A 133804-nucleotide genomic window follows, 5' to 3' on the forward strand; every position below is an offset into this window, starting at 1 on the left:
TCTCTTCACACTGTCCATCCATCCTATTCGTGGTCTTCCTCTCACCCTTACACCTCTCACATCAGATCTAGTTATCTTTTTCACCCATCGCTCATTATCCATTCTCTCCACATGCCCAAACCACCGCAACACCCTCTGCTCAACTCTACCAGCCATCTCCCAAACAACTCCAGTTCTCCTTCGCACTTCATCATTTCTCACTCGATCCATACGTGTCACTCCACACATACTCCTCAGACACCTCATCTCCAATACATTCAAACTTTTCCTCTCTGCTACACCCATGTTCCATGCTTTAGCCCCGTTTAATGCAGTCGGTACCACAATACCCTCATACAGCCTTCTCTTTACATCCTTCCTAAGTGAACGACATCTAAACACTTTTTTCATTCCTCCCAGCACCTTTCCTACTTCATTCATTCTAAACTTCACTTCTGCATCTATTCTTCCATCCACAGCAACATGTGACCCTAAATACTCAAAACACACTACCTCCTCAAGCAACTCACCATTCAGAATTATATTCATCCTCCTACCATCTACCAACCTCGTACACTTCATCATTTTACTCTTATTCTCATTAACTTTCGATTTCCTCCTTTCACACACCCTTCCAAACTCCTCTACCAACTGTCTCAATCTCTCCTCTGAATCAGCCACCAGTGCAGTATCATCTGCAAACAGCAGCTGCTTCAGATTCCACTCTCTACCATCAACATTCACCAGACTCAGGCCTCCACCTAACACTCTAGCATTCACCTCCCTTACAACACCATCCATATAAATATTAAACAACCAAGGCGACATCACACATTCCTGCCGCAGCCCCACTCGCACGGGAAACCAATCACTCACAGCATTTCCCACTCTTACACACACTCTACTATTTACATAAAAACTTTTCCCTCCTTTTAGTAACCTACCATCAAGTCCATACACTCTTAAAACAGTCCACAAAGCCTCCCTATAAATTCTATCATACACTTTCTCTAAATCCATGAACGCCCAAAACACATCCTTACCTTTCGCTAAATACTTTTCATACACCTATCTCACAGCAAACACCTGATCCACGCATCCCCTCCCTCTCCTAAAGCCACACTGCTCATCACCAATCACTCCCTCCGTACCCTCTCTAACTCTCTTAATTAACACTCTACCATACACCTTACCTACCACACTCAACAGACTTATACCCTTAAAGCTAGTACATTCATACTTACTACCCTTACCTACAACGGGACCACACAAGCACTAGCCCAGTCAATTGGCAACATACAGCCGTCATTAATACTTTCACTCATAATACTCTCATTGTCAGCTATTGTATTCCAGGTCACGGAAGAGTATTTTATTTAAATGTAATTCAGTCACAGGAGCGTGATGGAGATAATACTGTCATTATTATTAATAGTCACCAATTACTCTGTCATGGTTAGGGTAACTCTTTCTGTTGCAGCTGAAGTCATTCCAATATACTGAGCTGGGAGTAAGTCATGAGGCTTCAGTGAAATACACGTACACTGTTACTATTAGCCTTCTCCACTATTGCACTGCGTCTAATAACAGACCATTTGACTCAGCTGAGAGTAAGTCACAAGGCCCTGAGAGTGGTAATTTTACCACCATTACATCTCTTGGTTGGCGCAGTTCTAGTAGTCTGTTCTCGGTAATGCCACACATTTTTTATTATCCATCAGAGAGTGACTCATGGCAGACTACGATTGGCTTTTACTGTTAACCCTCTCATGATCAGGCTGGCTTAGTATTCTGCTCCACCTAACGCCAAACGATTTTATTTAGCTGAGAGTGGGTTGTACGAGCTTGAAAGTTTTACTTCTATCATCATTAACCCTTTCATCGTTGGGAAAACTCTAGTGTTTTACTCCAGCCAATGCCAGTCTATTTAATTCAGCTGAGAGTCATACTGTAGAAGCCTCTGTGAACTCCTTCAATCCAGTGACGTATTTTGTTTTAGTCTTGCTATCAGGAAACGACTTTACTTAGCTTAGGACGGACCTTTAGTGGTGAAGAGGTTAATGAGGAATATATGTAAATCCTCCAGCTGTAAGTCTCTTCAAAGCTGAGTAAACAAAGACGCCATCGTACTGAATGGCTTAAACGCTACTGTGTATTTTCCAGCAATATTCAGTCTTGGATAACTTAACCCCTTCAATCCCATAACATCATAATTTTACACCTGCTGTGTTAAGACGAGTTTATGCAACCAAAGAAAAATGTCTCATAGTGAATAATTATGACTTTATGTTTCTAAACACTGGAGTGAATTAGAAATATATCCAAAGTTCTGTATAACCGTTTGTTGATGACAAAAGCAAAATACAAACGTTGAAGAGATTAACCGACACTGAGTACTTATGGTACTTATAGTACTTGTATTCTGGCTTTGCCCTTAACCCGCCGCATCCCAGAGGATTTTTCACCAATGACCCCCCCCCCTTCCCCAATCCCGGCAGATTAAAAAAAAAAAAAATGGCTAAAACCTACGCTTTTTATGAGAAACATCGAAAATTCAGAGAGAAGGTGCTCACCTGATCTTAGAAATGCCCAGTACAGGTGATCCTACCCTCACCTGGTACTGTGTTCTCTCGAGCCAGGCTCCAGTGAAGACGTTTTCTATGGGAGGGGTAACTATTCCAAACAACTCAGATAGGTAGATATTTATTTATTTAGTACGAATTAATATGTAGTACAAGTTTTCACACAGTAATATAGGTGATATAAGCACTATTTCACTCACCAAACACATCAACATACCACACCTTCCTTGGCGACATTACCTCCTCATCACTTCTGATCATTTCTTCCTCTGGTGCCACGTAAACTTAGTCCTCCACATTGTCATCGATTGGGGAATCACTCTTGCCTTAATTTCGTACTGTGGCGTGACATGTCTTTACTGGCCAAGTCACTGGTAACAGGTGAGTTGCTGAGACAATGGCGTGTGGGGGTGGGAAGGTCACGCGGGGTAAGGCATTGTCCCTGCCTGGCCTCGGGTAGAGGAAGGTGTCCCACGTATACGTACCAAAAATCACACACAAAATTTGAAAAATGTGCAAATGATGGACCTTGCAATTGCAGCGCGATAATAAACGTCAACTGGAGTCACAGTGACAAGACGTTAGGGTGCATATGTACGCCAACGAGACGGGGGCGGGTTAATAGTTCTTTTTTTTTTAATGATAAAATAATTCCTGTCGATTCAGTGGAGGGTCCTTCGAGAAAAAGAAAACAAGTTGTTGAGGTCCAGTCTTCTAGAAAACCGGCAACTACTTGATTTTCATTGCGGTTCTCAACTATACTGCTGGTTTAACTGGTACAAAAGGGAATTTAACTCCTTTCAAGAGTGTTCGGCCTGAGAAGTGCACTTGATATTGTCCAGCTGCGAACTACCACTGCACAACAGTTGCCTGCCTTGCATATGTAGCCCAGAATGTATTATCTGGGACAGTACTTCTAAACATCCTTTAGCGCAAGCAATGTATGAGATCATTAATTTTATTTCTGCCTTTATTTGTCACTGTCAGTGCAATCACAGGCTGACCTAATGTGAACCTGGTGAACTACATGGAACCACCAAATTCAGCCGGTCGTTCTTGGAGGTCTTTTGTTGAGATCATTTTGAAGGCCTGTCTGTGATACGATATTGTGATAGATGAGTGTGTTGTGATGTAGGGAGCTGCATTGCACTGTGAACATAGTGGACTGTTTGTGAGTGATGATTTGTGTTGGGACTGTAGCAGGAAAGGGTGTTGACAGCATCATAGTATGGCTAAAAGTACTCGTGTCTCTCTGGATAGGGTGATTTCTTATGGGTGGATGTCTAGCGGTGGTTCGTGAGGGAGGCTATTTGCTTGAAGGTTTTGCATGATTTTGGTGGTTATGTAATTATGTACAGTATTTCTAGATCACAGAAATACACCAACTCTGTTGCATTGTTATGGAATCATTGTTATTATTCCTTACAGACAATAATAGTGCATAATTGGTTTTCCACTCAAACTTTCCGAAGAAACTATCATGCCCGGTTTTGTTGGCTCCATGGCTCTCTCTCTCTCTCTCTCTCTCTCTCTCTCTCTCTCTCTCTCTCTCTCTCTTCCCCGCTTCAGCTGGAGGCGTTGGTGGGTGTGGGAGCATTCTTCATTCGCTATCCTTGTCTTCAGTTCTTATTTTAAAAAATATATATATAAATGCAATCCATAGTCAGAGCTTCCTAAGTAATATCCACCATAGATAGGAACTATAGGTCCTTCTATCTGGTTCTCTTGTCATTATCTTTTTTTTTTTTTTATGCCTGCCATAATTCCTCTCTTTTCTATTGTCTTAACAAGTGTATGATTTTATATGTACAGTACAATCAGGGGCAAAAAATCGTCAACCATTGCACTGTGTTTACTTCATACTTAGGGCATGACGGTCAGCTGTATCCCTAATGAATAGTAATAAAAATAATCATCTATGGACAGAGACACATATCAGGCTTTTCTCAGCTCAGGAATATTAGACACCAGTGGAAAAAGCAAAGTAGAAGAGTTGATGTATCATGCTAATATTTGCTCCCAACTGTAATTAGCACTGTGTTTCTCTGAAGTATGGGAGTGTAATACTGATGACAACTAACAAATGTATGTAAATACACAATAATACCAAAACACAATGAAGGAAAATGTTCAATGAAATAATGGAAGCTGAAAGAAGGTTTATAATAACGCTTATCTATTACAGGAGATATATTTAGGTAAAACATCAGTGTTTGTAACGTTTCAGTCATCCTTCAAGCACCGACTCACAGCTGTCAGATTTAAAATACAATTCTGATCCCTATTTCAGTTTCAGACAGTCTCCGAGGGGAAAACACACATTACAACAGTCCAGTTGCCGGGTGAATGACCAACTCCAGACCTCCTGGTTGCGGGCTGACTAACTTCCAGAAATACAAGGTACAAGGAAAGTAGATAACATTTCACGACTTTACCGAAAATCTTCTCTTGACCTGAGACGAATGACTGTGGTACTAGGAGAGAGAGAGAGAGAGAGAGAGAGAGAGAGAGAGAGAGAGAGAGAGAGAGTGAGAGAGAGAGAGAGAGAGAGAGAGAGAGAGAGAGGAGGTGTTGAAAAGCACCGTGACTATTGGAAAATTAATGTAATAAATGTCATTAATTTAGCTTAATGAACTTAAAGACCACCTCGCTACTTAATTAGGACGAATACTCTTGCGCAACAGTTTCTTTGGGATCGTTATAACTCTGCCAGAGGACGGAGTTTTTTTCTTCTTTCTTTTTTTTTTTTTTAAGACAATCTTACCTGTAGCGAAATCGCTCATTCAACTTTTTGTGTTCAACCCAATAGGAATTTCGGAGGAACCCTTACAAAAAGTCTTTACAACTTGTGATAAATGCTTTCGCTCTAGGTCGATTTCTTGCCTCACAGGCTTGTGTTAATGTCACAAAGCATATAATGACTGACTTCCCGCACTTGTGCTTTGTGGTATATACTCAGAGCATACCAAAAAAGACGAGGCTATGCCTACTTTTCTTTACAGTTAATAAATACAGACATTGTGTTTGTACTCGGGTATTTTCATCACTGTAATCGGACACTTTGCTGTTGGTCCATAGCCTACTATTTAAGAGGTTTTCTATAATCAACAGGTCATGGGCCCAATAATGGTTTGGGGTTTTCTTATATAATCATCAGTTCTCGAGTGAACAACAAAAAAGAAAATGATAAAAGATTGGCAAGGGATACTACCTGAGCCAACCGGTTCTTGTGTATCTCCTGTGACTTGGGGAAGAAGCCTATGATTTCACGTCTACGGGGCTGTCGTAACTAAATGAAATCGCCAGGTGGTAAAGAGAATGAAACAATGTCCTCGAGGCGAGGGCGTCATGTAAATATTAACCCTCTCATGGCAGGGGACTCTCCAATATTCTTCCCCAGCTAACGCCACACAGTTTGACGCAGCTCAGAGGGAGTCAGAGGAACTTGAGTGTTAATACCGGTACCATTAACGCTTTAACGATCGGGGAAGCCGCTACTCTATGCCAGTCGACACTATACCACTGTTATTACTTAATAATGAATAATATTAGCCAGAGTGTTAAGAATGTAACCACTGACCGTCTTATCGCCAGGACAGCTCAAACATTTCTTTGGATGAGTGTAGGTACCGGTACTATTGCAGACATTAATACCATTACACATCAGTGCGATACATTGCGAGACAGTGAACAATGTCTTTTGAAGTCCAGCGTTGTGATACTAACAACCCAACAAACTTTTCAGATTGTTGTCCAATAGTTTCATAATTGTTCATTCAAAAAGTGGATTGATATTACTGACGGCAATAGTGGGCAGGTGAAGCTGTTAATATTGGCACCATGGACAGTTTCATGGCTGGGGTCTAGTGGTCTGTTGCAGGTAACGGCAGGCCAAAGTGACTCACAGGAACCAGAGAGCGTTTGTTGCGTCTCAGGAAATAAGTATCCCGTAATGATAGTCTTACCTTCAATAAAGCAGTCTTAATGAACACCTGAGCCATCAACACATGTGGCAGTGTTTTCTCAAGTCAGAGTTTTGCCGACGTGTAGCTCCAGTGCTGTGATTACCAGGCGCTGCTTGACTCCACCCCACTACACACATGTACTAATGAACCAGCATATTACTGCTTCTTTGGCAAACACACATTTCCTTTTTTAGTTTATGTGCAAGACTTGTCGCTGTGGCCGTTGTTTGTGTCGTCGTCGTTGTCGTTGTTGTTATTAACATCGTCATTGTTGTTGTTATTGTCGTCATTGTTGAGGTCGTCGTCGTTATTGTTGTCGCCGTCAATGGTCTTGTTTTTTTTTTCTCTTGAATTTGTCGTCGTTGTTGTTTTCGTTGTTTTTGTTATCTTCGTTATTGAGGTCGATGTTGTTTTCGTCGTCATCGTTGTTGGCATTAGTGTTGCCGTCATCGTCACTGTTGCCCTTGTAGTAATAATTGTTGTTGTTGTCTTTTGTCATCGTTGTTGTTGTTCTCGTCTTAGCTGATGCTGTCATGGTCATTGTTGCCCTTGTAGTAATAATTGTTGTTGTAGTCTTTTGTCATCGTTGTTGTTGTTCTCGTCTTAGCTGATGCTGTCGTCGTCATTGTTGCCCTTGTAGTAATAATTGTTGTTGTAGTCTTTTGTCATCGTTGTTGTTGTTCTCGTCTTAGCTGATGCTGTCGTCGTCATTGTTGCCCTTGTAGTAATAATTGTTGTTGTAGTCTTTTGTCATCGTTGTTGTTGTTCTCGTCTTAGCTGATGCTGTCGTCGTCATTGTTGCTGTCGTCGTCGTTACTGTTGTCAACATCGTCGTTGTTAATATTGCCGTCGTTCTTGATGTCATCAACGGTCTTGTTGTTGCCGTCATCGTCATTGGTGTTGCCTCTGTCGTTGTTGTCGGTGTTACTGTCGTTGTTGATGTTGTTGATAGTGATGTATATGTTATTATTATTACTTTTATCATCATCATCATCATCATCATCATCATCATCATCATCTGTCTGTCTGTCTATCTATAGCCAGATATTATCCCATACTTGGTGGTCCTAAGTGAATCACCCCCAGTGTTGCCTTGTCCCCTGTCATGTTGTTGTCCTGCCCCCAACTCACACCCAACTCTCTCTTATATCTCTCCTTTCCATCCGTCCATATTATTCTCGATCTCCCCATCCCTCTCACCCCCTCAGCCTCACTCACACACACTCTCCTCATTAGTATCTCACTCTCCATTCTCTTCACGTGGCCAAAACACCTCAGTGTATTTCTTCTAAAGCTTTCTGTCACGTCCACTTTCACATCCACAATGCTCCTTCACTTCTTCATTTGTCAGTCTGTCTTTCCACGTAACTCCACATGATGCTTTCAAATAACTAATTTCAACTGCTCTCACTCTTGTCTGGAGTCCTTCCAACAAAGTCCAAGTTTAGCATCCAGTCGTTGGCGTGGGTATCACAATAATATCATCATCACTACAATCTTGTCTGGGACGGAGGCCGACGAGGTGTCCTTTTGGGTCGAGTTTCTTTGTTTGTTTGTTTTTTTGTTAGAAACATTACGGAAAAATGGCTGAATGTAATTTCATGAAACTTTCAGGATATGTGTTCACTGGTACGAAAGGAAAGTGATTAAATTATGGAGGTAACCAATTGACACTGAAAGGTCAAGATCAAGGTCACGGATTTTCATAGAGCTAAAACTTAAAACCGATTGAAGATACAGATATTTACTATTACCAACATACAGGTGTGGTATCTTGACCATATAATATGTAAATCTTGAGATATGGTTCTAGTTATTGTGTAGTCGAAGGTAGGAGAAGTTAAAGATGGATACAGGGAGTTGATCTTAATTTATTACCTTCAAGGAAGAGTTTTAAATTGAGCAGTGTATGTATTACACAGGAACGTAATCTACTAGCTAAGTCTCGTCGGACCCCTCTTCTCTCTTCCTGTCTCCACAACCTTTTGGTTCTATGGCTAGCCCCTTTCTGACTCTAATTCTTCCATCCTACTCTATGAGGGCAAGTGTCACGTGTGCAAGACACTTGTGAATGTTCGAGAAACCCGTGTGTCTGTGTGTATATAGTGTTTCCAGTGACAGTGTACGTGTGGCATTTTTCACAGAAATGCGGGCTCATTTCCTTTCCCACTGAAGTCGCAAACACATTTCATTTGGTCGAATCTCACTGACACATTTCCTATTCCCACACCTTGGCTGGTGCTTCTATCAGTCTATCTGTCTATCCATCATGCTATCTATTATGATTTGTATTTATAATATTGAGTCCTGATATCCCTCGGTCACGCCAGCTGGCGATCCTCCTACAAAATTCATCATTGACATGCCCTAATCTGTTAATACATAATACTGATTATAATATTGAATAGACATAATATGCATGATAATATTGTAAATATTCTAGAAACATGTTACATTGTAACCATATTGTATACATAATGGAGCAAATGCACTGTAGTTAAAATGGGTATGGAATATTGTATAACATATTGTAAAATGTGTGTGTATAATATGCACATACATGCAAAAAATAGCTCAAGTTAAGATTATAGTAAGAGTTACTAAAAGATTTGTATTTTATATAGACATAATGATAATATTAATTCAATTGTTCCCCCCCCCCTTTTAATAATAAAATTAACAATATTTACAAAATATTTACACTTCATTCAGGAGGTCTGACTTGAATGTGTACCCTGCCCCCAAGTAAATACTGACTCCAAGTTTGCAATTCTTGCATGCATTCTGTGCACTGCGAACAGCACTACTGCAAATACAATAGAGAAGATTATAAAGACAGTAGGTGCTGGGCTATACACATAATATGGGTTGAACATACTCAAACTCAAATCTTCCCAGGGCTTCATTGTTTCATTGATCAGTTGCATAGTTTCAAACTTAGGTGAAGTCAGCTTAATACTTGTGCTCATGTTTAAGTCCATATCAGGCAGTGGGTGGAAATGTTTGTGTGTATGATTGAGGATGGCATAGTGATTGATGGTGGATAAAGTAGACATGGATGGTGTAAATACCGCACAGTAGTCTGGTGCTATGTATAATCCTGAGGCTGAAGTATGTGATGGTGGTGTATCTGGACAGATTATGTAAACTGATGTGTTATGAGTGAACTACAAAAACTTTGAGTGTCCGATGCGCTGATGGTGTATAAGCTTATCTGGAGCAAAAGTGAAGTTGCAGTGGTGATCAATGTCCTGATTTCTTATGATAGCCATTTCACAAGGGACTGTTCCAGTAGACTGAAACGTGAAGATGTACGCAGGACAAAGGTGAACAGCATGTAAGGATGTACGGCACTTTAGTTCAATCATTGATTCACTTGCGAATGTGACAGTATTCCATCTCTTGGAGACCATGATGAGTTCGGTGTCTGTGTCGATGTTGATGATGACCAAGATGTCATTATTCTTAGAAGGGAAGGGGTATATTTGATATACAGTGAACAGGTCGTCAGTTATAAATGGTACACTACTACTGATGTTGGTGTTAGTGTTGCTTCTAAATATGGATAATATAACATGAAATCTCTTCCCCGGAACAAAAGCTTCAAACTATGTTTCTGTATGCCTTGACCAATTATCTGACGTAGCTCATGAACTGGAAGTAGGTCAAATGTGATTCTACCATTACCAGCATTTGCAATTCCTTGCCTAAGTGCCCTGTAACAAACTCTAGTGTTATCTAGCTGGAGTATAATTGTGTCAACATGTTCCGTGATGATGGAGAAGTGTTGGAAAAGTGTTATGTTCCCTTCCATGGCATTTATTTTGTCCACACTCTGGTGAGTTATACTTTCTGCCTTTCTTAGATTTTTCACGATCGTCTTCAGTGCTGCGTTTTGACTGTCAACTAGCTTCTGTTGATATGTCAGTACCTGGCAATTGTATTAAATTTGTTGTTTTTTCTTCAAGATCTTCCTCTGTAGCCAATCCAAAGATGTTCCCTAGACTTGCACCACCCAAGTCGAACAAACAGAACCTTTCACGTGTACGTGTGATGTTGTTCGTGTCCATAAATGCCTCCGTTCCACGAGATGGGATATCTTGGATCATGATGAGCATGATTGATTTAGCTTGTTCTATCTTCCATTTCGATAACCTCACGATTTCAGTCACTTCCTTTGTGATATGAGCTTCTAAAACATATATTCCTACCATAAAGTCCAGGGTCCTCAGTGGTTTGACAATATTCTCCAAATAAGCAGGTAATTCATATAAGACGTCCAAACTAATTTCAGTACTCATGATATCTTTCACGAATGCTGTCGAGGCCGTTGGAGCTATGAGGCATCCTTGCTGTACTATATGTTAAGGGTCTAAGTGAGCATATCCTCTTGCTATGTAGAGGAGAATCCATGGTATAAGTCCCCTCATCGTTACCTACCGAAAAAAAAAAAAAAATCTATTAATTTGCTAATAAAGTCATACTGTAGTTGATGATAGTGATGATGTGCATTACAACTGGCTCGTGGAGAACAATAACTTTTCTCGTTGTTTTACTTGTAGAAGGAGTTTAAATCGATACCTAGCTCATGTAAATGCTGTATTGTGGCATTTGTAGCTACAGTTGCACCTATTTTTGTGCGTTTGTTATGAGATCTTAATTTATTTTTGTATGTATTGATTTCCTCTAGTTTATTGTCACAGAAAGTGTTCGGTGTTTCAGTTGTGTCCGAGGTTCCATAATTGCTGGCTAAATTCCTTGGGACCCTTTTTAAATGATCAACATCATTTTGTTTTTCTTCGCCATTCGACAGTGACTTAATTACTACCTTGTCTGCAGTCTTCTTAATCACTCTGTATGGACCTTGAAGTTTCGGTGATAGTTTATTGTCTCTCGTATGGATGATACCATAGACAATGTCCCCTAAGCTGATAGGTGATTCTTTTGCCCTTTTATTGAATGACTCCGACATTTCTTCCTTGGACATCGATAACTGTTTCTTTACCATTTTGTGTATATCCTGGAATTCACGCGAATGGAGTTTAGGATAATCGTCATAACTATATACTGTTAAATTTTCACCTTTTAAAATATCGTGAGGTAATTGTTTGTCTGCCCCGTATATAATGAAATGTGGTGTGTCTCCAATAGATTTATAAATTGCTTCGTTAACTGAAGCTTTCGCTCTGGGAATCCAATCATCCCAGCTTCCATAATTGTCACTGAGAATGTGTCGTAGCAAATCCAGCACGCTTTTGTTTTGTCTCTCTACCAGCCCATTGGATGCTGGGTGATAGGCTGTGATATTTACCTTTTTTATATCGCAAAATTTCGGAATTAAACTCACCCCCATTATCACTTAATACCTTTGGAGTTGAGAGACGACATATAATATTATCTATAATTGCCCTTGCCACTGTTTCGGCTGTCTTATCCTTAGCTGGGGCTAAAATTACATATCTTCAGAAGTGGTCTGCAGCAACGAATAGATACTGATTATTATTGTAGGATAAGGGTAACTTAACCTGCCCCGTCCCGGCAACTTTTCGACCACTGGTACCCCCCAATCCCGGGCAATTTTCGACCTTTTTTTTTTTTTTGCTTAAACTTTCGCTTTTGGTCAGAAACAATGGCCGGTGGCAAAGAAAGTGGTCCCTGGGGTCCCTAATTAGCTTAACCAGGTATGCGTTCGTCCCACCTGGTCCCGTGTTCTCCCTATGCGGTGTGAGCCTCAAACGTTTTCTATGGTATTATAAGTCTGGGAAACCAATGAAAGTAAGTAGAAATGAATTTATTACAAACATAAAAACATGTGATAAAAGAGTATATTGGATTTTATACAAAAATAGAGCAGAAATAACCATTGTACCATCGTGAGAAACGAGCAAAATCGGCCAACTTGGTCACGATGAATCGCTAACATTCTAAAATCATGATACATATAATTTTTTTTACTTACATAATACTTCTACAATAACATTATACCATTTTACAATATATTGAACTGTTTTTACGTATTCACAGGCCTTTTGATAACATTTAGCGTAATGCTAGCGCTAAATTACGTAGTGAGTGAACTCGCTGTGACTGATGTTTCAACTCGTATTGTGTTTTTTATACTTACATAATACTTTTCTAATATTATTATACACTTTTCAACTTTATAGAACTGTTTTGAGATTATTTCAGGCCTTACGTAAATATATAACGTAATAATAGCACATAATAACACACACGGTGAAGTCACTATGACAACTATTTCAACTTACAACCTATTTTTGTACTTATATAATAATTCTCCACTAACATTGCACATGTTAACACTTGATATAATTGATATCACATAATTTCTGAACTTACGATGGAACTTAGCGTCATATTTGCGTGTACTTACACAGGGAGTGTTATCGCGATATCATTTGTTTCATCTTACACAAGTAATCAACTTATAAAATACCTTACTACTAACATTACAACATCTTCCACTGTATATAATTCCTATCACATACTTACTGACCAGAATGTGGGTGTACTCGTGACATCAATTATGACAACTTACAGTAATGTTCAACTTATACGTTTTATTCATGCTAACATTACACCCGTTTCCACTTTATTTCCTTGCTATCACATATTTACTGACCAGATTTACACAGTGGGTGTAGTTTTGATAACAATTCTTTCCACTTACACTAATTCTCATCTTATACATTACTTTTCTGAAAAAATAACACCCGTTTCAACTTTATATTTGACTTAGCACCTACTGACTGGCCTTGCCATTATCATGAGCGTCATTTCGCCTTCCCACACAGTTTCAGAAGTGTACTAGATTATGATATTCCTTGAAACAAGGCTGAAGGCACAACGCAACATTGCACTCGACACACTCGTATCTTGTGTCTTTTCTCTGCGTTGATGGTCTGACTGTCGAGTGCTTACATACATGGCAGCGACGCTGGGGTTTACGACGGTTTGGTTCGGAAGGGATTGCGCTGGGGTAGTGGCGGGCTGCAAGACGTAGGGGAGTCTGAGCAGCACGGGGGGCGCGGGGGCGGTGTGGGGGTCTTTCCTGGGCATGCTTGGCGATTATTTCACGTGCCAGCTCCCTCACAAACCCCTCAAAGGTCTCGGATACTCCGGTGGTCATTGCGTGCAGGTAGTGGGCGTTCAGGACCGTGATGTCGAGCAAGTGGAAAAAGAGTTTCTTGTACCACTTCATCGTTGTCCTGGCACAGTCAACACTTGAAATCATCGAGTCTGACTGATCAACTTGCCTCATGTTCAGATTATAGGCAAGTACAGACTCTGGTTTCCATACGTTGCGCCTCCTCTCGCTACGGTGATCCACGGAGTCTGTGCGGTGCATCAGGGGGCTGTGAACAGTTGATAGGAGGCAAACTTCCCTGTTGTGGTTCCACAGGGTGGCAAGGATATTATTGGCCTGGAAGAAAACCACCTCGTTCTTGTCAAGTTTCCTCCTATCTTGACCATATGGCGACGGTTTCTCTTGACTGTACCACAGACTCCGGTGTCGTGTTGGTGGAGGAACCTAGCGAGAAGAGGGCTAGTGTACCAGTTGTCCAGGTACAAAACATGACCACGATGAAGGTACTCTTCTATCATTGTCTTCACCACGGCCCCAGAGAGTCCTATACTCCGATCTTCTATTATATCTGTCTGTGCGCCCGTGTACAAGACTATGTCTTGCACATAACCGGTCTTACAGTCACATATAACAAAGATCTTGAACCCGAAACGGTGTCTCTTGCTGGGTATATACTGCCTAAAGGAAATATTGCCTCTCCACAACACAAGACTCTCGTCTATGACGAGGTCTCTGTAGGGATAAAATGAGGAGCGGAACATTTCCCGTAAATGATCAAATACCAGCCTAATTCTCCTCATTTTATCGGTGTTATTTGCATTGGCTGGATCATCTGCATCAAAAAAGTGGAGGCGGCCGAGAATAAACTGAAATCTATTACGACCCATCACCTTTCCAAAGAAAGGTGTTAGGATGATTGGGTCCGTTGTCCAATAGGCAGGAATCTGATTTTTCTTCACCACACCCATCAAGATTACCAGGGCCAAAAATAGGAACATCTCTGATATAGTCACGGGAAAGTCATACTGTTCTGCATGCTTGCTAGTGGTTCCTAGGCGTTCACTTTCAAGGCGCTGGGATTGTGAAAATATATTTGTCTCTTCTACTATGCGCCCAACAAACGCCTCATCAAAAAACAAATTGAAAAAATCTAAACGTGACGACCCAGCATTTACACCTGGAGCCGTGCAACCTGACCGCCACTCCTCAGTGAACTGGTGAATGATGGGAGTAAAATTACTCCCATCCTCCCAGTTCCACGTGACACCACCGTCTCCAGCCACGTCACCATCGTCCCCTTCGTCAGGGTGGGGAGGTGAGGGTGGTGGGGAGGTTGGGGAGGTGGAGAGCGGCGCCTCTCATCACTCGCACTTCTCTTCCCTCTCCCTTTTCCTTTACCCTTTCCCTTCCCTTTCTTTCCTTTCCCCACATCCTGGGGCTGTGGGGAGGAAGTTTGGGCATATTCAGGGGCGAAAGAAGTGCTGGGGAGTGACTCAACCTCCTCTCCCCTAGGCCTACGAGCACCACGTGCTCTTGCTGCCTCCTCCCACCAATGGCCCCTTCACCCCGCACTACCCCCACACCACTCTCACTTTCACCCCGCGCTGCCGCCACAACACTTTCCCTTTCTCCCAGCAATCCCACCACACCACTTGCTACTTCCCCAGACAAAGTACTTGAACCATACCTTAGGTGTCGTCTCGCCCCACCTTCTGATCCACGTGGTGATAGTTTTCCTTTCCCAACCACTCGGCGATATCACGTCCTAGCCCTCCGTCATCCTCATCGTCCTCATCCTCGTCCTGATCAGAATCGTGATGGAGAGATAGCTGTGCACGTGGTTGGGGAGCAGCCTGGCCTTCCCTTGCCTTACGGTATGTCACATACCGCGATTTTCGGGGCGAAGGGACCTCCTCATCACTGCTACTTATTTCTTCCTCTGGCTGGACGTAATCGCGATCCACCACATCATCATCGAGTGGAGAATCACTGTCTCCAGTGAAGGCTTCCAGGACGGATGCAATTTGCTCATCTGAGAGACCTTTCCGCGCCATGTCTGACCTGGGTCACTGCTGGCAGGTGAGTGACCGAGACAAGGGCAAGCGCGGGTCACGCGGGGTCTAGGATGCTGCCCGCCTGGCGGCAGGTAGGGGAGGCTTGGGTACCCGGGCGAAACGAAAATCTCCCGCGAATTTTGAAATTTGTGGAAATTATGAACCTTGCAATTGCAGGACGTTGAAGTACGTCCTCGGGACTGGCTGTGACAAAACGTGAGGACGTGGAAGTACGTCCTCGGGACGGCGCGGGTTAAGTAAGTCAACCGCGACAACGTCCCACGGTTGGTTAGGTACAGGATATCTCCCTATAGGTGCAGGTGTTAACTTGTAGCCTTTGTGTCTCGCATATGACTCGCATCTGTCTATATGACTGTATATATTTGTTCGTAACGATGGCCAGTAGTATAACAGCCTGGCTTGTCTAACTGTACTATCCTTGCCAGGATGTCCTGCATGTGGACTATCGTTTATTATCCTTAATACTTGAGGTATCATTTCACTGGGTACTACTATTTGTTTTTTATTTTTTCTATGGTTTGGTTGTCCTGAGTTGATCCTATGTAAGGCATTATTGACTATTGTGAATTGTTCCAGTGGTGTTTGTAGCTTTGGTAATTGTATGTCCACACCACTTCCCAATTTGTATATAACTTTAGACCATGTTGGATCAAGTCTCTGTGCTTTCGAGATTTCATCATGGTTTGGGATGCTTCCCTTGAGGTCTAATGCCGCAACATGAACTGTCGTCGGGTTCCTAGATAGTGCATCAGCGACTAAATTTATTTTGCCTTGTATGTAGTGAATATGTACCTTGTAGTTTTCAACTGTACATTTCCATTTTGCTCTCCTCCCAGAGAGTTTTCTTTGAACATGCCCACGAGCTACTACCTATTACGTATTGTATTAAGATATTTTAGAGCCCTGACATTACGAGTATTACAGATCCTGTTCTAAGTTGTATCGTTCAGGGTAAATATAAACAGTCTGACCTACCTGAATCTGTCCAGGTCAAAGTCGGTCACATGTTGAAGTTGTGATTACCCTGAAGGTCAAACAGATACGGCTCGGCAAAAAACCCTCGCCAAGGATGTATTTTCATAATAAACAGAATTTCATTAAATGAGCATAATTTCCATCAGGAGGTTTGAAACTCCGCCTTCTGGACACCTTGAATAAGAGGATGTAATTTATATTTATTATGCCGCCTCCAGACGATTTTATTCGCCTTAGGACAACCAACAGTTGTTATGGTTAACTCAAGATATATATATATATATATATATATATATATATATATATATATGTGTGTGTGTGTGTGTGTGTATCTCTCTCTCTCTCTCTCTCTCTCTCGCGCGCGCGCGCGCGCGCGTTCATTTCGAGATGCTTGGGCACACTGCGTTTAAAAGACTGGAGGTCATAGGCAGAAGGAAATATAGAGTAAGGAAGTTAACAAGTACCATTCAGAGAGTGTTTCGTAGCCAGCATAAAATCGCGTGTCGATGGCAATAATAAAGCAGAGAGTACGTTATGATGAAGCGGTTCAATCCTACCCGACAAGCCTATAAGATCAGTCGTTTTTTCGCTGGTATCGGACACTGCGCAGCACTTCTGAATGATCTGTACCATATTACGCCTTGGCCCGTATTCTCGTCGGATTAGGAAGCTCCCTCAACCTCTTCCTAAGCGATTTATTTTGTATACTACACCTTGCCGTCCTCTTCCTTGTTACTAAATCATTCTAATATCACCCTACTGTGCATAAACAATGTATAATAAGATATTACCCAACAGTACCCAAAAATAAGTCGCTAAGGAAGTGTTAGGGATCTCCCATAACCGCGGAGAATACGAGCACTTAACCCATTACCAACAATGTCGTCATTCATACTTATTCATATTTAACGTTACATGTTTTTGTTCGGTTAGGATAGGGTTTTCAAACTGCAGTAGACAACGCCTTCACTGTCAATATGAGGGACGTATGAGGACAGAAATCGAAATATAGTGTTGATGATGATGATGATGATGTTGATGATGTTGATGATGATGATGATGATGATGATGATGATGATGTTGATGATGATGACATTTTTGTTTCTGAAAATACCAAGAAATATCAAACGCCTCATCAAGTTAAGGGTGGTAGTGTTAGTATGGAAATGCATCCCAGAGAGAGAGAGAGAGAGGGAGGGAGGGAGGGGCGGGGAGGAGGTCAACCACCGCCTCTTCCCTTTTACCTCCTTGGATCACCCCAGTTGGTAAGAGCACATTTGTGTTCCACGCCTCACCAGGTACAGAAGCAGCGGGAAGTGAAGAGCACTTCAGCACTCACACAGTTGCCTCTTTGTTTATCTCACCATCTACAAGTAAGAGACTTTAGTGGAGACTGTTTTCAATCCCTTCGTTGCAACAGAGCTTTTCTGCTATATTGTTGATCCACACAGATGATTTTATTTTTTTCATTTAAAAAATCTTCACTTCGACGACCATTTACTTTTTAAATCCCTTCTGAATGTTATGTTACTACAAACAAAAACTTGTATCAGTTTTAGGAGGGACATTTTGCATTGAAGGATTTCTTGAAATCTATAGACTTTTCACATCGAAAGTATATCCAAAACAGAATGAAGCCATCTTGAGATACCAAGACTAACTATACCAGACATCTGCAGATAACAGGAGTGAAATATGTCAAACATTAGCGGGCTAAGAAAGTTAAACACATAACTCCTATGACCTTTTTTTTAACCCTAGAAAGCTAACCCCGGGTTAATCACACCCGGTAGCTTAGACTATTTCTTTCAGTATATAGGTGTGGATCTGAAAAGAAAAACGCTATAATTACATGACAGTCACGCTTCCTTTTAGACCTGCGATGGCGAGGTGGGTTCGTGCCCCACACTGATGAGGGTGCCTTAGGGCACGATGTTATTCCACATGTAGTTTATATATAAACAATATGTCAATGATCGTGGCCGGAAGAGCTGAAATTCTCTACCACCCACACTGCAATAGGTCGGGGTGTGTGGATCTGAAAAGAAAACTTTATAGCTTAATCAGGTGATGGCCAGACATCTTCATAGACCTGCTGTGGCGAAGTGGGTTTGAGACCCACACTGATGAGGGTGCTTTACGGGACGAAGGTCTCCCCCAACCTTTTTCAGTAATTCCTTGACTGAGCCATCCTCTGCCACGTTTTGTCTCTAGACTTCTCTGTCTCATTGCTATCCCCACCTGTCTGGCTTTTCTTCAGGTACGCTTACAATCTCTTGGACTCCAGTCAGTCAGTCTCTTGCTCCATCGTTTATCCCATATTCTTGCTTCTTGACCTGAGCACCTCAATTTCAGTTCTTTTATAACTTCTATAATGTCATGGACTTTTCTCTGTTCTCTCACCCATGTTGCTCTTTTCCTGTCTTTTAGAGCTTTCACGGACATTGACCTATCCACTGCTCTTTGAGAACGCATTAGTTGATTTTCCATCGAAATGACAGTTTCCAGGTCTCACAACCTTACATCATACCTGGTATTAGGCATTCGTTATATACTCTTCGTTTCATACATGTTGGCAAGCTAATTATCCTTATACAGTATCTTTCTCTCTCTGTGTTTACCGAAAGCTTTCCATTCTATTGCAATGCGTATTTCTATGTCGGTATCATGGTCTTTCACTAGTGTTAGTATTTGCCCCAGTAATTGTTCTCCTCGACTTCCTCAAGAATTTCTTTGCTCATTCTGATGAGGCCATTTGGTGTATTTGTATTAAACATTAGCTTTTCGACCGTTCATCTTTACCTCTACTTTGAGATTACTCTATTTAGGTCATTTAACATTTCTTGCAGTGTCTGCTGTTTCTGTGATTAGGACACTGTCTTCTGCAAATATTAAACTGTTTAGTTTTCCCCATCTATGTTTACTCCTGTGTTCTCCCAGTCCGGCTTTCTGAAAATGTTTTCTAGGCATGCTGTAAAACAACTGGGTGAAATTGTATCTCCCTGTCACATGTCCATCTCAGTCTTAATTTTTTCCGTGTCTTTGTTTAATTTTACTGTAGCAGTTCCTTCTGCATGTATGTTTTGGAGCAGTTTTACAATGTTCCTATTTACCTCTTGTTACTGCAATGAATTTATATTGCTATGTGCTCCACTGAGTCAAAAGCCTTTTCATAATCAGGAAAACCTAAGCACAATGGTTTATTATATAATGTATTTATCTCAACTGGCTGATTGAATGTGTGTAGATGATCAGCAGTTGCATACCCACTTCGGAATTCTGCCTGTTCCTGAGGGTGGTTTTCTTCCAAATATTTTTATTATTCTTTTCGTAAGGATTTTAGTGAAGTGTTTGTAAATAACTGGCAGTAAACTGATGGGTCCATGGTTACTAAGATCTTTTGAGTCACCTTTTTTGTTATGCAAAATAACTATTGTATTAGACCCATGCTTTTGGAATTTTCTCCTTTATACATTAAATAAATAATTGGGCGAGCCTGTCCTATTCCTCTTCTGCGTCCAACAGTAAATTTGTTACTATTTCATCTTCTTCTGGGGAGTTAACTTGTGTGAACGGAAAAGTTAGCTACTGGTACTATTTTCTTTGATGCATGTGATTCTTTGTAAAATTCTTCATCTCTCTTCACCATCCTCTCCCTGCATTGAATGACTTCACCATTTTGCTCTTTCAGTGATAAAATTGTTTGCTCTCCTAATGCCATTCTATTTCAGCCCCTTTGCAGACATTTCCCTTTTCTGGAGGTTTCTTTGATCTGATTCATATCTCTCCCTGTCTCTGTCTCTGTCTCTGTCTGTCTCTGTCTCTGTCTGTCTGTTTGTCTCTCTCTCTCTCTCTCTCTCTCTCTCTCTCTCTCTCTCTCTCTCTCTCTCTCTCTTGTTTATAGGCTTACTTGATTCTGCTCTTTCTGTTTCATCTTTGTTTTTGCTTTCATATCTTTTTTTTTTTTCAGGAGCTCGAGATTCGCTTTTGAATACTTATTGGCTTTGGTTGTATTAGATTTCCCTGCTACCTCCACTGGTTCTCTTAATAACCTACCATTGTTAGCCTCAACTTAAGTCACACACAGCATAACTTAGAACCTGAAATCTGCTTGTTATTTCTAACTGAAAGGCTACTTTGTTTTCGCTTTCATTTATTGGGCATATCTTTTATTGCTAGTCAGTTTCTATCTTTCACTTCTGAAACTGAATCTGGGTGTGCATAAGCCAACCATTCTTTGGTCATTTCTCATATATACTTTGTTGATAACTGTGACCTTTATGATCATGTTAGTCTTATCTGCTATAGTGAAGTCGATTTCATTCTTTGTTTCTCCATTACGACTTCTCCTGGTCCATTTTCTCCCTGTTCCTTTGTTAAAGCATATGTTCATTATTCTCATGTTGCACATTTTAGCAAAATTTACCACATTTCACCTCTGCCATTTCTTTCTGACACTCTGAATATTCTCATACATGCTTCTCCATTTTTCAATTTGCCAAATTTTGCACTGAAGTCGTCCTTGATTATCGTATATGTGGTCTTTTCTTCTTCCATAATCTGAGAGATGTCATCAATGAATGTTTCTTCATCTGAGCTATAAGAAGTCGGTGCATATGCTTGCATTACATTCAGGGTGTACCGGTATCTTTTGCAAAGTTTAATTACAATCCATGCTACTCTGTCAGGTACAATGGTGATTTTAACTATGTTTTCTGCAAGATTTCTGTTAATTAGAAACCCTACACCACAAACTCTTTCATTTTGCCTTCCTCTATAGTAAACTAGGTGGTTGTTACTGTCTTGGAGCTGAATTAATTTTTCTTCATTTTTGTGGATCTCACTCAGACCTACAATATCCCATCTAATGTTCTCTAAGTCAGTAATTAAGGTATCAAGTTTGTAATCTTCTATGAGGCTTCTTACATTGTACATGTAGATCTTCATGGATTTCATTTCATTTAATGTCCCAGTCTCTGATTTGCTGGGACAATGTCTACTCAATTTCAGTGGCCCATTGCCTGCAAGCACAGGAGGCAGTGCAGTTGGACCTTTGGTAGACGATGATCCAATAAAAATATCTGCATAATTATTAATAGTAGAATTCGTGTTTGGTTGTGGGGACTGTGACAAATAATCTCGCCTCCCTGCCACATTATTTCTGGTGAGATGAAATTTTCCTGCCACCTTATTCAGTATATTCTGTGAAAACCGATGTATATCTAAGGAGTCCCATGGTTTACACCGTCTAAGATGGTACCTCAAACATCTGCAAGGCCTTCCCCTTTCAATTAAATTTTGTTCCTATACATGACAGCAGGACAACTGAAGCGAAGTTGCAAACCTCGGATCCTCCCAGCAATCAAGCCAGTGCTCTGGAGGGTGAAGGTGGTGGTGGTGGTGGGGGGGGGGATAATATTGTGCCATTTGCATTCTATGTCGGCAGATTTTTGGCTTTTCTCTTTTTTTTTTATCTTTTTTTTTACAGGGTTCACAATCTGGCCTGACCCTACCTAGAGCAAGGCATGGGTGCTCAGCTTGATTACCACAGAGTGCACTACTAGACACATGTTGCCACCAAAGCACAATATTGTTTAGAATTTATCAAAACATTTTGTTGCTTATGGTTACTATACTGACAATTTTCGGTTTAAACAGATTCTAACACCGGTAATTTATACTAGCAATTAAAAAAAAAATAATTTATAAATCATGGAGACGTCTGTAAGCAACACTATCTTGGCCTAGCGGGTGAGGCACTTGTGTGATTACCATAGCAACCCCCACACACCTCTGCACACATCCAGACGGTGCTTCAGTCCACCACAGCCAGGAAACTGGATGTCATAATGCACAAGTTTTTCATTTTGTTATTAAACACAAAGACGTTTGCTATTCATGACTGCTGAGCATTACTTTGCTAGGAATATGTCCTGAAATAAATCCCCACTGAGGGGAGTCACCTTGACGTGGTGGTGGGGCTTGAAGCATCGCTGACAGTGCCACCTACTTTGGAGACAAGCCTACCTTTGTAGGGTTTGGCATTTGTCGGTCTCGTGGACCAAACACCCCCTACATCACTGGTGGAGGAGGCCTGTTGGTGATTTTAGTCCCTGCCCACTTGCCATCTAGGGTGGGACTGTTAACTCCCCACGTGTTTGCTGTGTGTGGCGTCCCATAATGCTGGGAGACGTGAGTCCTGGGGGTTCAGCGATGCTGCACAATGTGCCCTGCAGCTAGCAATACATCAATCGACTGGTCATGCATTGGCTAGGGTCAAGTGGGCACTGGGGGGCCTGGTGGCTCCTATTGTCCTGGGGTCACCCTAGCCCAGGTCCCCTGGTGGTTACCCAAGTATACTCTCCTGCTGCCCCTGAGGTCGCCTGTGGCATATGGCCTCCCCTTGCTGGGCTCCATCGTGGGTGGGGGGGTGGGGAATGAAGTTTTTGTTTATTATTATTATGGATATGAATAATGTGCCCTGACCTGCCTCTCTCCCAGACCTAAGTGCGTCTTCTCGACCTTCACTTATAGCCACTCTGGAACCCTTCCAGTTTCCATGTGGCTCCATGGGGGATTCGGCCTCCCCTGCCTTGCCTCCCCGGTCCAGTGGCTCCCATAACAAGGGTCGCAGGTGGGGGACAAGAAGTGTCCCTGGCCCTCAGGGTCCCCATGAGTGAGATTCAGATAATTTTTTTGTTGCTCCTCCTCCTGCAACTTTGTCAAATTCATAGTTGTTCGTGGCCCTGCTGGGGTGGACCTCCGAAGGTGCGAAATTTTTTGCACACATAGAGAACTTGTTGCTGCTTGTGGTGCCGCCCCTAAAGTAGTTCCACAGGCTGATGGCAGTTTGTTGGTGGAGGTTTCTGACCTTTCTCAGAGTGCAGCCATTCTATCTCTGTCCATGGTTTCCAGTCAGTCTGTTACATATTCCCCCCATGCTTCATTAATTTATTCTCATGGCATTGTGTATGCTAAGGAATTGCTGATTTACGATGAGGCACGCCTTGTTGAAGAGTTGTCAGCCCACAATGTGATAAAGGTTGAGAGGATTAAGAAGAAGATGAATGGTGACCTTGTGCCAACTCCATCCTTGATTGTGACTTTTGCTTCATTGAGCCTCCCTGCTGTTCTTAATGCTGCGTGGTAACGGTACAGTTAGTCCCTATGTCCCTGTGCCTCATAGATGCTTCCACTGTCAGCACTTGGGTCATACTGGTTGAACTTGTAGGTGTCTTGCCCAGGGTCTTCCAGCAGTCTGTGTGTCATGTTGTTCAGATGTTCATGAGGGTATGGAATGCCCTAGTCATGTATCTTGTGTCAATTGTGGTGGTGAGCACGCTGCTTCTTCTAAATCTTGTGATCATTACAAAATGGAACATGAAATTCTGTCTCTCAGAGCCACAGAGAGGCTGAGTTTTACCGAAGCTAAGGACCGTGTCATGCCTATGTATGTCAGCACAGGTGTGTCCTTTGGTTCTATTCTTTCTAGGTCAAAGCCTGCTGTGCGCCGTCATGGATCCCCTGCTCCTTATTCTGACCATCCTCCTCGTCCCTTGTCAGATACTGGACGTACTACTTCTCCTCCTCGTGGTCTCCCAAGGACTCCGGTACCTTTGCATTCTACATCTCGTCCGGCTGCTGCTCCTGTACCAGCTGCTACTCCTGTATCAGCTGCTACTACTGTACCGGCTGACACTCTTGTATCAGCTGCTACTCCCACACCGACTGCTGCCCCTGTACTATCTGCTCACTCTGCTACTGATGTTCAGTCTTCTCTACAGTGTGTCTCTACAGTGGCTCTGGTGTAGAGATGGAGGTTGCATTCACCAACCTCAAACGGGTGAGGAGTGAGGAGTCTTTGGGTGACTCCCCTCCTTCTAAGGGTCAAACTTCTGTACTGCATGAGGATTCTGAGGGGGCTCTTCGTTCGACAACCCAGCCAGTGGTGGCGTCTATGTCGGTGGGTGTTCGTGATGGTCTTTCTAGGATTCCAGTCCCTGCCCCTTGCTCAGGTGTGGTGGAATCTGGGTCTTTAGATACTCAAAAGCCTCGGTTGCTTGCTCCCTCAGATCCGGCACCCAGCAGCCAACATTTGACTAATTCAGTTGGGGAGGGTTTGGTTGGCCCCAAGGTGCCAGCCAGACCCCCACGTGGGTGTGCAGACGGGGCGAGTGAATCTTCCAGGAAGGTCTCTGTGCTTCGGGTTCGTCCTGGCGATGGGAGGGAAATGTCTCGGGGTAAAGGTCCTTCCACCCATGGAAACTCTAAATCTGTACTGTCTTCTTGGTTGGTGAGGCAGTGCTCCACGCCCAGGAAGAAGGGCTTTCACACCCTTCCCAATAAGGTTGTTCCATAGCCTTGGTGTTTCTCAATTCCTATCATTTAACATTAATCAATATGTCTCGATCAGTACCAATTTGTCTTCAGTGGAATTGTAGAGGTGCCATGGCAAACTGGGAGGAATAGCAGTTATTGCTCTCTGCTCTGAGCCCACTCTGTGTCTGTCTCCAGGAGACAATGGTGGGGGAAAGACCGTTTCCTTCTATCAGGGGGTATGAGGTCTTCCATGCATCTCCTCCTGGTGGTCATAGTAGTGGATGTGCCATATTGTGCCGTTCTGATGTCCCCTTTATTTCCTTTGCATTACAGTCTCCCTTTCAAGTTCTAGCAGCACTGATGCACTTTGGGAGGTGTTATACCATCTGTTGTCTGTACCTTCCACCTTCTGTTCCTGTTATGCGTGCTGATCTGGAGACCCTTATCAGCCAACTTCCACCCCCTTTTTTACTCCTTGGTGACCTTAATGGCCGCCATCTTTTGTTGGTTGACTCACTTTCCAATCCCTGGGGTGATCATCTTGCTTCTTTGGTTGGGGATTTAGATTTGGTTGCCCTAAAAGATGGGAGGCCGACCCATTTTCATGTTCAGACTGGGACATATTCTGTCATTGACCTTACCATCTCCTCCTCTGATTGTGCCCTTGATTTTTCTTGGGAGGTTTCGGATGATCTGCATGATAGTGACCATTATCCTGTGTTGGTCCAGACTACTCACTGTGTTCCTGCAACCCGTATGCCACGCTGGTGTCTGGATAGGGCTGATTGGTCTCTCTTTGAGGAACTACGTGTATTTACTGACAAGGTTACTGATTTTTCAACTATCGATGATGCCGAACGTTATTATACTAAGACTCTTTTCTCGGCAGGGGTTCATTCCATCCCATGGACTTCTGGTGTTTTATCCCGGAGACCTGTGCCATGGTGGAATGATGACTGCTCTATTGCAAAAGGAGCTTACAAAGTGGCTGCCCGTTGGTATTTTGCCAACCGTGATGTTGTTTTTCTGAAAATCCAGTTTCGCAAAGCATGTGCACATTATCGATGGGTCATGAAGAATGTTCACCGTAACTCGTGGAGGTCGTATGTTTCTACAGTTACATCCTCTACTCCAATGCCTATGGTGTGGTAAATGGTAAGATTTCTGTTAGGTTCTCCCCTGCCTCCCCACCAGTGTTGCGAATTCATGGAAATTTTGTATCTGCATCAAGTGCAGTAGCCTTTACTCTTGCAAATCAGTTTTGTGCTGTCTCAAAAAAGGATCCTTCTAAGCCATATGCTAGCTTTTGTAGGAATCAGGAGAGGCTGGGTCTTGACTTTTGCTCTGTGGTGGAGAGCCATATAATTTAGACTTCAGCCTCCGTGAGCTGTATGCTGCCCTCTTGGAGTGTGGTGACACTGCTCCTGGGCCTGACGACATTCCATATGCTCTGCTCCGTCATCTGCCAACCGAATCAATATAGTTTTTATTGGACCTTTTTAACAGGGTATGGAGTGAGGGCTTTCTTCCCAAGAGTTGGAAGTTGGGTATTGTCCTCCCCATTCCCAAGACTGGTAAGGACCACTCCCATGTCTCAAACTATCGCCCTATCACCTTAACATCATGCATGTGCAAGCTATTTGAAAAGATGGTTAATGTCAGGCTTGTGTGGTTTCTAGTGAAGGGTTGCTATTTCTCGCCTTCACAGAGTGGCTTTCATAAATTACGGTGTACTTCAGACAACCTTATCAGGCTTGAAGCATCTATCTATGAAGCTTTGCCTCTAAGCAACATCTTGTGGCTGTGTTCTTTGATCTTGAGAAGGCTTATGATACTGCCTGGCACCATGACATCCTTCAGCAACTTCATGCCTTTGATTTACGAGGTTGCCTGCCTGTGTTGCTTGGAGACTTCTTGACTGATTGTGTGTTTCGAGTTCGTGTGGGTTCTACCCTCTCTGCGCCACTATGCCAGGAGGAAGGTGTCCCACAGGGGAGTGTCTTAATTGTTTCTCTGTTTGCGGTGGCCATTAACCCGCCCCGTCCCGACCACTTTTCGACCGCTGGTACCCGCAATCCCGACCATTTTTCGACCTTTTTTTTTTTTGCTTAAACTTTCGCTTTTGGTCAGAAACAATGGTCGGTGGCAAAGAAATTGGTCCCCGGGGTCCCTAATTAGTTTAACCAGGTATGCCTTGGTCGCACCTGGCCCCGTGTTCTCCCTAGGTGGTCTGAGCCTCAAACGTTTTCTATGGTATTATAAGTCTGGGAAACCAATGAAAGTAAGTAGAAATGAATTTATTACAAACATAAAAACATGTGATAAAAGAGTATATTGGATTTTATACAAAAATAGAGCAGAAATAAGCATTGTACCATCGTGCGAAACGAGCAAAATCGGCCAACTTGTCACGATGAATCGCTAACATTCTAAAATCATGATACATATAATTTTTTTTACTTACATAATACTTCTACAATAACATTATACCATTTTACATTTTATTGAACTGTTTTTACGTATTCACAGGCCTTTTGATAACATTTAGCGTAATGTTAGCGCTTATTTACGTAGTGAGTGAACTCGCTGTGACTGTTGTTTCAACTCGTATTGTGCTTTTTCTACTTACATAATACTTTTCTAATATTATTATACACTTTTCAACTTTATAGAACTGTTTTGAGATTATTTCAGGCCTTACGTAAATATATAGCGTAATAATAACACACACGGTGAAGTCGCTAGGACTACTATTTCAACTTACAACCTATTTTTGTACTTATATAATAATTCTCCACTAACATTGCACATGTTAACACTTGATATAATTGATATCACATCATTTCTGAACTTACGATGGAACTGAGCGTCATATTTGCGCGTACTTACACAGGGAGTGTTATCGCGATATCATTTGTTTCATCTTACACTAGTATTCAACTTATAAAATACCTTACTACTAACATTACAACATCTTCCACTGTATATAATTCCTATCACATACTTACTGACCAGAATGTGGGTGTACTCGTGACATCAATTATGACAACTTACACTAAGGTTCAACTTATACATTTTATTCATGCTAACATTACACCCGTTTCCACTTTATTTCCTTGCTATCACATATTTACTGACCGGATTTACACAGTGGGTGTAGTTTTGATAATAATTCTTTCCACTTACACTAATTCTCATCTTATACATTACTTTTCTGAAAAAATAACACCCTTCGTCAGGGTGGGGAGGTGAGGGTGGTGGGGGAGGTTGGGGAGGTGGAGAGCGGTGCCTCTCATCACTCGCACTTCTATTCCCTCTCCCTTTTCCTTTACCCTTTCCCTTCCCTTTCTTTCCTTTCCCCACATCCTGGGGCTGTGGGGAGGAAGTTTGGGAATATTCAGGGGCGAAAGAAGTGCTGGGGAGTGACTCAACCTCCTCTCCCCTAGGCCTACGAGCACCACATGCTCGTGCTGCCTCCCTCACACCACTTGCCCCTTCACCCCGCACTACCCCCACACCACTCTCACTTTCACCCCGCACTGCCGCCACATCACTTTCCCTTTCTCCCAGCAATCCCACCACACCACTTGCCACTTCCCCAGACAAAGTACTTTCACCATACCTTATGTGTCGTCTCGCCCCACCTTCTGATCCTCATGGTGATATTTTCTCTTTTCCCAACCACGCGGCGATATCACGTCCTAGGCCTCCGTCATCCTCATCGTCCTCATCCTCGTCCTCATCAGATTCGAGATGGAGAGATAGCTGTGCATGTGGTTGGGGAGCAGGCTGGCCTTCCCTTGCCTTACGGTATGTCACATACCGCGTTTTTCGGGGCGAAGGGACCTCCTCATCACTGCTACTTATTTCTTCCTCTGGCTGGACTTAATCGCGATCCACCACATCATCATCGAGTGGAGAATCACTGTCTCCAGTGAAGGCTTCCAGGACGGATGCGATTTCCTCGTCTGAGAGACCTTTCTGCGCCATGTCTGACCTGGGTCACTGCTAGCAGGTGAGTGACCGAGACAAGGGCAAGCGCGGGTCATGCGGGGTCTAGGACGCTGCCCGCCTGGCGGCAGGTAGGGGAGACTTGGGTACCCGGGCGAAACGAAAATCTCGCGCGAATTTTGAAAATTGTGGAAATTATGAACCTTGCAATTGCAGGACGTTGAAGTACGTCCCCGGGATTAGCTGTGACAAAACATGAGGACGTGGAAGTACGTCCCCGGGACGCCGCGGGTTAATAGTATTCTTGACACTGTGCCTGTTGAGATATCCTCATCCCTTTATGTGGATGATTCAGCTGTATGGTTTTCTGGCTCCCGCATGTCTGCTATTGAGCAACATAAGCAACTTGACTTGGACAAGATTTCTGCCTGGGCCACTTCCAAGGGTTTTCGATTTTTCCTTCTAAGACTGTGGCTATGCAGTTTTGTAGGATGAGAGGGATACACCTGGACCCTGATTTCCAGCTTTGTGGCAGGAGACTCCGTTGTGTGGCAGAGACGAAATTCTTGGGCCTGACGTTAGACAGCCTTTTGACTTGGGTTTCACATTTGGCAAATCATAAAGCATGATTTATGAAGGCTCTCAGTCTATTAAGGGTTCTGTCCCATACATAGTGGAGTGCAGATCAGAGGACACTTCTGCATTTATTTCAGGTTTTTGTAACCTCCAGGCTGTCATATGGCTGCGAGGTCTACTCCTCTGCCACAGAGTCCAGACTAAAAACTCTAGATGCCATCTATCATGCTGGTCTTCGCCTTGCAACTGGAGCTTTTTGGTCATCTCAGATTCCCCCCTTGTTGGTGGAAGCTGGTGTGCCGCCCTTAGATCTACTGCATCAGTCTGTTGAAGCAAGTTGCTGGCTCCGGATTCGTTGCCTTCCGGACTCACTTGTCTGTGAGTGTGCAATGCAACAGTCCTGTTTTTTTATATTATAGTAGACACCCTCTCTTGCCTCGTCTGTTTGGTTATAGGGTTTGGGATATCATGGAGGAGTTTGGTTTATCGGCAGTACCTGTCAGTCCTGTTCGGATCCCAAGTTTTTTTTTTTTTTATGCGAGGAAGAAGGAACCAAAGGCCATGAGCCCGCAGTTACAGTTCCCTCCAAGAGAAAAACAAAATACAATAGAGAGCAAAATTCAAGATCCGATCATTTTGAGATGCCTGGACACACTGCGTTTGAAAAACTGGAGATCATAGGCAGCAGGAAATACAGACAGAGGGAGAAAGTTCCAGAGTTGACCTGTTGCATAAATGAAAGACTGGGAGTAATGGTTAACTCTTGCATTAGAGAGTTGGACAGAAAAGGGATGAGAGTTTGCTGCCAGACGGGTGCTATGTGCCCGTCGTAGAGGTGGAGGAATGCAAGCAGACAGTTCAGAGGAGCAGTGACCATTAAAGTAGCGATAGAAAAGAGATAAAGATGCAACAGTGCGGCGAAGAGACAGAGGTTGAAGGGAGTCAGTAATAGTGCAGGAGCTAGGTGACTTTTATTCAACATGAAAGGTGCAGAAGGTTTGGAGTACCAGAAATGTTCGTCAGGCACAGGAGGGCCTAGAAACCCAATTCTTAAGTTTCGCAAGTGGTGGGTGTGGCTAGGGGTGACCCCCAAAATACCCCCCAAAATGACATTACATAACATGTGAGGTGCAGACTTCGTTTCAGTGCCATTTGATAGAGGTGTATTCAGTGAATAAAAAAACCCAACTTAAGAATGTTTTCTTCGGTGGAACAGCTAATTAAGAACAATGTTAATTAGAGCTAATTAAACTTTTATTGAACATGAAAGGTGCACAGCTGAAACCTACTTCATTACAAACTACCACATTTCAGTGGTCAGAAAAATGAACTTAAGAAAAAAAATGATGGTGGGAAGACCCCTTAAGAAAAGGGTCACACCTAAAGTACCCCCAGAATCACGTTACATAACATGCGAGGTGCAGACTTCGTTTCAGTGCCATTTGATAGAGGTGTATTCAATGAATAAAAAACACCACTTTAAGAATGGTTTTTTCGGTGGATCAGCTAATTAAGAACAATGTTAATTAGAGCTAATTAAACTTTTATTGAACACGAAAGGTGCACATGAAATGAAATGAAAGAAAAAAAGACAAGAAATGAAATGAAATAAAAGAGAACTGCTAAAATAAAACATCAAAATCTGTTGCCACAAATCAGTCGAGCATGAGTTTGCTGACTTCAAATACATGTGGACTTGTAAAGGGAAAACACATGTTGCATTAACCACATCAGTCCTATACATTTAGAATGCCACTAAGAAGACTATGTTTACTCTTCGTATGAGGAGAGGCAACTCTCTTCATCCGAGGATGAAATCTCAAAGTTGTCATCCGAGTTGTCCTCATGAAGGTCACCTTCCTCAGGAATCAATGAATCAGGCAGCTCAGGACCTTCGAACCATATGACCTCGTAATGCCCGTCCTTCAGCTTCCATCCATCCTCTGGCAAAGAATGCTGTATTATCTCTGGATCAGCAGCAGTGGCCCACATCCTTGCTATAAATGAGGCTCGCTTGATGTGTTGTGACAACTCCGGTTCACATGGAGGAAGCATGCTACCATCAATGCCCTTCAATTTTTCTAGTGCATTCTTACATTTGGCCTTTGGTCCATATGCCCTCTCGAAAACCTTGTAGCGATATCCATTCAAAGAGGAGGATAATTTGCCCTTTGCTCCATACATCTCTGCTGTAAAGGTTTTCAAAACTGTTTCATGATTTTCTGTTAGCTGTCCAGTAGACATTAATGAAAAAACCTTCTGAGCAGAAGTGTCTTTCAACATCTGGGCATAGGGTCTGACTTTGCCTTTTCGATGGAACGCAGAGGTGTAGTCACAGCCTGTGAAGGCATGGAATCCTAGAAGTGCACTGCGTATTTGATGTCCTACTGTGTTGGCAACTGAAGTGATATTCAGGTACCGTCTGTTGTTTTTTGATGAAGTCCCGACATCCATCCATAAGTGCGCCTTCATATCCCAACAGTGATGTAAGAGGATGACTGTGATGTCGGTGTCGGATCCTCTGACTACAATGTTCTTGACACATCCTTCCTCATCTATGGACTTGGCATGGGCTGCTATCAGTGTATCCGCCTCCTCATGATTAGTTACCAACTTCTCAACCACTTCTCTGACTACCTGCCCATCAATGACATAAAAGTGAAAACGTGAAACAAGGTAGGAGAGGTTGATGTGCCTCTTCTCGATGAGATGGGCATAATGTGGCGATTTCCACTTGGCTGCCAGGAATTTTGGGAACTCTTCTTTGAACGATCTTGCCTTCATGAGGTTTTTGATGTCACTAGGACGGCGCTGTTCTGCTCCAGTGATCACATACACCCGAGCCTCCTTTTCATCCAAGCCTCTACGATTTCTTTCACCCTCCTTGATTGATAGTATGGGGTATGCATCAAAGACAATATCAATCCTTTTTGTCGATAGTTTTGCTGCTTGTTGTAGAACACCAGTTGCTAGCCCCCATATGTTGGTGGCAAGTTGGGAGGAAGATTATGAAGAAGGAAATTCCCGTCAATGAGACAAACATCAACTGTACTGGGCGCGGAATGGTTTTGAACTTTCTTTTCCAACAAGTCCAAGAGAGTATTCTTTCGCGTCTTCACCATCATACCATCTCCATTACACATGGAAAGAGGCACTGGAGTGAGTGGAAAGGAAAAAACATATTCAAGGTCAAGATCTCGTCTGCAAGCCAGAATGAGGAGTCGGCCCAGTAAGTCCCTGTTACAAGTCAGGACAGTGATTCTGACATCCTGAGTGTGCTTATATCTTACATTTGCATTTTTATATGATGTAAGTGATTCCTTTTTTATGGCACTCTCAAATCTCTCAGGGTCCTCAAGGCATGCAGCAACAAATGTCTCCTTTTTGTCTTTTCCTCTGTCTTTGATTCCGAGAAGACAAGCTTTTGTACTTTCTGATGCAGCTTTACCAGTACTGATGTTGAACAACTTTGATGATTCACTGACAGTACCTGTGAATGGATTGCAGGTATCTTGGATTTGTGCGATGACTTTCCTTACATCAGTGTTGTCATGTCTCACTCTTGCACATTTCAACTCAGCAGTTGGGTCATCCACATTACCAATACCGGCCATTTCTTGCACAGAGGTGACAATGGCAGACCTTGCAGATTTTGTCAGCATCCAGCGCATGCATGCACAATAGTTGTTGGTCAATGATGCGATCCCCGTTTGTCGAGATGCAGCATCAGCATTGATCGTTTGTTCGAGGGTGAGGTCCACTGGACTGCGACTGAAAGCTTTTTTGGTGCGTTTAACGGTGAATGCTCCCTTTTCAAGAATGGACCGCAAACCAGGATGTGTTTGGTCGATATTCAGTAGATCTAACTGATACTTTGTTAACCACCTTGCATAGTTGATGTGATTTGTGGTGAAGAAGATTTCTATCAGTGGTGTCAAAGCATGAGTGAAGAGGGCTACCAATGGAGGATGCAAGCTTTATATAAAGTCGTCCACACCTGTGATGGTATTTAACTTCTTTAGCTACAAAATCAATGGACGCAATGCTTGCTAGGAGTTCATGGTCATTCCTTGCCTTAGCAGCATCTTTTATGGTTGCTTCAGCTTGTTTGGTTTCACACGACATCAGCCCCTCCTCTGTTTGGCCCTTCTTGTGCCGCACTTTTTTGCGGGAGATACATTGTATTAGGAAGACACCAGTTGATGATAAAGCTGATGATGGAGCGCTGGATCGTAACTGTTTTGCTTTTGCATTGTCAGGATCAGTTTTTGAGTCTTGAGGAACAGCAGTAAAGTTCTTGTAACACTGCACGTGGTAGCCATAGGAAGTATCTACATCATCAGGAAGAGACTGAACAACTTCAAAATACTTCGATGTAGGAAAATTCTTCTTCAACTGCCTCAAAGAGGCAGCTTCTTTGACAACAGTCCATTTTTGAGGGTTGAATGAAAGTACTTCTGATCTTGGTGGGTCTGATGTGCTTGCCCGTTCATTGTGAAGAATGCAAGTTCTTGCAGATGGCACCGGAGAAGTTGGAGTGATATCATTCTCTGTCATGCTGCAGCAACACTCACCAAGTTTCTGGAATAAAGACACTGTGGATTAATTATAAGGGATCCAGGTATCCAACCTGGATATACATGAGCAGTTTTCAACATAAAAGTTAGTCATACGATATGTCATACGATTAGTCATACGAATCGCAAATATAACAGACACTTAACATGTCTTTGAGCCATTTTATTGCCTCTTTGTTCTCTAGAATCGTGTAGAAGTAGGCCGTTGATTTGACCACATTTCACTAGTGCCTCGGTAACAAGAACACCATTCCATGTTTCGTTATAATTTCCTTTTTCAATTCCGCAGTAATACGTTAGGGGTTCTTACTGCCACTATCACTAACACCCATTGGCGTCTCTATATCTCTCTTTCTTTAATTAGTAATATTGAATTGAATAGAATAAACTAAATGACTATTCGGATTATCATAAGGAGCTATTAAAAGTAATATGTGTACAAACCCAGCAAAGTTATGTTCACCAAACTAGCTCTGGTCTGAACAGTGAACACCACTGAGCAGAGCTGTGAAATAACCCCAGTGCAACTCTGCAGTCAGCAGTCACCCCACATAACCCTGCGACAAGGCGGAAGTCGCCAGCCAATCAGAAGGTGGGAATCATCACGCCACTCTGGCGGGACTGTGTCTATATGCATCCGCGACAGTTAACACGCACACACACACACACACACACACACACACACACACACACACACACACACACACACACACACACACACACACACACACACGCAGACACGCACACATGCATACACACACACACACACAGATGCACAGTGGCATACTCATATCTGTTAACTCATAACGTGTAAAAGTGCCAATATTCCAAAATACACGATGACGTGCCAGCAATTTGCCCACTGCCTTGTGGGGGGCCCTCGTGGTGGGAGGCCCGGGGCCCAGATCCCAGGCCCCCCACTAAATCCGGCTCTGACCTCTTCTATTAACTCTGTAACATAAAGAATAACAATTTTAACAATGGAAATAATTTCTGATATTCTTCTTAAAGGGGTCTTCCCACCATCATTTTCTTTCTTAAGTTCATTTTTCTGACTACTGAGATGTAGTAGTTTGTAATGAAGTGGGTTTCAACTGTGCACCATTCATGTTCAATAAAAGTTTAATTAGCTCTAATTAACATTGTTCTTAACTAGCTGATCCACCGAAAAAAACATTCTTAAAGTGGTGTTTTTTACTCATTGAATACACCTCTATCAAATGGCACTGAAACGAAGTCTGCACCTCGCATGTTATGTAACGTGATTCTGGGGTTACTTTGGGTGTGACCCTTTTCTTAACCTGCCCCGTCCCGACCACTTTCTCACCAATGGTACCCCCCAATCCTGACCATTTTTGGACCCAAATTTTTTTTGCTAAAACTTTCGCTTTTGGTCAGAAACAATGGTCAGTCACAAAGAAATTGTTCCCCGGGGTCCATAATTGCCCTAAACAGGTATGCCTTGGTCACACCTGGCACCGTGTTCTCTGTAGGTGGTCTGAGCCTCTAACGTTTTCTATGGTATTATAAGTCTGGGAAACCAATGAAAGTAAGTAGATATGTATTTATTACAAACATAAAAACATGTGATAAAAGAGTAAATTGGATTTTATACAAAAATAGAGCAGAAATAAGCATTGTACCATCGTGCGAAACGAGCAAAATCGGACAGACTGGTCACGATGAATCGCTAACATTCCAGAATCATGATACATATCATTTTTTCTACTTACATAATACATCTACAATAACATTATACCATTTTACATTTTATTGAACTGTTTTTACGTATTCACAGGCCTTTCGATAACATTTAGCGTAATGTTAGCGCTTATTTACGTAGTGAGTGAACTCGCTGTGACTGTTGTTTCAACTCGTATTGTGCTTTTTCTACTTACATAATACTTTCCTAATAACATTATACACTTTTCAACTTTATAGAACTGTTTTGAGATAATTTCAGGCCTTACGTAAATATTTAGCGTAATAATAACACACACGGTGAAGTCGCTAGGACTACTATTTCAACTTACAACCTATTTTTGTACCTATATAATAATTCTCCACTAACATTGCACATGTTTACACTTGATATAATTGATATCACATAATTTCAGACCTTATGATTCAACTGAGCGTCATATTAGCGCGTACTTACACAGTGAGTGTTATCGCGATATCATTTGTTTCATCTTACACTAGTATTCAACTTATAAATTACCTTACTACTAACATTACAACAAATTCCACTTTATATAATTCCTATCACATACTTACTGACCAGAATGTTCTACTGAGCGTAATATTTTCGCAGATTTACGCAGTGGGTGTACTCGTGACATCAATTATTACAACTTACACTATTTTTCAACTTATACGTTTTATTCATGGTAACATTACACCCGTTTCCACTTTATATTCTTGCTATCACATATTTACTGACCAGAGTGTTATACTGAGCGTCATATTTTCGCAGATTTACACAGTGGGTGTAGTTTTGATATCACTTCTTTCAACTTACACTAATTCTCAACTTATTCATTCCTTTCCTGAAAACATTACACCCGTTTCAACTTTATATATGACTTAGCACCTACTGACTGGCCTTGCCATTATAATGAGCGTCATAACGCCATCCCACACAGTTTCAGTAGTGTAGGAAATTATGGTACTCTTTGAAACAAGGCTGAAGGCACAATGCAACATTGCACTCGACACACTCGTACCTTGTGTCTTTTCTCTGAGTGGATGGTCTGACTGTCGAGTGCTTACATACATGGCAGCGGCGCTGGGGTTTACGACAGTTTGGGTCGGAAGGGATTGTGCTAGGATAGTGGCGTCCTGCAAGACGTAGGGGAGTCTGGGCAGCCATGGGGGTGCGGGTGCGGTGTGTGGGTCTGTCCTGGGCATGCATGGCGATTATTTCACGTGCCAGCTCCCTCACAAACCCCTCAAAGGTCTCGGATACTCCGGTGGTCATGGCGTGCAGGTAGTGGGCGTTCAGGACCGTGATGTCGAGCAAGTGGAAAAAGAGTTTCTTGTACCACTTCATCGTGGTCCTGGCACAGTCAACACTTGAAATCATCGAGTCTGACTGATCCACTTGCCTCATGTTCAGATTATAGTCCAGTACAGACTCTGGTTTCCATACGTTGCGCCTCCTCTCACTACGGTGATCCATGGAGTCTGTGTGGTGCATCAGGGGGCTGTGAACAGTTGATAGGAGGCAAACTTCCCTGTTGTGGTTCCACAGGGTTGCAAGGATGTTATTGGCCTGGAAGAAAACCACCTCATTCTTGTCAAGTTTCCTCCCTATCTTGACCATATGGCGACAGTTTCTCTTGACTGTACCACAGACTCCGGTGTCGTGTTGGTGGAGGAACCTAGCGAGAAGAGGGCTAGTGCACCAGTTGTCCAGGTACAACACATGACCACGATGAAGGTACTCCTCTATCATTGTCTTCACCACGGCCCCAGAGAGTCCTATACTCTGATCTGTTATATCTGTCTGTGCGCCCGTGTACAAGACTATGTCTTGCACATAACCAGTCTTACAATCACACATAACAAAGATCTTGAACCCGAAACGGTGTCTCTTGCTGGGTATGTACTGCCTAAATGAAATATTCCCTCTCCACAACACAAGACTCTCGTCTATGACGAGGTCTCTGTAAGGATAAAATGAGGAGTGGAAGATTTCCCGTAAATGATCAAATACCAGCCTAATTCTCCTCATTTTATCTGTGTTATTTGCTTTGGCTGGATCTTCTGCATCAAAAAAGTGGAGGCGGCCGAGAATATACTGAAATCTGTTACGACTCATCACCTTTCCAAAGAAAGGTGTGAGGATCATTGGGTCAGTTGTCCAGTAGGCAGGAATTTGGTTTTTCCTTACCACACCCATCAAAAGAACCAGGGCAAAAAATAAGAACATCTCTGAAATTGTAACGGGACAGTCATATTGTTGGGAATGCCTGCTCGTGGTTCCCAAACGTTCACTTTCACTGCGCTGTGTTCGTGAAAATATATTAGTCTGTTCCACTATGCGCCCCACAAACGCCTCCCCAAAGAACAAGTGGAAAAAATCCACCCTAGACGAACCCGCATGCACACCTGGAGCCGTGCAACCAGACCTCCACTCCTCAGTGAAAGGGTGAATGATGGGAGTAAAATTACTCCCATCTTCCCAGTTCCACGAGACACCACAGTCTCTAGCCACGTCCCCATCGTCCCCTTCGTCAGGGTGGGGAGGTGAGGGCGGTGGGGGAGGTTGGGGAGGTGGAGAGCGGTGCCTCTCATCACTCACACTTCTCTTCCCTCTCCCTTTTCCTTTACCCTTTCCCTTCCCTTTCCTTCCTTTCCCCACATCCTGGGGCTGTGGGGAGGAAGTTTGGGAATATTGTGGGGCGAAAGACGTGCTGGGGAGTGGCTCCACCTCCTCTCCCGTAGACCTACGTGCACCATGTGCTCGTGCTGCCTCCCTCACACCACTTGCCCCTTCACCACGCACTCCCCCCACACCACTTGCCCCTTCACCCCGCACTCCCGTCACACCACTTTCACTTTCACCCCGCGCTGCCGCCACACCACTTTCCCTTTCACCCAGCACTCCCACCACACCATTTTCCACTTCCCCAGACAAAAGACTTTCACCATACCTTATATGTCTTCTCGCCCCACCTTCTGATCCTCGGGGTGATATTTTTTCTTTTCCCAACCACGAGGCGATATCACATCCTAAGGCGCCGTCATCCTCATCGTCCTCATCCTCGTCCTCATCAGATTCGGGATGGAGAGATAGCCGTGCATGTGGTTGGGGAGCAGGCTGGCCTTCCCTTGCCTTACGGTATGTCACATACCGCTTTTTCCGGGGCGAAGGGACCTCTTCATCACTGCTCGTTAATTCTTCCTCTGGCTGGACTTAATCGCGATCCACCACATCATCGTCAAGTGGAGAATCACTGTCTCCAGTGAAGGCTTCCAGGGCGGATGCAATTTCGTCGTCTGAGAGACCTTTCTGCGCCATGTCTGACCTGGGTCACTGCTAACAGGTGAGTGACCGAGACAAGGGGGAGCGCGGGTCACGCGGGGTCTAGGACGCTGCCCGCCTGGCGGCAGGTAGGGGAGGCTTGGGTACGTGGGCGATTCGAAAATCTCGCGCGAATTTTGAAAATTGTGGAAATTATGAACCTTGCAATTGCAGGACGTTGAAGTACATCAACGGGATTGGCAGTGACATAACGTGAGGATGTGGAAGTACGTCGACGGGACGCCGCGGGTTAAGGGGTCTTCCCACCATCATTTTTTTTCTTAAGTTCATTTTTCTGACCACTGAGATGTGGTAGTTTGTAATGAAGTAGGTTTCAGCTGTGCACCTTTCATGTTCACTAAAAGTTTAATTAGCTCTAATTAACATTGTTCTTAATTAGGTGTTCCACCAAAAAAAACATTCTTAAGTTGGGTTTTTTAATTCACTGAATACACCTCTATCAAATGGCACTGAAACGAAGTCTGCATCTCACATGTTATGTAACGTCATTTTTGGGGGTATTTTGGGGGTCACACCTAGCCACACCCACCACTTGTGAAACTTAAGAATTGGGTTTCTAGGCCCTCCTGCGCCTGACGAACATTTCTGGTACTCCAAACCTTCTGCACCTTTCATGATGAATAAAAGTCACCTAGCTCCTAGACTATAAGAGGAGGAGAGTTAATGAGACGAAAAGCCTTTGACTCCACCCTATTGAGAAAAGCTGTATGTGGGAAGCCTCCCCACACATGAGAGTTGTACTCCACACAGGGGCGGATAAAACCCCTGTATAGAGTTAACAATTGTGCAGGGGTAAAGAAAGAGCAGAGTCAGCTTAGCACACCCAATCTCTTGGAAGCAGATTTTACAAGAGACGTAATATGATCTTTCCAAGATAAGTCCCGAGTAAATGAAACCCCAAGCATGTTCAAGGATGATGCAGGATTAAGCTGAATATTATTAAACATTAGTGGGTATACCTGTGGAAGAATTTGTCGGGTTGATAGGTGTAAGAACTGAGTCTTAGATGCATTAAAAACAACCATATTATTTTTACCCCAGTCAGAGATACGAACCAAGTCAGACATTAGGTGTGCCATAGCCTCATCGCTTGTTTGTTGAAGTAACTGTTGAGATGGGCATTGCGGAACCCGAATGGAAAGGTGAAGGGTGGAGTCATCAGCGTATGAGTGGATAGGGTTAGATGTACAGCTTAGAAGATCATTGATGAATAAAAGGAAGAGAGTAGGTGATAGGACAGAGCCCTGAGGAACACCACTGTTGATAGATCTAGGAGAAGAACGATGGCCGTCTACAACAGCGGCTATAGAACGACCAGAAAGGAAGCTAGCGATGAAGGCACAGATAGAAGGATAGAAACCGTGGGAGGGCAGTTTGGAAATTAAAGATTTATGCCAGACTCGATCGAAAGCCTTTGAGATGTCAAGTGCAATGGCAAAGCTTTTGCCAAAGTCCCGAAAGGAGGATGACCAGGAGTCTGAAAGGTAGGCGAGAAGATCGCCAGTGGAGCGTCCCTGACGGAACCCGTACTGACGATCGGAAAGAAGGTTGTGATAGGAAAGATGCTTTAAAATTTTTCTATTGAGAATTGACTCGAAAACTTTTGAAATACAGGACGTTAAAGCAATTGGACGATAGTTGGAGGGTTGGGAGTGGTCACCCTTCTTTGGGACTGGCTGAATGAGAGCAAACTTCCAGCAAGAAGGAAAGGTACAAGTTGACAGACAAAGGCAAAAGAGTTTGCCTAGGCAGGGTGTAAGCACAGAAGCGCAGTTCTTGAGAACAACAGGAGGGACCCCATCAGGCCCATATGCCTTGTTAGTACTGAGGCCAGTAATGGCAGAAAATACATCAACTGAAGAAATTTTAATGTCAGCCATGAGGAAGTCAGAAGGGGGAAGAGATGGAGGAACAGCACCGGAATCGTCTAAGGTGGAATTGGAGGAGAAAGTCTGTGCGAAGAGATCTGCTTTATCAGTAGAAGAAATAGCTACAGAACCATCAGAGTAGAAAAGAGGAGGGAAGGATGATGAGGTAAAGTTGTTAGAAAGATTTTTGGCAAGGTGCCAGAAGGAGCGGGAAGAATTCGAGTTGGAAAGTTGAGAGCATTTAGTATGGATGAAATTATTTTTAGTAGAGCGAAGAACAGACTTAGCATGATTCCGGGCAGAAACGTAAAGATGATGTGATTCAGGGGTGGGTTGGCTCTGGTACCTTTTGTTGGCCCTCTCCTTGTTGCGGACAGCATTAGAACAAGCGTGATTAAACCAAGGCTTTCTTGCGTTAGTCAAAGGATATGAGAAAGGAATGTATGCTTCCATGCCCGAAAGAATAACCTCAGTAATGCGCAAGGCACACGCAGATGGCTCCCGGCCATGGAAGCAATAATCATTCCAGGGAAAATCAAAGAAGTACTGCCTGAGGGCCTCCCAGTTCGCGGCTCCAAAATGCCACAGACGACGTTTCCCTGGAGGGTCCACAGGCCGTACTGGAGTGATAGGACAGGTTAAGGTGATAAGGTTGTGATCGGAGGAGCCCAACGGAGAGAAAAGATTAACAGAGTAAGCAGAAGGATTAGTTGTGAGGAAGAGGTCAAGTATGTTGGGGCTCTCTCCAAGGTGGTCAGGGATACGAGTAGGGTGCTGTACAAGCTGCTCTAGGTCATTAAGGATAGAAAAGATGTAGGCTTGTTCACCAGGTGGATCCGTGAAAGGAGAGGAGAGCCAAAGGTGGTGGTGATCATTGAAATCTCCTAGAATGGAGATTTCAGAGAAAGGAGAAATGGATAGAATGTGTTCCATCGTAGAAGTAAGATAGTTGAAGAATTTTTGATAGTAGAATTAGAGGATAAGTAAACAGCACAGATATATTTAGTCAGAGAATGACAGGAAAGCCGAAGCCAGAGTGTAGAGAATTCAGAAGAATCGAGTTCGGGAACACGAGAGCAAGATAAGTCGTTGCGTATATATACACAACAGCCACCTTTGGCTTTGAGAAAGTAGGAGGATACAGAAAAGGGTTTGCTGTCAGTTGCTTCAGACAGCTGAGTCTCCGTTAGAAAAAGAAGGTGAGGTTTAGAGGAGGATAGGTGGTGCTGAACAGAGCGAAAGTTAGAGGAAAGGCCGCGAATGTTGCAGAAATGAAGAAGAGAGTCAGACAGTGGTTCCAGGCACCTCGAGTCGTCACCGGGAGAGGGGCGGATGGTGGGGGCATTTATGGTACCCCCCCCTGGGGACTCCGAGGCTTGGTGAAGAGACGCCATTTTAAATGAATTTTGAATAGGAAGTGTAGTGTGTACTGTGCATGTAGTTTGGTGTAGATAGAGAAATTTGTACTGGAGAGCATGCTGGCCTACTCTCTGTGTAACTGAGACACTGAAAAAGTTCAGCAAAGGGGGATGGTCAGGAACTAGTCCTGAGGGCTGATGAAACGGGAGCTCCAGCTCTCCCTGTCATCAGCTTTCCATCCACCTCGGGAGTACTGCCCTGCTCGACTGGTGCTACAGTCTACTCACGGTAAATTTCTGCAGGTTTTTTGCAGGCTCAAAGGATTCTGTGGCTCCTCAGTGTCTTTTACAGTTATTTTTAGAACATTCTTCTAGTCATGGTGGTTCTGTGCCTGTGTATACTGATGGCTCTAAATCCACCTCTGGTGATGGTTTTGGAGTAGTGTTTCTTAATTTTAGCCGTGGAGGTAGTCTTCCTTTGCCTGCCTCAGCTTTTACTGCAGAGTTAACAGCTGTCGTTTTAGCCCTGAAGTTGGTGTGTGTTCACCCTAGCAATTTATTTACTATTTTTAGTGACTCTCAAGGGGTGCTTTTGGCCCTGGACTCTTTTAACTCTTCCCATCCTATAGTTTTAGCTGTTTTGGAGTGGCTGTTCCTCATTTTTCGTCGGGGGAAGAGAGTGGATTTCTGCTGGGTTCCCTCACATGTTGGTGTCATAGGTAATGGAAGGGTAGATGCACTAGCTAAGGCTGCGGCTTTGTGACCTGTACGTGCTCCTTGTCCTCTACCTGCCACTGATTTACCCCCTCCACTATTATCTGCTGTTCGTGCTTGTTGGCAGTTGAGGTGGGATAGCGTTCCTGTCAGCAAGTTAAAGGAAGTCACGAAGTTCGTCTTCCAGAGAGTTTGTTTTACAACGCCTCGTAAGTTAGAGACTGTTCTGGCTCGCCTTCACATTGGACATACCAAGCTCACACATGAGTTCCTCATGTGTGGAGGCGTGCAGCCATTCTGTGATGACTGTTTTGTTCCCCATACTGTCAGGCATTTGCTATTTAAGCGTCCCAGTTTGGGCACCTTACGTCGGAGGCTGCTATTGAGGCACCGAGGGGAGGGTGGTGGTTATTGTCTATCTTCGATGCTTGGAGGAGAGCCTGGTACCCCTGGGGACGATGTGTTTTTATTTCTGAAGGAGGCTGGCCTCCTTCACCTTTTATGATTGCATTGTTTTTACTTTGATGTCTAGTTTTTAATATGGAGTTTTGCTTTTTAATATTTTTATGTTTCTACTGCTTATATTCTTGCTCATACGGCACCATATGACCTTGTTGTTGCGGTGCCATGTGTCCTGTCAATCAATCAATCCTGAAATAACTGTTGGAATGGTAAGTATGGCTTTTAACATGTACACAAAGACAATCTGCAAATTGCTGATGTCTGAGAACTGGGTTACTGCGTGCATGGTTGGTTCCTCCACACAACCATAGACATGTCCATTGAAGCAAATTCCTTCACAAAACTGTTTTCTAACTTCTCACTACGTAATTTACAGAAAAAGATGGGCACGAATGTAGTGGAATGCATAATGAATGTTTAGGCTATTTTCAAAGCCCACATGAACTTTATTCGGATATTTACGGTAATTTATAATGTAGTTTCTTGCCCTACCCTTACCTGTATATTACACATGCAACACTACAAACTGCATCTGGTTATTTTAGTATCCCTTCATCTTTCATCATTATTTAGGTATGGGTACATACCGGTAAACATACATACTTACTGTAGATGCGCGCACACACACACACACACACACACACACACACACGTGTGTGTGTGTGTGTGTGTGTGTGTGTGTGTGTGTGTGTGTGTGTGTGTGTGTGCGTGCGTGCGTGCGTGCGTGCGTGCTTGCGTGTGTGCGCGCGCACGCCAGCCTAAATATGGCGCGGTATTTAAATTTTAAACCGTCTCCTGCACTTGTAAGTAAATATTAAAATATTGAATATTGGTCCTGTATTTTAAGTCGCATATAGTCAAAGTCACGTAAGTTCAATTCGCGTAGGTTATGACTATAGATATAATGCCTACAGTATATATATATATATATATATCCATTTATATGTTCACCGCAAGAAAATCTTCCCGTCAGTAAGATAAACATCGCTGAAGTATTCATGGCACCAAACAATATATGCAGTAAATTATTTACAGGGGACTTAATTTAAAAAAAAAAAAAGGATACCAATCTGACTTATTATATTTGGTCATTAGTACCTGAGAGAGGGGGGTGTGAGTTGGGAGCAGGGCAGTGAAATGGTGAGGGACAGGGCGACGTGAAGGCGATTTGTTTATGGCCATCCCGTACGGGATTGAGGCATCTGGCAGTAGATAGATAGATAGATAGATAGTACCTGACCGTACCACAAATGGCTCTCAGCATTGCTGTTTGACGACATGACATGTGTGTACATTAATTAATAAGGTGGATGGAAAGCTGATGCTAGGGAGAGCTGGAGCTCCCGTTTCATCAGCCCTCAGCACAATCATCTGACCATCCCCTGGCACTGAACTTTTTCAGGGTTTCAGCAGAAACAAATAGAGAAGGTCAGCATACTCCCCTGTTCAATATCCTTCAACTGTCAACACCAAACTACATGCACATTACACACTACAATTCCTTTTCTAAATTAAAAACAAAGTGGCATATCAACACCCAACCTCGGAGTCCCCAGAAGGGGGGAATTTTTTTTTTTTTTTTATGCAAGGAAGAAGGAACCAAAGGCCACGAGCCCGCAATTATTGTTCCTTCCAAGAGAAAAACAAAATACAAGAGAGAGCCAAGTTCAAGATCCGATCATTTCGAGATGCCTGGACATACTGCGTTTGAAAGACTGGAGATCATAGGAAGCAGGAAATACAGACAGAGGGAGACTGTTCCAGAGATGACCTGTTGCATAAATGAAAGACTGGGAGTAACGGTTAACTCTTGCATTAGAGAGTTGGACAGAAAAGGGATGAGAGTTTGCTGCTAGACGGGTGCTGCTCGCCCGTCGTAGAGGAGGAGGAATGTATCCAGACAGTTCAGAGGAGCAGCGACCATTGAAGTAGCGATAGAAGAGATAAAGATGCAACAGTGCGACGAAGAGACAGAGGTTGAAGGGAGTCAGTAAGAGGAAGAGAGTTAATGAGACGAAAAGCCTTTGACTCCACTCTATTGGGCCATACAAGCCCCCACCATCCGCCCCTCACCCGATGGCGCAAAGAAAGGTGCTTGGGACCACTGTGTGTCTTCTTTCTTAGTCATTTTCTCTAACATTCGACGCATTTCCCCTAATTTTCTATCTGTTGAACACCACCTCTCTTCCTCTAAGCCTCACCTTCTCTTCCTTACTGAGACTCAGCTGTCTAAGGAAACTGGTAGCTGTCACGAATCAATTCGCGACATTTCCTTTTTGTGAGAAGCCACGAACTATTAGTGGAAAACTCACTGTTTTTCGTTCAGTTAACCGCTCATTCGGACGGAAGCTTTGTCAAATCAGTTTTTCATTGTCATACGTGATCGTCTCTGTGTGAGACATAGCGCTTCCGATGAGCGATTGTTTTGGGTGCGTTTCGCTCACTCGACCGTTAGAAAATACGGCTTAGTGCTCCGCCTTTCCCACGATTTGAACTCAGTCTTGTGTTTGTTGTGACGGAGGAAGGTCCTGTGCTCCAAGAAGTGTGAGAGGTCGCTAGCACCCAGGCTCCACTGAGACAGTTATCCAGTCTTCCCACCTTAGTGGTGATACATAGCATTCATCGACTGGTATTTCTTTTGTGTATTTCCTAGTTTTAAGAGCTTAGTTAAGGTGTTTTTCCTAGGCGTAAGTATTTAGCTTCTGTGTGAGTGAGCGAGTGCGTCTCATTGATTTGATTTGAAATGTAATGTTAAATTTATTTTTTGTGATTAATAAATTTAACAGTTCTTTTCCTTGAGCTTAATGTAGAGTAAAAATCTTGTTTCATTTCTCCATTATTAAGCTTATTTTCCATACAGCTCCTAGCTTGCATAAACGTTGCTTTCATAACTGGTACTTAGACCAGTCTTGTGGTATTAACTTAAAATCCGTTGTGCCAGATAGGAGTTAATGCATCAGCAAGAACCTGATGTTATTATTATTAGTATTAGTTATTTATTGTCAGGGGTGATGTAACTTTCTCCAGAGGCTAACAGTACAGTAATTCAGCAATTGGGAGTAATTAGTCTCTGCTGTGTACTGTTGAGAAAGTTTGTAAATTCTCGTTCTGAGAGAATCGTGCGAAGCAGGCCAGCGTAAAGTAATCGTTGTTTGATTTAGTAAGACAATCATTGTCCCTGCTCTTCAATATTATTGAATATTATTATCAATTTAAATAATATTTAAGCATTTATATTCTAAAATTACCGTGATATTATAAAAACCCCGTGACAATTGGCGACCTCATTCCAGGATATTAACTCCTAGCTCTAAAGCTATTCACGAGATAGTGCTCAGTCATTCATATTTAGGTATTTATCATTAAAGTTTATAGGCACAAGCTTACTGGTGTTTACCCTTAATTTTAGCAAGTGAATTTTGCTTTATTAATCAATAGAATACTTAACTCTAGTTTATTTTTGGTAACGCCAGACGATTTTATTCGCTCCTGTGAAGTCGCCGTAACCATTGTGTTTATTATTGAGTTCCCAGTCATTTACATTTTTGATTTATTCTTTCCCAGTTAACTGGATAAGACTGGTCACCACTAGCTTGTGTCTGTACTCTTTACTTGTGTTTATTAGTATTCGTCGCTAAGCAGTCAGTACTCAATTTCGGTTTGCTTAATAAATTAGCGCCATGGCTACTACTGTATTTTTACAGGAAGCCAAAGATATGGGTCTTTCGGACCCAACCGAAATTAAAGAGTATATACTCTCACGGCATAATCAGGAACAGCAGCGCGAGAATGATGCCCGTGAAGAGCGTAAGATTCAGCGCGAATACGAGCGAGAACAGCGCGAACAACGTGAAAGAGAGCGTGCATATGAACAAGAGCAGCGTGAAAAGGAGCGCGAGTACGAGCAAAAACAGCGCGAACTCGACTTAGAACATGAGCGAGAACAGCGTGAGGAACGAGACAGAGAACGAGAACACGAACGTGCCGAGCGAGAAGCACGCGAGGGACATGAACTTGAAGTGCTGAAGCTCAAGCGAGATTCCTTGGCTTCAGACACGTCTGGTGCAGTTGGTCCAAGCTCCACGAGCGTTCCCCCTGCACATGTCCTGGCGACCCCACGCATCAAGCTTCCTTCATACAAGGAAAGCGAGCGAATCGAGCCGTACATTGCTCGTTTTGAGGACATGGCAGACTTATATCAACTGGATGAGGCAGCTAAGCGGCTTCAGTTTCTTAGCCTATTTGAGGGCCCTGCCCTCGATATTCTCCACAGAATTCGTGGAGACAATCTCACATATGAGATGATGAAAGCTGCACTCATTAAGGCGTATGGTCTCACAGTAGACGACGCCAAAGTTCAGTTCATGCGAGCTCGTCTCCAAGACAAGGAGACAGCTGTTCAGTTCCTTGATCGTCTCACAGCTTACTTAAATGAGTGGATGGAGAAAGATGAAACTCCTTCCACGCGTGAGGATAATTGACCTTATGCTGCGTACACAGCTAGAGAGGTCGTGGCCTGCTGAGCTCATAGCACAGCTTAAGATCTGCCAGGTGAAAGATGCCAGCCAAATGGCAGAGAAGGCTGACGCATTCTTTACTGCATACGGGTATCAAGCTCGTAAGCAAAACACCTGGAGCAGAAAAGATACTGCCAAGTCTGGGAAGCCGTCTCAGACTGAATCCCAGCACCAAGGCCGTTCTCAGAGTAATGGTCAAGGTCCAAGCAAACCACAGAAGGACCAGGGGCAAAATACACAGCAGCCTGCTTGGAAGCGGTACAACAAGCACCCCAACCAGCAGCAGTTCCCCAAGCAGCAGCAGCAGCAATACAAGGACAAACCACGTAACCCTCAATCAGGTCAATTAGTGTATCGGAGGCAGGAGGCAAATGCAGCCTTCATTCCTCAGCAGCAGCACGGTGGTCACGTCCCTACCACCGTGGGTACTTCCCCACAGTTCACTAGTCCCACAGTGACAGTGAACCCCCCTCCACAGATGGCCAATGTTCCATCTTCCCAATATAACCCTCAAGGCACAATGTTTGCCACATCAATTCAGCAGCCTCATGAGTGGCTAGCTGCTTCCTCCACAGGCCCTCCCACAAGTGACAGTACCTTCCTTGTTCAGCCAGGGTTTGTGGGAGACATTCCTGTGAAGGTCCTGAGAGATAATGGTTCCTCAGGTTGCTCTGTCAAACAGAGTTTAGTTCGGCCTGAGCAGTATACAGGTCGACAGATCCATGCAAAGCTTATTGATGGATCAGTGAGATTGTTCCCTGAGGCATGTATCCAGGTGGCATCTCCATTTTATACTGGTACGACACTTGCAGTTGTCATGCCAGAGCCTCTGTTTGACTTTATAGTAGGCAATATTAATGGAGTCAAGGATAGTTGCTCCGATGACGCTACTCAGACTTCGGCTGCTGCGGTAACACGAGCCATGACTGAGGCTCTAGACTGTGTCACCCCAGTGATCATTGAATCGCCGCAAGATCTGATGTGTAGTCAACTTGTTGTGCAAGAACAACATTCTGACCCAACACTTGCTACCGTGCGGAACAAACAAAAGGGTCGAGTGATTGAGTATTCACGGGGAGGTCAAGCCAAGTTCCTTCGTAAACAAGGACGGCTCTACCGTGAGTCACGAACACCCGAGGGCGAGGTTCGACTGCAGTTTGTCGTTCCCGCCAAGTACCGCCTAGCAGTGTTACAATGGGGTCATTGTTCAGCCTCAGGAGGTCACATGGGGAAAAGGAAGACCCAGGGCCGTATCCGAGCTGACTTTTTCTGGCCAGGGATGGGACGGGACATAGATAGTTTTGTCCGTTCCTGCAGTGTGTGCCAAAGTATCGCCACTACTCAGGGACATGCCCTTCCTGTGCCATTTATAACCACACCTGTAATCTCTGAGTCAGTTGAGAGACAGGGTAGTGGTGAAGTGGGTGCAGACCTGACGTCTCGCCCATTGGCCCCACAGGACACATTATGTCCAGGGCCTGTACATACATATTATGTACCGTAGGTTAAGGGGGAAGTGAGAACTCTGCAGAGGCGACTTGAGGCTATGGAAGACCCAAGTTTGCACAAGGATTCTCAGCTTTCCGGTACTAATAGAAGTACTGTAGGTTAAGGGGGAAGTTCGAGAGAGAACTCCGCAGAGGCGACTTGAGGCTATGGAAGACCCAAGTTTGCACAAGGATTCTCAGCTTCCCGATACTAATATAAGTATTGTAGGTTAAGGGGGAAGTTCGAGAGAGAACTCCGCAGAGGCGACTTGAGGCTATGGAAGACCCAAGTTTGCACAAGGATTCTCAGCTTCCCGGTACTAATATAAGTATTGTATTGTAGGTTAAGGGGGAAGTTCGAGAGAGAACTCCGCAGAGGCGACCTGAGGCTATGGAAGACCCAAGTTTGCACAAGGATTCTCAGCTCCCCGATATTAATATAAGTACTGTAGGTTAAGGGGGAAGTGAGAACTCTGCAGAGGCGACTTGAGGCTATGGAAGACCCAAGTTTGCACAAGGTTTCTCAGCTCTCCGATATTAATATAAGTACTGTAGGTTGAGGCACAGGTTGAGGACCCGTGTGCAGTTCGAGGCTATGGAAGACCCGAGTTTGCACAGGGATTCTCAACTTGCCGACCATAATCGTGTACTAAAATTAATGGCGACCTCGAGTGTACTTTTCATAGCATGTACTGACTGCTAGCCAGAGAGAGTAATTGTAACATAATAAGAATTTTGTCTCATTGACACTTTTGATGCTCCACCTTAATTGGTTTTGCAGGTTCAGCAATGGGTGTAGCAGTTTTGCTGTGCGGACCAGCTGATCATCTGCCACACGCTGCTGCCTCTTCTCCTCTGCCTTCGTCATCGCCATATTATTTACTGTGTCATTTACACGTAGGTACAGTTACACTACAACTGTCACACCTACACCGTGTATTACATACACCACGCTACACAACAATTAGTTGTCAGTGTAAATGTAGCGAATTTTCGCTCAGTTTGACCTGAGTACAGGATTTTCACCGTCGTCACGGAGTTTTTCCCTCAAGCTTGCTTCTATTAACGTAAATACGAGGTTTTTTTCGCTCACTGACGACTGCGACTTTCTCCTGTAGCAGGATAGCACACACACCACAGTGTGAATCTTGTGTGACTGAGTTAGGATTTATATGTATGTATATTGAAATCTTTCTTCTGAAGGAAGAAAGATTTAATTTTCATGGGGCGTAATGTCACGAATCAATTCGCGACATTTCCTTTTTGTGAGAAGCCACGAACTATTAGTGGAAAACTCACTGTTTTTCGTTCAGTTAACCGCTCATTCGGACGGAAGCTTTGTCAAATCAGTTTTTCATTGTCATACGTGATCGTCTCTGTGTGAGACATAGCGCTTCCGATGAGCGATTGTTTTGGGTGCGTTTCACTCACTCGACCGTTAGAAAATACGGCTTAGTGCTCCGCCTTTCCCACGATTTGAACTCAGTCTTGTGTTTGTTGTGACGGAGGAAGGTCCTGTGCTCCAAGAAGTGTGAGAGGTCGCTAGCACCCAGGCTCCACTGAGACAGTTATCCAGTCTTCCCACCTTAGTGGTGATACATAGCATTCATCGACTGGTATTTCTTTTGTGTATTTCCTAGTTTTAAGAGCTTAGTTAAGGTGTTTTTCCTAGGCGTAAGTATTTAGCTTCTGTGTGAGTGAGCGAGTGCGTCTCATTGATTTGATTTGAAATGTAATGTTAAATTTATTTTTTGTGATTAATAAATTTAACAGTTCTTTTCCTTGAGCTTAATGTAGAGTAAAAATCTTGTTTCATTTCTCCATTATTAAGCTTATTTTCCATACAGCTCCTAGCTTGCATAAACGTTGCTTTCATAACTGGTACTTAGACCAGTCTTGTGGTATTAACTTAAAATCCGTTGTGCCAGATAGGAGTTAATGCATCAGCAAGAACCTGATGTTATTATTATTAGTATTAGTTATTTATTGTCAGGGGTGATGTAACTTTCTCCAGAGGCTAACAGTACAGTAATTCAGCAATTGGGAGTAATTAGTCTCTGCTGTGTACTGTTGAGAAAGTTTGTAAATTCTCGTTCTGAGAGAATCGTGCGAAGCAGGCCAGCGTAAAGTAATCGTTGTTTGATTTAGTAAGACAATCATTGTCCCTGCTCTTCAATATTATTGAATATTATTATCAATTTAAATAATATTTAAGCATTTATATTCTAAAATTACCGTGATATTATAAAAACCCCGTGACAGTAGCAAACCCTTCTCTTTATCCTCCTACATTCTCTATACTCATTTTAAAGCCATAGCTGGCTGTTTTGTATATGTTTACAACAACACAGCTTGCTCTCATGTTCCAAAATTTGATTTTTCTGAATTCTCTATTCTCTGGCTTCGGCAATCCTGTCATCCTATGCCTATTTTTTTCTTTTTTTTTTAAATAACAGAACGGAGGAAGGAAAAACAAATGGGGGAAAAAAAAAATCCGTACACCAGATTACTGGTGTCCTCTATTCATAAAATATCTGTAACAGTTAGACTTGAACAGTTGTGGATTGAAATTTGGAGGAAAGCAACTCTAGGGAAGCGAGTTCCAGAGAGATGCAGTTCGGGGAATGAAAGAATTCTGATAGGCAGAAGTTCTGCAATATGGTTGAGTGACATTCCAGTCATGAGCGCTACCAGATGCTCGTGTAGCACGAGGGAAGGCATGGAGAGGTGGCACCATGGACGCAACTTCGTCTGAGCATTTGCCAAAAAAATATCTGTAAAATAATGCAAGGGAGGCAACATTCCTTCTTACTTGCAGGGGAGGTAGTTTATATGTAATGGCAGGGTTGTTAATGATTCTAACAGCTTTATTCTTAATTTTGTCTAGTTGTCTTAATGCAACCTCTCCACAACCATTCCACAAGGGTGAACAATATTCAAGCTGAGAGCACACATGACTCTTATAAATTATAGCTAACAGCTCATCGGCGAAGAAGTTACGGACTCTGTACAATAATCCAAGTTTCTTTGAGGCGGTTTTAGCAAGTGATCTGACATGAGAGGTCCAGCTGAGGGCACTGTTAAGTGAGACACCAAGAATTTCAATACTTTTGGAGATGGGAATATTAGTAGCACTGAAGGTAATGTACGAATCTGGCAATATCTGTCTATTAGTAAACTGTATATATTTAGTTTTACTAGCATTAAAAGAGACAAGGTTGTTTTGTCCCCATTCACTGACTGTAGCTAGATCTTGATTTATGGAGATGGCTGTACTGAGTTGAGAGGTAGAGATATTAGACTTTGTAAATGGATGTCTGAGTGTGAATGAACTATGTAGTGTTGAGTCATCTGCATATGAGTGAACGGGATTGTGAGTGACAGATAAGAGCTCATTAATATGAACCAGAAATAGGGTTGGCGCCAGAACTGATCCTTGCGGCACGCCGGCGTTAATTGAGTGGAAATTCGAATATACATCATCTACTTTTACTCTTATTTTCCTGTCACTAAGATAAGAAGAAATCAAAGGAACAAAAGACGTTAGTCCATAGCAAGGGAGTTTGGACAGCAGGGAACGGTGCCATACTCTGTCGAAAGCTTTAGAGATATCAAGAGCTACTGCATGAGTTTCTCCAAAAAGATCAATTGATTGATGGATGGTATGAGTTAAGAGATTGAGTATGTCAATGGTGGATCTTTCATGGCGAAAACCGTATTGTCTATCACTAACTAATTTGTTGGATTCAAGATGTTTAACAATATGCTTATTAATTAAAGTTTCAAATACCTTACCAAGAGAAGATGTGACAGCTATTGGTCTGTAATTGGAGGGGTCAGAGGAACTTCCTTTCTTCGGAACTTGGTGGATATTGGCTTCTTTCCATGAATTTGGGAATAAAGAAGTACGTATGCATAGTCTGAATAATTTGGCTAGGACAGAGGCAAGTTCAGGGGAACACTTTTTCAAAACAATTGGCGGAATTCCATCTGGGCCTGGAGCTTTGTTGGTAGGTAAATTGTCTAGGATGGATTTTACGAATCTTGTCTGCATTTTAAGTGGGGCAATTTCGGGAAAATCAAGTTCCAGTACTGAGACATTCTGGCTGGTATCATCTATGGTAGTTTCTTGCAAAGGTACTAGCAAAAACATCTGCTTTCCCACGTGGGTCATTTGTAATATTGCCATCTGAAGATTTTAGTTGGGGAATGGAAGATGACTTGTTAAAGTTATTATTGAAAGAATTAAGAGTTGACCAGAATTTTCTATTGTCATTAGGGTTGTTAAGTAGTTTTGATCCTTGCTTTTGAAGAAAGTTTGATTTAGATAGATTTAATACAGCTTTTGCATGATTTCTAGCAATTTTAAATTGGGAGAGTGATTCAGATGTTTTTGATTTTAAGTAAGAGTTATATGCTAATGACTTTTGGGCTGTTGCTCTGGCACAATTACCGTCAAACCATTTTGGAGAGTTTGATCTTTTAGTGAATTGTTGACTTGGCATGAATAAATCCATACCAGCTAGTATTAAGTCACAAATGTGGGACTGGGTAGAATTGGGATCACTAGAGAAGAAAGACTGCCATGGAACATCAGCAAGATAATTTCTAAATCCATCCCAGTCTGCCCTGTCAAAGTGCCATCGGGTCACCCTGACAGGTTCGGAATGGGGAGGTGTAGGAGGGTTAACTAATGAGGCTTTGATGAGATTGTGGTCAGAGGATCCAAGTGGTGACAGTACCTCTATCCTGTATTGATCTGGATTATTTGTCAAGAATAAATCCAAGAGATGGGCATTATGGTCAGGATTATCAGGTATTCTGGTTGGTTGCTTTACCAACTGGGTGAGATTAAACGATTCCGCAAACAGCTCGCATTCTAGACCAGCGTCATCAGTCCGGGCAGAATGCAATAACCATTCAACATTGTGTATGTTAAAATCACCCAAAATGGTAATTTCATTGACAAGGGCAAGGTCAAGGTTACTCAACTGAGTGGATATGGAATCAAATACACTGGGTTCCGAAGAAGCATTGGGGGAACGATAAACTACACAGATATATTTGGTAATGTTTTGGCAATTTAATTTATATAATGAGTAATCAAAACTGGATGAAGGGAAGTTTAAAATAGTATCAACTGCATATTGGGATTTGATATAACAACAGGTGCCGCCCTTGTTTCGAAAGTTTGTAAGGAGATTGTAACCGGGAAAACAAAATGGAGATATATCGGTAGAGGGTGAGATTTGTGGTTCTGTGAGGAAAAGGGCCAAAGGGGATATGGACTGAAGGAAAAAATGAACTGAGTTTAAATCTGTGGTAAGGCCGCGGATGTTGGTAAAGAATAAGGCCGCACCGTCACCTCTTCGCCGACGAGCATTCCCGGAAATAGCAACAGTCGCTGCCGGCACAGTCGCTTGATGGCGACCGGGAGGACCCTGTGCCTCCAGCCCTACCCTGCCGGTGGTGGCAATCCGAGGTACCACCTCATTTGATTGTAAGACTGCAGCGGCCATTACTAAAGATGTGAATAGAAGGTGTGATATGTTATGCGCATGTAGTGTGGTGTAGACAGTTGAAGGTAGAGGTATTATGAGAGCATGCTGGCCTACTCTCTGTGTAAATGAATGCACTGGAAATGTTCAGAAAAGGGAGATGTTCAGGATCAAGTCCTGAGGGCTGGTGAAACGGGAGCTCCAGCTCTCCCTATCACCAGCTTGCCATCAACCTCGGGAGTACTGCCCTGTTCGACTGGTGCTACAGTCTACTCCTCAAAATACTGTATATGTGTGCTGTTTACTTGGCCCCTAATTCTACTAAGAAAAATTCTTTGACTATCTTACTTATAAGATGGAACATATTGTATCAAACTTTCCAATCTCTAAAATCTCCGTTCTAGGTGATTTCAATATTCCTCACTACGTTTGGCTCGCTTCTTCTTTCACTGATCCACCTGGTAAACAAGTCTACAATTTTTTTATCTTTCATGGCCTAGAGCAGCTTGTACAGCACCCTACCTGTATCCCTGACAGCCTTGAAAAGAGTTCCAACATACTTATCCTCTTCCTACTAACTAATCCTTCTACTTGTTCTTTTGATCTTTTCCCCCATTAGGCTCCTCTGACCACAACCTTTTCACCTTAATCTGTCCTACCACTCCAGTGAGGCAGTGGACCCTCCCAAGAAGTGGTGGCTGAGGCACTTTGGAGCTGCTGATCGAGAGGCCCTCAGGCAGTACTTCTTTGATTTTTCCTAGAATGATCATTGTTTCCATGGCCAAGAGCCATCTGAGTGTGCCTTGCACATTGCGGAGGTTATTCTCCTGGGTATGGAAGCATACATTCCTTTCCATTATCTTGTGGCTAATGCAAAATTACCTTGGTTTAATTACTCTTGTTCAAATTCTGTCTACAACAAGGAGAAGGCCTACGTGCGCAAAAGGTAGAAGAGCCATCCCACCCCTAAATTTCATCTCTTTTATGTTTATGTCCAGAATCATGTGATGTGTGTCCTTTGCTCTGATTAAAAAAACAAAAAAGTCATTTGTACTAAATGCTCTGAACAATCCAACTCAGATTGTTCCTGCTCCTTCTGGCACCTTGCAAAAACTTTTCTAACAACTTATACTTCATACTCCTTCCCTCCTCTTTCCTGCTTTGATTATTGTAGCTGTTTCCTTTACTGATAAAGCAGAACTCTTAGCTCACACTTTCTCATTAATTCCACCTTATACGATTCAGGTGCTGTTCCTTCATCACTGCTCCCATGACATGCTCATGGCCGACATTAAAATATCTTTAACTGATGTGTTTTCTGCCATCACTGGCCTCAGTACCAAGAAGGCATATGAGCCTGCTGGGACTCCCTCTTGTTGTCCTCAAGAAATGTGCTTCTGTGCTTACTCCCTGCCTAGGTAAACTCTTTCGCCTTTGTCTTTCAACTTGTACCTTTCAATTTTGCTGGAATATTGCTCCCATTCAGCCTGTCGCAAACAAGGGCGTCCATTCCCAGCCTTCTAACTGTCGGTCAATTGTTTTAATATTTTGTATATCTAAAGTTTTTAATCTATTCCAAATTAACAAACAAACGAAAAACATTTAACACTAAAGTAAGAAGTGTGATGCAGTTTTAATTTTGCTTTATAATATATGACACACAGGTAACTATTATATAAGGTTTTATCATGAAATTTGGTCACTAGGCAAATCTGTACTGAAAATGGTCTCTGTAAGACCATAGACTTTCAAAATTTGAGATTTGTATAAGTATAGAATATGACATTTCAATGAATCAAACATAATACCTTGAACGTAATTCAATGTATTTCTCTTCATTTTACCGTATCAGATCACCAGTTTCCCTGCTGAGAGTGATAATCCTTGAAGCACTTCATATGGAGACCCTCATCACACTTTTCACACCTTGTTGTTGTTTTCGTGTGGCAAAGAGCACTTGGAGTTTCATTGCTTTGTAGTATGACCCAGTGTGCATGGTCATCATATTGGGCTTCGTCTGTTTTACTCTTTGGTCTCCCTCGTTGGCCTTGCCACGAAGGATTTGCAGAGCGTTGCAGGTAGAAACGTGCAATATGGCGTCACAGAGCAAGGAGATCCATGGCAATCCCTGCCTCAAAGATTTTGTGCAATTGCCAAACTTTATTGATTGGCACATCAATAAAATGTCACAATGTTTGAGTACCACTTCTTTCCTCTTATGGCAAGTCTATAATTTCAAATGTTTTGCTCCATTCTGTCAACCCCACCCATGTGCTCATTGTAAATCCTCATCATATGTGGTTATAGTATTTGGATTCGCCTTTTGGCTTTTGAAGAATACCATGATGCCTGGGAAATTGGCTCTGTGCTCACTGCATTTGAACACATATATATTTGGTTGACAAGCAATAGAAGTGGCTTGCACTGAACCCACAGAAGTGACAAGAAAGCATATGATAAATTACTGCATTACATATCCAGGAATGAATGAAAAGACAATGTCTAAAAATACAGTACAATGGAGAAAGCATTAAAGCTGTCTTTAGATAAAAATTGTACTTGCATAAAATACAAAAATAATAAATAGAAGCAATGTTCTCTTATGTGACTTTTGCCTAGTGACCAGTGTGTAGGACACCAATGTTTACATAAACATTATTCAAAATATATGGAAAATATTGCTGTTAATCTTCAATGTATAAAAAATTAATACTATTTGATTGCTGTAAGGTAAATAATTTAAAGGTTTTTCATTAGGAAGTATTGAAACAAACTTGCCTACTTGTAGATGACATGGTGTGAGGAAAAAATGTACAGAAGTGGTGCCAGGAGCAACAAACCTCGCCTGATAGCAGTTATTTTATTTCTGTTAAATAATGACTCGTTTCTGTCATTTAGCGTCAGTGCACAATTAAAGTCTAAGGTAATGGCGCAAATGTTTTCAAGTTACACCCTCTGAAAATCGGTGATCTTGCATTTGACCTTTCAAGGTCACCCACGGTCAAAGATCATGCTGGTAAATGAAAGCCATGTGAGACTTCCCATATCTTGGTAACAATAAATATCTATCTTCAACGATTTTCGAGTTATAGCCCCCGGAATATCCGTGACCTTGAGTTTGACCTTTGAAGATCACTTACGACCAAAGGTCAACGTACCAATTAAAAACCCATGTGGGATTTCCAGTATGTTGATAAAAATAAAAATCTTTCTATCTTCAACCAGTTTTGACTTATACCCCCCCGAATATCCTTGACCTTGAGTTTGACCTTTCAAGGTCAGTCAAGGTCAAAGGTCTTGGTGCCAAATGAAAGCAGAGATCCTCTATGTTCATAATAGTAAATATCTCTATATTCAACCTCTGAAAAACCGTGACCTTGATTTTGACCTTTCAAGGTAACTTTATTACTTCCAAAATGTAATCAGTCCCTTTGGGGACTAGTGGCCACATATCCAGAAAGTTTCATGTAATTTCATCCAGCCGTTTTTCCATAATGTTGCTAACAAACACAGAAACAAACAAAGAAACAAAGAATTTCGACCAAAAGCTATATTTCGTCAGACTCCATCTGGGCGAGGTAAAAATGGCAACTTTGGATGCCAGCACAGCACACCCTTTACCTCCAGTGTCGTCAACAAAAATGAGGATTCGAAACATGGCCCGGAAGAAGTGTGGACAAAGCCAGGAAATGTTTTCTATCACAGGATAATATTTTTGAATATTTATTTGGGTGGGCTGAGTGTAGGACGCTAGGCATAAACGGGTTAAAGCACCTTTTCTACCAGAATCTTCTTTCTGATCTTGAGTATGGGTTCTGCATGGGAAGCTCCACTGGCGATCTTCTCAAGTTCCTTTGAGACTACGGGGTATCATCCTTTCGGGATGCTAGCAAATCTTTGCCATTGCACATGACATTTGCATGGCTTTCGATTGAGTCTGGTATAAATCATTATTTTACAAACTGCTCTCATATGGTTTCTATCCATTTATCCTTTCTGGTCGTTCTATAACTGCTGTTGAAGACGACCACCGTTCTTCTCCTAGGGCTATCAATACTTGTGTTCCTCATGGCTCTGTCCTATCAACAGCTCTCTTCCCTCTGTTCATCAGTGACCAAAGCTGTAAATCTAATTCTATTCACTCATGAGCTTATGAGTCGATCCTTCACCTTCCCATCCGGTTCCCACAGCACCCACATCTGCAGTTATTTCATCCGACTTGATGTCTGACTTGTCTCATATCTTTGACTGAGACAAATGTAATCATCTTGCATTCAGTACATCAAAAACCCAGTTCTTATATTTTTCGACCCATTAAAATGTACCACAGAGATATCCTATTATTTTTAACAATGCCCAACTCAATCCTGCATCATCTTTGAACATACGTGGTGTTTCATTGTCTCGGGATTTATCTTGGAAAAAAACATTATCTCCGGTAAAATATGCTTCCAAGAGATTAGGTTGGCTAAGCCGACTCCACTTCTTCTTTACTACTGCACAGTTGTTGACTATATACATGGGTTTTATTCGCCCCTGTGCAGAGTACAGCTCTGTGTGGGAAGGCTCCCCATATTCAGCTCTTTTCAACAAGGTGGAATAAAAGGCTTTACGTCTCATTAATTCTTCTCCTCTTATTAGCTCTCTTGAACCTCTTTCTCTTCATTGCACTGTTTCAGTTTTATCTATTTTCTATCGCTACTTCGATGGTCACTACTTTTCTGAACTGTTTTGTTTTCCTTATCATCCTTCCCTCCTCTTTTCTACTCTGATGGCTCTGCAGCTATTTCTTCTACTAATAAAGCAGAACTCTTCGCTCAGACTTTCTCCTCCAATTCCACCTTAGACAGTTCCGATGCTGTCCCTCCATCTCTTCCCCCCTCTGATTTCCTCATGGCTGACATTAAAATGTCTCCATCTGAAGTATTTTGTCATCACTGACCTCAATACTAACATGGCATATGAGCATGATAGTGTCCTTCCTGTTGTCCTCAAGAACTGTGCTTCTGTGCTTACACCCTTCCAAGGTAAACTCTTTCATCTTTGTCTGTCAATTTGCACCTTCCCTTCTTGCTGGAAGTTTGCACTCATTCAGCCTGTCCCAAAGAAGGGTGATCATTTTATCAATATAACTCTTCCCCAGTTGCGTTAACATTCTGCATTTCAAAAGTTTTCGAGTCTGTTCTTAACACACACACAAAAAAGCACCCTTCCTATCATAACCCTCTTTCTGAGTGTCAGTATGGGTTCCGCCAGGGACACTCCACTGATGATCTCACCTACCTTTCAGACTCCTGGTCATCCTCTTTAAGGGACTTTGGCGAAAGCTTTGCCATTGCACTTGAAATCCCAAAGACTTTCGATCGAGTCTGGCATAAATCTTTACATTCCATACTACCCTCCTACGGTTTCTATCCTCCTATCTGTGCCTTTATCTCTAGCTTCTTTTCTGGTCGCTCTATAGCTGCTGTTGTAGACGGCCACTGTTCTTCTCCTACAGCTGTCAACAGTGGTGTTCCTCAGAGCTCTGTCGTACCACCAACTCTCTTCCGTTTATTCATCAATGACCTTCTAAGCTGTATATCTAACCCTATCCACTCAAACGCTGATGACTCCACTCTTCATCTTTCTGTTCACTTCCCGCAGCGTCCATCTCAGCAGTTGCTTCAACAAACAAGGGATAAGGCTATGGCATACCTTAGGTCTGACTTGGCTCATATCTGTGATTGGGGTAAAATTTTGTTTTTAGTGCATCAAAAACTAAATTGTTTCATTAATCAACCCAACAAAATCTTCCACAGGATCACCCTCTAATTTTTAACACTATCCAGCTCAATCCTGCATCATCCTTAAATATTTTGGGCGTTTTATTCTCTCGGGATTTATCTTGGAAAGAACATCTTATCATCCTTGTAAAATCAACTTCCAAGTTATGGGGTGTGCTGACCAACTCCGTACCTTCTTTACCCCTGCACAGTTGTTAATTTTATACACGGGTTTTATTCGCTCCTGTGTAGAGTGCAACTATTATGTGTGAGGAGGTTTCCCACACACAGCTCTTCTTAGTAGGGTGAAGTCAAAGGCTTTTCGTCTCATTAACTCTCCTCCTCTTACTGGGTCCCTTCAACCTCTGTCACTTCGCCGCACTGTTGCATCTTTATCTCTTTTCAATCGCTACTTCAAAGGTCACTGTTCCTCTGAATTGTCTGCTTGCATCCCTCCACCATTACGGAGGGCACGTAGCACCCATCTAGCAACAAACTCTGTATAGCTTTCTGATGCAAGAGTTAACCGCTACTCCCAGCCCTTCATGAATGCAAAAGGTCAACTCTGGAACTGTCTCCCTCTGTTTGTTTTACCTACTGCCTACGATCTCCAGTCTTTCAAATGCAGTGTGTTCAAGCATCTCGAAATGAATGGATCTTGAATTTGGCTGTCGGTTATCTTGTTTCTGTTTTGTTTTTTTCTTGGGGGGAGCAATTTGTAGGTCCCTGACCTTTGGTTCCTTCTTCCTTGCATAAAAAAAAAAATCCCTCCACCACTACAGCATATGCATATCACCTGCCAAGCAGCAGATTTTCTTCCCTTTCTGTCCAACTTCCTAATGCTAAAGTTAGCTGTCACTCCCAGTCCTTCATGTATGCAACACGTCAGCTCTGGAGCAGTCTTCCTATCTGTATTTTCAACTAAGTGTGACCTCTAGGCTTTTTAAACGTTGTTTCAGGTCATTTGGAAATGAACGGATCTTGAATTTGGCTCTCTATAATCTTGTCTTGGTGGAAACAATTTGTGGACTTGTAGCCATTGTTTCCTTCTTCATTGCTTTAGAAAAAAAAAAATAGCCTCGTGTATTGGACAGGCAATAAATAACCTGACATAGTCTATCTAACCCAGCATTATTAACCTAACCTAACCTAATTTAACAACACTAGCCTAACTAACCAAAGTCTAATATAACATAACGTAACCTAATCTAACCTAAACACAACTTAACCTGACCTAACCTACTGTAAACATATTAACCTACCCTGATATACACAGCTTCACCTGACCTAATCTATGCTAACATAACATGAATCACCTAACCTAACAAACCTAACATAAGAAGCCTAACCTAAACAAGCCTAACATTACCTAACCTGACTAAGCGAACCTAACAAACCTGACCTAACAACCAACCTGACCTAAACAAATGTAACGTAACATAATCTGACTACTGGCCTAACCTGACAAACCTAACATAACCTAACATATCCTAAACAAATCTCATTTAACCTAACCACACTAACCTCACCTAACCTAACCACACTAACCCAGTCTGACCTGACTAACCTAACAAACAAACCCTTTTCCAGATTGAAAAGTTGCTGCTTAATCTTCCATCATGAAGGCACTGTTGACTCCGGTGACGATGATGATAATGAGGATGATGATAATGATGACGATGATGATGATGATGATGGCAGCCTCTGAACCAAGGGGAGAGACGGGAATCGGGGGCTGTCGTATTAAGAGTCCATTCAAGTTTAATCTCAGAGACCTGTTTGATTGGCAGTTAGGTCAGTAGGATTTGTTTATTTGTTTTAATGCTGTGAGGAGATTAAACAGCGTAAAACAGCGGGTGTTGATGTGATATGTGTAGTATTCTTGTCGGGTAAAAAAGCTCCCTAACACCTTTTCCTTCGCGATACATTTTTGGATGTGGCTGGTTAATATCCTTCCATACGTTACTTGTGCAGATTATGGCGATATTGAAATAATTTATGTAACACGGAGAAGGAGAGTAAGGTGTAATAAATAGAATAAATCACTAAGGAAAATGTGTTAGGGAGCTTCCTTAACTTACGAGAATACGGTTCTAAGCGTGGCAAAGAAGCATGGCATAAATATTTCTTAGGGATTATACTAGAAAATAGTATTAGAGAAATTATAGCAGTGGGGTGTAAGAATGCCTTAGTTATGCTCCTGTACAAAAGAAAGTGAGAGTAAATATACTATAATTGGTCTGGCGAGTGTATATAGGAATCTAATATGGAAGAATAGTGATAGGAAGGGTGGAGAATATATCAGTATGTCTGGTTGGTGATGAACAGTGTGTTTTCAAGACCTGTATTCTCGTCCTTTAAAGAAGCTCCGTAATACCTTGTCCTTAGTGATTATTTCCTTGCTGCTGCCTGTTATGTTGTATATATCTTTTAAACACCAGCATAAATGGCAAAAATAACACACACGGGTATATTAATGAAATGAATTAAAAAATAAACTTAAGTAAAACTGCTAGGGAGTTTCCTTAACTAACGTTGATACAGGCTCCAGTGTGGTAGGAGATGTGTGGATCAAGTATGTACAGTGAGAGGAGAGGGAATGCAAGTGTGAAAGAATGTACACAGTTTTTGATATTTATGAATCTGGCAATGTGTATGCCAAGGTGACTAAGAAAGGATTATGGAACGCTTTGCGGATGTATGGTGTCCATGGACAGCTGCTGAATGTTGTCTTTTTCGTTTTATTTATTTATTTATTTTTTATGATGGAAGTGTATTGTGGATAAATATGCATGATGTCCCATCGCCAATGTTATGATTGTAAACCGCCAATGTTATGATTGTAAACCGACATATACCCCGCCTGGGTAATAAACTTTGGGAGCGTTCTTCAGGCCACGTACTGCATTGGCGGACACAAGGGATGCTGTGGCTGAACCAGTGTCTCATACTGTAAAGTATGCTTGCACCCAACCGGCTTGCGCAGGCCGATTACACTTGGTTCAGACTACACACACATCCAAAGACGTTCCAACACAACAATTACACTTACCAGCACTTCTTACCCTACACTCAATCTCTACCAGACAGCCTAAGCCACTTGGTAGAGATACATTGGCTGTATCGTCCCCACTTCGGTCGGGATAGGCCGGTCCTGCAGTGGAAACTCAAACGGCTGATCAGATGATTATATATATATATATATATATATATATATATATATATATATATATATATATATATATATATATATATATATATATATATATATATTGTTACGGAACAGAGAAAGATAACGTACACTTTAAGTGAGAACACCAAAATCACTACTGTACCGCAAAGTTCCAGGTTCAAAACAAAAGAGTTAGGTAAAATTACAAGTTAAAGTTTAATGCTCAGACTAACAACAAAACATTCAGGACTCATAAGGATAATATAATGGCAAAAAACAGGTTAAATATATGGTTAACTGCAATAGCCTCTATTAACACGAAATTAGCAAGAGTAAATTGATCTAAGTCAGCCCTGATAAAATGAGAAAACCGTATAATGCTCAGTTAATGCAAGATATAATAATTAGATACAAAATATTATTAAAATTGGCTGACATCAAAAACTCTACATGAATCACAAAAACCTCACCAGGCCTACGAATCAACGCCTTTTTGTATACAGTACAAGAAAAAATGTAATAACACTTATACTCAAATTACACAGCAGCTAGATGGTTGGAGACTTCCTGAGCACTCACAAAAATAATAACAACTGTACAGGGGAGGACAGAGATCTGAACAAAATGAGTAGATCTAAGTGGCAATTAATGCAGAGACTGAGCTCATTATATAGGGGCCGGCAGAGCTTGATACAACTTGTAAGAAGGATGCGCAAATGAAGCCATAGGGGACAAAGAGTTGACACTCCTACACTGAAAAACAGAAAGAACGACTTACTCTACTATAAGGGAGGAGAAGGGGGGAGTGAGGTAGAACACGGAAGCTTGGTCACTATGGAAGCCACGAGGCGAATCGTGATCAAACATGCAGCATACTGTACGTTAGAATTATACAAAGGATAATGAAATCATAGGCTATGTAACAATACATATATATATATATATATATATATATATATATATATATATATATATATATATATATATATATATATATATATATATACACACAGTTACGATTATGCTCTGTGTGTAGCAATATTTACCTATATATATATATATATATATATATATATATATATATATATATATATATATATATATATTGTTACGGAACAGAGAAAGATAATGTACACTTTAAGTGAGAATACTAAAAATCACTACTGTCCCGTAAAGTTCCAGGTTCAAAACAAAAGAGTTAGGTAAAATTACAAGTTAAAGTTTAATGCTCAAACTAACAACAAAACATTCAGGACTCATAAGGATAATGTAATGGCAAAAAACAGGTTAAATATATGGTTAACTACAATAGCCTCTATTAACACGAAATTAGCAAGTGTAAATTGATCTAAGTCAGCCCTGATAAAATGACAATTTCTAGATAATACTCAGTGAATGTAAGATATATTTTTACAGATACAAAATATTATTAATGATGGGTGACAATAAGAACCTTACATGAATTACAAAAACCTCACTAGGCCTACAAATTAACACCTTACGCTACACGGTACAAGAAAAAATGCAACAACATTTATACTCAAATTACACAGCTGCTAGATGGTTGGAGACTTCCTGAGCACTCACAATAATAAAAACTGTACAGGGGAGGACAGAGATATGAACAAAATGAGGAGTAGATCTAAGTGGCAATAATGCAGAGACTGAGCTCGTTATATAGGGGCCGGCAGAGCTTGATACAACTTGTAAGAAGGACGTGCAAATGAAGCCATGGGGACAAAGAGTTGACAATCCTGCTCTGAACAACAGAAAGAATGACTTACTTTACTATAAGGGTAGAAGGGGGGAGTGAGGTAGAACACGCTCGTGATCAAACATGCAGCATACTGTACGTTAGAATTACACAAAGGATGTTGAAATCATAGGCTATGTAACACCTCCCCACAAAGAAAAAGAAATTTACAAAGGAAATTTCTTATTACTCTAAAACAATCTGTCTAAAGTCTAGATAAGCAATCTGCAATAACATTTTCTTTCCCCTTGACATGCTGTATGTCTAATGAATACTCCTGAAGAAGTAGACTCCATCTTGTCAATCTCTGATTTTTATCTTTAAACTTACTAAGGAATTTCAGTGGGTTATGATCGGTATAAATGACTATGGGGTCAAAACCAGAACACAAATAAAATGAAAAATGCTGTAAACCCAAAATCAAGGCCAAAAGCTCTTTCTCAATAGTTGACTAGTTCTTTTGAGGTGGAGTAAACTTCTTATTGTAATAAGATACAGGGTGTTCAATACCCTGATCATCCGCTTGCAGCAAAACAGCCCCAGCTCCTGTATCACTTGCATCAACAGCCATCTTAAAAGGCTTAGCAAAATTTGGAGTAACGAGCACTGGCTGACTTAATAGGATAGCTTTAAGTTTGCTGAAAGAGGATTCACAGTTATCGGTCCAGACAAATTCAACTCCCTTTTTCAGTAGGTCTGTAAGTGGTGATACAAGAATTGAAAAGTTAAGAGCAAATCTCCTGTAATAACCTACCATTCCCAAAAATCTTTGTAGCTCTTTCCTACTTTTAGGTCTGGGAAGATCACTTATAACCTGAACCTTAGCTCCTGGTGGTGCAACATGTCCATCACCAATTGCGTACCCAAGGTACTGAAGTTTAGCTTGACCAAATTCACACTTTGATAAATTAGCTACAAGATTAGCCTGAACCAAACGCTCAAGAAATTTACTGACATGGCATAGGTGATCTTTCCAGTTGTCACTGAAGATTAATACATCATCAATATAAACAACACACCCTGCCAAACCCTCTGTTACAACATTCATGAGCTTCTGAAATGTGGCTGGTGCATTCTTCATACCATATGGCATTACAGAACATGCAAAAGTCTTTCCTGGTGTTACAAAACATGAGATCTCCCTAGCACGTTCAGTCATAGGTACTTGCCAGTATCCCTTTAACAAATCAAACTTACTTATGTACCTAGCCTTTCCGATCTTGTCTATGCAATCTTCCACGTGAGGGAGAGGGTAAGTGTCTGTTTTGGTTATCTGATTAACACGTCTGTAGTCAATGCAAAGCCGCTGTGACCCACCTGGCTTAGAGACTAGAGTGACTGGAGAACTCCACTCGCTCTGGCAGGGCTCAATCATCTTGTGGTCCAACAGGTAGCCAAGCTCCTTCTGGATGAGAGGAACTTTCACTGGGTTCACACGGTAAGGAGGCAGTTTAATTGGCTTTGCATCTCCAACATCGACATCATGCATCAACACAGTGGTTCTTCCTGGAGTGGCACGGAACACTTGCGGGTACTCCTGCAGTAATGCTGAAAACTCCTGCCTTTCCTCGGGAGGTAGATGAGAAAGCTTAGTCTGGAGATCATTCATGATATCAGGATTCTTCCCCAAACTATCACTCAGGCTCACACTGCATGGGAGAGCTTCACTTGCAGACTCGGGTGGAACAGCTACAGTGCAGACTGGATTATTTTCGTCCCGCCTGTGATATAACTTTAGCATGTTGATGTGACAAAGTTGCTTGTTCTTTCTACGATCTGGTGTGGCGATGACATAGTTGACATCACTGAGTTTCTTCTCCACGAAATAAGGACCACTAAACTTGGCTTGAAGAGGTTGCCCATGCACCGGTAGCAGAATCAAAACCTGATCTCCTGGCTGAAAGTGGCGTAACCTGGACTTCTTATCATACCAAGTCTTCATCTTCTGAGCAGCTCCTAAATTCTCACTCGCCAGCTGTAAAGCAGTGGACAGCCGTTCTTTGAACTTCATCACATACTCCAGCAGGTTGACGTCATCTTCCTCTGACAGCCAGCATTCCTTGAGTAACTTAAGGGGTCCTCTTACTTCATGGCCAAACAGTAGTTCAAAGGGTGAGAAGCCCAGTGATTCATTTGGAGATTCTCTTGCGGCAAACACAACGAATGGAAGACCTTTATCCCAGTCTTTCTGATGTTCCAAACAGTATTTCTTGAGCATCGATTTGGGTGTTTGATGATATCTCTCCAACCCTCCTTGAGTCTGGGGATGGTGAGCTGAAGACGTGATCTGGGTGATGCCCAACTCTTTCAGAGACTGCTTGAAAACATTTGACATGAAATTACTTCCCCGGTGTGACTGTACCTCCTTGGGCAGACCAAACTTTGTGAAGAACCCTAGCATTTCCTTAACCACGTTCTTTGCTGAGATATTTCTAAGCGTAATGGCTTCAGGATAACGAGTAGCCATAGCAATCAGGGTCAACACATAAGAAAATCCTGAAGAAGTCTTTGGAAGAGGGCCCACAATATCCACCAACACACGGGTGAAAGGCGCCTCAAAAGGACTAATGGGAACTAGAGGTGCAACCTTTTTGGTCTGATTACACTTCCCCAGAACTTGACAGGTGTGACAAGACTTACAATACCAGGAAACATCCCTGAAGATACCTGGCCAGTAGAAGTGTTTCAAAATGCGTGCCACAGTCTTCCTAACTCCAAGGTGTCCTGCCAAACTGGAATCATGAGCCACTCTAATGATATCCTGCCTACAAACAAGAGGGATGACAACTTGATGTACAACCTACCATTCACAGTCGGCTGATGCTGTTGGGGGTCTCCACTTCCTCATAAGTACTCCTGACTTTACATAATAACAAGTAGAAGCACCGGCTGACTCTTCCTCACTGCAAGCAGTGTTAGCTAGACCTTTCAACTCAGGGTCAGCAACCTGCAACTCAACCAACTCTTGACGAGACAAATTATCAACACTACGCGGTACTGCCTCATCTGGTGAGTGGTCCAAATTTGCAAGAAAAGTGTCAGCTAGGATAACATCATCATCATCATTATCCTCTAAATCACCAGTAACTTTGACTTAGCCCTAGTGACAGCACATGCAGGGAACACATCAGGGACATCACAATCCTGGGTCGCAGCCACTGGCTCACTAGACAACTGAGGAGCTGGACACACTTGACTTCCACCAATATCATTTCCAAGTAAGAAAGTTACACCTGACATTGGGAGTGTCTCAACCAACCCAACCATAACGGAACCATTAACAAAACCAGACTCTAAATTCACTCTGCACAGAGGGACAGAGAAGTAATTATTCCCTACACCTTGCAAGATCACAGTTTCATCAGAGGAATTAACATTAGAGCCTAGAACACTGGTCAGCATAAGGGATTGGCAAGCACCTGTATCACGATATATTTTAACTGATTTCCTGTCATTACTGTCCAGAGGACTGACAAAACCATCAGACAGGAAATTACCACATGAACTCTTGAGAGTGTCACCCACGTTACTGCTCAAAAGAGGAGCTTCATCATGAGGATTTAATTTACCCCTCAAAGCTGGTTCAGTTAACTCAGTTAAAGAATTCTGGGAACTCTCAAGGGTGGACACTAGACCAATTGACTGAATATTTAAAGACTCCTTTTTGTTCACATCACGCTGTCTCTTGAAACATCTCTCCGTAGTATGATCAAGCTTACTACAATATGTACATTTACTTTTCTGAAATCTAGAGGTGAAGCTGGTATTTACTTCCTGAGAAACATCATCTTTATTCTCTTTCCTGTTACCTGTACTCTGAGTAGAGGCAACGTACTTACTCTCAGCTTTCCTTTTTTCTTCATAATATCTCTTGTGAGTGAGAACATATTCATCAGCTAAAACTGCAGCATCAGACAAATTATCTATTCTTCTCTCATCAAGATACAGGCTTACATCTTTACTAATACACCTTTTGAAGTCCTCCAGCAAAATCATCTGCTTAAATTTACCAAAATCAGAATCCACATTCTTAGAATTTAACCATTGCTCTAACAGATCTTCTTTGATTTTTGCATACTCAACATGGGATTGCTTATCTTGCTTATAAGTTGTCCTAAATTTTACCCTATAGGCTTCAGGAACAAGCTCATAGGCCTTAAGAATCAAGCTCTTAACTACATTATAATTATCAGATTGATCCTGAGGCAAAGATGCATAAGTTACTTGAGCTTTACCAGTGAGAACAGTTTGAAGGAGTACTGGCCAATACTTTTTGGGCCAATTAAAACCTGTAGCTACCCTCTCAAACAACTGAAAATACTTAGTTAAATCAGATTCATTAAAAGGAGGGACAAGTTTAACATTTTTAGCCACATCAAAATCATCAGAGCTAGTTGATCCAGTTCCACCTTGTTTCATGCGATACTCATGGTCCGCCTGAATCCTAGCAAGTTCAACTTGTGCCTGAAACTCAGCCTCCTTAGCACGAGCCTGAAACTCAGCCTCCTTTGCATTTGCCTGAAATTCAACCTCCTTAGAACGAGCCTCCTGCAGGGCTAGCTGTAACTTAGCTAATTCAATCAGCGTTTGCTCATTTGGAGGAGTTACATTAAACAAGCTTTCATTAATTGTGTCAACAATTTGATCTTTAGAATGATGAGAGCGAACAGCAATTCCCAATTGTTGAGCAACAAGCTTAAGTTCATTCTTTGTTCTGTTTTCTACATCACACACTGTTTGTACATTTGACAAAAAATCTTTGGCTTCATCAAGTGTAGTAATAGTAGACATCATGAATAAATCACAGTCACAAAATATCAAGCAATATCCTTATGATAATATCCTGAATATCCTGGCGAGGTCGCCAAATTTATGTTACGGAACAGAGAAAGATAATGTACACTTTAAGTGAGAATACTAAAAATCACTACTGTCCCGTAAAGTTCCAGGTTCAAAACAAAAGAGTTAGGTAAAATTACAAGTTAAAGTTTAATGCTCAAACTAACAACAAAACATTCAGGACTCATAAGGATAATGTAATGGCAAAAAACAGGTTAAATATATGGTTAACTGCAATAGCCTCTATTAACACGAAATTAGCAAGAGTAAATTTATCTAAGTCAGCCCTGATAAAATGAAAATACCAGATAATACTCAGTGAATGCAAGATATAATATTACAGATACGAAATATTATAAAAAATGACTGACATAAAAACACATGAATCACAAAAACCTTACTAGGCCTACAAATTAACACCTTATGCTATACAGTACAAGAACAAAATGTAATAACACTCATACTCAAATTGCACAGCAGTTAGATGGCTGGAGACTTCCTGAGCACTCACAATAATAACAACTGTACAGGGGAGGACAGAGATGTGAACAAAATGAGGAGTAGGTCTAAGTGGCAATAATGCAGAGCCTGAGATCATTATATAGGGGCCGGCAGAGCTTGATACAACTTGTAAGAAGGACGCGCAAATGAAGCCAGAGGGGACAAAGAGTTGACACTCCTGCTCTGAACAACAGAAAGAACGACTTACTCTACTATAAGGGAGGACGGGGGGAGTGAGGTAGAACACGCTCGTGATCAAACATGCAGCATACTGTACATTAGAATTACACAAAGGATGATGAAATCATAGGCTATGTAACAATATATATATATATATATATATATATATATATATATATATATAGAGAGAGAGAGAGAGAGAGAGAGAGAGAGAGAGAGAGTTAGGGTTATGCTGGTGTGTAGCAATATTTACCACCAAATCACTTCATCAGGTGTCAAAATCTCACAGTAACTTCCTCTCCCCAGCGCTGACTCAGTGCAGTAAACCAAGGACGTTGGAGTTTTGCCAGTCTCAGCTGGACAATTGCAGCCAGGTAACATAGTTCACAAGCTTTATTTTGGTTTTACCTTATCTGTTACACTTGTTACACGCTTGGCAACCTGGAATTATGCATAAACTTTCCCAGGTCGTTATGCGACATTTTTGTACATTTACCTTCTCTCTCTCTCTCTCTCTCTCTCTCTCTCTCTCTCTCTCTCTCTCTCTCTCTCTCAGTTTGCTGTCGTTCAGCCTGTATCTGTGAAGGGTAACCAGTCGTGTGGTCAATGGTTTTATTGGTTGTTTTTATTTTTTTTAAACCTAATGTATAATTATTTGACTGATTTTTAGTTTTTATTTTCGTTTTATCGTTGTCTCTGTTTTCTATTTATTTTTAGTCGTAATAACTGAAATCGGTCGGTAATTAACCATGCCTGTTGCACCGCCTGGAAAATTGCTTCCATCCATCCAACGATCAAACCTATTGTTATCACCCAAACTGTCTCGTCTCTTGTATTTCTTAAGCCTTTGACTCTGTCAGCCATGACAATTGTTAGTTAAAGTTCTGGCTGAGTTATCGTAAAATATAATATTAAGTATGGATGAATATCGCCGCACCCTCTCAGAGGACATACCGTACTACTACTACTACTACTACTAGTAGTAATAGCAGCAGTACTAGTTGCAGTCCCAGACTCATTTAAATGTGAACCCAGTGACTTCAAACTGAAGTTACCCTTCATCTTCAAACCACTATCCACCTTTGGGGGGATAAGGAGTGAGTTGAGGGAGGTTTGTATAACCAGGCAGTGGAGCCACCTGTTCATATCGGTGCCACCACATGAAGGGGTCCCTCTCCAGCACCGGACATACCATAAACTGAAAATAATAGTAACCTGGAGATAAGTATCTCTAATTAGTAAGGGTACATTTACCTTGCTTTAGTCAGGTCAGGTTCGTTAGGTGGAATCTGAGTAGGATAAATCCTTATGCCTTCGTGATTAGCGGACTTATTTCACTTCAAAATTTCCTCGTCAGTTTTTGTATACTGTGGCGTTCTTTCTCAACTTCTCCTGCCGTTTCGGCCGGAGGGTTTAGTGGTGGTGGGGGGAGCCTTCTTCTTTGCTATCCCTGTTTTGTTCTAGCAGTTTAGTCACAGACATGTAGGAGTTGCCTAACATGAGTCAACTGGCCTACTGCTGCTATCTTCTCTTATCTTCTTATATATAAAACGAGAAGAGCTATTCCACCCAGACCCACCCTGCAAGACCCTTGGTAACTGTAAACTAAGGAGTCTTAATAATTTATTTATGTAATTTTTTAACCATGTTGCCTCTACCATCTTAATGAGATAAGGCTACCTCAGTATGATTATGAAAGGCAGTTGGGAAAGAAAACAATATCTGCAAAGTTCTATGGGTGGTATTCTTGTGCGGTTAGGAAGCTTACTAACACCTCTTTCTCACCTTCCTTATTTGTTGCTATTTAGGTCTGTGGGGAGGTGGCTGTTTTAGGGTGCATCCAAACTGAAAGTGGGCATGCAGTTGCGAGCCAGAGAGGGATGAGGCAGGATGTTTTAAACCACAGTAACTCATACACGTAGCCACACGCAATTATTTTTCTTCGGGAACCCTTATTCATCCGGCCATGTAGCAATGTCAGATTGCGTGCCTCTAGAAAATAATCGGCAAAGTCAAACCAGTGCCATCCCCCAAACCCAAATAAGGTGTAATGGTTGGTTAACATTAGGTTAGACCTAAGGTGGTTAGGTATAGGTTGTTCTACTATTAAAACACGAATTTTCTGATGATTTTATGGTTTTGTTACCCAAATTCTTTCATCTACTCCCAAGCGAACGTGCGATGATGCCGAATTATTTCTCGCTGAACTCTTTCCAATGTTGCCAATATGACTGAATGACTAACTATACCAGAAGAATAAAAATAAGCCAGTCACACTGTCTGTGGTTGTGAGCAGGCACCAGCGCGAGCCCGCACGATTTCAGACAAGAATTGTTGACAGTTAACTTAAACCCACTGGAGCAGGACATTAAGGTTCCACCAACATCATCTATATTGGACGCATGCCATATGATGCAGTGACAAGGCATTAATTGCGTAGCAGAGGAAAAGGACCGGAGGAATAAAATGTGTGTCTATAGTCAGTTTCAGGGAGTCTGACGCACTGATTTTGCCAGCTGAGGACTGGTGGGATTGGCAGTACAGTACTGCGCGATGCTCTCGGGCGATGGTTGGTCAGTTCCGGTTGTGTTTGAACGTGCACCAATTTGACTTTGTATTCCAACCAAAATCCTCATTTATTTGTAAGATACCGGATTATGCAGATACAAATTAAAGCAATGATATCTTTAATGACAAATATGGGCCTTTCAATTTATTAGAGATAAATCTGACCGACATTCATAACGAAACTAAGTACAGTCTCAGCTGCACGTATATGGACACAGTTAACGACTGTGGCGGGAGTTCTGACGTTCATGGCAAAGTGGTTCCTGGGTCCTTTGAAGGCTCAAATATTTTTCCCACCATTATTACACAGTGTCACAGTCTACAGTCTACACCATGCCCTTCATTACCTCATCTACTAATATACAGCCTTACAATAGATACGATTAGCTTATCTTCTAATAATTATGATTTGCACACACACACACACACACACACACACACACACACACACACACACACACACACATCTCACTGGGGTCAATACATGCACTTCTCAATATACTGTACATACACATTATCATTACCTTCATAGGTAACAGTAGCTTTAAAAATCAGTATTTATGTTTGTATTCATAGTCAGATTCAGTAAAAGTATTTTATACATTAATAAGTTTGGTGTTTGATTTTCCTGAACCTGTTCATAAGTATTATAAGAGACAGACAGACACACACCCTATCCCCAGCCACTGTGCACCCTAAAGCCTCTCCTAAAGCATGATGTATCTCTGTCCCCTCGACAGAGAGGAGCCGGGAAATTAATGGATTACATCACTGTAGAATGAGCCGAATAACTGCCACTGGCGGAAAAAAGGAAAGTAAGGTAAAAGCAAACCCCTTGAGAAAATAATACTTCAGATATGCTGGCATAATAAAACCGAGTGCAGTGTGAACGAAATTAAGCACAGTGAAATAACAATATACACAAATAAATCACATCACTTGGCTTGCTTCATTCCCTGACGGTTGTTCGTATGTGTCCAGTTGAGACTTTACTTAGTTTTGCTATCAATGTCTTTCTTTACTATTGCAAGAGGCACATATTTATCATTGAAGATGCCAGTGTTTTAATTTGTATCTGCATAATCCGGTGTCTTACAAATAAATGAGGGTTTTGTTTGTAATACAGTGTCAATTTTGTGCACGTTCAAACACGACGGGAATTGACCAATCATCGCCTGAGAGCATCGCACAGTGTTCCCAATTCCACCAGTCCTTAGCTGGCAAAATCAGTGCGTCAGACTCCCTGAAACCGACTATAGTCACATTATATACAGTATATACACTTACTCATCGGGTGAAAGCCTTTTTCCCGATGAATTTCTGTTACAAGGCAAATCAAAATTTACACTATAGTCACTTTGAGAGATAATGAAGATATTAGGCTGCAAATTGCACCAATAAAATGATAGGGCTACTGCGATGCTCGACTTCTGGGTTAGTAAGCAAAACATTTGTGCTTTTGCCAAGGTCCTGAGCTTTCATCGGAAAAGATGTATTCTGAAAATGTCTCTCACATTTTTTCCAATATTGTGTATCTATTTCCAGTTAACTTTGAAAATCACACATAACCTGGATTTTCTTTCGCATCACCTACGGGACAAGCTGTTGCACCCTGTTCCTTCTTCAGTTATCAGCTTGTACTGTAGGGATGCATGCAGATTTAGTGATCTGTACAGCATTATCAAAAAATGCCTATGTTTTATTCATTATCCTTAATTTTTGTCATAATTTCAAAAGCAAAGTCATATTCTTCTGGCTATCCCGATAGGTGGTAATTAAACATCTTTTTGCAGCTATAAACCCTGTCTAGGATAAGATGTGTCCTTCAGGAAGCAGTTTGTACTCCAACATACTGTTCTCCAGCAGCTGTGACTTTCTTATGAATGCGTCTACCTTTTTATCTTTTATTTATTAATTTTTTTAAGTCCCAGGGATCTTACACCTGCAGTTGCCGAGGGGGACGTGACGACGCTGCCATGGCAACACCCGCCTACTCGCCTCTGGTTCGGACGTTCAAACGCTTCAGCCCGCCCAAGCTATTATTTGTCCCGCCTGCCCGCTCGCAGTCAGGACGCACTCTTAAGGCCAAATACTTAAGATTCTTAATAAATACTTCCACAGATCCTGAGTAAACTCCACGGTGAGTTGGACGACCAGACCTTCAAAGCCGTGCCTGCCTATGTTTCTGAATGCTCTGAGCTCTTGCACGCCCATATCAATGTAGAAAGCTTCCCTTCAACCCTGGCTGGTAAGTTATATACTTCTCTCTCTCTTGCTCACCTCTTCCCCCCTCCCCCTCGTCTCTCTCTCTTTCGTTCGACCACTTTAGCATAGAGATTTTTTTGTTTTACTTTTTTACAACGTATCTGCAGTATTGGAGTGGTAGAGGTAGATATTATTATGACCACATACTTTACTCTCTCTCTCTCTCTCACAACAGTAATAAAAACAAAATCCGTCATTCAGGAGAAAGGATGAAATTAACACCAAAGACTGCCACCCTCCTCACAAACTCTCATGAAGGGTTGTCCAAATATTGCCCACCAATTTCTCGGCTGCTCCAGGGACGGCTCCGTCAGCATTACCATGAAGTGTTTAGCCAATATCATTTTGTAGTTCCCATTACACCCTTTGTCATTTATATTACCTTTTTCTTACGTTCATGAATTGTATCTTTTTTAAATAATATCAGAGAGGAACGAAAATCTGTTCCCCTCACCAGCAGACTGAGCCGTGACCACAACACACGAGGATTATGATACTATTGTGGATCACCCTGTATATCCCCAAGACAAGACACATAATATATTTGATATTATTATTATTATTATTATTATTATTATTATTATTATTATTATTATTATCATCATCATCATCCGGACCTCCTTTCCCACCCTAGGGCTGGAGGAGGAGTAGCAATGTCCAGACAGCCCAAATATGCCCAGTCCAGTGGGCCACGCTTCCATTCACTTACCATTCAAGCCCCCGGAATCCTGGCTCTATCAGATACGCCCAAAACATTCACCACGTTGTGTAGCTTCACATAAGCGTATCCGGTAGGGTCAATTGACTTATTATTTTTAATAATAATAATAATAATAATAATAATAATAATAACAGAGTTGCCTCGCCGCTATATTCTCATAGGTGGAGTTGCAGTCTTCTGTATTATTATTACTATTCCATCATTTTTATCTCTGAATTCCACCATAATTATTCAGGGTTCACAGCACCAGGATTTATTACACTGACTCATTTTCAGTGACCTTGACCCAGTTTCAAGATCACTGGTCCAAAAATTTCAAAAATCATTAATTTTCATCCTAAATTTACTAGAAGATGATTATAAGTACATCAACATGGAAGGAAAACCTATGATTCAATTATTTTTCAGACATTTGAGTGTAATAGAAAAAGTACATTGTAGGATACTAATTGACAGAGTTAGAGAAATAACAGAGGAATTAGTTGGGGAAAAACAGGGATGATTTAGGAAGGGAAGAGGTTGTGTAGATCAGATATTCATTCTTACGTCTTTAGTGGAAAAGTTCCTAGAGAAGGGAAAAAAGTTGTAAGCGGCCATCACAGATTTGGAGAAAGCATATGACAGGGTGGATAGACAAGGAATGTGGAAAAAATTAATAATATATGGTGTCAATGGGAAGTTTTTGACTGCCGTGAAGAGTATGTATGAAGGGGCTAAGACTGCATTGCGTGTGGAGAGTGAGCTGAGTGATTTTTTCTGTCTGAATGTTGGATTGAAACTAGGTTGTGTCATGCCTCCATGATTGTTCCATCTGTATATGAATGAGGTTACAAAAGAGTTACAAGGTAGGGCAGTGGAGGTTGGAGCGGACCTAATGAGAGAGGGTAGTGTTTGGAAACTTCGAATACTGTTGTTAGCAGATGATACTGTATTGTTACATGAAGACAAAGGGGAACTGCAAGGCTTGGTGAATGAGTCTGGGAGAGTGTGTAAGAAACGGAATCTAAAGGTGAATGTAGGGAAGAGTAAAATTACAGTCTTCATGAGAAATGAAGTCACTGAATATACTATGAGGCTGGAGGATGAGGAAATGGAAAATGTGATTGCATTTAAGTACTTGGGTAATGTGATGAGTAGGGATGGCAATTTGGAGGTGAAGTGCCACAAAGTGTACAACAAGAAAGAATAGTTGATGGTTCTTTGACAGCAGTGATAAGAAAAATGGAAGTCAGCATGGAGGTAAACAAGCCGCAGCATGATAGTATTGTGATACCAACTCTAACGTATGGAAGTGAAGCCTGGACCTTGTTGGAAGGAAACAAGACAAGAGTGAGGGCAGTAGAAATGAGTTATTTGAGAGGATCATGGTGGTTACATGGAGAGACAGGCTGACAACAAAGGAAGTGAAGACCATTGTGTTATGGATGTGGAAAAGACATAAAGCGTTAGGAGAAATTCTTTGAGGTGGTTTGCCCATGTGGAGAGGATGGGGAGCTAGAGACTAACGAGGAGAGTTTATGTGAGTGGGATGAAAGGGGGGAGGTGGGGTGGAGTGGAGAGGTATATGAGAGAAGGGGGTGTGGACTGGGAGCACGGCAGCGAATCGCGGAACACAGGGCGACATGGAGGCGTTTTGTATGTGGCCACCCCTTACGGGATTAAAGCGTCGGGCGATGGATAGATAGACATACATTTGTACGGAAAATAACTGAAGGTCATTCATGTGTGGCATTACTATACTTCCGACACTCCAGTTTTCATTTTTTTTTTTTCAATTTATCTTCCACACAAAAAAAGAAAATGAGGCGCTTCCTGTCCTATAATGTTTTGTTTGGTCCTGGATCAGATATGTATAATTTTTGGTGGCAGTTTGGCCATTGTTTTATGAGTCATAAAATTAAAGTTCAGCAACATGTTCATAGGTGGAGAGCAGTAACTGTCTTTGGCAGTCACAGTCCTCTAGTTGACCTTCATCTATTACCTTTGGTGGAGATCCTTGTATCCTTCAGTATTTTTATGATGACTCTTCACCACCTATTAACCTGCTGCATGCCAGCACACTTTGGACCCTCATGGAGCCGTGATGCCCGCCAATTTTCAACTTTTTTTTGCTAGATAGGTTAGAAGTGATGAGAAAACCTGGAGAACAACCATAAAAGTACTCACAGAAGTGATTTTAGTCGATTTTGAGGTCGATTCTAACTGAATAGGCAGCTGAAAACTTCGGAGTAATGCCATTAGACTTTATCGGCTGCTGCCGACGCCTATAGTAGGACTCGCCTACGTTTGCGGCTGTGGTGTGGTCCGCACCTGTGTACAGTGTTGCCACGTTTTCTATACCGTTATCTCTCTCTCTCTCTCTCTCTCTCTCTCTCTCTCTCTCTCCTGGCGGGAAATGTAAGCCACCTTGAGTACTTTTGATTCTTTTATAAGTTATTTATAATTGTGCTTTCCTTTGTTAATTTGGTTTTGTTATATTTAGTGATGCCGACAATGCATTCAATGCATGCCTCTCTCTCTCTCTCTCTCTCTCTCTCTCTCTCTCTCTCTCTCTCTCTCTCTCACCGACTGGGTGTGGAAGTGTTGCCGCTCGCGAGTGAATAGTTTTTTTTTTTTTTTTACTTCGGTATTGGCATATGCCTACTATTTTGTCCTACATATTAGCTTATGATTATAAATGTGATTATTCCTCGTCCTTAAAATTATGGTAAAAGCCGGTAATTGTGAGCATTTTTCTCTAGCAACACCTGTACAAGCTATGGTTGGGTCAACGGAGGTACGTACTTTACCTTAGGCCAGACTCATAAGAATTACATGAATTATTTCTTTTACTTTGGATATTGGCATATTTCTTCTTTTTTTCAGGCTCATTACCTTATATCCATAACTGTGATATTATTACCCACCCTAAAACTACAATAAAAACCATTAAAAGTGACTACAATTTCTTTTAGCAACACTGTACAATATGTATGCCATGTTTCTTTGTTACTGTATAAATATTTTATGCATAATAAGATTACTGTTGATTCATCCATCAAAATACACAAGTGTAAGTTTTATTCATCTGAATTTATCGAATTTGTGATGCATTGTACATAAATAGCTTCCGTTTAACATCGCAAGTTGGGGAAACGTGGCACCATTGTACACAGGTGCAGGCCACACCACAGCCGCAAACGTGTTCGAGTCCTACTATAGCGAGTTGAAGTAGATCTTCGTTTTCTTCATTGGTAACTATGCTATTCGAGCCAAGGATACTCTTGTTGGGTATATGGATGATACAGGAAGGCCTAGAGAGGCCTGGAGAGGCGCCGGAATATCCCAGTTGATTTTTTGGTGCCTAATTTGAATTTTCGAATTTTGGTAAATACCTCAAATTCCCGATGTACAGTCAGGGAAAGTTCTGCGTTACCCACCTCTTGATTCACTGGTGTGAGACGGGTGAATGTGAAGCAGCAGCCAGACCTCATGTGTCGGGTAACTGTGAGTGTGAAAGATGGGGAGACGGGAGACTGGGGGCAGAGGTGGGTTTGGTGATAGGCTGGGAATCACTTGTAAGTCAGCAATGTATGACTTGGACCGTAAGGATAAATGATATGATGATGCTAGCACTATATTTAAAAAAATATGTAGATGTCTGTAGAGTTAGTGTTGTCAGGAAAGTTATGGAAGTTTGCTGTGTTCGAACAGAGGTTTGAATGCTTTCATTCCCTCTCGACTTACATGACACATTTCCCAAGGAGATATTCGTAACGATATAACATATTTATATTTTGTTCACTCAAAAACAAAGCCATTATATCTATATCTATATCTGTCAATCTATCTATCTATCTATCTATCTATCTATATATATATATATATATATATATCTATCTATCTATCTATCTATCTATCTATATCTATATCTGTCAATCTATCTATCTATATATATCTATCTATCTATCTATATATATATATATATATATATATATACATATATATACATATATATATCTGTGTGTGTTAATTCTTATAAATTGGCTTTATTATTTATCCTCTGTCATCCCACTATAAACATCAGCCCGCAAACATTCCCAGTGTTATTCTAGAAATTATTCATCTCAAGCTTAGAGTCTAGGGTAGTGTGTAATAATAATAATAGCAAAAAAGAATAATGTATATGAGCGATTAACAGACTCTTTGTTTTCCTTTAGACAGAATGACATGGGAAGTCCTAATTATAAGATCAATCTCAGTAACTATCATTCCTATCAAACATTACAAAACAAAGGCAAAGAAGCATTTCTTTGACAGTAAACATGTATTATATATATACAGTAATGTAGACAGACTCAGAGAACAGGGTGATACCATACAAATAACACACGCTTTTGCACTTTGAGAATACGTTGGACGCATTATCGTTAGTTACCGATACTGTGACGTGAGCAACTCTCCAAAACCTCCCACCCCCGGCGACCCTCCCTCCCACTCACAGTTACCAGACCTGTGGGGTCTGGCTGCTGCTTCGTGACTATTCGTCTACCACCAGTGCTCCGAACAGTGGGAAATTCAGAACTTTCCCTGACTATACATGTATATCGCTGGCACTGTCCGGGAATATAGGGGCCGACGTACATGTACGTCACCAGCATGGGGTGGGTTAACTTGGATGAAGATCATTGTACCTACCATTATTTTTATTATCAATATTATTCCATCACTTTTCTCCACACTATTGAAGATGTACAGCACCATGGCCCTGTTACAATGACTTAGTTTCAGTGATTTATTAACTGATTATTAAATACAAGAAATAACTAGTGGCACAACTGCAAAGGCCATATACCACCGGGCAAAAAGGTAAAACAACCCATGAAAGCTAAATTTTTTCTTACTAGAACAAAGTTGATATCTCCATGTAGAATTAAAGTACTTAAAATGACAACAGAATAATTGGTTATATATCAATAGCAACATACTGTATAACTGATAGGAAGCCCGCCCCATAAAAAAAAAAAAAAAAAATAAAAACATCAGTGAAATAGCCCTTGGCTTCTCCAAGTTGTGAGGGCAGGCAGTATGCACCATCCTCCCCCCCGATTATTCCTATGGAGAAATTTCTGACATAGGTCCCCCAGACAGCAAGTGATGGACAGCAAGGGGAACAAGGCTATCATCAAAATATGGCTGAGTCCTACCACACATCAGGATCCCATGAGTAAGCCGTTAGTGCCCATTGCGAAGAAGGGCAACAGACACCTCCAATCGCCGAGGCATGAAAAAAAGAACTCTCAGCACAAGTAGTCTGTGAAAAATTTCTTTAAATTTACTATGAGGAACAGCATCCCATTGTCTCTGGCAAAAAGTGCGTATTGCATACTACATGGAAGGCGTCATTTTCGTAAGCAGAAAACGGGTAATTGGTAGGGCACTGTCGAGAAGATACAACTTTCGTTAATGTATCCACCCTCTCATTGCCCCCCACACCAACATGCCCAGGAACCCAACAAAACTGGACTTACCTATGCATCAGGAAAAACCAAAAGGGTGCTTAAAGAATCACTATAATCGTAAAACAAGCCTTCACATGTCTTAAATCAGCATAAGAGCTAAAACAACAGCAGTCAGTCCTGCAATTAAAATAGTGGATCTAGAGGAAGACTTCCTCCCTTTACAAAATTGGGGAAAACCTTCCAGAACCCGACACCAGTATCTAACATTGATCCATCTGTATATACAAGAATGGTGCCTCTGTGAACAGATGAATGATCTAAAAACATCTGATAGAGAGCTAGAGAAGCGATAGAAGACTTGGTACATTCATTATCTCTGTGCACTTGCATCTATAGATGGAACCATGGAGCGATCCTTGGTAGTTGGACAGGAGAGACAGGCACTGCAGACAGACCATTATCGCCCGTAATCTGCCTGAAGCCAAATGGATGTGGAATGCCAGGATGCAAAACATAATACTGAAAAAATTATTGTGACACACAAACAGTGGTGAATGAGTCCGGCATTCGTCTCACATGGTTGCAGCACTGAATGATTAATGACTTGCACTGCAGATCTAGGGGAGGCATGCAAGCCTCGACAAAAAACTAAGAAGAAGGAATGATTTGAAAGCATCAGTTGCAAGATACAAACAAAGATTATGCAGAGGATCGAGAATATGAAGTCGAAGCACATTAGCAGAGGAGTACACCTTGCAACTGTAGTCATGTTTAGACCCCACTAAGGATTGATACAGGTGTACAAGTGTCTGCTAATTATCACCCCACGAGGTGTATGGTAGTACCCTCAACAAACTCATTGCTGGCAAACAAGATACCCTTAGAAGTTTCAAATTCAAACCTCAGTTAAGTCGACTGTCAATGTTACGCCAAGAACCTTGCACTATAGTCAGTGTCCACTTAGAAATTAAATGCAGTCTGGGTGAAACCCCTTTATTCTATAAAAATGCATTGCCATAGTCTTGCTTGAAAACCGGAACCTCTCTGTTTCGTCCAGTTGGCGACTCTGTCCAGTGCTAGCTGCATTCTCCTCTCAACTGCACACATCTGGGATCCAGCAAACCATATCACTAGGTCATCTACATAGAGGGAAGAAGACACCCCCTCAGGCAGGGAACGTATTATGCTGTTTATGGGAACATCAATTAAAGGTACACTGAGCACACTCCGCTGTGGAACACCCCCTCCTGAACTCAAAGGACAGAAAGTGAAGAGCCCACACAGATTTGAAACTTGCGATCTAACAAGAATTCGCTAGAGAATAATCTCAGAATTGTGAAGCTGACTCAGAATGCCATGGTGCTATGCCATTGCATATCTTTTTTTCCAGATCAAATAACACAGCCACAAGATGTTGTCGAGATGCAGAAGCGGCACATATTGCGGACCCTAAGTCTGATGAGGTTGTCTGATGTACATCACATTGTAAAAACTCACTTTGTGATGGAGAGAACAAACTATTATTCTCTAGTTACCAAACGAGCCTAACACAAACCATCTTCTCAAGTAGTCTGCAGAGACTAGATGTCAAACAAACTGGGTGATAATCAATGACAGTAGAATGATCATTACTTTTTTTAGGAAATGGGAGGTAGGTGGGGGCGCCCACCATCCACCCACTTAGTGTAGCGGTACTCTATTCAGGGTAGCTCTACACTGAGTGGCAGGCCAAATGATTTCCTGTAAACCAGAAAATCATTTGCAACGCTGAGTGGTAACTTTATAACCAACCAACACGTGTTCCCTAAGAAGTGGGTTGGTGGAGGGTTAGTGCCCCGGCATGGATAATAACTAACTAAAAATATAAACAAAAAGCCTTGGACTAGGACAGACCAACAGGTGACGACTAAGGACTGAACAAAGGACACAGTATGGACTGCGACGTGGAATGTAAGGAATGGGAATGATAAGGTGAGAGAGTGAAAGAGAATGTCAAAGTGCTTGAGGATGAAAAAGTGGATGTATGTGGAATATATAAGACAAAATGGAGAGATGAAACTACGAGAGAACGGGAGTTTGGATGGGGCATATGTGCGAGAGTAGGTGAGCATGAGAGAGCAATAGGGGTAGTTTGTATTGTTGTGTGCAAGAGATGGAAGGAGAACATGAGATAGTATGGATCCTTCGGCTCAAGGAGTGTGTTGATATGATTGGATGTTGGACTACAAATATGGGCGATTGTGTGTGTGTATGCGCCAATTCAGGATTGTGCAAATAGAGCGAAAGAAAAGTTTTGGACATAATATGTGAAAGTGTGGATGGAAATGTTTGAAAGGAATGAGAGAGTGTGTTGGATTGGAGATATGAATGGAAATGTACGGAATGTGAAAGTGGATGGAGTAGTTGGAGAGTGGTGTGTGCCTGCAAAATCGGAAGAGAATGGCAGTACTCTGGCGGACGTTTGCGCAGGAAGGGAGCTGGTGATAGCCAATACCCTCTTTAGACACAACATGATCTACAGGTATACTTGGCGAGTGATGAGAAGGGTGAGTGGAGAACTGAATGAATGAAAGGCAATGATTGGTTGTATGAGTTTGGATGATAGAATGAGAAGGTGTGTAATGGATGCAAGAACAGACAGAGGTTGGGGGAGTTGACTTTCTGACCACCAAATGGTAGTAGTGACAGTCAAGGTTGAAATGATATTTAGGGGCAGGAGTAGCGAAGGACAGGAGGAAGTAGTCTATACATGGAGTGTAGAAAGGTTGCAAGAGGGTGGAAAAAAGGCGGAATATAAAAGGGAAGTGGTGGAATGATTGGGTAAATATGATCTGGAGCAGATGGGGGACGTGGAAGGTAATTTCAAGATACTCACACAAGTCTGCAGTATGTGAGGTGGTATGTGGGGTGAAGGGAAGACGAAAGAGGGTGCAAAGAACAGCGTGGTGGAATGAAGATGTGAGACAGGCTGTGGTACAGTTCAAAAAAAAGAAAGCATGCAGTAAGTGGATGGGAAACCGGAGCCTGGAGGAAGTTGAGAGAGAGAGAGAGAGAGAGAGAGAGCAAGAAGTGAGTAGATGAGGAATTTGAAAGGAATTTTAGTGTAAAGTGGAGGGAATGTAAGAAAATGTTCTGGAAAGAGGTAAAGAGTTAAACAGGGTGATAAAGAAGTAAGTTGCTTAGTGAAAGATAAAAATGATAGATTGCTATTGGAGAAGGGAGAAGAAGTGAGCAGATGGAGAGAACACATTAATGAATCGTTGAACTTAAGAGAATAAATGCGATGCGAGTGAAAGTGGCTGGGGAATGGCCGGGAGAAGGAGGGAGGTGAGAAGAGAGGAAGAAATCAGTAGAGTTGTAGTAGTGCAAGCAAGGAAGAGAGTCAAAATGGTTGAAAGCCCTAGGAACTGATGGAGTGTGTGGTGAAATGCTGACTCATGGAGGAGAGATAGTAGCAGAAACGATATAAAAAAAAAAGTGCAAATTGGCCTGGGAGTAAGGTAATATGAAAAAAGGGTAAATTGGCCTGGGAGGAAAGAAGTGTCCCAGAGGGCTGGAAGCAAGGTATAATTATTCCCCTGTATAATGGAAAAGGGGAAAAAGAAGTATGTGGTAATCATAGGGGCATTTGCCTTCTTAGGGTAATAGGAAAAGTATATGGTTTGATACATATTGGCAGAGTTAGGGAAATAACAGAGGAAATAGTTGGAGAAGAACAGGGAGGTTTTCGAAAGGGAAGAAGTTGTATAGATTTGATATTCATTCTTAGATCTTTAGTTGAATATGTTTCTAGAGAAGGGGATAGACAAGGAATGTGGAATGTATTCAGAATACATGGAGTAAATGGAAAGTTGTTCAATTCCGTGAAGAGTATTTACTGTATGACAGAGCCAAGGCTGCAGTGCGTGTGGATAGCGGACTGAGTGAAATTTTCTGTTCGAATGTTGGATTGAAACAGAGATATGTCATGTCCCCATGGGTGTTCAATCTGAATATGGATGGGTTTATAAAGGAGATACAAGGTAGGGCAGTCGATGTTGGAGCAACCCTATTGAGAGATGGTAGTGTTTGGAAACACCCAGCACTGTTCTTTGCTGATGATATTGTATTGTTACATGAAGACAAAGTAGAACTGCAAGGCTTGGTGGATGAGTTTGGGAGAGTGTATAAGAAACGGAATATATAGATGTACCCAGGAAAGAGTAAAGTTATGGTCTTTGAGAGTAATGAAGCCACTGAATATACAGTGAGGCTGGATGATGAGGAAATGGAAAATATGAGTGTGTTTAAGTACTTGGGTAATGTGATTAGTAAGGATGGATGTTTAGAGGGTGAAGTGCTTGAAAGGGGACAACAAGAAAGAAAGGTTGCAGGTTCCTTGAAAGCAGTGATACGGAACAGGAAAGTGAGCATGGAAATAAAAAAGTCACTCCATGACAGTATTGTATTGCCAACTCTAACGTATGGAAGTGAAGCTTAGACATTGTTGGAAGGACACAAATCAAGAATGAGAGCAGCGGAATGAGTTATCTGAGAGGAGCATATGGAGTTACGTGGAGAGACACTGACAAATGAGGAAGTGTAAGTGTTGTGGTGTGGATGTGGATGTGACAGAAAGCGTTAGGAGATATACACTGAGGTAGTTTGGCCATGTGGGGAGGACTGCGAGCAAGAGACTAACGAGGAGACTGTATACGAGTGAGGTGGAGGCGGTGAGAAGTACGGGGAAGTCAAGGCCGAAATGGAGGGATGGAGTGGAGGGGTATATGAGAGAAGGGGGGTGTGAGCTCGAAGCAGGACAGTGAAATGGTGTCATACAGGGCGACGTGGAGGCGATTTGTTTGTGGTCACCCTTTACGGGATTGAGGCGTCTTGTAAAAGAGAGATTATGATCATTACCGAGCTTAGAAAATGGGAGGACTATAACCATCTAATTACCGGAGATTATGCCTTCCTCCCATACCCTGTAATAAAGGTCTCATAAAAACAGAGAGTTGTATGGTAAATGGTGATTCATAGCATAAGGAATGTCATCAGATCCAAGAGTAGAGTCATTACACTGCTGGGGAGCAGCACACAGTTCACATAGAATGAAGAAAGCATTATGGGGTTCTCCTCCATTAGATAAAAGGGAAATACCGAACTTTTCCTGTTGATGGCAAGAGAAGCTAAATGGCATGGTGGGATCTGATTTGAAAACATTATAAAAGTGACTGCCAGGGCTGAAGCTACCTCGGAGGCGTTGCATACAGAAGTCCCCTGGAATTTAAGTAGCACGGGAGGAGAAGGTGAATACTTGCCCGTTATTTTCCTCATCTTCTTCCAGATCAGTGGTAAAGGAGTCGACAAGGAGTCACATGAGACATAGTTTCTCCATGAGGTGCGACGTGAGCTTCTCAGAACCCTGAGATAACGAACTTTTTTCACGTATCTCCTACTAGCGGCAATGTATACACTTTTGGCCAAAGTACACACCTTGTTCCTCAAGGCACAGGTCTCCTACAGAACTTTCCAGACGTTCAAGGAATACTAGAAAAACTAACCTGATATACAGTAGATGTAAAATACTGTTCAGCGTCATCAACACTCTGAAAGTCAGGAACACTTCAGCCAATATTACAGTGTTCTACAAACTGCCCAGTCAGTCTTACCCAAACACCAGAGAGAGACAAGGTCCACCGGCACTGATTTGCATGACAATCACAATAGGGTAATGATCACTACCGTGCAAGTCAGGCAAAGTCTGAAAAGTCCATTGAACTGTCAGGGGAGACTAATGTAAGGTTGATCAAAGAAAAAGTATCATTTTGTACATAAAAATGCTTCGGCTTGCCAGTAGTCAGAAGAACCAAGTCCAAATTCTGAATCGAAAATGCAAGATCACCACGGGGATTACACACAGTATCACCCCACAAAGCATGATGCCCCATTAGGTCATCAAGGAGAACAAGTGGCCTAGGAAGCTGACGTATAAGGTGATCAAGCTCGGCACATGATACAAGTACAGGGGGTGATAAGTAAAGGCAACAGATTATGTAAGTCCTTTCCAGGTGTAACTGATATCTTACAACCTGTAGGGGGGACTACATAAAAAGATGTGAGTGGAATATCTGTGTGGCACAGAATAGCACAGTCACCTCAAGAACCACAGTCTACAAGAGGTCGCGAGTAGAAAATTGTATATCCTCCAGGAGCAGGAAGAGGCCTGTCTCCAACCATAGTTCCCTGAAGGCAGACACAGGAAGGGTGAAACTGACAGGAGTAGTTGAAGGTCCTCCCAATTGGCTCTAACCCCACTGCAGTTCCACTGCAGAGCAATGTTTCCCGGATCAGGCATAGCTGATTACTTTAATCCCTTAGAGGTGCAGGACTGCACAGCCCTGACAAGTGAATAGGTTTGGACTGATGCTTAGGAAGACCCCTAGAAAAGGACTGACCAGCGTACGGAACCCACACATTGTGCAGACCATCTGAAAGCAAACGTGTGGGCAAATATGAAGGAAGTTTTAGAGCATTCCTTTTCTGAGCAGGAAGAATCAATTACTTGGAAGGCGGCTTACAGGTTAGCGTAGGTGAAGTAGGACAGCCAGCACCATTAGCAGAAGCCTCAGAACTAGGGGCAGAGTTGACAGAACCAAAATCCTGTGAGGCTGACACTAACTTCACCCTGCACGTGACTAGGCTCCAGAGACTCCATGATAACAGGAACAGCAGAGACGTCCTCACAAGGTTCCATAACAGAGACCTTCGGTGGACAGTTCTCAGGCTCAAAGGACTCTGAATAACAACAGTGACTCTTCCCAGATACAGATGGAACTTCAGCCATGCTGGACAAGGCCGGACAGAGACACACATCAGCGAGGACGTCTCCCACCGCCACGGAAGGGTGCAAATCTTCCGCCACCAATGTGGGGACAGAAACAGTCTGAGAATAGGGTAAGCGAACGCCAATCTCACATCCACTACTGGCCTCAATGACAGCATTCCACAAATCACCAGACGGAAAAGTGAGCAATGGAACGTGTCGAGGCAACTTCTGAGACACTAAATGGTGCACAGGTGCTCAAGAAAGGGCAGACGCATAAGTAACCCCAGGCTGAAAGAACTGAATCTGGGCCCTCCTCTTCATTTCAGGAAATGATTCCTTCTCATGTCTATGAATGGTCAAAATCTCCTTCTCCAGACATTGGCAAGGATAGATTCGAGAAGATACAGCATTGAAGGTGCCCTGGACAATCATCAGTATGGCTCAGTTTGCCACAGAAGACCCAGGCACCAAGGAAGACCAGCCTATAAAAGGCGGCAAAAGCAGATAACGTGTCCATAACCCTGACAGTAGAAACACCACTCTGAGGTAGGCATGTACGGCTTCACAGGAAGTGACAGCCAAGTGAGTTTCACAGAAGCAGGCTAGGTTAACTTGTCAAATGTGAGGAGCAAGGTCAGAGTTGGAGTCAGAAAACCAACTATTTTCTTCTGCAGGCACTCAACAGTCTTCACACCAGAACACAGCAGTTCCTCCAACAGCATTGCCTCTGAGTATCGGAGGTCACGGGAGAAAATGACATGGTAGCATGAGGAATGAATGAAACATTTGCACCAGAACCAGAGGTCTTAGCCAGTAATCGAGAGCTCTTTTCCGGGGAGGACACCTCAGTAAGGATGCTTCCATCCCCTGAGAACAGATTTTAGGTTCCCAACCACAAGCTGAAACAATGGCAAGGTGTAAATTAAAGACATCAATGTCCAGCACTGATCTACCCACAAAGGATTTCAGCAGTAGACATTTTGCATACGACTCCACCACCGTTTTTTCTGGGCATAACCCAATAGCTAAACCAACCCAATGTGAATGCCTCCCAGTCCCAGTTCAATGCTGGGACAAAAGAAAATAATCCCCACGGGCCTCAAGGCTCAAGAGTGGCAATATGAGATGGAGTTTCTGAATAGCCAAGTATAGATGCAAGGTCGTCAACATTAGTACTATATATTCAAGCCATATATATATTTTTTTTTCTATGCGAGCAAGAATGAAGCAAAGGCTGAGCCCCCTAAATGCTCCTTCCAAGAAAAAAAAACAAAAACAACACAAAAGAGAGCCAAATTCAAGATCCATTCATTTCGAGATGCCTGGACACACTGCGATTGAAAGACTGGAGATCATAGGAAGTAGGAAATACAGACAGAGGGAGACAGTTCCAGAGATGACCTGTTGCATAAATGAAGGACTGGGAGTAATGGTTAACTCTTGCATTAGAGTGTTGGGCAGAAAAAGGATGAGTTTGTTGCCAGATGGGTGCAAGCAGACAGTTCATAGGAGTAGTGACCATTGAAGCAGCGATAGAAAAGAGATAAAGATGCAACAGTGCGGCGAAGAGACAGAGGTTGAAAGGAGCCAGTGAGAGGAGGAGAGTTGAGACGAATAGCCTTTGACTCCGCCCTATTGAGAAGAGCTGTATGTGGGGAGCCTCCCCACAAATGAGAGTTGTACTCTACAGAGGGGAGAATAAAATCCGTGTATAAAGTCAACAACTGTGCAGGGGAATGGAAAGTATGGAGTCGGAGTAGCACACCTAATCTCTTGGAAGCAGATTTTACAAGAGATGCAATATGATGTTTCCGAGATAAGACCCGTGTGAATGAATCCCAAAGCATGTTCAAGGATGATGCAGGATTGAGCTGGATATTATTAAACATTAGTGGGTTCTCCTGTGGAAAATTATGACGGGTTGGTAGCTGTAAAAACTGAGTCTTTGATGCATTAAAAGCAAAAAGATTATTTTTACCCCAGTCAGGGATACCAGCCAAGTCAGACATTATGTGTGCCATAGCCTCATCCCTTGTTTGTTGAAGTAACTGCTGAGATGGACATTGCAGAAACCTAATGGAAAGGTGAAGGGTGGAATCATCAGCGTATGAGTGGAGTGGATTAGGTGTACAGCTTAGAAGATCATTGATGAATAAAAGGAAGAAAGTTGGTGATAGGACAGAACCCTGAGGAACACCACTGTTGATAAATCTGGCCGTCTACAGCAGCAGCTATAGAACTACCAGAAAGGAAGCTATAGACGATGGCACAGATGGAAGGATAGAAACCATAAGAGTGCAGTTTGGAAATTAAAGATTTATGCCAGACTTGATCGAAAGCCTTTGAGATGTCAAGTGCAATGGCAAAGCTTTCGCCGAAGTCTCGAAAGGAGGATGACAAAGAGTCTAAATGGTAGGTGAGTCGATTACCAGTGGAGCGACCCTGACGGAACCCATACTGACGATCAGAAAGAGGGTTGTGATAGGAAAGATGATTTAAAAATTTTCTGTTAAGAATAGACTCGAAAACTTTTCGGACACAAGATGTTAAAACAATTGGATGATACTTAGAGGGTTGGGAATGGTCACCCTTCTTTGGGATTGGCTGAATGAGAGCAACCTTCCACCAAGAAGGAAAGGTACAAGTTGAAAGACAGAGGTGAGAGAGTTTAACTAGGCATGGTGTAAGCACTGAAGCACAGTTCTTGAGGACAACACGAGGGACTCCATCAGACCCATATGCCTTGTTAGAACTGAGCCCAGTGATGGCAGAAAATACATCACCTGAAGAAATTTCAATGTCAGCCATGAGGAAGTCAGAGGGGGGAAGTGATGGAGGAACAGCACCAGAATGGTCTAAGGTGGAATTCGAGGAGAAAGTCTGAGCGAAGAGATCTGCTTTATCAGTAGAAGAAATAGTTACAGAGCCATCAGAGTAGAAAAGAGGAGGCAAGGATGATGTGGTAATGTTATTAGAAAGGTTTTTGGCAAGGTGCCAGAAGGAGTAGGAGGAGTTCAAGCATTTAGTAGAGATGAAATTATTTTTAGCAGAGTAAAGAACAGACTTAGCACGATTCCAGGCAGAAACATAAAAAAGATGTGATTCAGGGGTGGGTTGGCTCTAGTACCATTTATAGGCCCTCTCCTTGTTGAGGACAGCATTAGAACAAGCGTGATTAAACCAAGGCTTTCTTGCATTTGTCAAAGGATATGAGAAAGGAATGTATGCTTCCACGCCCAAGAGAATTACCTCCGAAATGCGCAAGGCACATTCAGATGGCTCCTGATTGTGGAAGCAATAATCATTCCAGGGAAAATCAAAGAAGTACTGCTTGAGGGCCTCCCAATCCGTAGCTCCAAAGTGCCACAGACGACGTGTCTTTGGAGGGTCCACAGGCCGTACCGGAGCAATATGACAGGTCAAGGTAATAACATTATGACTGGAGGAGCCCAACGGAGAGAAAAAATTAAGAATTGGTTGTAAGGAAGAGATCAAGTATGTTGGAGCTCTCTCCAAGACGGTCAGGGATACGGGTAGGGTGCTGTGCAAGCTGCACTAGGTTATTAAGGATAGGAAAGATGTAGGCTTGTTCACCAGGTGGATCAGTGAAAGGAGAGGAGAGCCAAAGGTGGTGGTGAACATTGAAATCTTGTAGAATGGAGATTTCAGAGAAAGGAGAACTGGATAGAAAGTGTTCCATCATAGAAGTATGATAGTCGATGAATTTTTGATAATCAGTAGATTTAGGAGATAAGTAAACAGCGCAGATATATGCAGTCAGAGAATGACAGGAAAGCTGAAGCCAGAGGGTAGAGAATTCAGAAGAATCAAGTTCAGGAACACGAGACCAAGATAGGTCATTGCATACGTATACATCCACCTTTGGCTTTGAGATGAGTATGGAGAAAGTATGAGGATGCAGAAAAGGGTTTGCTGTCAGTTGCCTCAGACAGCTGAGTCTCCGTAAGGAAGAGAAGGTGAGGTTTAGAGGAGCAGAAGTGGTGTTCCATAGAGAGAAAGTTAGAGGAAAAGTCATGAATGCTGCAGAAATGAAGGAGTTAGACAGTGGATCCAGGCAGCTCAGAGAGTCGTCACCAGGAGAGGGGTGGATGGTGGGGGCATTAATGGTCCCCCCTTTGGGGGACTCTGCGGCATGGTATGGGTGTGCCATTTTCCATTTTTTTTTTTTTTTTTGAAAAGGAAGTGTAGTGTGTACTGTGTATGTAGATTGGTGTTGACAGAGGAACTTGTATTGGAGAGCATGCTGTCCTACCCTCCGTGTTACTGAAACACTGAAAAAGTTCAGCAAAGAGGAATGGTCAGGAACTAGTCCTGAGGGCTGATGAAATGGGCGCTCCAGCTCTCCCTGTCATCAGCTTTCCATCCACCTTGGGAGTACTGCCCTGCCCGACTGGTGCTACAGTTTACTCCTCAGCAAATGACACTTCTTTCCCTCACCCCTCCTCGCACTACAGATTCCAACAATGGGAGGCCATAATATCAGGGATAACACTGCTGCAGACCCCAGAGGTAATGAGGAAGTAGGTATATTGTAGGTAACCACCAGTGTGTCGATGCAAGGGTGACTCCACAATGATAGGAGCCACCAGGCCCCTCACTGCCCACTTGATCACAGCCAACAAGTGACCAGCTGATTGACCTGCTCCTCCAAGCCATGCCGCTCATCCAGCCAGAATAGGAGACCAAAGAGTTGTGTTGCTAGTTGCAGGGCACATTCTGTAGCATGGCTCAACACCCTGGACTCCCGTTTCCCAGCATTATGGGACTCAACACGTGGCAAACAGATGGGAAAGCAAACACCACACCCAAGATGTAAGCTGGGCAGGGACAAGCAACATCACCAACAGGGCATCTCTACCACTGATGCAGGGTGAGGGGGGGCTTGGTCCATGAGGCTGACAGATCCCAAACCTTACAAAGTTGGCATGCCTCTAGAATAGGTGGCGCTGCCAGCCATGCGTCAAGCTTCATCACCATGTCAAGGCGACCCCCCTCAGCAGGGCCAGTTTCAGTGACTTTGAACAATTTTTCAAGTCCAAAAAATGTCCAGAAATCATGAATGTTCAACCTCATTTTACTCCAAAACTATTATAGATACATGAATGTACAAGGAAATCCAGTGGCGAAATTTTTTTCCAAGAATGATATTTCAGATTTCCCTCTACTCAATTACTCTTCCATACAGGAAGAACCAAAACATTTATTTGGCTCTGGGCCAGATCTGTATTCTTTTTCGTGGGAGTTTGACCAACTGTTTTTGAATTATAAAAAAAAAACTATTCTCATAGGTGGAGGTCAGTAACTGTCTCTGATAATTACAGTCTTCTAATTATTGTAGAACTGCACGCACGGCGGGGTGAACCCGACACCACCACCCCAGGAGGAGAGAGTGAGGGGATGATACCCACCCCACAAGGAGACGACGGAGGGGCTGATTTACCTGGCTCAACATCCCGGCAACAACGACATATCTCCCTCGTGACTCGGCGCCTCTCTTCTGCACAGCCAGACCATTCGGCAGTGTGCAGGGAAAGTACACTACTCTCCAGCGGAGGGAATGCTCACCAGAATCGGAGTGGGACTTGCAATGACAAGCTCCCAAGCACACCCTCGGATGCCGAGTCCTTTGGATTGGCCTCCTATTTGACTTTTGACTCAGGAGGAGCCTCTAGGGTTGCTCTCCCCCTGCCTCGACCCACGGAGGGCACGCTTCACTGGAGCTGTGGTGTAAGCCAAGAGAGTTCACCCAGCTTCTTCCTCCTGAAGTTGCAGGTACAATACCTTCCCCGATGGAAGGAGGGCACGCCCCACCGGAGCTGTGGTATAAGCCGCAAGAGTTCGTCTGACCTCGTCCTCCTGACGTCCCAGGGACAGGTAGCTCCTTCCCAATGAAAGGAGGGCATGCTCCAATAGGGCTGTGGTGGAAGCCAAGAGAGTACGCCCGACATCTTCCTCCCGACATCTCAGGGGCAGGAGACTCTAGCCCTACAGCAGGAGCACAGACTCCGCTGGAGCCGTGTCTACCTCCGGAGTGGCCTGTGGGTGCCCGCTCCCAGTCGCCGGAACCGGCAGTGTCCAGGAGAGGCTCCCCCAATCTCTCCTGCGCCCCTGACCCTCGTAGGAGCACAGGCAGGTCCCAACGGAGCTGTCTGATGGAGGGAGTCACCTCTGGCTCAGACTACCTCCCCTGTGGCAGAGGGAGGCACCTCTCCCCCAGCTCTCTCCTCAAGAGGCTGAGGCTTATTACCCTACAGGCTCCCCACCTGAGTCCAGCCCAGGCAAGGCATCCGTGAGGCCTGGCATCTGGTCCCTCCAGCTGCGCCCTCCCCCAGTGCTGACGGGCTCCACCAGAACCAGAGACCACAGTCCAACCCTGATGGCCTCCCTCTGCAACCGAGGCCATAGCCCCTGGAGTCAGCGGGCCTCCCCAGGTGCTCACCATGGCAGCAGGACTTCCCCCGGAGTCTGTGGCCACAGTCCCTCCCTGATGGTTGCCCCTGATGGGCATGAAGGCCGCCCCACCCAGACGCCGCCCTCCCCCCGGCCGACCCTAGGCCTGGGCCTCCCTCGGTCCCTTCCCTGGACCCCGACGATGACTAAGGACCAACGGCATGCCGCCTGACTGTTGGCCCTCTTCAGCCCCAGTCCAGAGAGCTCTGCCTCCTGTAGGGCTGATGCAGCTAGGGAGCCACCCCATATGCTGCCCCACTCCTCCCGGACCAGTTGTAACTCCAAGGGCCACGCTTTCCTGTGTAGCTCCCCAGACAGCCCACCTCCCATGCCTGGCCACCACCTGGAGCTCCCAGCATAGGTCCTCCCACCCATGGGCTGTGTTCTCCCCTCTGCCTGAACTGTGAGTAACAGGTCTTGTGATTATACACTTCCCACAGTGTTGTGGACTCCATCCCCAGTGAACCAACTAGGTGACGTTTCCCCCACGTGGAGTGCCCCCCCCCAGTGTTCCTCCTCCCGCCCCCGTGTTCCTCTATCCCCGCCTTCTCTCGGTACCCCCCCCAAGTGAATTGAGTACCTGTGACCCATACACAGAGTGTCTAACTTCCCCCAGGGGATGGTTTCCCCCAGGCAGCAAAAAACCCACATCAGTGTCATTCACCAGAAAACAGCAATACCCCAGTGCATCCTCCCCTCCCTCGGCCCCGTCCCAGCAAAAGATAGACCCTCCCTAGCCTCACTAATAACCCCCCTTCTCTCCCCCTCTCAAAATATACATTGTATACTCTCGTCCTGGGTGATGCGTGCATAGTCTAAGTTTAGCTAGGGTCTCCGTATATGTCACGCGGGTATATTATATTAGCTAGGACCCATCTATGTCACGCGAGAACCTAGGCTTAAGGACCTGACTATACAAGCTGTCCCTGTGGATATACTGGGTTGTGTTGTCTGTAAATATGTTGATGGCGATCTACTTAATATCTTGGTGAGATATTGCCTGTGACACTGTGTGCATAGAGTCATACTCCAGGAAAGTGTAAACCCATCTATAAGACATGTATGCTGAACTAGGTGGACAGTGATGTTATAAGTATCAGTGTATGGTGTTGTATAATCACAGCTTTTGTTATAGAACTGTGTGTGTAATTGTTTGCTGGTAATATAACAGTGTACCTTTTGACACGTGGTGTTTGTGTTTTCCCTTCCTTGCTAGTACTGACCCGGTCAGGACCTAAAATTACAGGACTGCACTGTGACTGAACCCGAGAAGGCGGGACTCAGAACACACTGCATAACAATTATTATAATTACTGTTTCGTCACTTTACGTCTCTGATTTTCGTCGTACTTATTGAGGAAGTACAGCACTGTGACTATATTGCAATGACCCAGTATCAATGACCTTGACATATTTTTCAAAGTCACAGGTCCAAAAATTTCCAGAATCATGAATCTTCAATCTGATATCATTCCAAAACTACCATAGTTTGGTAAGCATGGAAGAAAATCATATGATAAATCTTTTTTCCTAACATTTTTATGGAAAAACTTTGAAGGTGGTTCATGATTGACAGTATGAAATTTGTGATACCCCAGTTGTCAACAATTCTCAGTTGTTCTTCCATACAGAAAAAAAAAAAAATAAATAAGGTATTTCTTTGCCATTAGAAGTTTGGTCTAAGACGAGGACTTTATGGTGGCAGTCAGACGAATGATTTTTTAGTTATTACAAAAAACAGAATTTTCATAGATGGACATTAGTAACTGTCTCTAACAGTTACAGCCTACTAGTTATTATTATTATTATTATTATTATTATTATTATTATTATTATAGTTGTTGTTGTTGTTGTTGATGATGATGATGTATGCCACCACCCACTTCACCACCACTACCATCTACACACCACATCAGTCACCATCGAATCCTCCACATGACCCCCACCAGAAACACAATCACCACCACTCAATACGAGTCCATCACCACAACATCTCTCACAGTTTCTCACCAACCCTTTCACCTTCTCCCCCTCCCCTTACACCACCTTCACTTCTCCATTCACCACCGCAGTATCCCCTTGCATCATTATAACCATCGCCATCTCACTCTCCTTCACTGTCAGCACCACCTTCTGCCCTTCACCTTGCACCATTATCCCCCCCTCCCTTCATCACCACCATCTCAACACCACCACCATCTCTCTACGGAGTAGACTGTCGCATCAGTCGAGAAGGGCAGTATTCCCAAGGTGGATGGAAAGCTGATGACAGGGAGAGCTGGAACTCCTGTTTCATCAGCCCTCGGGACTAGTTCCTGACCATCCCCCTTTGCTGAACTTTTTCAGTGTTTCAGGAACACAGAGAGTAGGCCAGCATGCTCTCCAATACAAGTTTCTCTAACTGTCAGCACCAAACTATATGCACAGTACACACTACACTTCCTTTTCAAAATTAGAAAAGAAAATTGGTGACTAATAACCAATCCTTGGAGTCCCCAGGGGAGCGGGACCATAAATGCCTCCTCCACCTGCCCTCTCCTGGTGACGACTCAACGAGCTGCCTGGAACCACTGATTGACTCACTTCGTTTCTGCAACATTCCCGGCCTTTCCTCTAATTTTCCCTCTGTTGAACACCACCTCTCCTCCTCTAAACCTAACCTTCTCTTCCCAGCTGAGACTCAGCTGTCTGAGGAAATTGATAGCAAACACTTTTCTGTATCCTCCTACTTTCTCTACTGTATACTCAGTTCAAAGCCAAATGTTATGTATATGTATGCAACAACATGTCTTGCTCTTGTGTTCCTGAACTTGATTTTTCTGAATTTTCTACTCTTTGGCATCGGCTTTCATGTCATTCTCTGACTAAATATATCTGTACTGTTTACTTATCCCCTAATTCTACTATGGAAAGTTCTTCGACTATCTTACTTCTATGATGGAACAAATTCTCTCCATTTCTTCGTTCTCTGAAATTCCATTGTAGGAGATTTCAATGTTCACCACCACCTATGGCTCTCCTCTCCCTTCACTGATCCACCTGGTGAACAAGTCTACATCTTTTCTATCCTTAATGACCTAGAGCATCTTGTACAGCACCCTACCCGTATCCCTGACCGCCTTGGAAAGAGCTCCAATATATTTGACCTCTTCCTTACATCTAATCATTCTGCTTACACTGTTACTCTTTATTTTCCATTGGGCTCCTCCAATCACAACCTTATTACCTTAACCTGTCCTATTGCTCCGGTACGGCCTGTGGACCCTCCTAAGAAATGTCAATTGTGGCACTTTGGAGCTGCAAATTGGGAGGCCATCAGGCAGTACTTCTTTGATTTCCCTGGAATGATTATTGCTTCCATGGCCGGGAGTCATCTGAGTGTGCCTTGCGCATTATGGAGGTTATTCTCTCAGGCATGGAAGCATACATTCCTTTCTCATATCCTTTGACTAACGCAAGAAAGCCTTGGTTTAATCACGCTTGTTCAAATGCTGTCCACAACAAACAGAGGGCCAATAAAAGGTACCAGAGCCAACCCACCCCTGAATCACATATTTCTAAATGTTTCTCCCGGGAATCGTGGTAAGTCTGTTCTTTGCTCTGCTGAAAATAATTTCATCTGTACTAAACGCCCTCAACTCTCCAACTCGAATTCTTCCCGCTCCTTCTGGCACCTTGCCAAAAACCTTTCTAACAACTTTACCTCATCATACTTCCCTCCTCTTTTCTACTCTGATGGCTCTGTAGCTATTTCTTCTACTGATAAAGGAGATCTCTTTCCCCACACTTTCTCCTCCAATTCCACCTTAGACGATTCCGGTGCTACTCTTCCATCACTTCCCTCCTCTGACTTACTGATGGCTGACATTGAAAGTTCTTCAACTGATGTATTTTCTGCCATCACTGGCCTCAGTACTAACAAGGCCTATTGGCCTGATGGAGTCCCTCCTGTTGTCCTCAAGACCTGTGCTTCTGTCCGTACACCCTGCCTAGATAAACTCCTTCGCCTTTGTCCATCAACTTGTACCTTTCTTTCTTGGTGGAAGTTTGTTCTCCTTCAGCCAGTCCCAATGAAGGGTGACCGTTCCCAACCCTTTAACAATCTTCCATTTGCTTTAACATCCTGTGTTTCAAAAGTTTTCGATTCAATTCTTAACAGAAAGATTTTAAAGCATCTTTCTTAACACATCCTTCTTTCTGATTGTCGGTATGGGTTCCGTCAGGGATGCTCCATTGGCGATCTTCTTACCTACCTTTCAGACTAATGGTCATCCTCCTTTCGGGACTTTCGCGAAAGTTTTGCCATTGCACTTGACATCTCAAAGGCTTTCAATAAAGTCTGGCATAAATCTTTAATTTCCAAACTGCCCTCTTACGGATTCTATCTTTCTATCTGTACCTTCATCTATAGCTTCCTTTCAGCCGTTCTATAGCCGCTGTTGTAGACGGCCATCGTTCTTCTAGATTTATCAACAGTGGTGTTCCTCAGGGTTCTGTCCTATCACCAATTCTCTTCCTTTTATTCATCAATGACCTTCTAAGCTGTACATCTAACCCTATCCAGTCGTATGCTGATGATTCCACCCTTCACCTTTCCATTCGGTTCTCGCAACATCCATCTCAGCAGTTACTCCAAGAAACAAGGGATGAGGCTATGGCACACCTAATGTCTGACTTGGCTGGTATCTCTGACTGGGGTAAAAATAATCCTGTTGTTTTTAATGCATCAAAGACTCAGTTTTTACACCCATCAACCCGAGAAAATCTTCAACAAGATTACTCACTGATGTTTACTAATATCCAGCTCAATCCTGCATCATCCTTGAACATGTTTGGGGTTTCATTCACTCGGGACTTATCATGGAGAGATCATACTGCATCTCTTGTAAACTCTGCTTCCAAGAGATTAGGTGTGCTACTCCGACTCCATATCTTCCTTTCCCCTGCACAGTTGTTGACTTTATACACGGGTTTTATTCGTCCCTGTGTAGCGTACAACTCTCATTTGTAGGTAGGCTCCCCACATACAGTTCTTCTCAATAGGGTAGAGTCAAAGGCTTTTTGTCTCATTAACTTTCCTCCTCTTACTGGCTCCCTTCAACCTCTCTCTCTTCGTCGCACTGTTGCATCTTTATCTCTTTTCTATTGCTACTTCAATGGTCACTGCTCCTCTGAACTGTCTGCTTGCATCCCTCCACCTCTATGACGGGTGCATAGCACCCACCTAGCAACAAACTCTCATCCCTTCTCTGTCCAACTCTCTAATGTAAGAGTTAACAGTTACTCCCAGTCCTTCATTTATGCAACAGGTCAGCTCTGGAACTGTCTCCCTCTGTCTGTATTTCCTACTTCCTATGATCTCCAGTTTTTCAAACGCAGTGTGACCAGGCATCTTGATATGAATGAATCTTGAAGTTGGCCCTCTTTTGTATTGTTTTTGTTTTTATTCTTAGGAGGAACGGTTTGCAGGCTCCTGGCCTTTGGTTCCTTCTTCCTTGCAAAAAGAAAAAAAAATACATAACTCACCACCACCATCTTCCCCTACATCACTCACCAAAACCATCTCCCTTTGCATGACTCTCATCACCATCATCAATCTCTCCCTCATTTTCACCACAACCATCAACCACCCCATCCCTGTTACCATCACCATCTCGTACTACATCATTATCATCACCACCATTTCCCCCTCCATCACTGTTACCACCACCATCTCCCCCTCCATCACTGTTACCACCACCATCTCCCCCTCCATCACTGTTACCACCACCATCTCCCCCTCCATCACTGTTACCACCACCATCTCCCCCTCCATCACTGTTACCACCACCATCTCCCCCTCCATCACTGTTACCACCACCATCTCCCCCTCCATCACTGTTACCACCACCATTTCCCCCTCCATCACTGTTACCACCACCATCTCCCCCTCCATCACTGTTACCACCACCATCTCCCCCTCCATCACTGTTACCACCACCATCTCCCCCTCCATCACTGTTACCACCACCATCTCCCCCTCCACCACTGTTAGCACCACCTTCCTCACACGACCTTTCCTGAAAAGTCTAACGGCCGTAGTCTTAAACTGTGGGCAGGCGTTCACCTTGCCCTATCCGTATCTTTTGGAAGTCTTAACGCATGAAAGGGAGAGCGTTCCCCGGTGAACGGGAGAGGATTACCACAGCGTAGTACTGGAATCCGCGGGGAGTCTCATAGCACCTCTTCGCATGCCCCTTCGTCATATTATAACAGCCTTGTGCAAAGAAAACTACGTTGAATTTGAAGGGCCCTATGGTGTGTGTGATGGGAATTTTAATTTCATGATAAAAACATCGCGTAAAGAAAAAAAGAAGCGTTTAATATTTCTATCGTTTTAAAAGACTTCATCGCTTCTCTGGAGATGGTTAATTTACGACGAGATGAAAACAAAGACGAGATACTGTATCCGATTTTTATTTCTCAATTTTTCTGCCAAGCTGTTTATCAGATATGGCGCATGATACTTTTCTAATTAGTTTGATTAGCACGTGAAATAATTCCTACAGTAAAGAATGGCCGAGTACTACCTAAACAGACGACTGGTGCACACCAAGTCTCATGTTTGCGTTCGGTGAGCTTTTGCAAGTCCGCACTATTTTGTTTTTGCTTGGCAATATGTTTTTCTGGTGTATTTTGGTGTGATTTGAACGAATTTGGCGTGTATTTTCGGTGTTCGTAATTGGTTTTCAAATTACCCCCCCCCCCTGTCTTGGGGGGTGGGATGTCAGAGTTCTACTATCTACAGGCCGACGCCCTAATCCCACAAAGGGTGGCCGCAGACAAAACGCCTCCAAGTCGCTCTGTCACCCACCATTTGACTACCCTCCCCCCAGCTCACCCGCCCTCCCTCATATACCTCTCAACTCCATCCCTCCACCTCATCCTCGGTCTACCTCTCCCTCTCCCTCCCTCCACCTCACCTACATACACCCTCTTAGTCAGTCTTTCATTCTCTATTCTCTTCACATGTCCAAACTACCTCAGTGTATTTCTCCTAATCTTTTCAACCACATCCACATCCACCCCACAACGTTCCTTCACTTCTTCATTCGTCAACCTGTCCCTCCACGTCACTCCACATGCTCCTCTCAAGTAACTCATTTCCACTGCTCTCACTCTTGACTTGTTCCTCTCTTGCAAGGTCCATGCCTCGCTTCCATACGTCAGGGTAGGGATCACAATACTATCATGCAGTGACTTCTTAACTTCCATACTCACCTCCCTATTTCTCATCACTGCTTTCAGTGTACCAACAACCTTTCTTCCCTGCTGTACCCTTTCATGCACTTCATCCCCCAAAGTTCCATCCCTACTCATCACACTACCCAAGTACTTGAATGCACTCACATTCTCTATATCCTCACCATCCAACCTCACTGCACACTCTGTGACTTCATTCCTCTCAATCACCATAACTTTACTTTTGTTTACATTAACTTTCAGATTCCTCCTCCCACACACTGTCCCAAATTCATTCACCAAACCTTGCAACTCCCATTCATCTTCACTCAACAGTACTGTATCATCAGCAAACAACAACACCGGAAGCTTCCAAATCTCACCCTCATTCATTAGAGCCACCCCCACATCCACTGCCCTACCCTGCACCTCCTTTACAACCCTATCCATGTATATATTAAACAGCCATGGAGACATCACACAACCCTGTTTCAGTCCCACATTGAGATCAAAGAACTCACTCAGAGTTCTGAGTGGGAATAATGACAAAAACAAGCACTTGGGGCAGAAATATAGTCAAAATCGGTAAGACCAGCCAAGGCATATTCGTTGGTTATTACTGACAGCATGAACCCCTCTGAAGCTGTCTGATACCAAATTTTTCCTACAGTACAGGTTCTCTAAAGCCTGTATGCATACTCTTATAAAGAATAAGAACAAATGCCAGTCTTTAATAATAGATGAGGTAAGAATTGCAAATATTAAGAGATTATCTTGTGTATGAATCTTAGAAACTGTCATATCTATTGTGTTTATTTTAAGATTTTGAATTTTGAAAGCAGTGTTACCAACTCTTTGCCGCGCCTACCCACACGAAGGGGTGCGCTCTCCCGCTTTCAAGATTACCACTTATGTTGAAGGTGTGAGCTTCCACCTCGAGCGGGGTGCGGGAAGGGTAACCCCTGCCCTCAGTTTCAAGACTACGGGCGTAAGGCCCATTACCCACCACTCCACCACTAACTTCCACCACTTCCAACTTTCAGCACCTCTAACTTCCACCACCACGAACTTCCACCACTCTACACAAATCCACTGCCACTACCACTACCTTTCATCACCACTGCTAACTTTCACCACCAAAAATAACCATCACCACTGGACCTGGAACGGTGTTGTCTTCGCCGTGGGTCTACCTTCAAGAGACTGTCGAAGCAGAGGAGGACAGCATGGGGGCCAAATCACTGCAAACCCCCCTGGTCCCTCACGGGGCCCGAGAACCTGGGAGTGGCTTCGGTCACCAGGACAAGTACCACATCTCTCAACACAACACACACAACAACACCGTTATTTCTACACCTAGAAATGACTCCTCGGCGGTTATTTCGACTGCTTTTAGCCTGTGACATTGAGAGCAATCCGGGACCCATCAACAAATATACATGTCCAACATGCTCAAAACCTATCACTTCAAACCGACAGACAAAGGTTCCAGTTCAGTGCAGTTCTTGCAAGAACTGGACCCACTACACTTGAGCAACACTTGCATCCAGAAAATATTAAACAAACACCTGGACCTGCTCCTTATGCTCCTTCCCCTCACCCACTAACCCAACCCCCCCACCAACCCAACACCTACTTCCTCCACACCTCCTCAGCCTAACCCACCGATCCTTCCCACATCATCCAACCCCCCAACTCCTACCATTCCACCCCAGTCTAATTCACCCCAACCCTTACCTATATCACAACCTTCTCCTACCCCTTCCTCTCCCCCCACACCCCCACCTCCCCCCCGTGCTGCAGCACCAAACACACATCGCACACACAATATAAACATTCTTCAAATAAACATAGATGGCATAAACACAAAAAAACAACAACTCACACAATTCATAACACAACAATACATGCACATTGCCATCTTACAAGAAACAAAATTACGCAGAACACAAAAAACACCTACATTTCATAATTTCACCACCATTAGACAAGACCGGGTCGACGGCAGTGACAGTGGACTCACCACCCTGGTACATCTATCCATCAACTTTTCAGATACTAGTACACACACAAAGTCACCTCTCCCCCCACATGACACCACAACAGAAATCTATCTATCTATCTATAGCCCGACGCCCTAATCCCGCAAAGGGTGGCCGCAGACATAACGCCTCCGAGTCGCTGTCACCCACCATTTGACTACCCTCCCCCCAACTCACCCCCCCTCCCTCATATACCTCTCAACTCCATCCCTCCACCTCATCCTCGGTCTACCCCTCCCTCTCCCTCCCTCCACCTCACCTACATACACCCTCTTAGTCAGTCAGCTAAAATAAGCACTGGTAACAAATCACACATAACAATCGCCATTAAATTCATTCCCCCCCCAATCGTCCCCCACAGTACCACACAATCGTCCTCCACAAGTACACCACATCACTAACATACCCAACATTATCCTGGGTGGTGATTTCAACGCCAAGGCGTCGGCCTGGCATGTCAAGAACACTTACACAGACAGAGGGCTGGTACTACAAGCCCAAACAGATAATCTTTTCATAAGCAATAATCTCCATCAACATACCCATATCCCACACAAAGCCCTCTTCCTCCCATCATCCCCAGACGACACTTCTGGCTCCCCAAACCTCGCCCCCACAGCATCCTGGCGAGTGGTCAAAACCCTTGGCTCTGACCACCTCCCAATCATCATCACTACCAAAACCAAAATCACTGCAGCTGGCCAAAGATACACATACACTAATTATAATTAGCCAACCGGGAGGCCTTCACAACTGAAACAGAACACTTTGAAACATTAAATAGTACATCCATCACAAACATCAACAGCGCTGTGCACACTTTCAATACAATTATTCAAAATGCAGACAAAAGACACATCCCTAGAGGCAACCGAAAGAGATACAACCTCAACTTCATACCAGAGATTAAAGGCCTCATTAGTCAGCGGGACACACTACGACACTCCCCAACACCCCATACACAAGACACCGTACAACAACAAGAGCTCAACACTCAAATAAACAATAAAATATCAAAGCAGCAAACACTAAATTGGAATAATTTTCTCCAAACACTTGATCACAAAACAAACACCAGCAAACTCTACAAAACACTAAACAGCATCACACTCTCCAACAGCAACACTACACAATCACACGCTGCCATCACAACAATAGACACCATACCTATAAACAAACAACAAGCAAACACTCCCATCAATCACTTTTCACATGTCAGCCATCTAAACCCCCATCGCAACGACCGACGTGTCATCCGACGCAAGAAACAGTTTCCCACAGACCCAGATTTCGCACCTTTCACTTACAATCAGACGAAGCACATCATTGGCAACCTTCAGCACTCATCTTCCTGTGGACAAGACAACAAAAGCAACATACACCTTAAACACCGTGGACCACAAGGCATACAAGCACTCACCAACATATCAAACTACAGCTACTCACACAACATAATACCCAACATCTGGAAGCATGGCACTATCATCACTATCTCCAAACCCAACAAAGATCCCATGTTACCTTCCTCACACCGCCCCATCACACTCTTCTGCACCCCCTCCAAAGTCACTGAACGACTGGTATTACAACTAGTTACACCTTACACCCTCCTAGCCCCATCACAACATGGTTTTAAGCTACTACACTCCACAAACACTCTTCTTACAGACCTTACAGAGAGAGTTTTTGATGGCATCAATTCATCTAGGTCACCACACAGAACACTCCTAGTCACACTAGACATTAGCATAGCTTTTGATGCCATCCCCTGCCACAACCTCACAAACAAAATATTCAACACAAACATGCACAATAGCACAAAAAGATGGCTGGCAAACTACTTAGCAGGCAGATGTGTACATGTAACATTTGCTGGTTAGTAATCGAACATCAGAAACTTCACAAATGGCGTCTCCCAAGGATCTGTTTTGTCTCCTACTCTCTTTAACCTATACATGCACGACATACCCACACCCCACACATCACAAATACACATAGCTTCCAATGAGGACGACATAACACTTACATGTACACACCAAAATGCAAACACAGCCACGCACATCCTCCAACCTTACTTCAACACACTACACGAATGGTTCACCACAAACCGGCGCAAAATAGCCTCAGCCAAATCTACAGTGACGCTTCTCACAAACTGGACAGCAGAACACAGTCACATTCCACACCGCACGATAATTAACACTCCCCTACCACACACACATACACACACAAAATCCTTGGTGTAACATACAATACATCACTGTCATTTAAACAACACATCACCAGCATTAAAGATAAATTAACACCAAGACCCATTGCCTTAAGGTCACTTGCCCATACAACATTTGGACACAACAAAGAAACCACCACCACAGTATACAAACAATATATACGTTCAGTGATGAATTATGTAAGCCCTGCTTGGGCTCCTAACCTCAGTAAAACACACTACAACACTCTACAGACTATACAGAACAAGGCCCTAAAAATAATCACAGGCTGCACAGCTACTACACTCACAAGCCACCTACACGAAGAAACCCAAATCCTCAAAGTCAAGGATCATCTAGACATGAGAGACACCCAAATTCATGCCGCAGCCTCCACAAACCCACACCATCCACTACACTACATGGCAGCACATCCACACACACCAAGGAACATCAAAACAACACACAGCACATGATATCACACACAAATACTGTCATCTCTCCCCCTTCGCCCTCCTCAGACCAGTTTCCACAAGCATATCCGTACTCAGATTACTCGCTGCTCCATTCAGTCACTCAAAGACAACACACAGCTCCATGCACGGCCTCCTGATATCCACCCTTCTGAATCCTACCTCCCTCGTGAGGACAGGGTCCACCTGGCCAGGCTGAGATGCGGGCATCATTCAGCCCTCTTGAGTTACCAGAAGAGGCTGGAAGACTCCGTCGCTGATGCCTGTCCAGGATGCAGCACAGCACCCCATATTATTAAGCACATTATGCAAGACTGCACTGCACACAATCACCTACACCAACAACACAATATACACTCCTTGAGAGCTCTGTGGGAAAGCTCGGTCTCGGCCGTGACCTTCCTTAGGGACTCAGGGCTGTTTGGCCTGACTGCCTAGGGAACAAATACTACTACCACAACTGCTATCACCATTACTACTACCGCCACCACCATCCACCGCCACCACCATCACTATCCACCACCACCACCACCACCACACTCTCCCTTCACAATCCTCCTCAACCTCTCAGGTCTCTTCAGAGTCCAGCCAGGTAATGTTTCGTAATGTTCTTTAACCAGAATACCAGGAACGGTGCTTCACTCTGGACGAGGACGCCAATGACGGCTTAACAGTGACGAACTTCTTTCCTCTGTACAGATGTGTTGCCTACAAACTGGACCGGGTAATACCTCTTGCTTCTCTCAGTCTCTGCTGGATTGTCGCTTTTTATTCATTATTTCTCCTAGGTTATTATCATGTGTTTTTTTATCCCCTTACTCTTTCTTTCACTTCATAACTGTGTTATTTGTTTCCCTCATGACTCCATTATTTTACCCTTGACTATATTTTTTATCCCATGCTTATATTATTTTTTTATGCCATAACCCAAAGACTGTTTTTTACCCCATGACTCTTTCTTTATGTCATGACTAGTTTCTTTACCCAGTCACTTTGTTCTCCCAAAACTATTTCATCTCTCAACCCCATGATTATTTTTTACACGGTGACTTTTTCATTTGTCATCAAAAGACTTTTTATTTTTTTTAATTTAGGAAACAGTTCTGTCACCATCAAACTAGTCAGCGTTATTTAAATCAGCTCTACCTATATAATTTGTTTTATACTTTTGTACAGTACTGTAATCTACGCTTAAATCCCCTCTCTTCAATTCTCTTTCCTAAACTGAATCAGATTTTGTTAGGTACACAAAATAAAAAAAAAAGTCACTGTACTGGAGAAAATCTCATTTGATTCACCATACAGTATTTTAATTTCTTCAGTTAAAAAGATCTGTAAGGCACCTCAATGCTCTTTTTACATTAGCCTGGGCCAAAATTACCATCTTCAGCTTGAGTACTGACTTCTAACAACCGATTATCACCAGAATATGAGGGTAGCCATGAAGACGTGCTATGGGAAGAATGCCTAGCTATAACATTGTCTTGCTCTGCCACTGAGCTACATGAAATAAGCTGCAAAAGAACCAAAATCTGGACCAAGTTAAGATGGAAGAACTCTAGTGGTGATGGAGTTATTGAAGGCTGTATCTAACACACTTTAGTTCGAAAGTCCTCTCAATCTACAAAATATTGTCTAAATAAAAGAAAAACGAAGTTTACTGAGACATTAATAGTTACCAAGATACAGTTGGTGATGTTTTACGAACCGGATACGTAATACATCCAGCCAAAGATACTAACTTAATTACTTTAGTCTAATAATGTATTCTTCTTGCCAGGCCCAGACGGCTTTATTAACCCTAGAATAGATTTTTCGGACTGCAAGGGGTCAGACGTGGGTTTTATACGTCACTATGGCTTTTATTTGATTGTATTTTCATTTATTTTCATTTCCCGAACGGTTGAGCATTGGACCCAGGCTGAAAAAACGTTTTATTATTAAAAAAAAAAAGAAACTATTCATAGTAGCTCATAACGGGTGAGAATTGTGTTCACGTTGATGCAGCATTTTTGTCTCGAAATTAGCCCAGAAAATTAAATATAATCCTCTCCCCTCCTACAGCTGTACTGAATTGCTGATAACTGCCCAACCCGTCTAGCAGCGGAGTCCAGCTTACTATTGCATTAGTCTCTGAGTCACTCGTTGTACTAGGAGATAATTGGGCCAGACTGGAGCCCACAGGGCGGCTCCAACAATCTTCCCTGTGTCTGACTGGATGCTAAACGATGTGGTCTAGGGATCTCAATCATACTCAGATAGGTTTTTCAGTTAAGGTTGATTTTGTGAATACCTTAAGATTCTTCGAGAATATGAAGTCAAATTCTTGAAACAATCTCCGTATAGTAGTCTTAAATCATTCTTGGTCCTTTCAAGGCCAAGAGTCCCAAAGGGTCAGGCAATACACTGTTTGGATTTTCTAGTTAGAGGAATGAGAGAAACAGCCACAGTGTCAGCTTCCTTATTAACCGCATTATTTGTAGAATGGAGGGCACCTGTAAACAGGTGCATGGATTTTATTCTTTTGTTTTCCTTGCTCTGTTCTGTTAAAATAAAATGAAAAGTATACTGTACATTGTTTATCATTAATTTTCCAGGATCAGATGGATCGTTTCACAGCCTGCATCAATGGACTGGAATAATTAACAAGAGCAACACCTTCAGTCCGATGACGTATTTTGCGGTGTATTCTCGTTGCCTTCACACGATTTTATTCAGCTGAGGTTGACTTAGGTTGTGACGGGGTTTATGGAGTATATGTTGAACCCTGACATAAGTGATGTTTATTCTGAGTTGAGGTAATCGTTTGAAGGTGGCAAGGATACACACACACACACACACACACACACACACACACACACACACACACACACACACAGTACGTCCGGATACAGGGTGTTGAAATTCGTCTCTCCCTGGAAGACCTTGGACTGGATTCAACATAGTCCCCTGCACATCCATCCCTTCCCCATCACAACCACTAAGTCATATTTTATTCTTGACACCTCCGGGTGATTTGACTTATTGTGGGAAGGACGTGTCTTAAGGAAGGAGATAGAGAAAACTAAGACCTAACTCTCCTTCCGTCTGAACAGTCTCTCCAAAAAGGATATAAAATTGTGTGGAGAGGGCAAGAGGAAATATGGATGACCTTTCTTTTGTGAAGTAGGTAAGCTAATAGGATACCTGTTAGGTATATACAATTCTTTAATATTACAACCAACGTCTTTTTTATTTTTTGCTTCTCTATAAGTATATTTGGATTAGGTAATTTTCCTACTTGCGTGCTTCCTCTTTGCTTATTATTAGATCCTAACTCACCCTTTCCTTAGGACGGAAGAAAAGAGTTAGGGTGATAATGATAATGATGATTTGCCAGAATTCGTTGTATATTTCGCGACTGAAATGGAGGAAAGAAGGGACCTTCAATAATAATAATAATAATAATAATAGTAATAATAATAGTAACAATGATGATGATGATGATGAAGAGGAGGAGGAGGATAAGAATGAAGAATCCTCTGCACACACTACACTAATCTGTTAATTTCTTCATCTGCTCCTCTTTGTTACATCCCAGCCAGAACTAACTAATCACGTCCCTTAGTCTAATGGCGTTCCATATTTCCAAATTTATTTTCGCTGCCTTTATACAATTTGATCTAAATTCAAGGGAGAAATAGGATTGGGAAAGGGTTAAGAGGACTGTTTACAATCCCTTCACTATGAATGGTTTCTCCAAAGTTAACAAAATCGCTTAGATGTTAACAGGAACCAAGTAAAAAGATTCGAGATTACACTGAAGGAAAAAATGAACTAAATCTGTGATAAGTTTCTGGCCAAAGACATAGATAAGGTAGAACATAATGGTGTGTCGATGATCACCCTGAAGCTGGGTGTGTGGCTGCTGCATTCTTCTGTTGCTTTGCTTGGAGAGTTCCTATGTGCTTTATCAAATATAATCATATTGCATTGCTCATGTGCGTATTATTTCCCTCATTGATTAAGCTCATAGAAAAATTATTGAGAATGCGTGCGCGCGCGCTCGTGTGTGTGTGTGTGTGTGTGTGTGTGTGTGTGTGTGTGTGTGTGTGTGTGTGTGTGTGTGTGTGTGTGTAATAAGATAAAACTTGCCAAGATATACATAGAATAATAAACAAATAGGCCTAAATACAAGGGAGCCATGACTGGTACTGTACTACTAAAATTAACGATGACACTGTGGACAAGTCATCAGTTTTGGACACAAATTTCTACTGCATACATTAATGCTGAAGTATGTACCCATGCTGTGTTGTTGCTGATTGCACTCTGTGGTGTGCAATACAGGGTAACTGCATCTACAAGTTACAGTGTTCCATAAATAGCTGTCAGTGATTGGGGATTTGTTTGAATCTCGCCATGCAGTTTTAACCCCTCAGAACGGAGGGACACATTTTGGGGACTCTTATTCCTGCTGCGAGACTCTTATTACATTCATACATGTTTTTTATACTGAAGCACTTCATTAAGGTTATATTTAGGTTTTGAATGTCAAAAAGGTCATCCGAAACTATATAAAATTTTCCAGAAATGGCAAGAATAAACCGGAAAAGGCGCCCCCTCTCTCATGTGTTAACGATAGGGCCGTGAATGTCCTTGGCAATGTTAGGGTCAACTGGCTACAGGTATACAATGCTGAGTGTAAGATTTATTTGATATAGATGTCATGTTCTCAGGACTCGCCAGTGCTCGGTGATCCCTTTGTATCAGTGCATAAGACACGATAGAGGGAGGACCGGGCACCATGCTTCATCTAACCAAAATAACCTGACCTGACCAAGCCTATCCTGACCTGCCTAAAATTAACCTAACCAAGCCTAAAATAGCCTAACCTAACCTAACCGAAACTCTCCAAACCTAACCAAATCTCAGCTAACTTTCTTAACTTAACCAAGCCCAAAATGACCTCACAACCTAACTGACACTCTCCTAACTTAACCAAAACTGACCAAACCTGAAATAACCTAACCTAACTCTCCCAGTAATTATGCCTTCTAAAAACTGCCAGTGACCTCTCTCTCTCTCTCTCTCTCTCTCTCTCTCTCTCTCTCTCTCTCTCTCGCCTCCTTTCTGTGTACAGGGTGGCCCATAAATAGCGCTTCACCAAAAACTTACGTGGCAGTATCTTGTGTGTTGCGGGGACGGCTCAGTCGGCTGGTGAGGGCGTGGTTGTGGCAGTGGGATTAGAAATAAATGATGCAGGGTAGGTAAAGATAACACTGAGCCGTCCCCACAACACACGAGAAATCACCCGACGGAGTGAACATGGAGCGTTGTATATGGATTACGCTGCTTTTCTGTCTCTAGTTTAGGGCAGCCGGGTGTGTATTGGTTAGCACATCAGGACTGAAACTGTAGGAACCTGAGTTTGCTTCTTTGGATGGTCAAATTCCTAGATAATGTTTGTTTCCCCTTGACAATGTTCACTTGTTGGCGTTTTAAATGACATGGATGTATCTTCGATTGTTGCATCGACTTTGAGGAAGCGTAGGATTTCCATTAAGTGACTTATCTGATTTTATGACCCCCGTGAAGGTGACAGCCATTCTTCGTATTTTTATTTTTATTTACTTTCACCGTGGATCATACCTACCTCATAAATGTTAGAGGAAATAGACTAAGGGTATAGGCATTAATATGTCATAGTTATGGACATGTAATAATTACAGGCACCAGTATATATCTCATATCATAATGTGCTGTATGTAGTGTCTGCTGGAGACATACACAGCTTGTCACTAGGAATGTCAATCCACACGATATCAACAATACTGTTGCCCCAGACCATCAAGAACGTCGTTACATATAGTGTATCTCAATCTCTTTTCAGTTCAAACAATACAAGAATTCCATGATATGAGCAGGTTAATCAGCCTGAGCCAGTTATCTGACATCATGGAAACTACCCATGGAAATCTACTACACACAGCATCCCCACCGAGCCAATATATTCTTAGCTTTTGGAGGGCACAGTCAGAGCCCCTTAAGACGATCGAGGGCAAAAGGCAGGAGACAGGGTCAGCTAGGAGTTTGCTTTCACGTTACGTTACGCTGTCAGTCACATTTCGATTTAACTGTACAATAAACTCCGTAACCCAAGGGAGCCTATATCTCACCTCACCAATGTTACAAGACAGACAGAGAGGGAAGTGTGACAGAGTGGCACCTACCCCACAACGAGTATTCCAACACCTCACGATTTTATCAATGATTTCCCACGTTAATCTCCACTTCCTGAGGTACGATATTTATCTACAAGGGCAGCACTGTCAACACTGATGACTGCAGCGTTCTACGATACATAAACGATACACCTACAATCTCTCTCTATCTAATTAACACCTTGGCTACATCTACCGACACTGGTGGCAAGCAGTAAAAACGAAGCATAAAATAGTGGTGAATGAAAAAAGACAAAGGAAGCAGTAAAATGAGAAAAATACAGCACGATTACGACGGTAAACAATGGCTGTGAAGCGGTGAAACAACTCTACAAGCAACAAGCATTACTCAAAACTACTCATCTACGGCGTAACCCTACGATTTACAGGCTTTCAAGCAACTATGACAAGCATCAGCAGTTTACAAGTAACAAGTTTACGAGACAACTATACAAGCATGTATAAGCACCTACACGTAGCAGCAGTCTTCAGTGATTAACAAGAAAATCACAAGCACAAAGGACCGAGAATAAAGTAAAGAGAACAAGCAAGAATAAATGCATTGTCTTGACGAGGGAGAAGCCGTAACCTGCAGCAGAGTCATCATTTGCTAAGAACAGCATGACACGTCAATCAACCACCCTCCACTACAATCTCCACCACTCTTCCCCACCACCACCAACTCCAACAACTCCACTACGAAGGAAGGCAGTGATGACCAAGCGATCCTTACATTTGAGCTGAGTCGACAATCCTGAACATCAACCACTCCCTTCAACCACACCTCACACTACCGCTACCTCTGTCACCTATCTTCACTACTCTTTAGCGAGTTGAATATTTTATTCTGTTGAAGGTTGTATTATTTTATTAGCACTTCATCACTTGCATATATACCTAGCTAACGCATATAACTCCCAATAATATACTACCATTAAAACATTATTATATAAAGTATAATCAAGTAATTGCACTAACAAACCAAACAATTACATCTTTCTCTCTCTCTCTCTCTCTCTCTCTCTCTCTCTCTCTCTCTCTATCCGATTTAGTAAAATTCAATATTTTTAATAGCCTACTAAAATTACTGAAAGAAGAAACAGCTTTAGCAGTGCCTAATAGCTCTACACAAGTACCAAAAATGATCACCATAACACAAATAATCAAACACAATCAGACACACAAGGAGAAGCACAAAAGCAAACCCAAGACACAAAAAACACACCAGATAGAAAAGATAAAGAACAGCAAACAGATGCAATTTACGCCGAAGTAAACAATGTTGAAAACTGGTCATTGTTTTCAGATGTACACAGTGAAATTTATAGAAATTTACCACACACTTATTATAATCTTGACAACTTAAATCATAGAATACTCAGGTCTGGAAAAACATATAAAGTACCTTTAAATGACAATTGCAAGGAAAATCCAGTAACGATGGCTAACACAGATGGAGTAAACAACAGTGTAGTACATTCTCCACAAAATTCCTGTACTAATCCGGTGCCAGTGAAGGTGTACCATTAAGGAAAAATCTCACAAAATTTTCAGGTACTGGTAAAGATTTCAGAATCAATATTCAGGCAGTGATAGATGAATGTCATCAGTGTTTTGTTAGAAGAAACATGACAGATGAGAAGGTAATGATAGCTGTTTTCTCAGCCAGAATAAATCGGGAGAATTGCCTAGCTAGCAGTTTGCTCAAATCTTACAGACTCTTGCGAACCATGACATGTGAGGAGTTTAAAACAAAATTCCTCAGAAAGTTCTCTGGAGGCAGGAATTTACTAAGTGGTATACCTCCAGAATAACATAAAAATTGTGGACCTACTAAGGCAAACATACTCCAACTCCGATTTGGGTGGAATAACAGCAGACGTTTCCACTATCAAGAGAACCTTGTCAGCTAGCCTAACAAACTCAAATTGGGTCACAGATAATGGTAATGTGTCACCAATGCGTGTCATTGGCATCATTGGTTATACAGCTGCTCTATGTAAAATGCCAGAAAGAGTATTAAAAATCGCAAAAACAACACTATACAATCCTGGGATGTGCTTACTCGATTTCATTTGAGGTGGAATTAAATTGCACCAAAGCCAGTGTGACTGACACATCACACGGCAACAAGACAGGGATAAAATTACTAGAGATTGTTGCAAGGATAAATAAATCAATTTCAGGTAAGGACCAGAGAAAATCTCGACCAGAGTACAAACAAACAAACAGTCAAGTGAGCTCAAGGGCTTGTTGCCACACACCAGGCAAAAGACTGGCACAAAAATCTGGTTATAATCTGAGTAGACATTGGCCGGTAGAAAGACTAAAAAGTGGTAAATCCCCTCATGGGTCAAATTCGAGAGATACACTATGTTATTATTGTGCAAATCCAGGTTACACTAAATCTGAATGTTATATAAAAGTAAAAAGGACAGAGACATAGCAAAAGGGTTTGAACCCTACGGCAGGTGACACAAAACTGTCAGTCACTGGACCTCAGACTGTAAAACAGTAGGGAAGTATCTGTCCACAATTTGGGAGAAGATCGTACCAGCACAAAAGACAACAATATATAAAACATCCAAATAAAGCCAGAGTAGTCATAGGAAGTATTTTTAGAAATGAAAACGTTTTGGTTTCTGCTGTCTGTGAAGATGAAGAGATTTCATTATTTTTGGACTGAGCCTCACAGGGAATTTAATAACACAAGATGAGTTAGAAAGAATTTTTAGAAACAGAACGAAAATGTTTTTGGAAGCCTTTGACTTAGATTTATACACTGTGGATGGTGAAAAAATACCAGTAATTGTTATGACTGAGTTAAATGACAAATTCACAGAGATGAGTACTTTCAACATAGTAGAAAAATTATCAATTAGAGCAAACATATTGTAATGCTAGGTGTTTTAGGGTCGGCTTCCCGTCCCTCTAACGCCTAGTGTGCAGTTGGGTTCTCTTTCTAGACCGGAGCTTAGACAAATAAGAGAGAGGCAGGACACAAAAACTCAAGGCAACAACCTTACATGTGTATTGCTAAATTCTACAGTGGAACGGGCAGATGTCACAAATACAGGTATAATGGACAATTATAATTCTAAGGCCTAGATATGGGGTGTTAGTATCGTGCAGGATACTACTCAGGACAAGATCGGGCAACGTGCATAGCACTTAGGGCAGAGAGGTTATGCACCATCATTGTAGGAAAGTCTAGGTTCTGTGAACTGGTGGAGGTGGTGGCACTGTTTCACTGTTGGTAGGCTAACGGGTTTGTTGGTCGGGTCGTCAATTATTATTTTTGCACTGGGGCCTCTATATGTTTTTAGTGTGAGGCAGTGTCACCACCTGGTAGCGTGTTCTCTGAGATAGACCTGTATTTCACTGCCTTGCAGTGTTCACTGTTTCACCATTACCTTGCTTATTCCACCACTCTTGTTATATTATTACTGATGTTTTTCTCACTGACTTCCCCTGTTCTGTTATCTCACTGTTCTGCCCTTACTTCACTATGTCACGGACACTGTGCTCTCACTATCACTCACTTTCGGGTCTGGACATAGTGGCGGTCAGGTACAAGGGCGGCAGAGGTGATTCAGCCTCTCTACTGACGGGGCTGAGTTCTGCCAGGGGCCTCTGTATTCAGGGGCCACGGGATTATGCGTAGGGGCGTCCTCTCTCGTCTGGGGCTGCTGGTGGCGAAGGGTTCCGCGCTTTCAGGGCTTGGGGCGGGAGTCTGGCCCTCAGGGCTGGGGCCGAATAGCTGCCTGAACTTCTTGCTCAGAAGCCTGATGGAGGACGAAGATCTCCGGCATCGGGGTGTAGGAAGGTCCCTCCCGAGGGTCCTGGGGGCAGTCTGGAGGTCCCAAGGGCTGCAGTCCCCGGCGGTCAGGGACGCCGTCAAGAGGGGCTGTGGCGTCGGCCTACGTCGGGGTCCGTCAGGCGAGTCCTCTCAGGAACCAGCTGCAGGGAGAAGAGCCCGGTGGTAGTCACGGGGCCTTTCCAGTACCCCTCCAGGCTGGGGGCTCCCTCTGGGTCGTAGGTTGGTGGGCAGGAGTCAGCACCTGATGGAGGAGTGGCTACCAGCTGTCTCCTACCGTAGGGCCCGGCTACTGGCTGTGGCCTTCTAGGGGCGCGGCTACCAGCTGTCGCTAAGGCCCGGCTACTGGCCATGGCCTGGGGAAGGGAGCGGCTAAAGGCCGACTCAGGGGCACCTTCGGAGCGGCTACTGGCCGTCTCCTGACGAAGGTGGGAGCGATTACTGGCCGTCTCCTTGTTACCTCCAGAGCGGCTGCAGGCCATCTCCTGTAGGAGGGTCGAGCGGCTACCGGCCATCTCGTTCAGGGCACCTTCAGAACGGCTACCGGCCGTCTCCTGACGAAGGCGGGAGCAGCTACCAGCCGTCTCCTTCTTACCTCCAGAGCAGCTGCAGGCTGTCTCCTGTAGGAGGGTTGAACGGCCACTGGCCGTCTCAGGGGTGCTGACTGGAAGGTAGTCTCGTATTCCTGCTGTGGTGGCAGCAGGCGAACTCCAGGTCATAGAGGCGCGTGGCCCAGGTAGACTTATGTCCCTGTCGCCCAGAATCCAGGCATGCTGTATATTCTCCTCTGTGGGCTCCTTCTTGGGGTATTGGGTTGCCCTTGGTGATACTATACTGCATTTTACATATATTCTTCTTGGTTTAAAAACAGTGAGAACACAAAATATAAAGTTAATACCACATTTCAATTGAATTAGCTTCGATAATGAGTTCATAGAGGAAATTTCATCTGCAGATAGACACCGAGCAATTATAGAAAATCTAAAGTAACCAGAGCAAATAAAAACAACACAAAAAACGTAGAGTCTGACTTACAATTTCCCACACAAAATGGGTACCTAGGCCAAACCTCCCTCACTACCACTTCTCTCTCTCAGTCAAGGTCACGTCACGCACCAATTTACCCACAATTCAAACATGACTCACTCATGCACCCAGCCAGCATTAACTATAATGTAACTATACCACGACGATCTTTTATGAAAGTCAAAATAAAGAGTAATTTGAAAAGTTTAATATCATTGGATTGGAAGAGTCTATTAGAATAAATGGCCTTTTGATAGAAAGCACTCTATGTCGGGTAAATGACAAAGGTGTGACTAATGTCTTTGAGGGCAGGTTGTGAGCAAATTTTCAACCAAAATTTCGATTTCGTTTTTTTTGTGCCTAAGTGCTTCGTCTGTTGCTGCTCCACACACACACACACATATATATATATATATATATATATATATATATATATATATATATATATATATATATATATATATATATATATATATATATATATATATATATATATTACTGTCATATTTCATTTACAAGCAGGTGTTCTGGCCCCTTTTCTCACCTGAGTCGTGGGTGGCGAGCGTCGAGCCGAATGTGATCAAGAAGAAAAAGAAATGAAATGGGTCCTTTGCTTCAGCTACTGTCCTTTTAGTTACCCCTATGACGTTTTCCTTGACATGTGAATCAGAGAAAACTTTGTACACAAACTTCAAACTCAGTTAGTCACCTGGGCTGCGTTTCAACAGGCCTTAGCGCCCCAGAGCGGTCCAGGGGTAGTGGGGGTAGCAGTGAAACCACCAAATACTTGGAGCGCGAATTCGCTTTTACTCTAGATATCTTTCTTTCAGAATACTTAGCGGTTATGTATATTTAATCATTACTGACAACGGTATTAATGTTACATGAATATTTGTCAGCAAAATATAATTGTAAATGCATATTGCCGAAATACTTTGGAAATATTTAAGCCGTAATGAAGAACCATAACAAATCCTGCCTTCGCCACAGCTGCTTCCTCTTGTAATTTCCTTCGATTTTGAAGACGAAATGAACCCTGCAGTGCAAGACTGCAGTGGAACAAGATGACTTTGGAAGATATGATCATTGTGCAGAGGTGAGGAGGTACTTCATGGAAGTATGGTTTTCGCGGGAATGAATGAAAACAAACCCTCAGTCTGTACTCTTTAGATCCGCATAGCCTTTACTTTCAAAAGCCGAAAATCAATACTTAATTGAAATGAAGAGGGTATTGTAACAAATCTTTTCATTTATGACATGTTGTTATTCAAAATCCGTTCACTCTCCCAAATTACACAGAATAATACCCTGGTATTTAGAGTTCTGTTATCCTTTACACGACTGTGATCTAAACCATTTACAGCTGTCAGATGTCGCCAGAGAGACCCACCTCACCAAATAGTTTCAAACTTCCAACCGCGACGGAGTCCGCGACAACCCCCCCTTCATCCCCAATACTTTCGCTCTCGAAAGCGCCGTCACGTTCCCTAGCGCTCCAGCCGTTGAAACGCAGCCCTGATCTTGTGCTGTTAGGGCAAAGTGCAGGTTGGGGGGATATTTATTTCATTTCTACTGATATTTTTGTGATTATAAGTATGCTGAGGATTACCAAAGCTTCCAACATTAGACTGGAGTACCTGCAGCGTGGCTGTAAGGCAAAGAGCTTGAAGAAGGCTTCCACAGTAGCAGAGGCTGGAAGCACATACCGCCAGGTGAACTGACGTATTTTATAGGTTTGTTTACGTAAATAAATCGAATACCGTGGATTGCAGGTTAGTGTTTTTTTTTTTTTTTTTTTTTTTTGGCATACAAGAACGTTTGATAGGCATGAAGGTGTGAAAAACTTAATATATATCTTGGTGAGGGTGATGCCATGTCAGGTTGTAGGTCTACCTGAGCCTACAGGTGACTTGTAATGTACATGATACAAACTAGTCTTTATATATGTTATGCTGAGTGTTTTTAGTCCGACTTCTCGTTCTAAGAACACCAGCGACTGAGCGGGGTCCTCTTTCCGGACCGGAAGTAAAGCACCCACAAAGGAACAGGACATAAAAACCAGGCAGTATACCTTAACACATCTATTGTCTTAATTCCTACACTGTTACAATATAAAACAGAGAGGCATTGGATATACAGTAGACAGGGACACAGAGTTAGCATTTAACACCAAGATTTACAGTTACACTTGAGACACAGTATTCTGCATGTACACTTAGGTAGTTAGTTATAATATCGCGATACCCTTATTTCGTCTTTAGGCAGAGTTAGTATTATATAAATTTAGTCCGATGCACTAGATATGAACAGGGCCAAGAGTCAATGGGGTGAATGCTACTATAATTAGACAGGGTGCGGATCGCAACACTTGATGGAGTCACTTAGTCGAGACGGCACTTATTCACAGACTTTTGATTCTTCCGCGCACCCTAGTCTTGGTTCACGATTGCTATAAGTTCTTTTATCTGGGACGCTATTTTCTATTCTGCCGGGTATCGGGCTTTAGTAGGTTAGTGGTAACTTTCACTGGTATTATTCTGGCCCTCACTTTGTCACTGTTCACTGTTATCTTCCCATCTTGACTGTTCATGACACAAGGGGCGTTAACGTCACTATTTACCTGTGTTTCCTGGGTATAATTCACTATGGTGTCCGGGCGTGAGAGGGAGGCCCTAGGGGGAGCCTTCCTGCAGAGGGCAATACACTGCCCGCAGAGGAGTCACTGCCCGGGTCCTGGTCGTCGGTGGAGTACAGGGAGGCCCGCCTGTCTGGGGGCCTCGACCTGGGAGGAGGCCCTCGTACTGGAGCCTTGTTGGTGGGGTGCAGGGAGGCCCTCCGGTCTGGGGGCCTCGACCTGAGAGGTGGCCCTCGGGACTGGGGCCAAACAGCTGTAGGAGGCGGGCCTGTCGCCTCTGGCTCCATGGGGAGAGAGAGCCTGGGTTGCCTTCACCTGGAGGCTGCTGGTCGGGCCTGGGGGTCCTAGGACTGCGGTCGCCTGTAGGGGGAGGCACCAACAGGGGTGAGCTGCGGCACGGTCTCCGTCGGGTGTCCGGCAGGAGCAGGGATCTCCCAGGGGAAGGCGGTAGGATCCAGATCGGGCCACGCCACCACTCTGGCAACACCTCCGGGGCAACACTCCCGGATGGTGACAAAGGGCGTCCCACGCAGCCGAGAGGGAAAGGGGGTCGGCTGCGCAAGGGACTTCCTGCGTTGGGAGGGCCTTCAGATCCACGAATGAAGGGCGTACAGTGGCCGCTCCTTCCCCGTCACATACAGTGGCCGTGAGCGCGGTTTCGTGACTCCTAGGGCTCGCAGCTGAAAGGCGTACAGTGGCCCCTCCTTCCCCCGCACGTACAGTGGCCGTGCTGGCGGTGCTGCTCCTGAAGGAGGAAAAGGCAGGAGAAGGGTACACAGAGTCCGCTCCCTGTCCAGTATGTACTGAGGCCATAGCCTTGGGTCTGCTTACCCTGGTATGTACCGCAGCTGCAGCTGTGAGCCTATCCGCCCTATGAAAAGCAACTGAAGGGCGTACAGTGGCCGCTCCTTCCCCATCACATACAATGGCCGTGAACGCGGTGTTGCTCCTGTAGGAGAGAGAGGCAGGAGAGGGGTGCACAGAGGCCGCGCCCTCTCCGGTACGTACTGAGGCCATAGCCGAGGGTCCCCTTACCCTGGTACGTACTTTGGCAGTAACCTTGGGCCTTCCTGCCCTTGGGGAGGTAACTGAAGGGCGTACAGTGACTGCTCCTTCCCCGTCACGTACAGTGGCCATGAACGCGGTGTCACCTGGGACTGAATCTTGTTCGGTCCCACCCCGATTCTGGTGACGGCTGTCCTGCTCGCAGGGCTGTTGCCTCTTCCCGCTTACCTGGTGTTGGGGTAGTTGCGGGGAAGAGGGACTCAGGACAGTAGTGTCCCAGTGACCCTCTTGTTCTGGGTCACTAGCCCCACCGTGGTGTCTTCCTGGGGTGGTGGTGTGGTAGCGGCTCGGTGGTGGGGTGGGGGGTGGCGGGGTGGGTGGTCCGGCAGCGGCGGGTATTTTAATATATATATTTTTTTTTTCATAGAATAACGTTTGATAAGCATGGAGATGTGAAAAACTTGGTATATATCTTGGTGGTGATGATGGAATGTCAAGTGTTATTTCTGCAACTTTACCTGAGCCTACAGGTGACTTGTAATGTAACTAACATGATACAGACTAGTCTTTATAGTTCTTTTTTTTTTCATAGAAGAACGTTTGATAGGCAAAAAAGTGAGAAAAACTTGGTATATATGTGGTTCTACTGCCACTGTACCAGAGTTACAGTACAGCAAAGTATTCCAACTTTCAAAGTGCCGTACTGTAAAACTGCAAAAATTTGCACATAATCAGAACTTTTTCGCTTATTTCTGGACGGATTTTCATCAGTAAAAAAGCATTTTGATCAGCATATTATGCTGCATATTTTGTTCGAAACGTTTTTTGGACAAGTTCAATATTTTCTGCCCTATTTGCATAATTATGGTGGTTGTTTTTGCACTTCAGATTTTCTAATTTTACACCAGAAATATAGTGTTCTAAGAAAAAAGCTTCCCAACATTTTGTTCTCCTTGAAATTCTGAACACAGTGATATTTGAATGGTAGAAATTGATTAAAAAATAAGGGAGAAAGTTCAGAAAATGTTAACATGTAGTTTCAGTTACTCACAAGCCCTCCATGTCTTTTTAGGTAACACCATGAATGGAGATGTGAAGATTAAGAAAGGAACTTGTATATGCAGCTCAGAGACTTGCCCAGCTCTTATACAATTAGTGACAGTAACCAGAGCATAAAGCAAACTCAAGAGAGAGAGAGTGCATAAAAGATCGTTTGATTAGCTCAGAGAATTCTATTTTAGAAAATGATCTACTGGATTTACTACAGAAAAATCGCCAAACTGTCGCACTGCCTGGTGTAAAATTAGGCTTTACTAATGTAATACAACACTAAAATAATGTAAACCATGATACATATCCTACTTAAGTACCAGTTTACAGAGTTACACATTCACAACGTGCTTTTGCGAAACAATATGCAGTTGAAATGTTCAGTTAGAATATCATTAACCTTCAGTGTCTCCATCATGGAATGCAACACTTTTCTTTGAAACTAAACAAACTGGGGAAATGCAGGCAGATGTTAATTATCACAAACTTAATCAATAAACGATTCCCGATCGTTTTCCCAGGCCATTGATAAGTGATGTCTTACGTAATATTGGACCAGAGAATAATGTTTTTTCAACAATTGGTTTACTCAGTGGCTATTACCATATAGAAGTAGATGATGAATAATACAAGTACACAGCATTCTCTACATACATTGGTCATTTTCAATACTGAAGGATGCCAATGGGACTTTGTACAGCCCCTGGCACATTCCAGCCGTTAATGAATAGTGTGTTATCAGGCATGCTAGGTGATGGCATCTTTGTTTATCTGGGTGACATCATAATTACAGCAAAAACGATACATCAGCATTTACAGGAATTAGACCAACTGCTGAACAAATTTGCCATTTTTTTTTATATGCTCGACTCTGGGCATAGGCTTCACAGCCTGCTCCCAAGGCCCAGTAGTCCTACATATCATACACCTCTACACGTCACCACTTCGGCGCTAACACCTACCGTCCATATTGAATACATGCTAGGGCTGTCTCATACAGGACTGGTGTATTGGCATTAGTGGGGGTATTTTTACATGTCGGCGGGTCTTCTGGTACTGTAGATCGGTAAAATCTGCTTTACATGAATTTCAAATCCTTAAACTGTTCCCTGCCCCAGCGGGGATTTGAACCTGGGTCCGGTAGGACCACAGGCCACCTCTCTACCGATTGAGCCAATTAAGTGATCTAAATAAATTTTGCTTTAAAGAAACTAAGGTCCTAGGCCATTGGCTAGATCCAGAGGGTATCCACACCCTAGAGGAGAAAATAAAAGCAGCAAGGGATTTCCCTGAAACCAAGGATGAAGATGAAATATGACAATTTTTAGGACTAGCAGGATATTACAGATCTTTCATACAGAGATTTTCCAGTATAGCAGAACCATAACCTACTGAAAAACGAAGCTATATTTCAAATGGGAGAGCAACAAAACTTAGCAATTAATGATTTAAAACATAAACTTACATGAGCACTCTGCCTGGCATATCCAGAATATAATAAACCATTCATAATTTGCACAGATGCCTCCCATAACCCCTATGTGCCTGTTGACATGTATAGCCATCATGATTTTGGGCGCGGAGCAAAGCCGGTTGACATGTATAGACACAAGCGTCCTCCCGCCACCCTTTGAACTTTAACTTACCTTTACTCATCAATGGCACCACCTGGAGACGTGGGGATACTTTCGTTTGAAAGAGGAAGACTTGTTGAGTCTTATGTATCTTTAATATTTTTCTGTAGCTGCGATAGTTTGGCAGATATTAGGATTTGAAGTAACGGTATTTTTTCCAAAATCACGGAAATCCCCCACAGGGAGGACTGTACGACATCGGAAAAACCCTGGCGTGTAGGGGTTAAAGGCTTAGGTGCTGTATTGGTGCATTTGCCAGCAGACAAACAAAAGGAGCAGACAAAATTTATTGTACTACAGACTTGGAAGCATTAGCAGTAATTTTTGCACTACAAAAATTTCATGATCTAATATACAGTATGGTTACGAAAATCACCTATATATGAGTCATAAGCCTCTGTTTGGCATGTTCCAAGAAAAAAAAAAAATCCTCTCTGGGAAGAGAGTACGATGGAAATGTACAATCCAGAAGTGCAATATAAATATTTACTACATAAAAGTTCAGGTACTGTAAATTTGGCAACAGGTGGCTAATCACAAAGTCCATCAACGAATGTCACTACAATAAGTCAAAGGAAACCACTCGCCAACAATGGTGAAACAATCCCCACTTATGAAGAAATCTTGCAGGCACAAAGACAGGACCCAGAATGGTCTAAAGTAATATAACCTCTCGGATGAGGGGATGAGATACCGTTACTAGGGGATGAGATACTGCTAACCCATGTTACACGTACTACCCATTCACTGTAATAAACAATACCTTATACTGTATATGGTTAATCTGGGACAATCAAATCATAGAGAAAATATTAAGAAATTAGTTTTACCTAATGCAGTGATATCTCCCATTTTACAATGAGACACGATAGTCTACATGCAGGGCATCCTGGCAAAGATAGGACAGTAAGGCAGTACGTCATATTATTGGCCATCGTTATGCAAAGACGTACACGATCACACTGACAGATGCGAATCATGTGCAAGACACAAAGATTTTGCATTAACATCTGCACCTATAGGCAATGAGCAGGTCGAGATAACGGAAATGTTCATCACTACCATCTCCCTTAGCATTACTTCCTAAAAGCGGTGAATTAGCCATCTAACATAGTTATTCTCTCGGTAGGTTACGATGAGGCAGATCATTCCATTGATGATGATGTTCCTTATGATACACCCTCAATATGTAGTCAAACAGGAGTGTCTAAAACACCTCGACAATTATTGTGCAAGACATAATGAGTACCAAAATGTGTCTGGACGTACTGATAGACATACTGGCCATGTTCCAGAAAATATCAGGACCACTTAGGATTCTAGAATTAGAATTAAGACACCCATTCTCACATGATCATCCCACACAGGAGATGGCTGACTTAATTAAGTTAGCATACTGGAAGCTAGAAAAGGCTAAGAACATTATGCTCACCATGATCCAGGACATCCCATCAGGTGGGAGTGACACAATTAAGGACACAAACACCATCACAAATACACCTAACAAACGTGATTTCCGTGATCTAGGTGGAGTTATCCTAGGTTTTTTGGACTGGCTACAGAAAATGATCATGGGGAAATAAATAACAAATTTAAGAAGATTACACAAATTCTCACTAACGAACATCAGCTAACTGATACCCAGAACACTGTAATGATGACAAGTGTAAAGACCATAAGAAAGAGAAATCTACTCAAGAAATTGGGGGGAAAGTAAATGCATTTGAGAGAAATAGTACACTTTTGCAACACTTCTCAGTGATCATGGAACATACTGACACAATATTAGCTACTTCCGTTAGACAGTACTAGAGGCCATTATCAGCCTTTCATGGAAGGAATTGCTAATTCTGGTAATGGAAGGATCACCATTAATTTACTCCCCATTAACACTCTCCGTCAAAATATAACCAGTTAAGTCATACATAAACCTGGTTTGAAGCCTTTGTTTAGGGAAAGAAAACTGATGCTGTATTATCCATACTCTGACGCAACACTCGCACCAACATCAGTAGTAGTTTATGTACTACTCATCTCAGTTGATTTTTTCACAAACCATCAAACCCTTTACCTCCTGAAAAAATGATGACTTTTTAGTCACCATCAACACCAAAACAGAAGTCATCATGTTCTCCAAGAAACAGAACGCTGTCACTTTCGATTATGAAACAACGATTGAACATAAATGTTGAACATCAATGAATGCATTTCACCTTTGCCCTGCGTACATCTTCATGTTTCAGTAAGGTGAAACAGTCTCTTGTGAAATGGTTTTCATAAAGAATCACGACATTCATCATCATTGCAACTTCACTTTCGCTCCAGGAAAACTAATCCATCATCAGTGCATTGGACATTCACAGTTTTTCTACTTCAGTCAAAACATATTCGTTATTGTGACTTGCCCAGACACATCTCCAGCCCATACATCAGCGTCTGGTTTATACATATCACCGGATTACTGTGCAGTCCTGACATACTATAAACTGTCCACTTTACCAACTAAAAACCACTTTGCTATTCTAAATCACACACATAAGTAAGCTACTTCCCACCATCGCCTAGGGTTAACCTAAATGTGAATACACACTAAGTTGATTTCACACAAATTTAAAACAATGTAACGGATAAATCAAAGAATATAACCTTAGGAGGAATACAGTAGGATTATGTTCAACTCATATCATGTTCACAGCACATCTCAAGTCATCTTTGTAATTATCTCCATCATATTTGCTATATTACTAGTGGCTATGCACAGAATGCAAGCCAGGATTGCTAACCTTGTGTTGAAGGGCTGTGCTTTACAAGTTAGATAATCAGAGTAAAAACTGTAATGAATATATATATATATATATATATATATATATATATATATATATATATATATATATATATATATATATTTTATATATATTTATATATATTTATATATTTATATATATATATATATATATATATATATATTTTATATATATATATATTTATATATATATATATATATATATTATTATATATATATATTTATATATATATATATATTATATATATATATATATATTTATATATATATATATTTATATATATATATATTTATATATATATATATTTATATATATATATATTTATATATATATATATTTATATATATATATATATTTATATATATATATATATATTTATATATATATATATATATATATATATATATATATATATATATATGTATATATATATATATATATTTATATATATATATATTATATATATATTATCTATATATTTATCTATCTATCTATCTATTGCCAGACGCCTCAATCCCGTTTGGGGTGGCCACAAACAAATCGCCTCCAAGTCGCCCTGTCCCCAAGATATTTGCCATTTCACTGCCCTGCTCCCAACTCACACCCCCCTCTCTCATATACCTCTCCACCCCATCCCTCCATCTCATCCTCGGCCTCCCCCACCCTCTTCCACCCTCCACCTCACTCACATACACTCTCTTCGTCAGTCTTTCACCCTCCATCCTCTCCACATGGCCAAACCACCTCAGTGTGTTCCTCATAACGCTTCCTATCACATCCACATCCACACCACAACGCTCCTTAATATCCTCATTCGTCAGCCTGTCTCTCCACGTGACTCCACAGGCTCCTCTTAAATAACTCATTTCCACTGCTCTCACTCTTGACTTGTGTCCTTCCAACAATGTCCAAGCTTCACTTCCGTACGTCAGAGTTGGTATCACAATACTGTCATGTAGTAATCTTTTTCTCTTCCATGCTCACTTCGCTGTTTCTTCTCAATGCTTTCTATGATACAGCAACCTTTCTTCACTGCTGTATGCTTTCAAGCTCTTCACCCTTCCAAACCTCCATCCTTACTCATCACACTACCCAAATACTTAAACGTACTCACATTTTCCAATTCCTCACCATCTAACCTCGCTGTACATTCACTAACTTCACCTCTCTCAAAGACCATCACTTTACTCTTCCCTACATTCACCTTTAGGTTCCGTTTCTTACACACTCTCTCAAACTCATCCACCAAGCCTTGCAGCTCCCCTTCATCTTCACTCAACAACACAGTATCATCAGCAAACAACAGTGCACAGGGAGTTTCCAAACACTATCATCTCTCACCAGGGCCACTCCAATATCCACTACCCTACCTTGTACCTCTTTTATTACCCCATCCATGTACAGATTGAACAACCATGGAGACATGACACATCCCTGTTTCAAAACCAATCTTTCAAAGAGAAAAATTCACTTAGTTCACCATCCACACGCACTGCAGCCTTCTGCACCATCGTACATACTCTTCACAGCATTCAACAACTTCCCATCTACTCCCATATATTCTTAACACTTTCCACAATCCTTGTCTATCCACCCTGTCATATGCTTTTCTCCAAATCCATGAAAGCCGCATACAACTTCTTTCCCTTCTCTAGAAACTTTTTCCACTAAAGATCTAAGAATGAATATCTGATCTACACAACCTCTTCCCTTCCTAAAGCCTCCCTGTTCTTCTCCAACTAATTCCTCTGTTCTTTCTCTAACTCTGTCAATAAGTATCCTACCATACACTTTTCCAATTAAACTAAGAAGACAAATACCCCTATGATTACCACACACTTCTTTTTCCCCATTTCCTTTGTACAAGGGAATAATTATACCTGAATTCCAATCCTCCGGAACTCTACCTTCCTCCCAGGCCAATCTGCACATCTTCCACATCCATTCTACTACTATCTCTCCCCCATGCTTCAGCATTTCACCACACACTCCATTAATACCTGGGGCTTTCCCCAATATAACTTTCTTCATTGCTTCCACAAGTTCTATCCTACTGATTTCTTCCTGTCTTCTCACCTCCCTCCTTCTCCCAGCCATTCCCCAGCCACTTATACTCGCATTACTGCCATCCTGTACGTGTCTAACAATTCCTTAAAGTGTTCTCTCCATCTGCTCACTTTTTCTCCCTTCTCCACTAGTAATCTACCATTTTTATCTTTCTACTCCCCTGCTAACTTCACTTCCACCCTGTCTTACTTCTTTTTCACTTCTCTCCAGAACATTTTTCTTACAGTCCCTCCACTATACACTCAAATTCCTTCCAAATTCCTCATCCACTCTCTTTCTTACTCTCTCTTACTAATCTTTTCACCTCTCTTCCTTTCCACATATAACTCTCTCTTCCGCCTCTCAACTTCTTCCACGCCCCTATTTCTCACCCATTCATTGTATGCTTTCTTCTTTTGTGCCACAGCCTGTTTCACCTCTTCAGTCCACCACGCTGTTCCTTGCACCCTCCTCCGCCTTCTCTTCCTTCCACACACCATATCACATGCTGCACATATTTCTTCTGTAAATATCTTACACACACCTTCCACGTCTCCCATCTGCTCCAATTCATATTTGCCCAATCGTTCCTCCACTTCTCTCTTATACTCTGCATTTTTCTCATCCTCTTGTAACCTTTCCACTCTCCTTGCAACTACTCCTTCCTCTCGTCTTCTTTCCCTCTTCTTCTATTCCCTCCATCTCACTTGCATCCTAATTCTGGCCACCACCAAGCAGTGGTCAGGAAAGTCCACTCCCTCCCCAACCTCTATACACTCTTGCATCCTTTACACATCTTCGCATCCTTTCATCCACACACACATAATCAATCATTGCCTTCCTTTCATTCAGTTCACCACCCACCCTTCTCATCACTCGCCATGTATACCTGTGGATCATTTTATGCCTGAAGAGGGTATTGGCTATCACCAACCCCCTCCCAGCACATATGTCCACTAACGCACTCCCATTCTCATCTATCTCGGCAGGAACACCCCACTCACCAACTATTCCATCCACTTTCACATTACCAACTTTACCATTCATATCACCAATCAAAAACACTCTCTCATTCCTTCCAAACTTTTCCATGCACATTTCCACATTTGTCCAGAACTCTTCTCTCACTCTTCTAGCACGATCTTGCGTTGGCGCATACACACACACAATCGGCCCACATTTGTATTCCAACTTTCAACTTTACCCACACAATCCTTGACCCAACTGATCCATACTGTCTTATGCTCTTCTTCCATCTTTTACTCACAACTATACACACTCCTTCCTTTGCCCTCTCATTCTCATCTACTCCTGTACATATACCCCATCCATACTCCCATTCTCTCACACTTTCTCCTCTCCATTTTGTTTCAGTTATTCCACATACATTCACTTTCGCACCCTCAAGCACCTGGACAATCTCTCTCTCTTTCACCTCATCATTCGCTCCTCTTACATTCCATGTACTCATTCCCAAGTCCTTTGTCCGGTCCTGGGTTGTCATCGTTTGGTCAGTCCTTGTCCGAGGCTTCTTGTTTGTTTTTTTAGTTAGTTGTTTTCCGGGGAGGGGCACTAACCCTCCGCCAACTCTTTTAGTCGCCTTTTACTTAAATAAGGGTTCAGGGATACTGGGGGAGTATTCTTGAAAACCCCCTGTTGGTGGATATTGTGGGCCCTCTTCCTAAGACTTCTTCAGGATTTTCTTATGTGTTGACCATATAAAGAATTGATATGGCTATTCGTTATCTGCTGAAGCCATTCCACTTAGAAACATTCTCAGCAAAGAACGTGGTCCTAAGGAAATGAACTAGGGTTCTTTAGATACAAAAGTTTGCGCAGCAAGGAGGTACAGTCAGACCGGGAAGTTGAATTTCATGTCAAACGTTTTCAAGCAGTCTCTGAAAGAGTTGGGCATCACCCAGATCACGTCTTCAGCTTACCATCCCCAGACCCAAGGACCGTTGGAGAGATATCATCAAACAGCCAGTCAAATCGATGCTCAAGAAATACTGTTTGGAACATCAGAGGGGATAAAGGTCTTCCGTTATTAAGAAAATTATATTTGTGATTTGACATTTAGAGTAAATCTCCACCCACGGTGAATCATGTCCAGATGCTTGCACTCATCCTTTGAACTACTGTTTGTACGCCATGAAGTAAGAGGACCCGTTAAGGGATCCACTCAAGGAATGCGCTGTCGGAGGAAGATGACCCAGTCAATACATGCTGGAGTATGTGATGAAGTTCAAAGAACGGCTGTCCACTGCTTTACAGCTGGCGAGAGAGAATTTAGCCTCAGCTGCTCAGGTGCAGAAGATGAAGACTTGGGCATAGATACATAAACCAGTTACGCCACTTTCAGCCAGGAGATCAGGTTTTGATTCTGCTACCAGTTCATGGGCAACCTCTTCAAGCCAAGTTTAGTGGAAACCCTTTTATTTCGTGGAGAAGAAACCAGTGATGTCAACTATGTCATCGCCACACCAGATCGTAGACACTAGCAAGCAACTATGTCACATCAACATGGTAAACGTTTCCCATATCACAGGCGGGACGAAATAATCCAGTCTGCACTGTAGCTGTGCCACTCGAGTCTGCAAGTGAAGCTCTCCCATGCAGTATGAGCCTGAGTGATAGTTTGGGGAAGAATCCTGATATCATGAATGATCTCCAGACTAAGCTTTCTCATCTACCTCCCAAGGAAAGGCAGGAGTTTTCGAGCAGAGAGAGGAGTTGATAGAAAGATACACACACACACACACACACGCCACTCACAGGAAGAACCACTGTGTTGATGCATGATGTCGATGTTGGATATATAATAGCCAATTAAATTGCCTCCTTACCGTGTGAACCCAGTGAAAAGTTCCTCTCATCCAGAAGGAGCTTGGCTACCTGTTGGACCACAAGATGATTGAGCCCTGTCAGAGCGAGTCAGGTTCTCCTGTCAAGCTCTAGTCCCTATAGTCAGGTGGAGTTACCTACTTTGCATCGACTACAGACGTGTTAATCAGATTCCATCCTATACTGAGACACTTACCCTCTCCCTCGTGTGGAAGATTGCATAGACAAGATCGGAAAGGCTAGGTACATAAGTAAGTTTGATTATATATAAAGGGATACTGGCAAGTACCTATGATATATATGCTATAGATCTCATGTTTTGTAACATATAGGAAAGACTTTTGCATGTTCTGTAATGCCATATACAGATTGTTTAGAGTAATAAGAAATTTCCTTTGTAAATTTCTTATATTTCTATTGTGGGAGGTGTTACATAGCCTATGATTTCATCATCCTTTGTGTAATTTTAACGCACAGTTGCTGCATGTTTGATCACGAGCGTGTTCTGCCTCAGTCCCCCCTTCTACCGTTATAGTAGAGTAAGTCGTTCTCTCTGTTATTCAGACCAGGATTTTCAACTTTTGTCCCCATGGCTTCATTTGCGTCCTTCTTACAAGTTGTATCAAGCTCTCCTGGCCCCTATATAATGAGCTCAGTCTCTGCATCATTGCCACTTAGATCTGCTCCTCATTTTGTTCACATCTCTGTCCTCCCCTGTACAGATATTATTATTGTGAGTGCTCAAGAAATCTCCAAACGTCTAGCAGCTGTGTGTAATTTGAGTATAACTGTTGTTGCATTTTTTCTTGTACTGTGTAGCATAAGGTTAATTCTTAGGCTTAGTGAGGTCTTTGATTGATGTTGGGTTTTTATGTCAGTCATTTTTGATAATAGTTTGTATCTGTAATAATTTATCTGGCATTCACTGAGTATTATCTGGTATCTCATTTTATCAGGGCTGACTTAGATAAATTTACTCTTGCTAATTTCGTGTTAATAGAGGCTATTGCAGTTAACCATATATTTAACCTGTTTATTTGCCATTACATTATCCTTATGAGTCCTGAATGTTTTGTTGTTAGTTTGAGCATTAAACTTTAACTTGTAATTTTACCTAACTCTTTTGTTTTGAACCTGGAACTTTACGGGACAGTAGTGACTCTTAGTATTCTCACTTAAAGTGTACGCATACTCTTTCTCACGTTCCGCAAATAACATCACAATTATAGCAATACGTAACCGAACGAAG

General features: G+C 42.7%; 1 protein-coding gene across 1 annotated transcript; it reads left to right on the plus strand.

Annotated features, from left to right (window-relative positions):
- Positions 1-18022: 18022 nt before the first annotated feature.
- Positions 18023-112260, plus strand: LOC145419050 (uncharacterized). Its single transcript, XM_080287296.1, has 6 exons — positions 18023-18057; positions 62417-62620; positions 71578-71645; positions 75961-76087; positions 108112-108215; positions 112210-112260. The coding sequence occupies exons 2-6, from the start codon at positions 62446-62448 to the stop codon at positions 112258-112260; spliced, it is 525 nt and encodes a 174-aa protein (XP_080143422.1). The 5' UTR covers positions 18023-18057; positions 62417-62445.
- Positions 112261-133804: the final 21544 nt, after the last annotated feature.

Source organism: Coenobita brevimanus, chromosome 117, assembly GCF_032717465.1.
Source record: "Coenobita brevimanus isolate Jiangsu-jjx chromosome 117, ASM3271746v2, whole genome shotgun sequence".
NCBI classification, from domain to species: domain Eukaryota; kingdom Metazoa; phylum Arthropoda; class Malacostraca; order Decapoda; family Coenobitidae; genus Coenobita; species Coenobita brevimanus.

Excerpts from the sequence above, each read along its gene's own strand:
- LOC145419050 (XM_080287296.1), top strand. The coding sequence starts at position 62,446 with ATGAAGGCACTGTTGACTCCGGTGACGATGATGATAATGAGGATGATG. Across the intron at positions 62,621-71,577 it reads CCTGTTTGATTGGCAGTTAG|CGCTGACTCAGTGCAGTAAA; the intron begins GTCAGTAGGATT and ends TCCTCTCCCCAG. Across the intron at positions 71,646-75,960 it reads AGCTGGACAATTGCAGCCAG|ATCCTGAGTAAACTCCACGG; the intron begins GTAACATAGTTC and ends ATACTTCCACAG.